We start from the raw sequence: 144,179 nt of genomic DNA, 5'->3' as shown, positions 1-144,179 counted from the left end.
TATGGGTGATTCCAGTAAATGTCAAAACAGATTATTTCAGGGCGCCTGGGTGGCTCAGTTGGTTAAGCGACTGCCTTCGGCTCAGGTCATGATCCTGGAGTCCCAGGATCGAGTCCCACATCGGGCTCCCTGCTCAGCGGGGAGTCTGCTTCTCCCTCTGGCCCTCCCCCTCTCATGTGCTCGCTCTCTCTCTCTCAAATAAATAAAATCTTAAAAAAAAAAAAAAACAGATTATTTCAAATAATTAATACCCTTGGTACTGGGAGGCCAAAATACCTTACTACAAGCCCATTAACTTCCTGTTTTAAAAAACAAAATATTATCCTTTATAGAAACTTCAAAAATATTTTCAAAAAAAAACAACAAAAAGAAAATACCCAAATTCCATAGGTTCCTTTCAGAGTATATCCTTCCAATCTTCAAAATATGTCTTTGACAAGCCCATCAGAATTTTCAATCGGGATGTCAAAAAAGTCATCTCACCATTCTACACAGTGTCAAACCACCAACTCACTTCTCACCCAGTGGACAGAATTAACTTTTTAAATGTAAACATTAAAAATCACTCCCCTGCTCAAAACCCTTCGGCGGTTTTCCAACACTCTTGGAGTAAAATCCAAACTCCTTCACTTGACTTTCCAGGCCCTCCATGATCTGATCCCTGCCTACCTCTCTGATGTCACATCCTATGGGTCTCTGCTCCAGCTACACCAGCATTCCTGCGATGCCTTAAACCTCACAATCTAATTCTTACCTCAGACTGTTCTCACTGCTGTTTCCCTCTGCCTGAAATAACCACACTCCCTCTCTTCACTCAGACGTCATCTCCTTAGAAAAGCCCTGACACCCTAACTAAAATAGGCTTTTTTACTCCCAATTACCTTTAATTTTCAATCACTAGCCAAAATATTTACCTGTTACTTGAGTATTGTTTGTTTTTTACCAGCAGACCATCAGTTTCAAAAGAGCAGGGCTTTGCCTAGTTCACCACCTAGACACACTAGGTGCTCAATAAACACTTAAGTGAATAAATACATGAACAAATGAATTCTATGATAGATTAGTTTATAATGAGTCTAACATTCACTTGCTTTTGCATTTATTTTTTTTTTAAGATTTTATTTATTTATTTGAGAGAAAATGAGATAGAGAGTGAGCATGAGAGGGGGGAGGGTCAGAGGGAGAAGCAGACTCCCCGCTGAGCAGGGAGCCCCATGCGGGACCGATCCCGGGACTCCAGGATCATGACCTGAGCCGAAGGCAGTCGCTTAACCAACTGAGCCACCCAGGCGCCCCTGCTTTTGCATTTAAACACAAAGGAACTATGAGCTAATCTGAGGAAAAACTGTTTTACTAAGTACTTACTTGGTTGATCTGCGTAAGTTCTCAGAGGCACTGCAGAAACTCCCTGTAAGCCATGAGATATTCGACTGAAATGGCCTCTCTGGAAAAAAGAAAGAAAATGTTGTTTTATGTAAAATATGAATTCAAAATAGAACTACTGAAGGTCAATGAAAACGTAATGACTTGGAGCAAATGTGTCAAGCACTTATTATTTATATATCTTCCATTGCCAAACAGAGGTTACGTATCAATTTCTCCTCTTTCGTAACAAGAATTACTTAAACTTTACAACCTCAGCTCACCATACTATCTTTTCATTATGAATCGTCAATAAACCATTTCATATAAATATGGGCTAAAGTCCAATTAAAAAAAAAGTGTTATTCAGTGGTTTTACGTGTTACTAAATTTTCAGAAAGCATGGCTAATTTCTGGTGCCAGTGATCAATTTAATGTCACAATTAAGGCTCTTAAAGTTCTAGGGGCACCTGGGTGGCTCAATCGGTTAAGTGTCTGCCTTCAGCTCAGATCTCGATCCCAGGGTCCTTGGATCAGGTCCCATGTCAGGCTCCCTGCTTAGCGGCAAGTCTGCCTCTCCCTCTCCCCCCGGCTCATGCTCTCTCTCTGGCTCATGCTCTCTCTCTCTCTCTCTCACTCTGTCTCTCAAATAAATAAATATCTTTTTTTAAAGGGCTCTTAAAGTTCTAACTTAAGTAGTCCATAATCTTTATTATTACAATCCTCTACTTGTAATTATTGTTTCCTAACTCTAACTACCATATACAATCTGTGAAGATCCTCCTGAACGGTTAATTAGAAACAGAAAATTAGACAAGATAACGTAGGAAAATGCGTTATTACTGACACTCAAGAGCTACTACAATTTCACAAAGTGCACCATAATCCCCACAACAATCTCTATGAATGTCTACTCTTTCCTAAAAACAATGAAGCACAAAGAAACAATGCAAATAGCTCTTCTCATAGCAGGCAAATGGGAGGCAGTGATGAAACCCACATTCATGTAGCAATGTTCTCTACTCCACGGCAATTCAAGACACCTGAGATCAGCACAGCAGACCAGAAGAGCGGACCAAACATCAGTCCTAACTTCTAGTCCCAGTTCTGCCTGGGACTAATATGACTCCTAGCATATTACATTAACTCTCAGGAGCATAGAAACTCGTCTTAGAAACAAAGGAGTCTGATTACTATACTATTTTTAAGGTATCCGTCAACCTAGTACCCAGCCACGATCCCACATATATACAATCTGGCTGTATTCGGCACGTGGATGAAAAGGGAAAGCTAGCTGTCCTAACGATAAGCAGCTGCAATTAAAAATACAAGCCTCAGGGCGCCTGGGTGGCTCAGTTGGTTAAGCGACTGCCTTCGGCTCAGGTCATGATCCTGGAGTCCCGGGATCGAGTCCCGCATCGGGCTCCCTGCTCCGCGGGGGGTCTGCTTCTCCCTCTCTCTTCCCTCTCGTGCTGTCTCTCATTCTCTCTCTCAAACAAATAAATACAATCTTAAAAAAAAAAAAAATACAAGCCTCTAGGAGAAGGCAGTGAACACTAGCTTAAAGCGGCAAACAATGAAGAGGCCTTTGAGGAATTCCTAGGGCTACCACCTGTCGGGGCTGACTGCGGCTGGGTGTTTCAAGGAGTGGCCCCAAGGTTACCTGCCCACTGCCACTCAGGGGCTGGGATTAGGATTAGTAAAAGGTAGAGGATATGAAAAGACCAGATGGGTAGAGTGCGATTTGTACTTTCTCTGCCAAGGTGGAGAGACCTGTGTGTCGTGACCCGCATGCCCCAGAGCCCAGACTTGCGAGCGGACTGCTGGCCGTCGCACAACAGGCGGGGGCCTCTCCACCGCCCCGGTCCCGGCTCCGACCGCGACCCGGCCAGAGCCGCTCAGGGGCGGGGCCCGGGTGGTCCCCGCCAGAGTGCCGGCCTCTCTCGCCCCGACCAGTTAGGCCGCCGCGTCCCGGACCCCATCAATGGGCCCTTCTGCGCCTCTGGCTCGGCACGACCCCACCCCGTCGGCCCTCACCTTGGCCAAAGAGCAGTACACACGACTCCAGCTCTGCATCTTGCCGCTCAACTTTCGTTCGGCCAATGCTTTCCCGTCCGCTAAGCTCCTCCGCCGCCTCGCCAAGGTCTCCCCGCCCTGCGCATGCACAGGCACAGCTTACGTCATGAGTCGGGAGCAGCGCGATTGGCCCGCAAGGTCAGGGCCCACGGGACTAGGCGTGTCTGTCAGGCGCGGAGTCGTGCGCTGTCGTAAGAAGCGTAGTGCTTTCTGGCAGCGAGGGATTGCGGTACCATTTTACTGGTGGTATGAGAACGTGCGGAGTTGTAGTGACATCTTATACTTGGGGGACGGAATAAATACACAAGACTATCGTTTGCTTCGTGCACGCAGCAGAAAGTCAGGCTTGACAGGTTCTTGATTGTACTAAGCTGAGGAATCTCAGCACTTTCCAGGCATCGTCTCCACAGCAACCACATGAAGGATTACGAGCATTACCAGTTAATTGGATGAGGCCCTGAGAGGTTAATACCCCCGAGGTCGCGCAGAGGAAAGATGACTGCTTTATAATCTCTCCTCTCAAAGCAAATACTATATAAGGGATGGGGCTACAGACTTTGCATCACCAACATCCTACTCTAAGTAAGCTAAATGGCAAAACATAGAAAACACTATCTTCCCCTATCTTCTCTCCGAGCAAATTAGAATCGGTGGGGTAATGGATGAGATTTTAGGTTTTCATGAGGGACCAAGAAAAACATTGTCTTCAAGATTGAGCATAGAGGTTTAAGGTCTGATTCTTGTTTTGTGATAACTGTATAGTGTGAATAAAACTTAATTGTGCATTTCTTGACGTTTACTGCCCAGGCACCGTGCTGGGCTCTGTGGATTTAGACACTAGTTAGAAATGACTCCTTACCTAGCTATGCTCAGTCTTAGGGGAGAAGGTAGGAATGATGTTTAGTGTTTGTTATAGATTCTCCCTGTCCATCCTTCTATACATAGCATTTTGGCCATCTTAATCATTTTCATGGCTTTAGCACCTGCCTACATACACTGATAACTCCTAGATCCTTGTCTCCAGTCTGTATTTTTCTCCCAATCTCTAATTTCATATTTCCAGTTGTCTACTGAACACGTCCAACCGGGTGATCCTGCCAGCACCTCAGTTACTATATCTTATTTAAAGATACATATTTTCTCCCTTATATCTATGATTAATGATACCTCCAAACAGCCAATCATCCCTAGTAAAAATTGTGTAGCCATTCTCCTGACTTTAGTCCATTATCTAATGGATCACTGTTTTAGTTGACTACCCCTATAAGGAGGCCCAGAGATAAGCATTTGAGTGCAGCGAGTTTGTTTGAGAGATGATCCAAGCAAACATCGATAGGGGATGAAAAAGGGGCGGTAACTATTTCAGATATGTTAATGACTAGATTACCACTGTGCACAACTGGTGCTCAGACTCGAGACCTCTGGGAGATAGCATAAAACATGCTTCAGAGTTGTCCTACTCAAAATACATCCATCAACTTCCATCAGTCATTAACTGAGGACTCCTCCCAGGGACTTTAACTCCCTGGCACTCTGGCTTGCCCCATAATGTGGTCTGAGTGAGCACCAGCAGCCAGAGAAGTCTCTCAGGCAGAATCTCTGGTGCTTGCAATAAGGAGGCTTGTGGGAGAGCATGTAGAGGAAAAGTGAGTGCTAAAAAGGTACAGGTGAGTCACCAATGAGGTTGGCTATAATCACCAAGTTCTATCAACTCTGAACATAAGGAGAGTGAGAGAAACTTCGAGGATGGCTCCAAAATTTCTAGCTTCGATGCCTGGGTGGGTAGTGAAACCGATACAGAAATAGGCAACACGGAAAAAAGAATGGCTTTGGGGAGAAGATAATGAGTCAAGTTCTTTGAATTTGAGATGCCAGGTAGACAACCCACTTGAGGTCTTCAATAGTTACTGAAAACACAAGTCTAGAACTTAGAAACTCTAGGCATGGTTTTGAAAGTTTGCTGGCATATGGATAGTGATTGACACTTTTAGGAATAGATGCATTCTCAAAGGACAACACTTTAAAGGGAGCTTCTGACGGATAGTGAGAAGGAGCTGTCATAGAGACTGTACACTTAACGCAGCGCCCAGCATGAAGCAAGTCCCAATTACTATTGCCCCACATACTGCCACTCTCCTCCAAATTGCCTCAGACAAAGGCAGAACTGGTGATGAATTCACAGCGGGATTTAAGGGATCCTTAGCTGGCCCTTCCCTTAAAATATTTCTACACCACCCAACCACTACCCTAATTCCTGGCCTGAAAGCTTCCCATTAAGGGATGCACTCTTCTTGTTCCTTTTCCAAACATTCTCTATTAGAGTAAGCTATCAGTTGCTGGCTACAGTTCTCCCCTTAGGAAAAAGAGAGTAAGGGAATCAATATCTGTTGAGCAGATGTTCTAAGACCCTGTGCTGGAGGCTTTCCATCATTTCTCCACTTAATTCTCACCCCAGCCCTGTGAAGTGGCTTATCAGTGGATCTTCTGAATGGTTGGCAAAAGAAATGAGATCCTCAAGTGGGTGGAGGCATTATTCTGGAACCTTCCACTACTGGGCAGACCTGGGATGGGGGGGTTGGGGAGGGATAGAGCAGAGTGGATGACAAGTGAATATGAGGTGAAGGGCATAGGCAGAAAGAGAAGAGGAGCCCAAATGGATGAGAAGTCAAAGACTTCCACCTGACATTCGTAGTATGAGCAGTAACCCCTGCAATATGAAGTAACAACTCTAATAATAATCTGAATTGTCCTTATGGTCCACAGCTCTTTATCCATTCACTTCTTCACTGATCCAATAATCACTGAGGGTCCGCTGCATGCTGGGTGCTGTGCTAAAAGCTGGGGAAGCAGCCCGGAACAAAACCCAGAACCAGTCCTTGCCCTCCTGTAGTTTACATCCTAGTGGGGATAGTTTACATCCTAATGGGGATATAGCAGCCACTAGACACCTTCATTATAAAACAGAGAAGTGCTATGGTGATCTCAGGGGATTTGAACTAGTTGGACAAGTTGGAGACAGAAGTCTCCCCTAATAAACTGATTGATGCTTGAGCTAAGATCCAAACAATGAGAAGTGTTCCCGGAAGTAAGCCTTACCACCATGCTCATTTGACAGATGGGAAAGAATGTTGTGAGGGGAACTGGACTGACAATTAGGGGACCTAAGTTCTAGATGTAACTGCATAATTACTCTTCACTTTCTGCATAATTCAGCATAGGTCATCTCTTGGGACCTTGGTTTCCCAAACTTTAAAATGGGGGCTACAAGATCCCTTCCAGCTGTAAAGCTGTTCCACGGAGTTGCTAAGGGTTGGCTTGTAGAGAACCGCGTAAAAGTCACAGTGGCTCTCGGTAGTAGAGGTTTCTTACTTCGGGGCTGTTGTTTATTGGAATCCCCTTTTTATGTTTGAGGGATCGCTGCCGTGTGAGACCAGACTCCACTAGGAAGCCCAAGTGGCCGCCCCTGGCTCTCCCGGGCCCGCCGGGCAGGTAGAACAGGCAGAGAACCTAAACCAGTCCGACGCTCCCACCAGGACTTGAATCAAAAGGCGTGGCTCAAAGACACTGACAATCTGGGATTCACTCTGCTGGGGGCGGCAGCAACTTCCGGGTGGGTGGAGCCGGCGGCAATGACAGGCTCCTATTCAGACCCTTCCTGTGGCAAATCTCATCTGGAGCTGTCTAGCTCCCTGCTTCCTTCTCAAAACTCTACATTGGTTCTGGGGCTCTCAGCCTGCCAATAAATTCCTTTTTGCAAAAATGAACCCGAGGTTATTTCTGAGAGTACTTGGAACCCAGAATCATGACTGGGACACTACCCTGTATTGAAAAACTACTGTGTGCCAGACACTTTAAATGAACTATTTTTTTAAAAAATCTCATAACACTGCAAGACTGGTATTATTAACCTTAGTTTTTAGGGAAGGTAACAGAAGCTCAGAGCGTTTATATAATGAAGCTAAGGTCCTGCAGTCACTAAGTGACAAACCCCAGTATGCCCTTGCTCACCCCACATTTACACTACATCCATTCATTCCGGAGACCGTACTAATTGGTAGGGAACAGAGTTCCTTGGCGCTTTCTTTTTTCTTTCCCCATCTATTGTGAAACTAACCAGCTCAAGTGGTCTCAGAGTTACTGCCATACAGCCCTCTCTTTTGGAGATTTTGTGGTTTTATTGAGGAAATAACTGTCCCGTATTTCTTAATCATCTCCTTTTTTTCCTGGGTAATTTTATTTATTTAGATGATGCTTAAACAGCAACAACAAAATTGTATCAAACTGCTAACCTAAGCACTCCTGGGTGATTGAGTAGGAAATAGTTAAACAGTGTAGTTAACAGTGGGTAGGTAAAGGGAAAATCATTTAAGAGTCAAAAGCTGCTAGTACCACTTGCCCAGAAGGGGGCAGTGTTCTCCCATTATGTCCTTAACTCCCGCCTCACTTCTGACAAAGCAGGAAACTCCACAAAGGAAATGTATATGGCGGGGTAGAAAGGGAGGGATTGACCGTTAATGCTTCAGAATGATCCTACATACGAAGATATTAGGCCACTGGTGTGCGGAATCAATAAATCAACGAGCGCCACGCGTTGTTTATTGTGCACCTAAGAAGGTACAGAATTTTGTGCAGGACACTGAAAGAAAGGCAGACACGTTATCACAAATCTCCCTGATCTCAGAAAGCTCACAATCTAGTTGAGGAGATCAGGCAATGTCTTTACTCAAAACTTACACTTTCTTGGCAAAGTCTGTCCTGACACCCTAATAAACACCAGCTCTGCCTTTCACCCTCCTTCTCCTCCTCCCAACTTCATTTTGTTCCATGGCACTGACCATCTTCTAGCCCACTCTTAGAGATTATTTTGTTTATTTTGTTTTGCTCCCTGAGGGCTAAGATTCCTGTCTGTTTTGTTTGCTGATAGGTCCCAAAGCCTAGTACATTGACTTGCACATAACACAGGCACTCCAAAAGCATTACTGAATGCATGAAAGTAAGCAGAAAAGATAAGAGCTACAGGAATTTGGAGGTGGAATGATCACAACGGGTTAGGCCCCTAGGGAAGTCTTCATGCAAGATCTAATTGCTTCAACTGGTCTTTGAAGGTAGGTAGGATTTTGACTGAGAGGAGAGGAAAACCAAGTAGAATATGATTTCTTTTTTTTTTTTTTTTTAGGATTTTATTTATTTATTTGAGACAGAGAGAATGAGAGAGACAGCACATGAGAGGGGGGAGGGTCAGAGGGAGAAGCAGGCTCCCTGCCAAGCAGGGAGCCCGATGTGGGACTCGATCCCGGGACTCCAGGATCATGACCTGAGCCGAAGGCAGTCGCTTAACCAACTGAGCCACCCAGGCGCCCTAGAATATGATTTCTTAGGCATGGAGGAATAAGGAGCAAAAAAGCATAGTAATCTACGGTGTGGTGGAGGGAAAGGGCATAAGCTTTCAGGTCATGAATCCTTCTATAATTCATTTTGCTCGTGCCCTCGGACAAATTTGCTAATCTCTCTAAATTGTTTCCTCATCTGTAAATAGAATAATGTTTACATTGAAGATGGTTAAAGGGATTTTTTAAAACTTTAATAATGCACCTGGCACATAGTAGGTCCTTAGAATGGGAAATTATCAAACTACAATCACATGCTGGGATACGTATCAAGCAGGTTCATTGAATTCATGTTCAAAACTTGACTTGAGTTTCTGCAGGTCCATTTTCCACGAGAGGGATTAAGGTGTTCACGAAGCGTGAATCTTTAAGGATCTCTAAGAGTGGCTACGTGACTGGCATTTTATGGTTTATGAGATTCTGTCACACACACTCTGGCTCTGGTCCACATAGCAACCCTGACATTGGTAACATTAGCGTCATCATTTCAGAATAGAAGGAGGAGAAGGAGGGGGAGGAGAAGGAGAAGGAGGAAGAAGAAGAAGAAGGAGGAGGAGGAGGAGGAGAAGAAGAAGAAGGAGGAGGAGGAGGAGAAGGAGAAGGAGAAGGAGGAAGAAGAAGAAGAAGAAGAAATCCCTGCTTCAGAGTGATGAAATTACTCGTCTAAGCCCAGAGATCTACAAAGTGATTAAAGCAGGACTCATATCCAGCATTCCTGATTCCAAGCCCATTACTCTTTTCATTAAGTGATTCTCTACTTCTAACCCTTGCTATGGATTTGAGCCACACAATTATAGTTGATCTGTTCAACCAATTGAAAATTCCTGATGTTGCTCCACTCTGTAGCTGCCTAGACGTCATCCTCTCTCCCTCTCCCGCTCTCCCTCTCTCTGTGGCTCTCTCTGTCTCTTTCCCTGTTTCTCTCTCACTGAGACTAATATAAGAGCAATTGAGGACCTGGAGTGTGTCTCTCAAGGCCACTTTCTGCCAGCTTATGGAGGATTTCCTCTTCACAGACTTCGTTCTCACGGAATTTAAACCCCTTCAAGTGGAAATGGTACTTGAAGGGAGATGAGTTGGAAATACCCTTTGCTTTATCTCATTCAACATATTTCATTGTATGTTTCCAGTTAAGGAGTTCATCCTAGCCATTAAGAAATTGAAAGAAAAATAATCCAAATGACCAAACACTTAGGATACAGGAATAAATACATGTTGAGGTGAGGTTTTGCTATATCCAAGGATTAACAGAGCTAAAAATAATGTAGGAGAAAATTGTGGTGGCGTGATAGAAAATGTATTAAGCAGGGAGGAACTGGACCTTGTTCTTGACATGACGGGGTGTGAGGAGGGACAGAGGGGCGGGTCACTGAATGAACTTGATGTAATGGGATTAGATGAACAGTGCCCGTGGGAGATGTAACTACTGTGGAAATATAGCTATCCCTGTGATTAAGCAGGTTTTCTGATAAACTGTACTAAAGAACATAATCATCATCTGCACAAATTAGGCATTTTTTTGATTACTGTCCACAGGCCAAATAGATATTTTCTTCATTTATATACTAGACCCAAGAAGATGCTCAGTCATCTCTGCCATTCATTATTTCTTCCTCTCTTAAAGAATTGCAAAATTTCCCTGTGCTGATGGTGTTATACTTTATCATTATTTTTCTGATAAAATGAGTCTTACTTGGTAAGCCAAAACATACTCCCCTCTAACATTTTTCTGGAAACATGTACAGCCAATTCTTTTAAGTTCATCTTTTAAAAAGACAGTAAATTTCTCCTAAAAACGCCAAAATTCTATCCCATGGTAGCAATTAATCGACAAATCAGGGGGTAGCCACAGGATGTCTGACTCTGTATACAATGCTGTGAGAAACAGAAAATCTTGTTATTCTTTTTTATTTAATTTCCATGAACAATTTCAAACACACACAAGTAGACAGAATTCTATAATGAATTCTATATATCCATCACCAGCTTCAACAATTATCAGCTCATCATCAATATTTTTTCACATATATCACCACCCACTTCCCTTCTGTTTCATTTTATTTATTTATTTGAGAGAGAGAATGTGTGTGTGCACGATCAGGAGGAGAGACAGAAGGGGAGGGAGAGAGAGAATCTCAGGTAGACTCCATGCTCAGCACGGAGCCGGACACGGGGCTCAATCTCATGACACCAAGAGCATGACCTGAGCCAAAATCAAGAGTCCGGCACTTAACCAACTGAGCCAACCCAGGCGTCCCTCGCCTGTTTCATTTTAAAGCAAAACCCAGTAGTCACGTCATTTCATTCTGTAACTATTTCAATATGTGTCTCCAAAAAATAAGGACTTTTTATATGGATAACAAGGGCTTTAATAAGGGAGAAATCTGTGTGCCACAGTAGACAGAAAAAAAAATCAACCTGGTAAATGTAAGTCTGAGAATCCATAATACAAACTATTAAGACTTTCCATGCTCTGGCATGAATGGGAATTCTAAAGGAAAGTCATCTCAAGATACAGCTGAGGAGGTGTGTTGCCTAAAATGTCAAGGGCTCACAAACCACCAAAATCTGTCCTGTTGTTTATGTGGCTGCAATATGTGTTATGACCAACAGGTGGCAGCAACACACACTAGTGTTAAAGCATCAAGTCTAACCTTGATCTAACAAGTAACATTGCCTTCAATTTTCAATTGCTAAAATATATTTCAGGACATCACCCAGTACTCCCACCACTATAAATGTGATTTGGAGGACATAGAAGAAAGAAAAGAGCCTATAGGACAGTGTTTCTCAAAATTCGTTTCAGAGCTATCCCCCCCCACACACACAATCATCACTTGGAAGTCTTGCTAAAATGCTAATTTTAAAGACACAGTGTAAGAAAAGTATGTAAAACATTTCGTTAGTAATATTTTATATTGATTAAATGATAATAGTTTGGATATACTAGGTTAAATAAAATAAATTAAGTTTCATTTCTTCTGTTTCTTTTGACTTTTAAAAGTGTAGCTACTGGGGCGCCTGGGTGGCTCAGTTGTTAAGCTTCGGCTCAGGTCATGATCCCCGGGTCCTGGGATCAAGCCCCGTGCTGGGCTCCCTGCTCAGTGGGGAGTCTGCTTCTCCCTCTCCCACTCCCCCGTTCCCTCTCTCACTGTGTCTCTCTCTGTCAAATAAATAAATAAAATCTTAAAAAAAAAAAAGTGTAGCTACTAACATTTAAGATTACATATGTGGCTTACATCTGTGTTTTACATCTGTGACTCCTATTATATATTTTTTGGACATCTCTGCCCCAAAGGCTAGAAATGCAGTGTGTGACGCAAACCTGGCCAATTCCATGGGAATATGTCCCACTGTTTGGAACCACACACACACAGTGATTGGTTCAGAGACCTAGGGCACAATTAGAAAGTGAAACACACTCTTGTCCCATCTAAATGTCCAATCAGGTAGATACAAGAACTGGAGACATTGCAACTGTTTTGCTCCCATGCATGGCCCTAAGATGAAGCCAACACCAGGGACTTATAGCCAATAAAAGGAGAAAAATGACATCTTGCTGGGGTTGTTTGGTTTTTTTTGAGTCTTGGATGAAGCTTATAACTTCTCAGTTATAAGAGTTAATACATTCCCTTTTTTGCTTATGCCAGTTTAGGTTGGAAGTTCTATCACTTGCAACAGAAAAGATTCCTAATTGTTACACCTTTGTATTTGACATTGATAATCTTTAACAGCAAATTTCAGCCAAAGAGAGGTGGAAATGATAATTCAAAAATTGAAAACTGAGTGGTAAGGAAATGTAGGCAAAAAATGTAAACATGATGTTTTGTGGTAAAAAGAAAGAAAGGTCAGGGTCTACTCAAAAGAGCAATGGGTGAAGGAGAGTAAATTTTCTGTTTGCTTGGGGTCTATTTTATTTGTTTTGGTTTGAGAACTGGAATATGCTCACTTTTCTTTGTTTCCCTGGCTTTGGGGTCAACAAGAACAAGGAGATTTCTCCCATCCCTCTCTCGCCTTAAAAATCTTGGCTTTCCTCACCCTAGAAGACTTCTTAAAGTAACCCAAGCAACAACTGGTGCATGCCTGAGGTGGAGAGGAAAAAAAGAGATTGAGGAAATTGTAAGAATACACAACCTAAGGGCTAGTGGTTGACTAGAGGTAAGGGGTAAAAAAGAGAGGAAGATAACAATGACCTTCAGTTTCCTGACGTGGAACAGTTGGTGGTTTGTGGTGACGGCTAGACCTGCTCATTGGTCTGAGTGCTCTCCAAGAACCACAGAAAATGGGGATGAGACTGGCACCCAACCTTTTTTTCCCCAGTCATACTATACCACAGTCCCTTCTGGTCCTGCCCAAAGGACTACTCCAAAGAGTCCTCTGCCTTTGGAGATCTGCAGACAAGAATTAGACACCAGTCTCCGTGACACAGAAAATCCCTTGCCCTCAGGGGACACTCATCAAGCTCTCCGTAGAATGCTCAGCTGACTGTCCACCCATAGCAGCACCAGAGTGGACTGCATGTGTGACTGGCTGCCCAGCTAGTATCCAGCCAGGGATCAAGAGGTGGGTCTCTCCTTCTCGTGGGACCTCCAGTCTCTGTGAGTGATTCTCTAAGAGACCCACAACACATTGCTTAGGGTGAGGTGGGGAAGAATCTTCCCAATAGATAGAAGGATAAACTCACCACCAAAAGGCTAAGACCTCTTGACTCCTACTCCTCCATGAATTCGCTTCTCCAGCCCTTTCCTTATTTAGAGGGCGGCTAGTAAAGGGGTGGTAGTCGATGCCAAGAGGTGCTGTTTAGTTTGTCTCTGATCACACTTATATAAAATCATATGCATATATCTATAAATATGTATTTATGTATTAAAAGATATTTACCAAAATGCTAACAGTGATAATACCCCTATATCACTCTTTTTTTTTTTTTTTTTTTGAGAGACAGAGAGAGAGACAGTGCAAGCGGGGAGGGCAAAGGGAGAGAGAGAATCTTAAGCAGTCTCCATGCCCAGTGCATGGAGCCGGATCCCTGGAGTCCATCTCAGGGCTTGATCTCTTAACCCTGAGATCATGACCTGAGGCAAAATCAAGAGTCAGGCACTTAACCAACTGAGCCACCCAGGCGCCCCCTTATATCACCCTTTTAAAAAAAAAATCCCTTAGAACAAAGATTTAGATATAAAGATGTAAAAAATATTAGAAGAAATATAGTGTAATATGTGAAAGTATTCTTATGCTTTGTATGATTAAGAAACTAAAATAGTACAAGAATAGATTGAATACGTGAACCTTTGAAATTTCTAAACAGGATAAGTGCCATAAACACCATTGAAAGGCAAATTAAAAGCTAGGAAAAATATTTGCAATGCCCATGACAAAGTTTTAATATTTATAACATTCAAAGGGAAGTCAGAAAACAATTAAAAAACAGAACATTCCAGTGGAAAAATTGGTGAACAACAGTAACAAAAAAGGTAATTCACAAAGGACAGAACAAGCTGATTATTTTGTGTTATTATTTATTGTTATTTATATTCATTATCATTATCTCTATTGTTATTTTCCCATTTTATACACCAGAGACTGAGGCTCAGAGAGGTGGACTCACTTACCTGAGGTCCCATGGGTAGTGAGTGATGGATCAGGGATTTGAATCCAGATAGTCTTGTTCTAGATTTCATCCCTTAATGGCACAATATATTTAAGTACAGATCACCAAGCAACATCTAATAATACTGCTTACCTCTCCATGCTCATCTCGTTCCACTATTCCCCAGTTCCATTTTTTCCAGACACAATGGCTTTCTTTCTGATTCACAGCATGCTAAGATCTTTTTCACTGTGGGATCTTTGCATTGTTTTTCCTTCTGTCTTGAAGACTCTTTTCCCAGGTCTACTTAGGTTGCTTGCTTCAGTCATTGATTCATTCTTACATTCATTCATAATAACATTTAAACCTTCTGCCAGGCACTGTTCTGGGGAGTGGGGCTACAACAGCAAACAAATCAGAAGAAAATCCTGGTTTCTTCTCATCCTTTAGGTCTCAGTCCAAACGCTATCTTTTAGAGAAGCCTTCCTTGATCACCACTCTAGAGAGGCACTATGGATGAGGTCATGAGGACAGAACCTTCCTGATGGGATTAGTGCCCGTATAAGAAGAAACACCAGAGAGCTCACTCTAGAGAGAAACTGGCCATCTACAAGTCAGGCAGAGAGTTCTCAGCAGGACCCAATTACACTGGAAACTTGATCTTGGACTTCTAGCCATTAGAATTATGAGAAAATAAATTTCCGTTGTTTAAGCCACCCAGTCTATGGTATTCTGTTATGGCAGCCCAAGCTAATACAGATTTTGGTACCAAGAGTAGGGTGCTATTGTAACAAATATGGAAGCAGTTTTGTAATTGGGCAATGGGTAGAGGCTGGAAGAGTTTTAAGGCACGTGCTAGAACATGTGGGCATTAAGAACATTTCTGGAGAGGTCTCAGACAGAAACGAAGAACATGTTATTGGAACCTGGAGCAAAGGCAGTCCTCGTGCCTTTGCAAAGCACTTGGCTGATATGTGCTCTAGTGTTTTGTGGAGGCTGATATTTGTGAGTGATGAAATTGGATAGTTAGCTGAGGAGATTTCTAAGCAAAGTGTTGAAGGCGCAGCTTGGTTCCTCCTGACTGCTCATAGTAAGATGAAGGAGAAAGATGAATTGAAGAAGGATGTTGTGACTTCGTTTAATTAACATTTGCTAAGTAGAGTCCTTGGCTGCCAGAAGGTGAGCTACAATTCAACTAAACACTGCAAGGGAAAGCAAATTAGGGAAGTTTATTGCTCACAGGTCCTGGAGGAGGTAGACAGAACCCCTTGAGGGGCCACATGGAGAGGTTAAGGCAGCATACAGGTAGAACACAGCAGGACTTGAGACACATGCCTTTATTAGGGTCCTCTGGTGGAGTGCTTTGAAGTTCCTGGGCTAAGACCAGATTGATCAATTCATACCAAAAATAGCTAGGTCTTGGTAAGCTTGGGGGGGTGGGCAGGATCTTATCTAAGGTGTGCATGAGGGTAAGGCCAGAGAGGGCTTACTACAAGGTCATTGGGGAAGTCCTATCAGGAACCTCCATTTACTTGTGACTCTGCAGGCTGTTATCTAGGACATGTGCTCAAGGGAGGGGCTCCGTGTTAGTAAAAGCCCCTGCAGTTGGCTTGGACACACAGAATGGATGTCAAAGAGCAATATTACAGAGTGGTTTAGCTAAATTCTTGTTAAGCGAAAAGGAACCTGAACTTGAAGATTTGGAAGATTCTCAGCCTATCCATGTTGCAGAGAAATGACAAAGCTTGTTCTTTAAAAAAAAAAAAATGCTAGGGATATGGCTGAAGAACCATTTGATAAGAAGATTAGCATGAACATTAACCATGAATCTAATTATCCATTTCAGCAGAAGCTAGGAATAGAGATGGAATCGTTCCAGCGGAAACTCTGCCAGGTGAGACTAAAGGACACTGAGAAAACCAGATGGAGCAAAGGAGGGCTGCAAACTTGTATCATTCTTCAAGAAAAGAGAGGAATAAAACCAAAGGTGATTCAGAGATCATCTGAGCTGCCACTCCCACCATGGGCCCAGGGATGAGGCTGCTTCCTCCTTTCAGAGGGTGAGGCTCTGGCAGAGAGCCCAGCAGAGATCCCTGCTGGGCTGAAGGGATAGGGCAGGGCTACAGAGCCATGGGGATGATGAGAGGACAGAACAGTGAACCAAAGAGGATTGTTCTTGAGCCTTAAGATCTAAGGAATTTGCTTTAAGTTTCAGACTTGCTTGAGATCCATCACCCCTTCCTTCTTTCCTGTTTCTCCCTTTGGAAATGGGAATGTCTATCCTATGCCTGTCCCACCATTGTATTTTGGAAGCACATAACTTGTCAGTTTCACAGATTCACAGCCGGAGAGGAATTTTACCTCAGGATGAATTGTACCTAGAATCTCACCCATATTTGATCTAGATGCTATTAAGATGAGACTTTGAACTTCAGACTTTAGAGTTAATGCTGGAACAAGTTAAGACTCTAGGGGCTGTTTGGATGAAATGAATGTATTTTGCATGTGAGATGGACATGAATTTTGGGAAGCCAAGCGTGGAATACTATATATTGAATTGTGTCCCATCCCCCACCCCATAATCACATGTTGAAACTTAAATCCCAATGTGATGGTGTTTGGAGATGGCGCTTTAGGGAGATAATTAGGTTTAGGTGAGGTCATGAGGGTGAGACCCTCATGATGGGATTGGTGCTTTTATAAGAAGAGACACTAAAGCCTACTCTCTCATTCTCTTTCCACACATGTGGACACTGTGAGAAGGTGGCTACCTTCAAGTCAGAAAGAAAGCACTCACCAGAACTCAACCATGCTGGCCCCCTGATCTTGGACCTCCAGCCTCCAGGACTGCGAGGAAATAAACATTTCTGTTGTTTAAGCAACCTAGTCTATGGTATTTTGCTGATGGTAGCCTGAGATGGCAAAGACAAGGGGCCTCCTCACTTTCTCCTTGACACACCCTTGTTTCTCAAGTCACTAATCACTCTGCAATTTTGTCACTTATTTCTTTTTACTTTGTCATCATCAACTCCACTAGGATGGAAGCTGTATGAGAGCAGGGACCTTGTCTGCTCTATTGCCAGAGCCTAGAACTGTGCCTGATACAGAACAGATAATCAATAGATATTTATTAAATAAGTAAGCAATGAGATATAAGACCTAAATCTCTTGCATCTTTAGTTTTTCAGAAATAGCTTTCTCGATTTCATTAAGTTGTAGACCCCACCCCCATCCTTACTGTTTCCACTTATTCTCCTTCTTTCTCCCATTCCTTCCTCTTCTGCTTTCAAGAAAAGAATTGATATCGTACTAATTTGGAGTGGTTGCAACTGGGAGACAAGAGTAAACAGAAGTGACATCCAGAATCACTTCTACCCCTTTATGTTTATGCTTGATTTTATTTAATTAGGGGAAAAAAAATCCAGTTCTGCAAGAAGAGTACAAAAGCCAAGAGTCAGGAAAAGGCCAAAGATTATAAGTTACGTAAGATATAACACCATGCAGTTTTATGTTTACTATAAAGTTCGTGTTTCCTTAAAACAGGACCAATAAACATTCACCCAACAGTGTAATTCTCCCGTTATTCTCCTCATATACACCTAAATAAACAAAGGCTTATTATAGAAAATACAATGATGCTTTTCAAAGAAGCAAGAGTCCTAAACTTTTCTTTCTTCTGAGTCAATCTTGGCCAAAGGGTATCTAAAACAAATGAGAAACTTCTGTACTTTTTCCAGCGAAAGCTCAAGAATGGGCTTAGAACACAGATGAGCCAACTGGAAGCCCTTGGTCCACACCCAGCCCATAATCCCCAAATCCAAATTTTGAGATTCCTTTCCATCTGCGTTTCTAATGACAACAATTGGCTGGAGCTATGTAGTTACTGTCCTTTGTGGGTGACTTTTGAGCTGACCAGATCTCACCAGTTTGTATTTGCCTTACACTCAGCCCCCTTCCCTTATATCTATCATTTGCGTGGTTTTTAGAAGTTTTCAAGTTTGAAGTCCAGGCCTTAAAATAGAAATCAACAGGTTCTTGTTTAACACCATGCTAAAGTCAGGCCAGTATCCAGCCAGGACACAATGGCAAGGTTCTATTCATTGTGTTTGCCCAGCAATCTTCCCGATTGGTTAGGACCCACATAGTACTGATTAAGTATTTTGAAGATAAATATTTGGCCTAAAATTCTTCTGGAGAAAACACTTTTAAGTTGGAAATGCATATTTTTTTATGTTTACAGTTGTTTGAGTTGGTATTATGAATTTTCAAGTCAATGAAATATTTTATTATGTATTGGAAGCAAAGAAATTAGATGTACAGGAAAGAGTTTAAACCTTGTTAGATTTGGCCTAAAGAAAAAAAATCAAACTGTGGATGAGTAGAAAAATATTAAGTGGAAGGAAATCCGGTAACATGCTAAAGTAATCTTTTAGGTTTAACCTGTTCATGCTTATCAAGGTAATAAAAACATTACCGTTTAAGTGCAACTGATAACTCAATATTGAAATTAAATCTCATAATCACAAAATATTTGCAGTGCTACCCAGGAGTTACACCTGCTTGGCTGGGTTTCATTATTGTGATAAATCCCTTAATAATCAATAAACTTGTACATAAGGAAATTTTACCATGGTAAATAGACTCTTTCAGAAAAGGTCTGTATTTCACTCAAAGATTTCATGTCACTTCCCTGCCAACTCACTTGAAGGCATTTCTTTCATTATAGGATCCTCTGCTTCAACGTTGAGACTGAAGACTTTTGGGGAGATTTAGGAGGACTCTCCACATATGTACGCTGTGGTATGCGTAGTATAGTAGGAGGAGAAAAAGGGCTGGTTGGCTGTGGTCGGCATGAACTATGCAGAGGTGTAGCTGACAAATCACTTGTTCCCTTTTCTTGAATTCTTCACGTCTCTGACCTCACCTGTTATCTAGAATTCTTGCCCTGGCCTCTCTCCCAAGCCCTAGATTCAGGTCATTTATCATCAGCTAGACATTTCTACTTGCACAAGCATATTAAGAAACCAAAGTGCCCAGCAGTCCTTAAACCATGACCTACCGTTGTCCCCATCAAAGTATATCCTACCTATTTAACCCTTCCAGTGGGATGGCCCCAAAACACCTCATAAGGAACTTCCACTTTTACTCCCTATCTGACCTCACCTCCACCTCAGCTCTGCTGTTCCTCCTGTAAATCTCGGCTGTCTCAGTGAATGGCCATATGAGCCCTCCGATTTCTTGAGCCCCACACCAGAGATTGTCTTGATCCCTTATTTCCCCTCCTACCTTCATTCCTTTAGAAAGCCTTGATGAATGTGTCTTCAACTCTAATTCCAATTCACCCACCAACCAGCCCCATAGTAAGCCATGCCACCTCACCTCTCACCTGGAATACTGGAAAACCTTTCTAAATGTTTTCTCTGCTCCCATTCTTCTGACTTTTCTCAAACACAAATTAGATCGGGATATTCCTTGGCATAAAAATCCTGCCCTGGCTTCCCATTATGCTTAGAATAAAATTAGGGTCAAGCCGTCTACCATGGCCCTGAATGACGTCACCACAAACTCCCCAAACTGCATTCAAGCCTCTCTTCCATTCACTCACAACTCCCTGACTCTGGCTTCCTCTCATTTCTTCGACACGCCAGGCTCATGCCTGCCCAGTGCCTTTGCATCGGCTGTGGCCTCTGCCTGGAACTCTCTTTCCCTCCACTATTACCAGGGCTGCCTCCTTCTCTATGAGTCTTGGCTTAAATGACACTTTCTCAAAGGAACTTTCTCTGACTCACCCTTTTTAAACTATGATCCTCTATTGCCCTCTATCTCAATACCAGTTTTCTTGATAGAATTTGTGACGATTTATAATTATCTTATTTGTGGGGTTTGTTTTCTCTCTATCTTACTAAAGTGTAAGTTCCAGGAAGTCTGAAACCTTGACCATCTTATTCATCTTTTTATCTCTACCTCCTTGGTACCTGGCCCATAGGAATCACTTATTACGTATGTTTTAAATGGTGAATGAATGAAAGCCTATTTAATTCTTTTGAATCCCCTCCCTTCCCAGGAGATTATAAACTCTGTGAGGGTGGCAACTCTATCTGGTTATCAACACTTCTTTCCCAGAGCCTAGGACTGTGTCTGGCACACAGTGAATAGCCAGTAGATATTTGCTGAATTAAAATGAAATGTGGCAGACTTTGGAAGGCGTATGCACTGGAGGTCCTGGAGAATGAATTAGGAAGGCGGAAGGGGATGAAGGTCATCACTTGTTACTAGGAAGACAGTTCTATTGGCTTTGTCTTTCCTAGGCGCTATTATGTACTACCTTACAAGTATTCCCAGACCCACACAAAACAGCAGAAAAACAGAACTCAGGGGAGGCTCCATGGACATTTATTGCAGGTAACCTATTCTTTTTTTTTTTTTTCGTGGGGGTGGGAAAGGGTAGAAGGAGAGGGAGAGAGAGCATCTTAAGCAGGCTCCACACCCAGCACGGAGCCTGATGTGGGGCTCAATTGGCTCGATCTCACGACCCTGAGGTCATGACCTGTGCCAAAATCAAGAGTCAGACATCTAACCAACTAAGCCACCTAGGCACCCCTGCAGGTAACCTATTCTAGAATTTTCTTTTTTTTACAAAGATCTCAGTAAAAGGATTATCCTGCAGAGCTAAAACTGGTGCCGATTCCAGAACCCAGATGCCTACAGCACCATATTGAATGGAATAGGGGAAGCACAAATTTTTCTTGGTAACTGTGACAATTATTTCTTTAACTTTATGGCCCTGTGATGTTTGCCTTCATTTTATAGACCTGGGAACTCCGCCTAGGCAGGAACAAGTTACAACGTCCCACTCCTCCCACCCCCATACAGTTCATCTCTTTAGGCTGGGACAGGTCCCTGAATATCTTTACCTGTTTTCCACAAGTGCACAAAGATGAACATTCAAGGCTATTCTCTGTAGTGTTGCGTATAATAGTAACCCTCCAAATGTCCGCAGCGGGGCTGGTGCGTCCATAGCATGCAATGTTAAGCCGATGTGGTAAATCTCTGTTGAAGATGCATGCTGATTTGAAGGCTGCCAGGACATGCTAGTAAGTAAAAACAGCAAGATGAAGAACAACGTTCTTATTTCTATAGAAACAGAATTTGTTCCTAGTTCCACAATTTAAAGTATATGTCTATCTACACATACATATAGAAAATTTCAAGATACTCAAGACACTATTAATTTCCTCTAGGGAAGAAGACAGGGGTTGGAAGATGTAAGGAAGATATATCTACATTTTAATAGATACTCTCATATTATTCAAAGTGTTTTTTTTACCATCTGTCATGTATTACTGTTTTTTCAACAAAAACCAGTAGTTATTTTTTTAACTGATAAATATTGTCTTATGAATTGTAGAAGGCAATTCTTGGTGAAGCTAGAGTAATCAACTCATCAAATATTATTCCCTCATGATTAATTATAATAATAATAATAATGTAGTACTTTTCAATTTCCAGAGCACCTTCACATACATATCTCATAACAACTTACTGAAGAATACATTAGCAGTAGTGGTATTAACCACATTTTATAAATGAAAAAACACATTCAAAGTAAGCAGTAAGTTGTGGATTCAGGGAGGCCTTTGAACATCAAATGCTGTGATCTTTCCTCTCAACCACTTCTCCTCTGTTCACCAAATCATTTCCCAAAGGACAACTTTAACCTCAACTTCAAATTATAACAAATTATAACTTAATTATGGGGGGTTTTGGCTATCTCTTTAAAATGCTATTAGTAGTTTCGGGTTTCTTGTTATCCATCGAACAGCCCGAGTATGAATTATCCTATTGCTGATTGATGCTGTTCTTTTTTTATGTAAGAAAAATATATGAGGAAGTTCAGATTTTTTTGCCCTCTAATATGTATCGATCTCTTACCAACATTTTATTTCATAGGCAGGAATTAAGTGCTATGGTGCACGATCCTGACATTGATCCCAGAAAATTGCTACTTCTTATGAGCCTTTGTCACAGCCCCACCAGGACCACAGTAGCAAGAATGGACATTCAATAGCATTCCGATCCTAATGAGAAATTTTGGGAAGATAATCCTGGAAGCAGCAAGGTGGTAGATTTATTTAAGAAGCACATATGGTAGGAGCGCTTGGGTGGCTCAGTCGGTTAAGTGGCTAACTCTTGGTTTCAGCTCTGGTCATGATCTCAGGGTCCTGGGATCGAGCCCTGCATGGGGCTCTGCACTCAGGGTGGAGTCTGCTTCAGGATTCTCTCTCCCCTCTGCCCCTCCCCCCACTCACTCATGTCCTTTCTCTCTCTTTAAAATAAATAAATCTTGAAGAAGAAGAAGAAGCATGTATTGTAAAGCACCCCCCACAACCCGAGCACTTCCTAAGTGCTCACATAGAGTAATTTAATCCCTATGACAACTTTTTGAGGTAGGAACTATTACCATCCCCAGTTTACACATGAGGAAACAGGCACACAGAGATTATGCAACTCAACTGAGGCTGTATGACTACTAAGGAACAACACCAAGATTTAGACCCAGACAGTTTGGCCCCAGAGTCCATGCACGGTACCATCATGCTAGACTGCCTTGGGAAGAGTGGGGAGGGAGGCAGGTGGACCAGTAGAAGGCTGACGTAATAGTCCAGAAGAAATGGATGGCCTATATTTAGGAGGTGAAACCAATAGAACAGACTGAAGCTCACTCCCTGATTTTGAGCTTGGGGACCTAGGTAAATTATTAAGCTTTCTGAGTTTAGGAATACTAGAGTTACAAGTTGCAGATATATAGGTCAAAGGAAAAGGGAAAGAGAAAATTTATAAAACAACATTTATGTTCTAAGCACTCTAAATTTTCATTAGATGAGCTATTTTGTTTATTCTTATAACTCTGAGAGGTAGGTAGGAATTAAATATGAGGGAACGGAGGTTCAGAGGGGTTTAGTAAGGTGACACAAGATACTGGATATTTCTCAGTGCTGCCTGGACTCGTAAGAACACCCTGGTTCTCTTTGGGGTGGATCGCATTTCTCCCACTGCATGGAGTCTTGGTGGGAGCCTAATTCCAGGTACCTGCCTCCCAACAATAGCTGAGAAGCTATGTCATTTCTCTTTCTGGCAGTTGGTGTAGTCAGGGGTGGACAGTTTTGGTTACTTGCAACTAAGAAGTCCTAACCGAAACACACAGTAATTATTGTGTTGTTTTGGCAAAGCCAAAACTCAAACTGAAATCCATCTAATGCATAGCTCATGTCCATCTAATGTTTTCCATCACACCCTGCTGCTCCCAAGGGTTTCGTAGGCAGGATGTATGTACATGGTGATTTTTCACCACACGTTCAATACGAGAGCCTTTCTACAAACCATTAAATGCTTATTCCATGCAAACTGGAGCAGCCACTATGGAAAACAGTATGGGGGTGCCTCAAAAAATTAAAAACAGGGGCATTGGGGTGGCTCAGTCGGTTAAGCGTCTGACTCTTGGTTTCGGCTCAGGTCATGATCTCAGGGTCTTGAGATCGAGCCCCATGTGGGGCTCTGTGCTCAGCGTGGAGTCTACTTGTCCCTATCCCTCTGCTACTCTCCCCTAGCATGCTCTCTCTCATAAATAAATAAATAAAATCTTTAAAAAAAAACTAAAAATAGAACTCTCATAGGATCCAGCAATTCCCCTTTTGGAATTGAAGAACATGAAAACGCTAATTGGAAGAGATATCTGCACCTCCATGTTCATCATGGCATTATTTACAGTAGCCAAGATATGGAAACAACTTGTGTCCATCAGTGGATGAGTGGATCAAGTAGATGTGGCATGTACACACACACACACAAACACACACACAGGAATATTACTGAGCCATAAAAGAATGAAATCTTTCCATTTGCAACAACATGGAGGGACCTCAAAGGCATTACGTTAAATGAAATAAGTCAAACAGAGAAAGACAAATACCATATGATCTCATTTATATATGAAATCCAAAAGCAAAAAACAAAGCTCATAGATAAAGAGCATGACTGGTGTTTGCCAGAGCGTGGAGGTGGGCAAAATGGGTGAGGGAAGGGAAAGGGTACAAACCTCCAGTTATAAGATGAATAAGTCATGTACATGTAATGTACCTGTATGTAATGCATAGCATGGTGACTATAATTCATACTGTACTGCATATTTGAAAGCTGCTAAGAGAGTAAATCTTAAAACTTCTCATCACAAGAAAAAGAATTTTTGTACCTATGTGTGGTGACGGATGTTAACTACTCTTACTGTGCTGATCCTTTTGCAATATATATAAATATGGAATAATTATGCAGTATACCTGAAACTAATATAATGTGGTATGTCAATTTTAGCTCAATAAAAATTAATAAAAAACTAAAAATCAAGGATGTTTATTTAAGGTGACCGAAGAATTTTGCCAGACAATTAAATAAGATGAAATTTACTGAGGTATAATTTACATATAAAAATTAATCCTGTTTAGTGATTTTAATATGGCTTTAACAACATGCAGCTGTGTAACCGCCATCAGCATCAAGATACAGAGCTCCCGGGCGCCTGGGTGGCTCAGTTGGTTGAGCGACTGCCTTCGGCTCAGGTCATGATCCTGGAGTCCCGGGACTGAGTCCCCGCATCGGGCTCCCTGCTCAGCGGGGAGTCTGCTTCTCCCTTTGACCCTCCCCCTGTCTCGTGCTCTCTCTTTCTCATTCTCTCTCTCAAATAAATAAAAAAAATCTTTAAAGAAAAAAAAAAGTCACAGAGCTTCCTTGTTCCCTTTGTAGTCAACCCCTGCCATCCCGACCCCAACCCCTGGTAAGCACTGATCTTTTTTTTTTAATCCCTATCACCTCCCCTGTTCCAGAATGCCATGTAAGTGGAATTTTACAGTATGTAGACTTTTGAGTCTGGCTCCTTTCACTCAGCGTGACGCATTTGAGAGTCATCTATGTGCTGTTCCGTCCCACAGCGCTCTACTTTGTTTGTGTTTTGAGAATGACAAGCAGTGAGCTCACAAGCACAATAGTCTGTGTGTCACACTATGACCCCAGCTTCAAAGGGCTCTCTATGTGGATTGGATTCCAAAGTAAAGAGCAGGTCTAAGAGACTCATGGCTGAGGCTGTACCCAGTCGGGTCTCACCACAGCCACACTTGTGAAGCTTTTGGCTCAGAGACAGGAAACATAAAGTGGAATCAGAAACATGGTGAGCCACTCACCACAGTAAACTATTTCAAAAATTCATGCTTTCAAAGGCCTCGGGACATGAAGGCCCACACAAAAGACATTGGGTGCAGTGATCAATATCTGACCGCCATTTTGCCAGCCTCCCTTGTAAATAAGGATCTCAGTTCAGAGGAGAGAAGAGAATACATCTTCATGGAGTGTTCTGTTCCTTTAGCTGTTCAAAGGATTTGAGGACCTTGTTTGTTTTGGAACAAGGAACCAGCCTCTTCCAGCCACATCTTCCTTACCTCACAGGACAGCCTGGCAGGCAGTCAGACCTGGAGGCAGACCCGGTGACTCCCTGTCGCTGTCCTGCGCCACCCGTGTCCTACTCTCTGTGTGCTTGTTTGCTTTTGTTTTTAGGGTGGGTTTACATCTCACCTGAAGGCCCTCTGCTCACCTGACTTTGCGTTAAGGTACAATAGACTGCGTGTGTTGGACAGAGAGCTGTCCAGCACAGGCCAGCAGCCTTTCAGAGATGGCGTGACCATCCTACGTTCTCAGCCAGGAGGCGGGAAAGTGGGGGATGGGAACAGAAGAGTCAACAGGCCTGTCTACAGTCCCTCTCCTCCTCCTCACCCTGAGCCTACCTCAGGGGAGAGGGGGTGGCCAAGGCGCTGGCAGAATCTCTGTGGGGCTTAGGAAGATCCCAGAAGAGGACTTCCTGAGAAGAGAAAAAATGGAGGGCAGTGTCAATCTACTTAAAGAGGTAAACGGAGGCAAGCTCAAAGAGATGAGTTTATTCAAGAATAGCAGAAGAACTGCAGTTCGGGACACACAAACTGCAGGCGGGTCCACTGACGGTTCGGGGTGGGCTCTATTTACAGGCAGAAAATGTAAAGAGGCAGGAATTCAGTCAGAGTCTGTTAAAGTCAAAACACGTGGACACCAGCTTTGAAATCCCCCGAGCAGACAGAACCAGTCCAGTCATACAAACAAAACTCAATTTAGCTCCTTTCTGTGAGACCAGCCTGACCTGGGTCATTTCTTGTTCGTGTCTCTGGAAAACCATAAGGAAAATCTTTGCAAGGCCAATATGAGGCAATCCCTACCATTTACGAAAACTCCAATATTTTCAATTTCCTATAAACCAGGCATTGACAGGAAATCAATCTCTCAGTCCTTAAGTTTTGTTTTTCTGAGGGCACAGGCGTGAGCCTTTCCATTTTATATCCTCTGGTTCCATTTCAGATTGAAATTCTCCGCCAGGATGGGAGCCGATCCCCCGGGTCCTTCACACAGGTACGCAGGCCTTCTCTCTCCTCTCCATCCCCAGCTCCTGTGCCCCCGCCGAGAAAACAAGTATGGTCTACTATAAGGCATTGCAAATAAGGACTTTCTTTCTCCTGAAACCTTTTCACAACATAAGAAGCTTCTCTAAAGGACAAAGGCACTTTCAACTAACACCATAACCACGGCTAACTACCTTTCTAGAAATTAGATAACACCTCGCTGAGGACGAGAGTGGAACACAGGAGGAGGAGAGAAGAGAGCGAAGAGGGGGTCCTCACTGATGCGATAGCACCAGGGTTTCCTTGGGGTCGCCTGAGCCACACTATTCAGATGTATCTTGTGAGCATCTCTTGGTATTGGTTCATTCATTAAAATCTTTGTCTCGTACCTGACAGGATAGTGCATCTCTTGGCACAGAGCAGAGACGCTCAATAAATGTTAGTATGAGTGTTACGATTGCTATTACTTCCAGCCATAGCACAGCTGTACTACTTCGTGTCAGATTAGACCCTGTGCTGCATTCTGGGGGACCGAGGGGAGCAAAACCTCTTCTAAATGAGAGGGTATGTGGGTGAGCGGCAGGTCGTTACAGTGTCACCAGAGCTGAGCCCCCGTAGACCAGACTTCTATGGGACCCCGGGGAGGAGAAGCCTGGCTAGGGGTGGGAAGGGATGGGTGCTGCTTCTAGACAAAGTTGTATCCGAGAGGGGTCTCGAAGGACACATAGCAGCTGGTCAGGTGGAACAGTCAGGGTCTCGATTGCCAGGAACAGAAACAGACTCAAGCGGGAAGCTATGGAGACACGGGCTGGCCACACAGTTTCTGGGAAGGCTACGGAAGCATTTGGAAAGCAGCGCCGGTGTGAGAGGCTGCTGAGGGTGGGGTGGCTTCGCAGGCAGCCCCGGGAAGGTGCACGCTGCTGCCCCCGCGCCCAGCTTGCCTCTTGGTGGCGTTCCTTCCGGATGCCACATTCCAAATAGCTGCAGCTGAGGAGCCAAGGCCCGGCTCTCTGCCCACAGCATAGGAGTCAGGGTAGTTGGCAGATTGAGTAATAGAAAAGAAGACGGGTGCTATTTCCCAACAGGATTTATGAGGTGAGGGATATCCTCACACATGGGAAGAAGGTTCAGAGGCTGTGAGTCAAACGTGCCGAATGTTTTCTATACCAGGTGAAGCAGGGAGGAAAGGGCACTGGGGCGGAGGAGCCAACATACGCAGAAGCCTGACCTGGGGTGAGGGACAGCATGGTGCTCGCGGAGGACTAAGAACTTCAGTGTGCCCTGGAGCATGGGGTGGGGGGTGGGGAAGATAGCTAACGCTGGAGTCGGGAAGGTAGACAGAGTCTTGATCAAGGGAAAGCCTGTTACATTTCATGCCTGCTAGGGAGTTGGGTCTTTACTTTGTGAAGGAGGGCATGATAGGTTTTAAGTTTGGGGGTGGAGGTGGGAAAGGGACTGGCAGAGAAGATCAGATTCTTGAAGTCTGAGCTGTGTACTCAAGCGTCTTGCCAGAACATATCCTCTTCATGGAGTTAGATGCTTCCTTAGCTTCTGTGGTCATCGTGCCAACCACAGCCTTCCATTCTGCCTTTCTGTGTCGTAGGGTGAGATCCACCTTTCCCAGATCGCAACTATCACAGAGGTTGTTCGTGGGCTGTAAATCCCTCTTACATTTGAAGGAAATGTAGACACAGGCAGGCGGAAACTGGGCAGGGTTGCAAGGAATTAATTTGTTTAGGTGCCGCCCAGGTAAACTTGGTTGCAGCTCATTTTCCCACTGGTATAAACACCACGGAGGCAAATCCCTAAAAACAGACATCCTTCAGATCTCCTCGTACCTACGTGTCTGCAGATTTCATGGCTTAAACCCAAGCTGTGCTGACAGTCTGGTTAATTTGGGGCTGGTGTGCTGCTAGCATTTTAGAAAGCCTGAGAAGGACGACCATCCGGGGGAGGGAATGTTCTGGGTGAGGCGCCAGGAGTTGCTGCTGCCCCGGATCTTGTTATCTGCGGCACTAGTGGGAAAAGGCAAAGGGAAAAACCCATTTCCATCCTTATGGGGGGGGGAAAAGAAAGAAACTATAATTCAAACTTCGTGCAACTTGCCATTCCATTTCACCTTCCGTTCCCTACATTCTCCATCATACCTGCCCATAGAACCAATGGCAGCAATCTTTGCAAGACGATACCTTTTTAGCGAGGGCCCTCCAGCTCCCCACCCCTCTGGCAGGTCCTTCACCACTGAGGACGGTCCCACTTGTTAATGTCTGGAAAGCCTTGGGAGTGAGGATAATAGGATCACAGTAGCTGAGGGGGATTCTTACACAGTCCTTGACAGCAAAGGATGCCAGGAGTACAGTGATTTTGGATCTAGAAAATCCTGTCATCCATTTGTGGGGTCTCACAAAACCTTACAGTGAAAATACTTTGGGTAGCTACATGGCTACATCTTTCTGTGTGACAGAGAGTGTATAATTTTTTTAAAAACTAAATCAGGATTTTAAGATAGTGAGGAGACTTTTCCCTGGATGATTGTCTTCAGCTCTAACGCATTATCTGACTAATGAATCCAGCTAAGATTTCAAAATGTATTTTGGGGAGGTAGGCAGTGAATCACTTGGTTCCTTCTTAAACCACATAGACTAAATAAATGTCAGATGTGTGCTTACATTTATTTGTTGAGTAGCGCCTCAGAAAACCACCATCAGCGTGGAAAAGGGCATGATCATCACTGCTCCCCAACGTTGTGGGTAGAGTGGGGCTGATGGGAATTTCAGTGCCACTATCCGGAGACCTTACAGTGACCTTGAGGGAGACATATCTGATGGCATATTTACTCACTCACGGTCTTGTAGATGCAGACAGAGACAGGCATGGAGCTGTTCTTTCTGTTGTTGCTCCATCAGAGTAAGAGGCATCCTTTCCTCTGGAACATTCTGGCTGAGTTTTGGGGCAATTCAGAGACCAGGTCATCTCTGTGTGCTTTTTCGCATTACGCAATTAAAAAAAAAATGTGTCTTATTATATACTTTACACTGAACACTTTCGAAAAGAAAATAAATACAGTGATTTCAAAATGCAGTCCCCAGACTCAATAGATAACCATCCATAATTACTTCCAATTGATATCTAGAAATGTATAACGCTAAGGCAATTAATAAATAAAAATAAGTAAAATAACTATGTAAATATAAATCTTAGGGATGGGGAACATATACTATCAGTTAACTCACTTTGCCACTTCGGTTTCGTTTCTGTTTTTTTAACATGATTCAAATGTGTTTCAATCACATATCCAGCCATCACAAGAGCTAAATTAGGCCATTGATGCTTCACCTTAAAGTTGAGTCTTGGGACGCCTGGGTGGCTCAGTCGGTTAAGCATCTGTCTTCGGCTCAGTCATGATCTCGGGATCCTGGGATGAAGCCCCGTGCCAGGCTCCCTGCTCAGCCGGAAGTCCGCTTCTCCCTCTCCCTCTGCCACCCACCCCCTACCCTCCACTGCTTGGTGTCTCTCTCTCAAATAAATAAATAAAATCCTAAAAAAAAAACGCTGAGTCTCAATACCAGTGTCCACACCATTATTCACCACAGCCAGAAGGTGGAAGCAACCCACATGTCCACCAACAGATGAGTGGACAGACGAAATGCGGAATGTCTATGCAATGGAATATTTTGCAGCCTTAGAAAGGAAACTCAAACAAGCTACAACATGGATGGACCCTGAAAACATTATGCCGACTGAAAGAGGCCTGACACAAAAGGAAAAATGTATATAATTCCACTTAAGTGCGGTGCCTAGAGAAGTCAAATCCATAGGGACGGAAACTAGAGCAATGGTTGCGGGGTGCTGGGGGACGGGGGGACGGGAGTTAGTGTAATGGGTAGTTTCCATTTGGAGCGATGAGAGAGTGATGGAGATGGATGGTGAGGATGGCCGCACAATGATGGGAACATACTCGATGCCATTGAATTGTACACTTAAAAAGGGGGGGGCACCTAGCTGGCTCCGTCAGTAGAGTGTGTGACTCTTGATCTCAGGATTGTGAGTTTGAGCCCCATGTTGGGTGCAGAGATTACTTAAAAACTAAATAAACTCTTTTTAAAACTGGTTAAAGTGCTAAATCTTGTTACGTATATTTTACCACAATTTAAAAAATGAAACAAAACAAAACCAAGTCTCAGGAGAAAAGATTCCCAGCACATGGCCCTTTTTCTGTTGCTTAAGACCACCTGGATTTTTCTTTTCTTTTAAAGACTTTATTTATTTATTTATTTGAGTGGGGGAGGGCAGAGGGAGAGAATTTCAAGCAGACTCTGTGCTGAGCACAGAGCCTGACTCGGGCTCTATCTCACGATCCTGAGATCATGACCTGAGCCAAAATCAAGAGCTGGATGCTTAACCGACTGAGCCACCCAGGTGCCCCAAGATCACCTAGAATTTTTCTTAATCCAGGGTCTTTGTATTCACTCTTCTCTCTTCCTGGAGTGTTCTTTACCAACATTTTGCATAATTGGTTCCTTCCTGATGTTCAGATGTCAGCTCAAGTTTCTCCTTCTCCAGTGTATCACTTGACCCTGTTACTTGTTTACTTCTTTGTGATCTGTCTCCCTTCACTAGAATATAAGCTTCCCCCCAAATTCCATCTGTTTTGTTCTCTGGTACTTAGAACAGAGTCCATCCCTAAGTTGGTGCTCAATAAATATTTGTTGAATGACCTAATGGGTGACTCTGGCATTTAAAGCATCAGTGTATGTTCTTTATAAACAGAACCTATTGGAAGTTAAGTGCAGACTCAGGGCTGTGCCTCTGTTGTCTGGAGTCTGCATTCGTCTCCTCTCACTCCCTTCCCATCCTCCCCTCTCCATTTTCCAAACGCTAATTCCAGTTTAATATCATTTAAGTGAGTAATACCGAACCTCTGCACATGGACCTCACCCATGTGAAAGTCCATCTGATTCACACCCGCCAAGCTGTCCTGCCCACACTGGGGGCTGGAGCTTTGGAGCAGGGAAGTGGTTTGAAAGTTGGCAAAATCAAACATCCTGGTACTTGGGGCCTTAAGGCATGATTCTGGAGTGCAGTGAAGGAACAGCAAGCCTTGCTCCCATGGTCACATTTGATTACTGTCATCCTCTGGTGCAAGGCTCACTGCTAGCTGTGACAGGCCCAGGAAGCCATTAGGTAAGAAAACCCAGGAGCCCCCTGAACTGGTCTCCATTCCAGCTTCTGTTTTCACATGAGGATGCCTTTGACACTGCCATTCTCAAATCTCTGGAGCAGTGTATTACCAAGCGTGGCCTGAGAGATGGGGGCTGGCTACGACTTCCAAGAAAGAGCTCTGTGTTATTGGGAAATATTTTTGTCTAGTGAGCTTATTTCAACCCTTCAGAAAGTTGCATTTTTCTACAACAGCTATTAATCCACGTGATCACTGTTCCCAGCGACCCTATGCAAGATCAAATACAGAAATCTGATCTGCCATCAGTGATCAGTGGTGGGCAATGTGAGTGGAAAATAACCTTTATTTCTTATAGTAAACCTTTTTCTAACATAGGGGTTTTACTTACCTTCATTTAATGTACCTACAATCTTTACTTAGTGCTTTAACCACAGACTGCAAGTCGCCTCTAGCAAGCCATGCTGGAAATACAAGTTCTATGTCCCAGGGAGTATTGGGGAAAATATGAATTCAAACATCACTCTTGGAAAAACGATTCAAGGTATAGATTGGTGGAAGGAATGGACAGTAACATCCATATATTTTTCTTACAGTAGTAAAGAATGCTACGTGGGGAAAATAATATGTGTTTCCGGATGATTTTGCCCTTAAATATGGGATTATTAATGAGTATACTCACATCGGCCTTTTCCCATAACTGCCACCCCACCTCCCTGCCTCTTCTTTGTTTTTTCAATGATTTGGGTTGCTGTCAAAAGAAGTAGGAACTTCTCCAAAGTTTTGCTAATGCAGTTGAGAAAAGAAAAACAATCTAATCTGCTGGAAAGAAAAGCAAGTGTTACTCATACCTCATCAACTATGCCAGCTGAGTCTTCTCTGTGTCTGTCGGCTGGGGGATCACGTTCTCCAACTGTGGTCCAGTGCATTGCACTCAGGCACCATGCCCATGGGAACAGCTCACTGCCCCTTTTTTGGTTTTAAAAAATAGCACAAGCATGTATGGAGGGGATGTCTGTGTGCAGAAATTATACAAGTGAGTAGTTATGTCTACACGTATGTGATGATGGGATATTGTATGACATCTTCCTCTGCAGAGACATATTGAAAACAAGACAACACATCTTCGAGTTTGGTATAGTTTGACTTGAGTGGCCAATGAGTTTGTCTTTGAAGCGTTGTTTCAAGTGGATATATTTTAAGTATTTCAGTGACTGGATTATTGGAATAGGAAATATAACAAAATGACTCTTGTTGGAAATTTCTCTAGGAAGTGCTATTGAGTTAAAAATAATTAATTGTGGGTCCTTGGGTATTATTCTGATTTGGGGGTTAATATATAGACTATAAATATATCCTACAGATATCCCCTCTCTCTTCATATTTAGTTTTCCATCTGAATGTATTTTGAATTTGCTGGTATGATAGGCAGAATAATGCTCCTCTCCAAAGATATTTACATCTTACTCCCTAGAACCTGTAAATGTGTGACCTTACATGGCAGAGGGACTTTGCCAATGTGATTAAGGTCAAGGAGATTGACAGGAGATGATCCTAGATCGCCCAATTTAATTGCATGAGTCCTTAAAAGTGGATGAAGAAAGCAGAAAAGTGGGTCAGAGAGATGTGACATGAGAAGGACTCAACCCACCATGGCTGGCTTTCAAGATGGAGAAGGGAGCCATGAGTCAAGGAATGTGGGTGCCCTCGAGAAGCTGGAAAAGGCAAGAAAACAGTTTCTCATTTAGAACCTCCATAAAAAAGGGGCACCTGGTGGCTCAGTCGGTTAAGCATCTGACTCCATCTCAGCTCAGGTCTTGATCTCAGGATCATGAGTTCAAGCTCCGCACTGGGCTCCACGTGGCAATTAAGAAAAAATAAGACCTCCAGAAAAAAACAGAGCCCACCAACACCTTGATTTTTGCCCAGTGAGACCTAAATAGGACTTTTGACCTACAGAACTGCAAGATAATAAATTTATGTTCTTTTAAGCCACTAAGTTTGTGGTCATTTGCACAGCAAAAATAGAAAGGTAATATAGCTGGCAATTTCCAGACATCTTTAGCTGTTGAATTAGGGAAACAAGTAGAAAATATGGAAGCTGCCATAGTATTAAAGAATTCCTCTTGCACTGCAATGTCCACAATAGCCAAACTATGGAAGGAGTCCAAATGTCCATCAACAGATGAATGGATAAAGAATATGTGGTATATATATACAATGGAGTATTACTCAGCCATCATAAAAATGAAATCTTGCCATTTGCAATGATGTGGATGGAACTAGAGTATTATGCTAAGCGAAATAAGTCAATCAGAGAAAGACAATTATATGATTTCACTAGTACGTGGAATTTAAGAAACAAAACAGAGGAGCATAGGGGAAGGGAGGGAAAAATAAAACAAGATGGAGTCAGAGAGGGAGACAAACCATAAGAGACTCTTAATCATAGGAAACAAACTGAGGGTTGCTGGAGGGGAAGGGGTGGGGTGATGGGGTAACTGGGTGATCGGCATTAAGGAGAGTACGTGATGTAATGAGCACTTGGTGTTATATAAGACTGATGACTCACTGAACTCTACCTCTGAAACTAATAATACTCTATATGTTAATTAATTGAATTTAAATAAAATTAAATCAAATTTAAAAAAAAGAATTCCTCTTCACCTTTGGTTTCAAAATGAGTCACTCTTAAATTTCACATTCCTTTCTCCCTATAGCTACAAAAGGAAGAAAATAATCATAATAATTACTACCATTAACTGAGGTCTTGCTTGTATCATACAGTGCACTAAGCACTACAAACATGATCTCACTCAATGACCACATTAACCCCCAGGAAGAAACGGACACTTTAAAAGGTGGAAAAATGTACTCAATGTCACACCATTAGAGGATGCGAAACCAGATTGGGACCCAAGCTCCTTTGATTCCAAACCTGTAAGCACACGACGGACCGTAACTCTGAAGCTCTGTCCGTCTCCTCTAGCCCCGTCTTTGTTACGAAGGTAGCAGGACAAGCGGCTCTAACCCTGGTCAGCAGGGCAAGCTTACATCTTGGATTTTCCAGGACCATCCTGCTCATTTTAAATATTCTGTCTCATTGTCCACAAAAGTTACCAAAATGTCCCCAAAATTCCAATTTTTCTTCGAATAGTGAGCAAATATTATAAGAAAATACACAGGAGTCCCCCCAAACCATTGGTCGAATCATCTTTCCTTATTTGTTATGCAGAAAGCATGGCCCAGATACCACTGTCACTTAGTCCCTTAATGATGGTGATTTGGTATCTCTACTGCATCCATTAAATTCCACTCTGCCCAGTTAAGCTGGTTTATGCGGCACTAAGGGAAAGGTAAGTTGGGCTATAATCTCGGCCATTTGATATGTAGGGCACCTCAAATGGGATGGCAACCCCAGATATATAATTTAGGACCTGGGGAAGGACATTCCAATGCACAGCATCCCAGATGTGTGTCTAGAGCCATGTGATTGTCATTGTAGACTTCACAACAGCACAGCTGAGCTCTGAAGCAGCCAGGATCTACTCGCCAATTTCAGGTACCTATCAGGGTCCGTGCTGTCATTTCCAGTCTCCTGGGGCTGTGCGGCGAGTCTGAGTTGGTCTGACCCCGAGCCCTGTGGCTGGAGCGGCCGAGGGTGTCACCTGCCAGGCTGGCGCCCACACCAGCTTGCGCACAGGCCGGGACTTGAGGATGACCCAAGGCAGGAGCAGGAGACCATCGGCTCCTATCATTTACTCTCGGTCTGTGATCCAGTTACAATTTTCAATTTTTTCTACTGTTATTCACAAAACATGTGACATTCTCTATCCATATCCCAACAACATAGAATCCAATCCTAGAAGTGAACACTAGAAATTCAGTTAAGAAAGAGAGTCTTAATTATCTTTAAAACAAAACAAACGAGAAAAGATTTGTGCTAACTGGATTAGTTCCAGTGCTAACTGGAACTTTCGTATGCTGGTCTTGAGAATGGAAATGATACAGGCACTTTGGAAAACAGTTTTACACTTTCTTATAAAGCTAACCAAATACTGTCATAGGACCCAGCGATCCCACTCCTAAGTGTTGAGCCTAAAGAAGTAAAAACGTATGTTCGCACGCATAAACAAAAGACTGGATGTAAATATTGATCCTGGATGTATTTATCATTGCCAAAACACAGAAACAGCCCAACGACCTTCAGTTAGGGAATGGTATAAACTGCCGTACATCCACACTAAGGAATACTAGTCAACAAGGAAAAGGAACCATCTACTCATACACAAAACGACCTAGATGAATCTCAAATGCACTCTGTTAAGTAAAGAAGCCAGACTCAGAAAGCATGATCTGATGTATGATTTCATTCAGACAAAAACTATAGGGACAGAAAACAGATCAGTGGTTGCCAGGAGCCGGCAGGTGGAAGAGGCAGTGACCACAAAGGGAATTTTTCTGGATGATGGAACCATTCCATATTGTGAGTGCGGTGGTAGCTACACAACTGTATGTGCTTGTCAAAACTCATAAAAATGTATATTAAAACACATGCATTTTATTGTATGTAAATTACATCCCAATTAACCTGACTTTAAAAATAAACGATATCTCTTCTTCATAAGATAAAGGCAAACCCCATTCTTGGCTCTGCCAGATCAGTTTGCATCTACGCGATCGCTATCCCAAAGGAGCACTACGGGTCTGGGTGTCTCATGAAAGAGCTGATGTTGTTCCTCGCAGACTCGCCATGCCCCGTACACGCTGGCCCCGTGTGGACACAGCCGCCCTCCCACCCCCGCCCGTCTGTGCGCACTGTTCCCTCAGCTGGGGATGTTCTCTCCCAGCTGCTTCCGGAGTGGCACCTGCCGATGCTACGGATCTCTGATTCAACGCCACCTCCTCTGAGAGGCTCTCCTTGATTCTCTGGAGCTAGACTGAGTGCCTGCTGTTACACCACCACCGTGCCCTGTTAGTTTGCTTCACTAATCTTTTACTTTTTATTCTAAACGTTTATTGATTGAGTTGTTGATCACCTGTATTTTCCTGGAGGTGGAAGCCTCTTGAAAGCAGGCATCATTTTTGCTTTGTTTCTTGTCGTATCCCCAACACCTCATGCAGTTCCCAGCGCAAAGTGAGCGCCCCTAAAATTCATATGTTGAAATCGAATCCCTAATGTGATGGTAATTGGAGGAGGGGCCTTTGGGAGGTGATTAGGTCACAAGAGTGGAAAGTCTCTTGTAAAGGAGACCTCAGGAAACTCCCTCGCCCCTCAGCCATGCGAGGACATGTGTTGAACTACACTGAAACCCAAGCTGTACCCCAATACCTTTGCCCTGTGCAATCCCGAAGCATGAACTCAGACACCTCTAAAATACGAAAGAATCAGGCTTGATCAAGACATTATGCAAGAGCTTCTCACAGGTGGTAAATTATTAATTAATAAGTTAAAGCTTTTCCTAATGAAGAGGTCATTTTAAGAGGTAGTTTCCTACTCAAACCATAGTCCAAGATTCAAATATCGATTTCTTCTCTGGTAATTATAGGCCAAATGTTTAAATTGTAAGCTTATATACTAATTAACTAAATATTTATCCCCATTAATCAAACACTATGTCCGCAGGAATCACCAAACAACATTTCTCACTCAGGGTTTTTGTAACACATGATTCAGTATCTGTCATGGACTCTTTGTCCCCACTCTTCTCTCTGCCTGGGACACTCCTCGCCAGTGGCCTCATGGCTCACTCTTGCACCGCCCTGGACACAGGGCTCAAAGTTCACCATATCAGTAGGTTCATCCCTGACCATCCAATTTAGCCACACACTCATCATCCTCCCCACCTTGGCCCCCGAGTTCCCCTTCCCTGGTATTCATCTGCCACTCTGAATACGTGCTTTATTTGTGTCATCCACGGCATGTCCCTCCTCACTAGGATAGAAGCTCAAGGGGAGCCGAGATTTTTGCCCTCTTTTACTTACTGTTATTCCCCAGGGCCTAGAACAGTGCCTGGAACATAATAGATAATCGATAAATATGTGTCAGTTGAACATTGGATAGTTTGATGTCATTTACAGTTTCAACCCCCTCCCGCTTCCCCTCTAGACTGAACGTGTTTGCCTTCTCAGCAGGTGTCTCTAGCATGTGAGAGGTCAGAACTCAGAGCCCTCCCCTCCCCCACCCCCACCCTGTCCCTCCTGCCCCCCGCCCCCTGACCACCACCCCGCTCCCATCTCTCCCTGACTCCATGCTTACTTTACCCTCTGGGTCCTACTCAAGTGCAGAAAAATAACAAACTAACCTGATCTAATGGGTATTAAATGGGGTAAAAAAAAATTTTTTTTTTTAATGGAGACTTTAGAAAGACCTTTGCCTTCATCAGGAAGAACAATTTCAGATTAAACCAAGAAGGGAAGCATGTCAGCAAGAAAATAGGCATGGTGGTTAATGGTTTCAGGACCCACGTTCCCTTTGGCACGCCCTAAATCAGACTTCAAAATGATCCCGGGACCAATAGCTGCAGGCTGTGGAGAATTATTTATTGGATTCTATGATTTGGTGAAATGTCCTGAGCATGTGAGCAACATGTGTACCTGGCACTCCATGAACAGCAGGCTTCGCCCACATAAGGTACACGCGCTTGCTAATGGGTCACGCCCTCGGGTTGGCAATCCAGTATTTTCCTGCAAACAAAGCAAATCGTGGCACATCTAGTGAGAGGAACCTTTCCCTGCCTTCAATAAACTCCGTGTCACCGTGTCATTGCTAGATTAACGGGTGTTCTGTCTCCAACCCTACTGTCCTCATACATTGGAAGCGACAGTGGTTAAAATTTATTTACTAGCTTCTCCATTCCTGCCCTTTGTATCATGTCAACATTCCCGTTTCCTTCTGGGTGTTTTCCTCCTGCTCCTAAGTTTGAGTCTAGGTTGGTGGTTGATTTATGCTGGAAGGAATCTGGTGGGGACGGCATTTGGTGGTGGAGGGGGCACTTAAAATTGCGTACTTCCTCGCCGTGTACCTGTTACAATCTTACAGTCTCCAGGGTGTTGGTTCAGGGTTGGGCTTACTGCATTCTTGGCCAGCTCGATCTGTGCTTCACAAGGAATGTACCTGATGTGAGTCTGTGATATGTATCTTTGCCCTTTATTAATCCTCTACAGACGAGTTAGAGCCAAATCTTCCAAGACCTCCCTGAAAGAAATGTTTAGGAAAAATAAAAATGCAGGAGCTCCTGGGTGGCTCAGTTGTTTAAGAGTCCGACTCTCGATTTCGGCTCAGGGCATGATCTCAGGGTTGTGAGATCGAGCCCCATTTCGGGGTCTGAGCTCAGCACAGAGTCTGCTTGAGATTCTCTCTCCCTCTCCCTCTGCCCCTTCCTCCACTGCTCCTGCTCATGCGCTCTCTCTCTCTCTAAGAAAGAAAGAAAAAGAAAAAAATGCATTACCTCTTCTCTGATCTTCTAAGACTTTGCTTAGGAGGACAGGGCGAATATATTTTTAGCAATAAGCCTCACTCTTTCCAGGCTTTCTGGCTAGCACACACACACAAAATGTAATTTTAATATACAGAGTCTCAAAACCCAAGTTCTTTCATTCATTCAACAAAAATTAATTGAGGTCTTTCTATGCACCTGCAAGTGAGAGTGACTAAGACAGACTGAAGGCCAGGGAGTTGGGCAGAGTAGGCAGATTGTCCCTGCAGAAGCCAGAGCAGGAGCAGGGGAGGCTCTCCAAAGTACCCTCTCCCCAAGCCACCATCACAGCCAGCTTCCTCCCGGGACCCTTAGGAGAGTGTGCTGGGACACAGAGGTGTCCCCCACCTTCATTTTTTAGGGCAACATCGATCCCTTCCCTGCAAATGAACTTCCTATGCTGACTCATTAATTTGATGAGAACAAAGGAAGAATACAGTGTACAGACAAACGGGAGATGTGCAAATGTTCAATGTTGAATCATTAGTTCAATTCCAGTTTAACCCGGTTCGAACCAAGAATACACTAATGGTTCCAGGTAAGCAGCCATCTATACCTGGTGCCACCACACATCACCTGAATTTCCCCTCTCTGCTTCCCCCACACCTCCAACAAATAGCTTTTTCTTTTATTTACCCTATGATCATATCTTATCTCTCAATGTGGTGTTAGGAGTATGGACACAGAGAAGCCAGTGTGCCCTGCTGAGGTCAAACGCTAAAGACAAGACAATCCTTGCCCCTCTCCCCCGACCCACCTTCCCCAGGTGACCTTGGGATATGACCAGGAGAGAAGCAGAAGCCAACTTTAAGAGAGAGGAGAGATGTTCCCCTGGCTAAAGTCTTCACAAGACCAGCTGGGTGGTAAAAATACAGAAGTGAATGCATAACACCCCACCATCTCCCATACCTGAGTTTGGACTTGGCGAGTATTAGCAGTCCTCCTCTCTAGATTATCTGCGGAAAATGTTCGTCAGGAGTCTTCACACCCCTTTGGGCAGCTCTGGCTTCCACATACAAGGTAGATTTTTAGTAATAATGTTTAATCAATAATTCCAAGCCAATTGACATGCGATCTTGACAGCAGTGCATGAAGGATAACCTAGCACAATAAACACTTAAAAAGGATAGCCATATTCTGATAAAGGCAGTGTGATTAACACGTTGCTGCATTTATGACAAATGGGATTTCTCCTGCACATTGGAAAAAGTGTTCATCCACTCCAGGTTGGACAAAAACTCTTCTCCACCATGGGCCTGGTATTTGGCCTTAACCTTGAGCTATTGAAAACAATAGCAACTGGGTGGCTCAGTTGGTTAAGCGTCTGCCTTCAGCTCAGGTCATGATCCGAGGGTGCTGGGATCGAGTCCCACATTGGGCTCCCAGGGAGCCTGCTTCTCCCTCTGTCTCTGCCCCTCTCTCTGTCTCTCCTGAATAAATAAATAAAATCTTAAAAAAAAAAAAGAAAAGAAAACAATAACAACTATAGGTATTGACTGCTAAGCTTGAGTCAGAGCCTGGGCTAACCGCTTGAGCTCATTTAATCATCTCGTTCCATCCCCACAGCAAGCCTGTGCAGCGGGTTCTATCACCATCATTGTTTTGGAGATAAGAAAAACGAGGCAAGGAGAAGGTACAGCAATTGTGCAGCTTAGACCCCTCCTAAGTGTGAACGTGGCCAGCTCCTCGTGCTCATCCCCCCACCTAACGGTCTGCATGGTGTCAGCTGCACTGGCTGCCACCCGAGGGGATCTGTCTTGGTTTCTCGCAATCCCCTGAGCAGGGAGGAGAGGCGAGTGGGAAAGCACAGGAGATAGAGGTGATGCGGGGGCTGCGGGAAGTGAAAGGGAGCATCTCTTGTGCTGCCCTCGTTGCAGGAGTGAAGTCACCAGGCAGAGCGCTCCGCATTCATTCGCAGATTCCTCTCCACCCAGGATTTATGCCCGCCTGATGTTTGACTTTGGGGTTGCAAGAGTCGTGCTAAATAGGGAAAGGATGGCTTTTTTGTTTTTTTAACCATGAAGTTTGGTTTCATGCAAGCTAATGAAATGCGTGAAATGGAAGAGGGCGTGTGTGTGATATATGACCCCCATTCACTAGGAGGAAAGGGGCAAAAATACTTGCTTTGATCTTGCACGCCATGTTCTGCACTCAAATCACACTCAAAAGTGTGAACACTGCAGGGACCTTCCAGTTCTTGGGCTTTCCCAGTACTACTTTGGTTTCTGTCCTCTTAGATCTCTCTTCTGGGTTATTGTTTTCATCAGCATACTATGCATAAGCCACCTCTAAATTCCCAAAGTCTTGAGGTTTAGAAGCCGTTGCAGTTAACTGTGAAGATATTAGACACTTGTAACTACTCTTCAGATGGCTTTGGGAAAAAACATCCCATTAAAGGCCTCTTTCCACCAGTGCTCCATCTGTTTGGCCCAGGGCCAAGGGAGAACAGGCTATGGATGGGGGATCCGAAGAGCCTGGTCCAAGTGGGTTTGGATGCGCCCTGATGGAGAAAGAGAAGTTAAGAGGCCACCATTCTTCCCCCATCTGGGACATCAGAGGAATTGAAACAGGGGAAGCTGATTCACAGTGTCTGATCACCTCCATAAGCCAAGCACTGGCCTAGGAGCTTTTACAAATATGTTTCAATCTGATACAACTTTATAGCTAATGGCTAACATTATCAAACACACTCTTCTGCGTGCTTTCCAAGTATTAACTCATTTAAGAGTCACAACAACTAGAGAAAGCAGATTCTGTTATTATCCCCACTTTAGAACGTGAGGACACTGAGTCATTAAGAGGTTAGGTAACTTGCCCGAGGTCGTGCAACTGGTACAGGGCAGAATCAGGATTTAAACCCGGCTCGAGAAACGTGGCTCTTCACTCTGTGCCACGCCACCTCTCAGGATGAGGGAAACAAAGCTCAGAGAGGTTACCTGGCTCAAGGTCACACAACGAGAATGGTAGAGCCAGGGCTCAGAGCCCAGGTTTGTCTGGCATCAAACTGCATGCTTCCTGCTACACCTCACAGCTGCCTCGATCCTGTAATCACTAGAAATAGTTCTTCCTGGGGGTGCCTGGCTGGCTCCGTTGGTTAAGCCTCTGACTCTTGGTTTCAGCTCCTGTCATGATCTCAGGGTCATGGGGTCGAGCCTCGCATCGGGCTCTGCGCTCAGTGGGGAGTCTGCTTGAGCTTGTCTCTCTCCCTCTCTCTCTGCCCCTTCCCCTGCATCTCTCTCTAATAAATAAATAAATCTTTTTTTAAAAAAAGAAATATTTCGGGGCGCCTGGGTGGCTCAGTTGGTTAAACGGCTGCCTTCGGCTCAGGTCATGATCCCAGGTCCTGGGATCGAGACCCATGTCGGGCTCCTTCCTCAGCGGGAATCCTGCTTCTCCCTCTCCCTCTGCTTGGCACTCTACCTGCTTGTGCTCTCCCTCTCTCTATCTCTATCAAATAAATAAATAAAATCTTAAAAAAAAAAAATATTTCATCCTAACCTTAAGGAGTGAATTCAGATAAACATCTTCCTTTACAGTTTCTCTGTTCTTTTCCTCTCTTTGCTTTCCTCTCTGCTTTTCTCTTCCTCCCCTCCTCTTTCCTCGTCTCATTTTCCCTCCTTCTTCGTCCCTCCATTGCTCATGCCTCAGGTCTGCCAGTAACACGCAGAAAAGTCAATGAAGGTGCAAGAGGTTACTGAGCCCTGACCTCATTAATTTAAACATGACTTATATAGCTTAAGAGCAATTGCCAATATGACCAGAAGGTTGTTAATAACTGAAAAATTAAATGCTTATCTCAAGAAATGTCTACATGATGGATTGGTCCAACTGTGACAGAAGAAGATTTTGATTTTCATTATGGTCAGCCTATTGGCCAATTAGGATCAGATCGTTAAGTGCTCACCAGATGAATTGCTTAATGATATGGTCAAAAGTTTGGTTATTGTTGTCGGTGTTCAGGTTAACCAAATGACACAGCCTGATCCCTAGGCCAGGTCCTCGGAAGCCAGCAGGCATAGACATAAGGGCTACCAACCAAGTCGAGTTTCTTTCTTTTTTTTTTAGATTTTATTTATTTATTCATGAGAGACAGAGAGAGAGAGAGGCAGAGGGAGAAGCAGGCTCCCCGCGGAGCAGGGAGCCCGATGCGGGGCTCGATCCCAGGACCCTGGGATCATGACCTGAGCCGAAGGCAGACGCTCAACCAACTGAGCCACCCAGGCGTCCCCCAAGTCGAGTTTCTAAGACACCCAAAAGTCTTTCAAAAAAAGGCATTTACAGAAGTCATCAACGCCTTCAAGGCTCCAGAATATTCATTCATGTCTACAACCCTTTTCGTGCATCACACAATTCGTATTTGTTCTCCCATTCAAGTACTAGGGCTGTACAGGCTCTGACCGTGATCCTATCCTCTTGTCTCTGCCTGTTCATTCCCTTTCATGCCTTCAAGTCCCACCCCTTGTTGATGACCTCAAGATCTGTGTCTCTAGACTGAACCAGTGTTTCTAACCATCCCCCTGAAGTCTCTACTTGGCTGTCCCTCAGGCATCTTAAACTCAACCATACCGAAATTCCTAGACCTTTCCCCATACAATTATATATATGATATTTCTCTGCTGCACAAGCTAAAATCCTCAGTGCACCCCTGAGTCCTCCCCCTCCTTCACTCCATGGTCTGTAGTATCTCCAGGGTCTGTGAGCTTACAAACCAAGGAGCTATCTCCCAAATATTCCCATTTCTCTACCCCTATTGTTACTGCCTTAATGTCTCATCTCTCACAGGATATTGTCACAGCCTTACAACGAGTATCTGGGATAGAGGACATATTTGCTCCCCTGTTTGGTTTCCCTTGTAGATTCTGAGCTATTGAAGGGCAAGAACTGTGTCTTATTCATCTTTAGACACAGTTGCCAGCAGGACTGAGCTAGTCTCACCTCACTTTAGTCCACTGTTCATATTGTCATGGAATCTCATTTGCCACAAATCAATCATCCCCATATTTGCCTTAGTTTTCTGTCAATTGCAGAATAAAGGTTAAGCATATTAACATGACATGCAAGGCAGTTCAAAGTCTGGTCACAATTTGGTTCTCCATCTTCCCAATTACAACCATTCCTCTCCATCTACCAGACATTCCAGCTCAACCCAGATGCTCTGGTTCCTTGAACATGCCATGCTCCGTGTAGCCTCATGCCTTTATAAACACCGCTGCTCCCACCAATATGACCTCCCCATGCACCAGCCCTAGCACTGCCTGGAAAATGGTTGCTTATCTTTTCAATCCTAGCTCAGCGTCTCTGTTTCTGCGACATGTTCCCAGACATGTCCCAGACACCTCCATGTGTGATGCTGTTTCCCAAGGATTTGTTTACTTGTATCATCGTCTGTATTAATGTCCTGTGGCCGCTGTAACAAATTACCGTAGCCTGGGCAAAACAACAGAAACGTGTGGTCTCACGGTTCTGGGGGTTCGACGTCCAAAGTCAGTACCACTGGGTAAAATCAAGGTGTCGGCAGGGCCACATTCCTGCCAGATGTTCTAGGGGAGAATGTGCTCCTTGCCTCTTCCAGCTTCTGGTGGTTGCTGGCATTCCCTGCTCTGTCCACATCACTCCCATCTCTGCCCCCACCTCCACATCACCTTTCCCTCCCTGTGTATTTACCATCTCCCTCTGCCTCCCTCTTATAAGGATACGTGTAATGGCAGTTAGGGCCCTCCCAGATCATCCATGATAGTCTGCCCATCTCAAGATCCTAAATCATACCTCTAAAGACCCTTTCTCCAAATAAGGTAATGTTTACAGGTTCCAGGGATTTGGATCTGATACACTGGTGGGGGGTGGGGGCGGGCAACATTCAGCCTACTACACTGTCCCCATAGACTGGGACCTCCAAAAGGGCACGGGATGTGGTTTAGTCATGTTTTATTCCCAGCACTTAGTACTAATAGGCGTCCAACGAATGTTTAATGAAAGGTTGGGGAATAAACTGAACACATTCATTTGCAGATGTTGGCTGTTTATTTATTCAACAAAGCATTTATTGAGCATTATGCACCATGTGCTGCACTAGGGACAAGAAGTACAATAACAACACAAAACAAATGTGGCTCCGCCCTCATGGAGCATACATTCTGGGAGGGTGTCAAGCCTCAAAAAAGGGCCCATATAAATAAATAGATAATGACAGTGTTACAAGGGTTAGGAAAGACAAGAGCAAGGATTGATGAGAAAGAATAAGGGTGTAGAGATCAGCAAAAGCCTCTCATGACAGCAACTTTGTAAGCTGAGATCTGAAGGATGAATAATGGTTAAGTGATGAGTTGGGGGGACAATTATTCCAGGCAGAGGGACAATAGACACATAGGCCGTAAGGCAGCAAACAGGTTGGTGAGCTCAAGGAACAGAAAGAAGTCCAAGAGGTTGGAGTGTAGGATGGGCCTGGGGTACAAGGAAGAGCTGGGTTTAACAGTTAGCAGAAGGACCTTCCTCAAACATTTTGTGTTGTGGACCCCAAATTTCTAGTTATGCTGAGAACCAAATCATCAATGTGATCATCAAATGACATGTGAGTGATCCTAGAAGAGAATTAAAGGACTGAATATAGGGCGCCTGGGTGGCTCAGTTGGTTAAGCGACTGCTTTCGGCTCAGGTCATGATCCTGGAGTCCCTGGATCGAGTCCCGCATCGGGCTCCCTGCTCGGCAGGGAGCCTTCTTCTCCCTCTGACCCTCCCCCCTCTCATGTGCTCTCTCTCTCTCATTCTCTCTGTCTCAAATAAATAAATAAAATCTTTAAAAAAAAAAAAAAAGGACTGAATATAAAAGGCTGGTGCATATAAATACTTGTTGACTGGCCAGAGGCATGAGAGCATGATATTCCAGACTGGCAGGAAATGGGTGACAGGAGAGGGTAGTATGGCTGACTCTGTTAACAAGTACACCCAAGTTTTATTGCTTATAGGGTTGAGGGAGCCACAGGGACGGGGGATTTCTACAGAGGAGGGTTAGACATTAAAGGTAACGCTTGCTTGTTTCTAATTCCATAATCTTACCAACTGCTCGAAGTCGGATCTATTTCAGAAAATTTAAAGAATAATTATTTTTTTGGTAAAGATTTAATTAATTAATTAATTTAGAGAGCTAATGGGGAAGGGGCAGAAGGAGAGGGAAAAAGAATCTGAAGCAGACTCCATGCTGAGTGCAGAGCCCAATGCAGGGCTCGATAAGAGTCAGATGCTGAGCCACTCAGGCACCCCTAAAGAATAATTCTTAGGGCAAATTCTGAGTTTGGTGTTTACTGAGTATGTAAAGGTAGGAAGCAAAACATAAGCAAGATGTGGGACCAAAGTAAGGTATGATTTCCAGTAATCCCTTAGTTCACTCTTTCTGGTTCAGTCATGACAAACAGGGTTAACCATGCCTTCAATTATTTATTCTTAGTCATGCAAACTAACATTTATTGCGCATTCACTACATACTCAGGTACTACACTAAACATTCTACATACATTACCTTGTTTTACCTCCTTTTAGGTAGATATTGCTTACATCCTTATTTTATAGGTGAGGAAGGTAAAGCAGAGAGGGTAAGTACCTGGGCAGTGTGATTCCAGAAGCTTTGCTCTTAAGATCTACTCCTTACTTACATTTCTGAGATTTAGATTTTACCTTGGCTCCTTTCAAGAAAATAAAGGTATGTAATAACACATGAGGAAATCAAAGTGTTTTCTCACTCAAAGATTCGTTAAAATCCTCCATCCAAATTGTAATAGAATTTAAAAAAATAATCAGTATATAACCCAAAGAATAAAATAAAAGCATGTGAGTCTATACTGATAGAAACAAACAACTGGATAAATAAATAAGTGGAGGAGAAAGACCAACCCTTCCTTATAGAATATTCCAATTAGCAGTATAGAAGGAATGAGGGAAAAAGAAAATCACCCTTTGAACACCAGAGTAATAACTGCTGTAGGCAAGATCCACCAGTGGATGCTAAAATTAGTAAGTGGAAGTTTTAAAAAATCAAGATGTTTGCAAAGTCTCAAATGATCTCCTCCCCAGCAAAAGAAATTATTAACTAAAAAAGGCAAAAATAGTAACTGTACAGTGGAGAAACCTGGTAGACACCATCTTAACCAAGAGATCAAGGTTCACATCACCGCTAATAAGACATAGCTGTATCATGTAGCTTGATATGATACCCTAAGAAGGAACAGCACTTCTGTTGTATTGTTTCCAATAAGACATGATCTCAATCTAGCATAATATCCCAGAACCATCAGAAAATATCAGACAAGCCAAACAAAGGGGCATTCTACAAAATCATCAACCAGAACTCTTCAGAAGTCTCAAGGTCATGAAAGACTCAAGGTCAAGGAAAGACTAAGAAACTGTCACAGATCGAATAAAACTGAGAAGACATGACAACAAATTGTGTGTCATCCTGACTGCATCCTGGAGCAGTAAAAGGACAATAGTAGAAAAACTGGTAAAATCTGAATCAAGTTTATGGTTTAGTGAATAGTATTGTACTAATGTCAATTTCTTCATTGGGGTGATTGTACTATGGCCATATGCAATGTTAAGTTTAGAGGAAGCTGGGTAAAGTGCCTACAGGAATTCCTATACTGTTTTTGCAACTCTTTATAATGCTAATAATAGTGTACTTTTTAAAGTTTAAATAATAATAATAGTCAGAAGGTCAAATTGAATATTCCAGCAGAATACAAACGGTAGGCCATGGCAGGATTACACTGTATATTCCAGAGTCCGGGCCAAGATTATATTTCTGAGAAACCTATTTCCAAACATACCAGCCACAGTCACCCCTTAGTCCATTGGCCCATAAAATCTAGTTCACCCAAAAATATACAACCCCACTCTAATCATGAGAAAACATCTATCAAATCCCAATCAAGGAACATTGTACAAAATCTCTGATGAGTACACCCCAAAACTGTTAAGGTCAAGGTGATGCTTAGTTTTCTGTGTCAGTTTGGCTAGACTATAGTATCCAGTTATTTAATCAAACACTAATATGGGTGTTGCTGTATCTACTTGTGGTCAACATCTATAATCAGTTGACCCTTCTTAAATAAAGGAGATTATAATGTGAGCAGGCCTCATCTAATCAGTTGAAGGCCTTAAGAGGTTTCCCAGGGGGACACCTCGGTGGCTCAGTTGATTAAGCGTCTGCCTTGGGCTCAGGTCATGATCTTGGAGTTCCAGGGTCAAGCCCCGAATCAGGCTCCCTGCTCAGCAGGGAGTTTGCTTCTCCCTCTGCCCCTCACCCCACTCGTGTTCTCTCCCAAATAAATAAATAAAATCTTTTTTTTTTAAAGAGAGATTTCCCAGAAAAGAAGAAATTCTGCCTCAAGACTGCACCACCAATTCCTGCCTGAGTATTTAGCTTGCCAGCCTGCTGTACAGATTTTGGACTTTGGACTTGCCATCCTCCACGATCACATCAGCCAACTCCTTAAAATAAATCTCTTTGGGGTGCCTGGGTGGCTCAGTTGGTTAAGCGACTGCCTTCGGCTCAGGTCATGATCCTGGAGTCCCTGGATCGAGTCCCGCATCAGGCTCCCTGCTCGGCAGGGAGTCTGCTTTGTCCTCTGACCCTATCCCCTCTCATGTGTTCTCTCTCTCTCAAATAAATAAATTAAAAAAATCTTTAAAAAAATAAAAAAAATAAATAAATCTCTTTGTGTGTGTGTGTGTTTGCGTGTGTGTGTGGGGGGGTACATATGTTCCATTGGTCCGTTTGTCTAGAGTACCCTAACTCATACAGTCATCATTATAACATTGTATTTTAATTATAGTTCAATTTAAAAAGACAGAGAGAGGGGTGCCAGGCTGGCTCAGCTGGTGGAGCGTGTGACTCTTGATCTCAGGGTTGTGGGTTCAAGATCCCCGTTGGGTGTAGAGATTAGTTAAAAATAAAATCTTTAGGGGCACCTGGGTAACTCAGTTGGTTAAGCGTCTGCTTTCAGCTCAGGTCATGATCCCAGGGTCCTGGGATGGAGCCCCACATGGGGTTCCCTGCTCAGCGGGGAGCCTGCTTCTCCCTCTCCCTCTGCTGTTCCCCCTGCTGTGCTCTCTGTGTGTCAAATGAATAAATAAAATCTTTTAAAAAAATAAAATCTTGGGCGCCTGGGTGGCTCAGTCAGTTAAGCGACTGCCTTCGGCTCAGGTCATGATCCTGGAGTCCCGGGATCGAGTCCCGCATCGGGCTCCCTGCTCGGCGGGGGATCTGCTTCTCCCTCTGCCCCTCCCCCCTCTCATGTGCTCTCTCTCTCATTCTCTCTGTCAAATAAATAAATAAAATCTTTAAAAATAAATAAATAAATAAATAAATAAATAAATAAATAAAATAAAATCTTTAAAAATAATAATAAAAATAAAATAAAAAGAGGGAGAGAAAACCCCAAAGATTCAATAAACAAACAAACAAATAAATAAATGGAAAGTCTGAGAAACCACCACATCCAAGAGAAGAACCTAAGGAAACCTGACAACCAAATGCAATGTGGCATGCTGGGTGGGATGTTGGAACAGAAGAAAGACATTAGGTAAAACTAAAGAAATCTGAAGAGAGTGTGGACTCTAACTAATAATGTACTAATATTATTTATTAATTGAAACAAATATACCATACTAATTTAAGATGTTAATCCTAGGGGAAACTGGCTGTCAGTTATATGGGAACTCTCTGTACTATCTTTGCAATTCTTCTGTAAATCTGAAACTATTTGAAAATAAAAAACTTATTTTGAAAAATATATATGAAGTCCACCCTTTCCAAGGAAACAAAGTTTGAATTCAGACACACCTTCCATAGGGCTGTAGCTACCATGTATCCAACAAAAATGAATAAATAGAAAAATATGTAATATATGGATAAATATGAATATTAACATAATAAACAAAAATCATGGGTTAGAGTAATATTTAGACCTATTTACAAGACCACTGAATCAAAATAACAAGAAAAATTGTTTTGAGGTTTCGGATCCAAAGAATCCCTTCATTAACTGTTTCTGAGTTCTGTCCCTAGAGAAGGATCTGTCTCCTCTTTATCTCTATTTCTTCAAAGACTCATAATTCTGACACAGGGTGTGTGATCAAATGCATCCAAAGAATGTTGTAATTTCTGCCCAGGTGAAAGAGAAGCAGAGATGATTTCAAGCCAGTGGTAGGAGGGAGATCTGAAACTCGGTAGAAGCTATCACTGAATAAAGGTCTGGCAATGAATCTGATACCAACCTCTCAGCCAAGTCTCCGCCCATTTGAGGAGCCAGAAGATTGGAGAGGAGACAGGATATGGCAGAGCAAGGTCCAGAGAATCTCAGGAGAATTTATTATAGTTACACCAACACTTTAATTATCAAACAGCATCTTCTTACCTTTTCTCTGGAATGATAAATGATGCATTTTATAACTGGCTTATAGTTTTATTTTCAAAGCCCTTGGAGATAAGTATAAGAAGAATGTTAGCTTCCCATGATCTGAAATAATAAAAATAATATACATAATAGAGAAATGATAAGAATATTCATAGCCTGGAGGCATCTGGGTGGCTCAGTAGGTTGAGCATCTGACTCGTGATCTCAGGGTCGTGAGTTCAAGCCTCGGGCTGGGCTCCATGCTGGGCCTTGGAGCCTATTTAAAAAAAAAAAGAATACTCTTAGCCTGAATAATTTTTCTTTTCCATCTGGATGAGGCCTTAGAGATCATCTAGTTCCATGCTCAGATTTTGAAGATTAAAATAAGTGACTTACCCAAGGTCCTAAAACGAGTAAGAAACAGAGGTAAGAGTAAGACCCAGGCATCTGACTTCCTGGTCAGTGCTTTTTCATGGCCCTCTGCTACCTATCAGCTCAAAGTCTGGTTCAGCACGGTCCAACAGAAACACAATGCAAGCCACAGGTGAAATTTTCGATTTTCTAATGCCATATTTTAGAAAAGTAAAAAGAAACAGGTGAAATTAATTTGCATATATCTTATTTAACCCAATGTATCTAGAGTCATTTCAACATAAAATCTGTATTTTACAATTATTGGTGAGGTATTTCACGTGTTTTATATTCAGTCTTTAAAATCCAGTGTGTCTTTTATACCAGACAGCACTTATCAATTTAGACAAGCTACATTTTAAATGCGCACTAGCCTCACGTGGGTAGTCGGTCCCGTGCTGGACAGAAGTTTAGGGAAAGAGCGTGTGGGTGAGTGCATTTGAGACTGACTCTTGAGTGCAAGCCCTTCATCTGACCAGCTGAAGAAGAGAATGCTATTCTGTTTTATACCCGTGGCTTCTTAAACAGTTTTCTTATAGCAAAATAAAACATCCACATAGTGAAAGTCAACGGGGAAGTCAGCTTTGGCAGGTGTTTACAACGTGTCTTTAGACTGCCTTCCTCAAAGCCCTGGTGGAAATTGATGCTTACAGCCTAGATTTTCTCTTCGAACCATTATTATTGACATCACCTTCAGGGCGTCCATACTAGATCAACTCCTTTTCTAAAGTCTGTTCAAGCCTCCATGATGCTAGGCCACATTTTGAAAAAGAGAAGTTTTCACATCATCGGAAGTGTCCCATTAATCCAGCTTTTCCTCTTATCCACACACCTAGAGCTTCTCTTTCCTCCCGAGGATATTTACTGTCTTCCCAGTTTCTGCCTGTCAAAATCCACTGAAAATCAGAACTTTATAAAATGCAACGTAAAGGCTGATAAGTGGAAAAGTTGCCTCCCCAAAGGGAATTTGTATCTACCTAAAACAAAAACAAAACCCAAAAACCCTAAGCTAAAGGACTCAAGTATCCACTGTGGGATCCTAGGTGTTCGGCAGAAGCAAGCAGAAAGATCCCTCAGTGTTTCTGAAATGACATTGTATAGATCAGGGGTCAGCAAATGACAGCCCCAGGGGCTAATTTCTGGCCCACTGCCTTTTCGTTTAGCCCGTGTTTTTAAATGGTTGAGAGAAAAATCAGAGAAGAATCGTATCTCATGACCAGTGAAAATTATATGAAATTCAAATGTTAGGATTCATAAATAGTTTTTTGGGGACACAGCCATGCTCGTTCGTTTGCATATGATCTATGGTTGTTTTTTTTTTTTTTTAAAGATTTTATTTATTTATTTGAGAGAGAGAGAATGAGAGAGAGAGAGCGCATGAGGGGGGGAGGGTCAGAGGGAGAAGCAGACTCCTCACTGAGCAGGGAGCCCGATGCGGGACTCGATCCCGGGAGCCCAGGATCATGACCTGAGCCGAAGGCAGTCGCTTAACCAACTGAGCCACCCAGGCGCCCAATCTATGGTTGTTTTCAGCTGCAACAGCAGGACTGAGCATTTGCAGTAAAGACGGTACCGCCCACAAAGCCTAAAATATTTACCATCTATCTTTTTACAGAAAAAGTGTGCCAAACCCTGATACAGGTGATCACATATATCGCCTCCTTATAGCTATACTTTGTGCATCTAAAACCCTTTTAGAGCTACAAAACAGCTCTGTATTATTCACAGAATCAGAATTCCATGCCTGTTTTACCGAAGCTTGGGAAATATTAATTGAATAAATTATGTAAAAATCTGAATTGTCCATCAAAGACTCCCACAATAACCAGACTGCCTTCACAATATGTGGAGAAGGATGTTTCCACCTAAGGAAGACAGCAGCCTTTATCCTGGGCAGCCAAACCATCAAAGATTATAATAGAGGGCACACTGCTTGGGACTCCCTCCTTTGCTTCCTCCTTCCCACGCCACTTCTCTCCCTCCCTCTCTACTTTCCTTCCTTCCTCTCTTTCCAATCTAGCTCCTCCACAGCTCAAAAAGGGGAGCGACCCCTTCCTCCTGGTAACAATGTCCCTATAGATTCAGAGATCTTACTTTGCACAGTCTAAGAATTGGGAGGAACTGACCGAGCAGCGAAGTGCTGATAAAGTGGTTCTGACAGGTCACTGAGTAGTACTCTCTCACAGTATCAACTTCATTTAACCTAATCCTGAGCCCAGCTGATGGCTAATTCAAGAACAGTATGTGGAGAACCACGAATACGCATGTTCACAGGGCTGGTGCCATGCCAGGTGAGTATGTAAATGGGATTGGCGGGCGTAAAGCAGATATTATTGTTTTCTCTGCATGGCCTGAAAAAGCCCCAACTTAGAGATAGTAACTTGCCCAGGGTAACAACTTCTAGGTAGCAGAGCCAGGATCCCCGTCCTGGGGTAATCTTATTAAGTGTATGGTTGTGCCTTCCCCCCGCCCCCCGCATACATATTTTCATACTGTATACTTTTCTCTCAGATGTATGCAACCTTCCATCAGAGCACCTAAGGCATATCAGGGAGTGGTGAGAGTAGGAGTTTTGGATTATATAACAGGAATGCAGACAGAGAGGGAGAATATTCAGCTTTGAACATCCAAAATCAGATTTTCAATTCCTTGGCAAGACAACAGGCTTGAAAGTCAGGCTTTGTCAATAGAGAAAAGGGTTTTTCTAAATTCTCTTATGTCTTCCTTTACCACATCAAGGAACGTGTCTGGAAGACTTGATCACAGACTTTCATGGAGGAGAGGTCTATGTAGTCGAGAAGAGCCTGCTCTTTTTCCTCTCAGTGGCCTATTGGGGCGGGGGGAGGGTGGAAGGGCAGAGTTAGAGAGGCAGAGAGAGACATGTATCCCAATCTTCCTTCTCTGTGCCAAGGTCTATGAGAGAAGAGTAGCAGTAGATAAGGTGAAGGGAAAGCCTAACTGGAGGGGTTTCTGCTCTACTTTCTGCTGAGGACGCTGGGAGGAACCACCTCACCAACTGCAGACAGCCAGTTGCACCAACATGGAGACAGCCATGTTGAAGTAAACTCAGAACGCAACATGATTAGGCAGGAGGAGGGCCTCACTTCAGTTCCCCTAAGGACATCTGCTCCCACATGGGATATTTGGGGTGGGAGGACTGGGGCTGTGTGATATGGACCTGAGTTTAGAGTTTGGTTGAGGAATTTGCCAACAGCGTTCATGTCCATAGTGAAGACCCAGCGAAGACCAAGGCAGGGTTGAGGTGTTAGTGAAGAGAAGTGTGACTTAGCCGAGCCACAAGAGAAGGCCACTCCCACTTCAGCCGCAGACACCCACAGAACATGTGGGGGCTGGTCCAGTCACCCTCAGGTGTGGCCAGTCCAGGATGTGGCTCCGAGGATCTCACAGTCCTCCACCACAGAGGCTCACATCACACTCCTCCCAGCCATTCCCCAAAACACTTAGTACCTTCTGGAAAAGGGGGCCAGAAATCTGACAAACTTGAGCACTGTCCTGAAAGAAACAGAATATTTAAGTCTAAAGAAACTATTTAAATTGTTGATTTGAATTACACTATTTAATTCGACTAAAATATAACTTTCCTCACTAATGAATACCACGGTGGGGGAGGGGGTTATAAGGAATATTATATAGGTTATAGAAAAACAAAACCACTTTGTTTTCTGAGTCAAAATAGTGATTGGTACAAGAGTGGGCGGAGCTCCTAAATGGGTTCAACCAGAGTGAAAGCTGGCATTTCTATTTGTCCTTTGGGGAAGAAAGCTCTCTCTTTCCTTTGTCTAGTACAGCGAGTGAATTTGTGATCTAAAATTGCAGCAGCCAATTTTGGTACCACAGTATTTAGGATGTATTAGTGGTTCTCAGATTTTCTGACCTGAGGATCATTTTACATCTTCAAAAATTACCAAGACCCGCAAAGAGCTTTCATTTATGTGGGTTGCATTTATCAATATCTACTGTATTAGAAATTAAAACTGAGAATTTAAAAACTATTAACTCATTTAAAATAACAATATACCTCTTATAGGTTAATATGAATAACATAGTTTTCAATGAAAAAAATAAATTTTCCAAAACAAAACAAAAATTCGTGAGAGACGTGGCATTGATTTTCATATTTTTGCAAACCTTTTAAATATCTAGGTTAAGAGAAGACAACAGGATTCTCTTACCTGATGTGTCCCATCTGTTGTGATAACACAACATCTAACCTCTGGAAAACTCCACTGTATGCTCAGGACAGAATGAGAGTGAAAAAGGCAAATAAGGTCTGGGTGTTTTGTATCAGCTTTCATTGCGGCTGTAACAAATTAACTCGAATTTAGTGGCTTAAAACAACACAAATTTTATCTTACACTTCTCAGATCAGAAGTCCAAAATCGGTCTCACTGGGCTAAAATCAAGGGGTCAGCAGGGATGGTTCCTTCTTGAGGCTCTAGCGGATTCCATTTCCTTGGCCTTGCCGGCCTCCTCACATTCCTTGGTTCGAAGCTGTTCCTTCATCATCAAAACCAGCAATGCAGCATGACCAGAGCTGCTTCTCTGTCTCTCTCCTGTCTCCTTCTTGTAAGGCCCCTGTGATGACACTGGGCCACCCAGATAATCCAAAGTAAACACCCATCTCAAGATCCTTAATCACATTTGCAAAGTCCCTTTTGCATTTAAAGTAACATATTCACTGGTTCCAAGAATTAGAATGGGGACATCTTTGGGTATTATTATAAAAATAGACTTGGCTTCAGGGATCCACTCAAAGGGTCTTGGGACCCCAGGGGTCCTTCTTGGCTGCTCTACAGAGATCCAAAGTAATACTGGTTTAAACAAAATAGGAGTATTTTCTCCCCATTTTACATTTGAGGCATAAGTAGTTCAAGGCTGGCATGGTGGTTCCAAGGGTCAGGGATTCAGAATCCTTTCCTCTTATTCCACCTTAATCTGTAAGGATTCAGGATGGTTTGTCTTCAAAAGTGTTGCCTTAAAAAATAAAAATAAAAGTGTTGCCTTCGTCTCTACGATTCAAGATGACTCACTGCCACATCCAAAATCTATCCAATGGGAAGGAGAAAAGGGTGGAAGCAGGGCACCCTTCCCTTCTAAGAATAAGGCTCAAAAACTGTTTCCATCCCTCCTGCTCTTCCCTGGTCAGCCAGATCTGGTCATGTGGTCATACCAGTTGGAAAGGTAGCTGGCTATCATGGATCCAGGTAAAAACTCTACCAGAATGGAGTATTCTCTACATCCATTCTCACGAAGAAAATCCAACCTGATGATGGAAATTACCAAGGACAGCGGAGCCAAAAAATTCTCAAAGAAATGAAACCAGACCAAACTTACCTACAGCCTACCTCTGAGCTTTTCAGTAGCATGAGGTATTACTTTTTCTTTATGTTAAAATCTGTTTGATTTGGGGTTTCAGTTATTTGCAGCCAAAAACTATCTGCTTCAGTAACTATATGGTATTTTCCCAACCAAAAAGTGAGAATACAGGGTTTTACAAGTTCATGTGCACTAAAAGACAGTGAGACAGATGATTTAAAATTGGAACCATTGTGAAAAAAGATGGGGATGGGGGTGGGGGTGGGGAATAGTCACTAGTTTTAACACTAATTCTAGTTGTGACGTAGTCTCCTTATTAGTTGAAAATCCAACAATAAAAAGCTTATTTTGAGAAGCCTTGAAGAACTATGGATTCACGAGTCTAACTTCTTTACCTAGACAAGCTATAAGACTGTAATAGAAGATGGTATCATTCAACACAAAACTAAGGCTCTCTTATGGAGGGCTGGTACAGAGTCTTTATGGTATCAGAACCCTTGGCTCCTTCCACCTTGTTCTACTTTCCTAGAGTGAATGCCTGTACCCACTTGGTCTAAAATAACTCACCACCACATCTGAAGTATCCTCAGCAAGAAAAATAAAAACAAGATCATTCCCTGGCCCTGTAAGGGCCATGAATTTTCATCGAGGAAATTCATCTATCACTAACCCTTTAGATTTTCCCAGAGGAAAGAAGGAGAACAAGGAGAAGAAGGAGAAGGAAGAGAAGGAGAAGAAGAAGAGGAGGAGGAAGAAGAAGAAAGATGAGGGTAATCATTTATATAATTTTTTAAAGATTTTATTCATTTGACAGAGAGATCGAGAGAGCACAAGCAGGGGGCACGGCAGAGGGAAAGAGAAGCAGGCTTCCCGCTGAGCAGGGAGCTCGATGAGGGGCTCGATCCCAGGACCCTGGGATCATGACCTGAGCTGAAGGCTGACGCTTAACTGACTGAGCCACCCAGGTGCCCCAAACATTTATATAATTGAATTTGAATTTTAAAACAATATTTTTTTTCCAAAGCTGTAAAATAAAACAAAACGCTGAATTATAGGATTTGGGAATGTTAAGGTAAAGGCACATTTTAAGCCATCAATCAATTGGATGGATGGATGATGAAAGACAAATCACAGCAAACTTTTTAGAAAATTACATCAAAAGAGTGAGATGCTGATTTCTGTTATTACGAAGCAGGGATTTCACAGTTCATATCCCCTGAAACTCACAATAGACACGGGAACGTCCAATTCACACTCTTGGATGTCAACTCTTCCCTTTATAGACATGGGGGGAAGATGTCTAAGAACTTGAATATAAGGAAATGAGTTATCTCAAATTAACAGGAGAGAACAAAATATCTGCAGACAGGAAAGGGTTAACCAAGGGGTCTTAGCCTTAACTGCTGAGTCTGGTCTCGCTTAATATCTTAATATTAAGAAGAGAAACTATATAGTCAAAACTTTATTTATGACAACATTGTTTTGGAGAGTGAAAAGACAAGCCAATGGGACCAGACACAATTTGAAGATTTTTCAAGGGTCTCTAAATCTTTAAAGTAGAAGATAACATTTGGGGGTTGATAACTCGTTTAAATCAAATGCAAGGTAATGAATATTTGAGCCAATGATTATGTTGCTAGAGTATGTAGAATTCACAATAGCCTGTCCTCTGATCTTGGCTGCCTTTCCTTACTGGGTTAGTTTCGATCACAAAGTGTTGCAGTAAAATATTTTTTAATGCTTACTGGAACAAAAGAGAAAAGCCAATGGGAATCCTCTTTTTAATTTTTTTTTGAGATAGAACGAAGCAGCACTCACTGTAAAAGTCAATTATTAATTAACATTAATGAATTTGGTCATGAAAACTCCTCCCTTTTCAATAAAGGGAGTCAATTTTTCTTTCCTTTCATACCCAAGTGCCCATGATTAATATGTTCTTTCCCTCTCTCTTGCTACAATTTGGATTACATGGTAAAGAATACATTAAAACTGGCAGTACTGGCCTATTCAATCTCTTCATAATGAATTCAACAAATATCCAATGACTATAATAGTAATAATACCAGGACATGCAGTCCTTAAAATTACAATGGGTTGCATTCCTTTAAAAGGTATAATAAATCAAAAAATTGTGAATCAAATCTGATTTTCTCATAGGAATAATGTTGTAATAGCAGGGTTATGTTTGCAACCAAATGCCTGATGCTATCTATCTGTACATATATTTTTAGAAATGACCACCGCATTCACATCTAATCCATTCTAAATTATATACCCATGTACTATACAATAATACACTTTTTAATATGTACCTAAATTTCTGGCCAATGCAGTCCAAAAAGCAAAGTATAAGGATTATATTGATTTGAGAGTGCCTATGGATGGCAAGTGAAGCTCTGCGGGCATTGCTGAGTATTTCTAGACATGAGTGTGCCCGGGGCTCAGGAGACAGAGTGGTTCCTGGGAAATGATCTACGCCAAGTGAGGGGAGGTAAGCCCACTGCTTCGACCTCACACGTGAAAATGGGGGGTGGGGGGGGGGAAGAGGAAAGAAGAGAACCTGAGGGCAGAAGAACCTGGTTATACCAGATGGTATCTCCTTCTACCCAAGCTTTGGTTGGTTCTGGGAGCCTCCTTTACAAGGCTTATATGCTTTGTTTATTTTAGTTACTACTTGCTTTTAGTTCCTCTGTTCAGTAGTAGAAGTAGCAATATCTGCCTGTCCTATGAGCACATCCAGAGGAAAATAGAATTTTTGCCTTGTGCCTACCAAACACTTTAAAAAGCTTCAAAGGTCAGGGCTATTTAAACAGATACAAAAGGTAAAAGATGGGGGCACCTGGGTGGCTCAGTTGGTTAAGCAGCTGCCTTAGGCTCAGGTCATGATCTCAGGGTAAAATCTTAAGATTTTATTTGTTTATTTGACAGAGAGAGACACAGTAAGAGAGGGAACACAAGCAGGGGGAGGGGCAGAGGGAGAAGCCGGCTTCCCACAGAGCAGGGAGCCCAACGCAGGTTTCAAACCCAGGATCCTGGGATCATGACCTGAGCCAAAGGCAGACGCTTAACGACTGAGCCACCCAGGCTCAGCCCCTCCCTCTCTCTTTTTTACAACAAGCATGTGTAACTTATAAAAAGTAGAAAACAAACATGGGAAGGACAGTATAGAAATGGATTGATTTGAGTCAAATCAAGGGAAAGTAGAAAAGAAAATGAAATAGTTATGAGAGAGCGAGATCCTGATGCGAGATCTTGATGCAAGATCTTGAGTATTGAGTAGCGGATTTGGGGTTTCATCTACATCCGCGCTGCTTTTTACTCAAATTAGATCAATGAGAATTTACAGAAAGGTCTCAGGGGTGGCAGGAAAGGGGATTGACTTGTGGGAAAACTTCGCTTCAGAAGTACCCCCAACCCTGCTAATATGGACCCATGGTGACAGTAATAACAATCCCTCTTCCTTCCGGAAGAAATTCTCCAAGAGCCGTGATGGTCACTAGCTGTAATGATGCTGACTACTTGCCCATCTGTGATTCCAGGGTAAGGTCAGAGCACAAAAGGAAGTTAACATAGGGATTCAGTGATGAAAATACTATTTTCAGGAAATTAACTTGGTAGCTGTATATAATATGACTCAGAAGATACAATAGTACGAGGCAAAATCTCTAGCGAGAACATGGAAAATAGCATTTATTGAGCACATACTATGTGCCAGGGACTTAAATTTCTTACCTAATTTAATTGTGAAATATCCCCTTCCTTCCAAGATAGGAATTATTATTCCCATTCTACATGTGAGGAAAGTAAAGAGTGATTAAGTGGCTTGCCCGGATTCTCAAGGAAAGAGGTGTCAAAGAATCAGGACCAGGACAGAGTTAGCCTTCTGGAGAGGGAAGAATGGGGCTGAGAGACACTGAAGAGAGGAAGGGGATTTGGTGACTCTATGAGAAATTTAAAAACGAAGGGGGAGGGCTACCTGGCTGGCTCAGTCAGTAGAACATGCAACTCTTGATCTCAAGGTCATGAGTCTAAACCCCACATTGAGCTTGAACTTTAAGTTTACTTAATAAAGAAAAAATGAAAGAGGAATCAAGGCTGATTTCAAACTCTCAAGCCAGGTGGCTAAGTGACTGATGTGGACAAAGTTAGGGAAACCAGAAGATGAATTTGTAAGAAAGAAATAGCATTTTTCAACATTATCAATAAAATTGTATTTTCAAAAATCAAGCAACACAATATGGTATATACTGAAAAGCAATCCTCTTCCTTCTCTTTCCAATCCTACTCACAAAACACAGTGACTATTAACTGCTTCTTGTGATTCATCCTTGAAATTTTATTGTATACAAATATGATCATATGCTACCAGCTCTGATTTACATTGCCTTTAATAGCATATTTTTAAGGTAGAGCTTTCCAGACATGCCTTATTCTTCTTAAAAGCTATATATTTTTCAGCGTATGAATGCTGCTTTATATTTAACCAGTCTGCCCCAATTAGTACTTTGGCTGTATTTAACAAAATTCTTTTCAGAGGGTATTGTTGCTGCTGTTATTGTTTGCAACTTACGAAGCATTGCCACAGCGCAAATTCTTGTATGTGAATTTTTTTACATATCCATGACCACGTATCTCTAAGACAAATTCTTAGAAGTGGAAGAATTAGGTCAAATAATATGTGTTTTTAAATCCTAATAAATGTCTTTTAACTGTTGATAAATATTGCCCCCCAAAATAGTATGTACTAATAAACACCTATACTCACAGAACACAAAGGGCTCCAATTCTCCACATTCTCATTAGAATGAATATTTTCAAACTTTTTTGTCTTGCCAGCCTGACCCATGAATAATGTGACTGTGTTTTGGTTTGAAGTTGCTGCCTGATTCTAGACGTTCTTAGTTTGAGAAGCTGCAGGGTAGCTTAAATGGAGCATTCTTGTAGGCAACTAGGAGTATAGGATCTGCACTTGAATGAGTGGCAAGGGAGATAGATTCTGATTTTGGAATAATGATTGTAGAGAGAATAAAGTTCTCTAGAAGAGTGGATGTAGAGTTAAGAAAGCAGAGGAATGATATGAAGCCCTGGGGACCAGAGGTGAGGGCAGAAAGAAGAGCAAGCTATAAGGAGACTGATACAAGGGACGGAAGAATCAGGAGAATTCAAGATTATAGACAGCAAAGGACGAGACTTCCAGAAAAGAAATAAGAAGTGTACCGTGTGGCAGCAGGAACTAAGAAAATGGTCGAAAAGGAGCCCTTTGTTTTGGCAGAGAAATAAAAATGGATTCATCCAGTCTTATTAGTATCCAGATGTTGAGACTCTTGTGGACTCTTATGGTGTCTTGTTAGAAAGCATGACTACTTACTAGAAAATTCTACCATGATGAAGCTGGTAGCCAGCCAGCTCTTTAAAATCCTCCAAAGATGAAGTTGGCTTCCTTCCAAAATGTTAAATAATGTTGGCAATGAAGTGGAAGGGAGTTTCACCATGACCAGTCTGACATTTTCATCCCAGTGGACTCGGCACACTCATTATTTTACTGGGAGCCCCACCTCCAAAATGAAGATGGGGCTAGGAGGGAGGCCTGGAATGGCGAGGGCAAAAGGTTATAATGTTATCTTCAAACACATAAAATGTAATCCTTCATTGCAATATTGCTATAAGAAGTCTTATCATACTACACACCTAATAAAGCAAATTGAAATAACAATAAACAATAAAGGAAATGTGACTTACACTTGCAATGAGAGTCGTGAACCCCAGGTGACTGCCCTCAAGTTTGTACAAAGTGTACTTCCTGCAAATGCCTACAAATGTCTGGGCACTCCCCGCTCCGGCCAGCCACCATGCCCCCCCCCCCATATTCAGCTGGGGACGGCTTTGCCCCCAGGAGGTCTCTCTAATCCAAATTCATCCAAAGGAAGAGTTTCCACTGGATTGTGTTCTATAGGATGGTTTCTTCTTTTCCCTCTGTGCTCTTTACTAAATCAAGTCTCAAGTTGGACCAAAATAAGTCACCAGAAGGTTTAATTTGCTTCTGATTGGTGATTACCACTTTGTTCGAATCTTTTTTCTCCATTCGGAAATGTGAGTTTCCATCTAGTGTCCAGTCTCAACACTAAGAGGGATTAATAGAGATTCATACTAAACTGGGAATTGTTTTCTTTGATGGATTGGAATCCTTTGCCGGGGTGGGGGGCGGGTGGTCAGTCTTTATGAACACACAAGAGAATGACGGTCTTATTTCCTAAATCCTGAAGGAAACAGAGAAAGATTCTCTGTTTGGGCAAATTGCACCTGTGAAAAGACCACCTGGGGTCTACTAGAAAAATCAATGTGGGGGCGCATGGGGGGCTTAGTCGGTGAAGCGTCTGCCTCCGGCTCAGGTCATGATCCCAGGGTCCTGGGATCGAGCTTCTCCCTCTCCCTCTGCCCCTCACCCCCCACCCTGCTCATGCCCTCTATTGCTATCTCTCTCTCAAATAAATAAAATCTTGAAAAAAGAAAAAAAAAAAGAAAAATCAGTGTAATTTGAAGTCAAATTAGGGGAGGTGACGTTTTCTTGTTCTCTTCCTGACCAAGAGATTTGCCTCCTGGTGTAATTTCTGCCCATTTTGTCAATGATGTCTGGGGATGCACCTGCATTTTGCCAGGAAATTTGTTTTCATCTACCTAGCCACACACTTGAATGGTCAACTCAGAAGAAGACGAATCAGGTGGGTTATTTAAATGAGCCCACTAGTTGCTCTACACAAACTGACATAACTGACGAGTCAACATAGCCACGATATTAAATCTGTTGGCTCTGTGCTCTATAACTTTTCACATTTCTTGGCTTTTGAGAATTTGATGAAAAGTAGGGACACTGAGGGCACCTGGGTGGCTCAGTTGGTTAAGCGTCTGCCTTCGGCTCAGGTCATGATCCCAGGGTCCTGGGATCGAGCCCCGCATTGGGCTCCCTGCTCCGCGGGGAGTTTGCTTCTCACTCTGCCTTTCCCCTCCGCTCGTGCTCTCTCTCTCAAATAAATAAATACAAATCTTTAAAAAAAATAAAAGAAAACTAGGGACACTGAAAAAATTCACCCTTGCACACTCACACACACACATTTTTACAGAGCTTTCACAGTGTTTCTGAATTCTAACCCCAGATGCCTGCGAGTACCCAGATAGGCCCTTCTGTTACATTCAAATTGGGTTTGATTCATGGACATTTAATCCAGAGGCTCTTCTAATAGAACTCAGTCCAGTTGGTGAGCCATGCCATGTTGTGGAATAAGGTGACACCAGAATACTAACCTAAAACCCCCCATCTCAAAAGTGTTGTGAGTCATGTGATACCACATCTGAAACAACCTTGTGGATGGAAACTTCGTGGTTTAGAACATGAGCGTCCAGAGTCTTTGATTTTCCTTTTTTATAAGTGCTTGTTTTCTTCGTCAATTAAGATTTCTTCCACCATCAAAGAAGAATGGAATAAAAAGGGATTTATCTCAGCCCCAATTTGTGGCTGGTGTCAAATTATGATTTTAGTGCAAATTTGAAACTGCTTTCTATTAAAAGAGAGATGGTAGCTCTAGTCTTCATATTCATGTTTTAAATCAATATGCTTATTTATTTGTATTATTCACTCAACAGCCTTTTTAAGCACTGGTGATATTTCCAGCATCATGCCAGGGATAGAAAGATAAATAAATAAAACACAGCCCACGTTCAGGAAGTGGGAGAACGTTGGAAACCTAAGAGAAGTATTTAATTCAAGGTGTCATCAATTAAGAGGATAAAATTTGACAGGAGAGGAAAAGATTTGTTACCCAGGATATATGTGTAAATCGATACATTTGTTATATTAAATTTCAAGAGCTGTTAATTTTTTTAAGAGTGCTTCTAAGTTATTATCATACAATGGCATTAAAAATAGTTAGCTAATGTATTCCACCAAAGCTTTACCCCCGTCATGAAACAGGCTAACCTTTTGGGGAAGATTCCTTATTTTGTTGTTTGAGGAAAAACATTTTGCTTCTTTTTTTTTTTAAGATTTTATTTATTTATTTGTCAGAGAGGGAGAGCACAAGCAGGGGAAGCAGCTGACAGAGGGAGAAGCAGGCCTCCTGCCGAGCAGGGAGCCCGATGTGGGGCTCGATCCCAGGATTCTGGGATCATGACCTGAGCCAAAGGCAGACGCTTAACCGACTGAGCCACCCAGGTGTCCCCCGCCCCTTTTCTTTAAAGGAATAAAACAAACACACATCTAATGGCTAAAACTGCAAAGATCAACAATACTAAATGTTGGCAGAGATGAGGGGTAACTAGAATTCTCATACATTGATGGTGGGAAGCTAGACTGGTAAAACCACTCTTGGAAAACAATTTGGCAGTTCCATATAAAGTTAATATATTTCTATCCCATGACCCAGTGATGCTTCTAAGTTTTTATCCTATAGAAAATAAAACATGTATCCAAAAAAGACTTGTACAAGAAAGCTTATAATCACCCCAGACTGGAAACATGTTCATCAACAAAAGAATGTACAAATTTTGGTGTATTCATACAATGGAATAGTATTCAACAATAAAAAAAAAAAATTGGCAACTGATACATGTAACAACATAGGTGAACCTCAAAAATATTACACAGTGAAGGCACCTGGGTAGCTCAGTCAGTTAAGTATCTGCCTTTGGCTCAGGTCATGATCTCAGGGTCCTGGGATCAAGCCCTGCACCGGGCTCCCTGCTCAGCAGGGAGTCTGCTTCTCCCACTCTCTTGTACTCTCTCGCTCTCTCTCAAATAATAAAATTTTAAAAAAATATATATCACACAGTGAGACAGAAGCCACATGCAAGAGAGAACATACTGTATGCCCCCTTTGTATGAAGTTCTAGAACAGACCAAACTAATTGAAGGCAACAGAAATCAGAACAGAGGTTACCTCTGGGGGTGGCGGAGGCTGAGATTGATTGAGAAGAGGCAAGAGGAAATTTGGTGGGGAGCTGAGAATGTTCTACACTTTGATGGGGTGGGCGTTACATGGGCGGCAGGCAGAATAATGGCCCCCAAAGACATCCATGCCCTAATGCTCCAAGCCTGTGAATACGTTATCCTAAATGGCAAAAAGGACTTTGGGAATGTGATTGACGTTAAGGGCCTTGGGATGGCGAGACTATCTGGGAGGGCCTAATCTAATCATACAAGCAGAGAACCTTTCCTGGCTGTGGTCAGAAAGACAGAATGGCAAACAGAAGAAAAGGCAGAGAAATGTAACATTGCCGGCTTTGAAGATGGAGGAAGGGGTTAAGATCCAAGGAATGTGGGTGGTCTCTAGAGCCTAGAAAAAGCAAGTTAACAGATTCTCCTCTAGAGCCTCCAGAAAAGAACACACCCCAATCAACACCTTGATTTTAGTCCAGTGAGACCCATGTCAGACTTCCGACCTACAGAACTGTAAAATGATAAATTTGTGTTGTTTTAAGCTACTAAGTTTGTGGTAATTTGGTACAGGATCAATAGAAAATACAAATATGCATGTGTCAAAACTCATGAAATAGACATTTAAGATTTGTATATTTCACTGCAGGTAAATGACACCTTGCTGTGGGTTGAATTGTGCCTCCCCATGTTAAAGTCCTAACTCAGCACTTCAGAATGACCTTATTTGGAAATTGGGTCATTGTCATTAGTGAAGATGAGTTCATACTGAAGGAGGATGGGTCCTTAAGCCAAAATGCGTAGTCTCTTTATAGAAAGAGGGGACGACAGAGACACAGAGGGAAAGTGCCAAGTGCGGCCAGAGGCAGAGACGGCAGGGATGCAGCTGCAAGCCAAGGAACCCGGGGATGTGGCCACTACCAGAATCGGGGAAGAGGCAAGGAAGGATTCCACCTGGTGTCTCCCAGGGGACAGAGACCTGGGACATCTTGCTTTTGGATTTCTGGCCTCCAAAACTGTGAGAGAATACATTTCTGTGGTTTTAAGCCCTTAGTTGATGGTACTTTGTTGTGACAGCCCTAGGAAACTAACACATACCTCAGATTTTCAAAACAAAAGAAATCTGCAGTAGCAAAAAGAAATACAATGTTCCAAATGGAACATTCATAGTCTTCCCCAGTAAGTTTCCTCCCTCTTTCCACAAAAGGAACCACTATCTTTAATTGCTTATCATTCCATTGCTTGTTTTTGTTTTGTCTGTAAAGATTTTATTTATTTATTTATTTATTTATTTATTTATTTATTTATTTATTTATTTATTTGAGAGAGAGATTGAGCACAAGCATGGGAAGCAGCAGAGGGAGAAGCAGGCTCCCCGCTGAGCAGGGAGCCTGATGGGGGGCTCAATCCCAGGACCCTGGGATCATGACCAGAGCCGAAGGCAGATGCTTAACCAGCTGAACCACCCAGGTGCCCCTCCATTGCTTGTTTTTATACATTTGCTATTTGTCTATAAATCATACGTATTTTGGTGTTTTTAAACTTTATATAAACAGAATTGTAATGTACTTATTTCATAATTTTTTCACTCAATCTTTTGCTTGTCAGATGAGTTTATGTTATGCACAGCTCTAATAAATTAATTTTCTTCATTGTATGGAATTCTATTTTATGAACAAAGAGTCATTTCTTTATCCATGGTCTTGTAAATGGACATTTAGGATATCCCCCACACCATTATTATAAACATCGTTGCTATGGACATTTGTGAACACATGTCAACGTTTCTTTCTTTCTTTTTTTTTTTTTAGATTTTTATTTATTTATTTGACAGAGAGACAGCGAGAGAGGGAACAGAAGCGGAGGGAGTGGGAGAGGGAGAAGCAGGCTTCCTGCTGAGCAGGGAGCCCGATGTAGGGCTCAATCCCAGGACCCTGGGATCATGACCTGAGCCCAAGGCAGACGCTTAACGACTGAGCCACACAGGCACCTCTCAACGTTTCTTTTTTTAAATCTTTTTTTTTTTTTAAGATTTTATTTATTTGACAGAGAGAGACACAGCGAGAGAGGGAACACAAGCATGGGGAGTGGAAGAGGGAGAAGCAGGCTTCCCGCTGGGCAGGGAGCCCGAAGCGGGGCTCGATCCCAGGACCCTGGGATCATGACCTGAGCCGAAGGCAGACACTTAACAACTGAGCCACTCAGGCGCCCCTCTCTCAACGTTTCTTAAGGATACATACTTAAGAGAATTTCCAAGTCTTAGAAGATGTGTGTCCTCAACTTGACAAGATAGTGCTTAGCTGCTCTCTGAAGTGATTGCCCCAATTTACACTCACAACAGTAGCGTAAGAGTTCCTATTGCTCACATCCTTGTACCCTTGGCATTTCCAAGCATTTCGGGCAAAAGAGATTTGCCACAGAACAAATAAAGCTTGAATTTCAGAACCCTTCATTTGTTTGGGACTCTTCAAATCCCCATAGTAATTTCATATTCCTTTTCTTTTTTTCTTTTTTAAGTTTTTTTATTGGGGGGAGGCAGAGGGAGAGAGAGACAGAGAATCTTAAGCAGCCTCCATGCCCAGCACGGAGCCCAACAAGGGCTCAATCCCATGACCCTGAGATCACGACCTGAGCCAAAATCAAGAGTTGGACGCTTACCTGACTAAACCACTCAGGCACCACCCCCCCCCAATATTCTTTGTCTTAAAATGAACTCCACAAATTACATAAGCTTCGGGCTCCACCAAATCTAGCTCCGCCCCTCCTAATGAAAGGTGTGAAATGTATTTCATTGTGGTTTTATTTTTCCCTGATCACTGGTGAAATTGAACATCTCTCATATATTAATTGACACTTCAAGTTCCCTGGAAATTGACAGTTCATATTGAGTTTTTGCCTTTTGTCTTATTGACTTGTAGGAGTTCTTTATATATTCTGGACATTAATCCTTCTTAAGACTTAATTTGGGCTAATATCTTGTTCAGGCTGGAGCCTGTCTTCACTTTTGTTAGAGTGACTTTCGTATTTGAATTTGAACAAAGTAGGATTTATGGGTACCAAATTCCACTGTGATGTGCCCAGTTCTGTGACTTGTTTAATAAAACATGCTATCCCAAGGTTTGACGGTATTCTTTTTTCTGAAAGTTGAAAAATTTTGCTTTTTACATTTAGGTCTTTAGTCAACTTAAAACATTTTGTGTGTGTATGGTGTGAAATTGGTGTTTAAATTGTATGTGTTCCATTTGGATAGCCAGTTGTCCAACCTTGAATAGCTCATCCTCTCTCTATTGTAATGCGACCTCAATCGTATATTAAGTTTCACTATATGCTTCTGGCCCTCTGTTCCATTCCATTGGTATATTTGTCTCCTGTAGCACAGATAGAACACTAATTACTAAAACTTTGTAATAATAATAATAATATAATATCTGGCAGAGGGAGTCTCCCCACATATTTTTCATCAGAATTGTTTTGACTTTCTTGGTCCTTTGGTCCTTGGTGCTTCCATACAAGTTTTTCTAGTTCTATGCTGGGGGGAGGAACCGTTTAGATTTTTATTGCAATGGCACTTAATGGTATAGATTAATTTATCTTTATGATATTGAGCCCTCATATCCATGAAAATGTGCGGCTGTAAATTTTTCTCAGGTTTTCCTTTGATCCCTAGTGATGTCTTGCAAGTTTCTCCATAAAGTTCTTACATGTCTTTAGACAAAACTTATTCCTACTTCCTAATAGCTTTTGTTGCTATTACCAATGATCCCTTTCTTTACATTTTCTATTTGGTTGTTGTTAGTATGTAGGAATGCTTCTGATTCATCTTTGTTCAGCTTGTATCCTGTCACACTTGCAAAAACTCCTATTTGGTCTAAAAAAAATCATTTTTAATCTGATCACTGGTTCTGAGGGTCTATCTTTCTATATGCACTGTTTTCCAATTCTTTCGGCAACCAAACCTAAGAACACAATTTGATCAATGCACAATAGTTCTGAATAAATGTTGCACATTTGTTAAAACAGTCAAAAGCAGTATTATATGCTCTAAAGGGATGCCACTTCTAATTCGATTATACACTTAGTATCTGTTTGAGCCAAGTTAAAAAATGCAAGTTAGATTAATTCAGAACGAACTCTAGTGACTTGCCAGATTCTTTCGGAATTGTGTTGTGTCAAATACAATTCATCCACTTCCGTCTCGCTCAACCAGTTCTTTGACAGATTCATCCTAGCTACTGGGGCTACCCTAGTCATTAAGACAGCCCAAGGTCCCTGTTTGTATGGAGCTTTCATTCTAATGAGGGAGGCAACCATTACAAGTAGTGGCAAAAATATTTATCTTAAAATTAGGATGCTATGTTAGAAAATTACAGGAAGCTAGGAGAGAATATCATAAAAGGAGCTAATTTAGATCAGGGAATCAAATGTGTTCTCTCCAAGAAAGTGACACTGAAGCTAAGTAACAGCCAGAGAGAGCGGGAAGAAGAGCTTTTAAGCAGAGGAAACAATGTCTAGAAGGAGCTGGAAAATTCTAGGGACTAAAGGATACCACTGTGACTGGAGTGGAGAAAACAATGGGGAGAGCAGGACCAGCTGACGTTGGGGAGGTGGGCAGGGGGGTATCATGCAAGACTTTGGAGACCTTTTATCTTAAGGATAATTATAGCTCCACGAAGAGTCTAGCAGGAAAAGATCATGAATGTGGGTGGCAAAGAGACCGAGAGGCCTGAGAGCAAGCAAGGAGTGCAGCAGGAGGCTCTGGCAAGAGGGGGCAGTGGTTAAAGCTAGGGAGGCACATAGAGGTGGAAAACAATGGCTTTGTGATATATTTTGGAGGCTGATTCAACAAACCTTGATGCTGATAGATTGGCTGCAGGTGAGGAGAGTGTTTGCAACAGGTTTCTGACATGAGTAGAGGGAGTGCTCTTTAATGGAATGGGGAAGAGTAGAGATGAAGCCGATGGGGGAGGAAAGATCAAGAGTTCAGATTTGGATGTGTCAGGTTTGAAATGCCCATGGGGCATCCAAGCAGAGAAGATAGATAGGCATTAAATATGCGGGTCTAGAGGGCTGGGGTTAGAAATCTGAAAGTCACTGGGAGCTCCCTTCTAAATTGGCAGGTAGAACATCAGGGAGGTAACACTTGCAGAGATTTTTTTTTTAACTTCCATGTACACCTCTCTGTGTAAATCTCTGCAACCTATAAAACACACACACACACAAGTGCAATGAGTGGTATAATCTCACAAGGAACCTGAGGAAGCTGTGTCACCATCTAGTCTACTGCTCAGAGTCTCAAAGGTCAAGACCACATTGGAGTCTTTCCTTTGTTGTAAAAGTTAATGAAAGTTAATTATTAAAGCTGACAGATAATTTCCCCACTGCCTTACATAACCTACATATAGACATCCCCATACATGTGGATGCAGTCAGAACCTATAGAACTAAGTGGATGGACACTTCTGACAACAGGACCACTTGATCTCAGAAATTTGCTACTGGTGCTGAAGTGCCCACTGAGTGCACACCAGGTAGGAACCAAATTTATGATCATTTTACTCAAACTGGTCTTCCAGTTCTTGCAAATGGTATATTTTCTGGTCAAAACCCACTTAGAAGTTAGGGTTGCAGGAGCAGGAATGAATGAGTCCACTAACAATAGGTTTAAAATGTATGCCCAGAGCCCTAGCGATGGGAAGCAAATATTTGAGTAGACTTTGATTTTACCAAATAAATTGTTGTATGCATTGCTAAGCTGTAAATAGCCTCTTCAACAATAGAAGAGATTTTTTTTTTAAAGATTTTTTTTTATTTTTTTTTATTTATTTGACAGAGATAGAGAGGGAGAGCACAAGCAGGTGGAGTGGCAGGCAGAGGGAGAGGGAGAAGCAGGCTCCCGGCTGAGGAAGGAGCCCGATGCGGGGCTCGATCCCAGGATCCTGGGATCATGACCTGAGCCGAAGGCAGCCGCTTAACCGACTGAGCCACCCAGGCGCCCCAATAGAAGAGATTTTTGCCTTAATTATTGATGTAATTCCTTTAATTCCAGACCCAGATCTGACTTTATAGGTAGACCATCTGTTCTGAAGGTTGGCAAATAAAGCAAGCTTTTAGGAAAGATTTTTCTAGGAGGTAGAGTCATCTGTTAGAAGGTGTTGAGAAAGGCCTTTCAGTCCAGAGGCGAGGGATTTATCTGCCAGACATCCCAGAAAGTCCAAGAAGGGAAGGGGTGGGGGAGGAGAAGAGGGAATAGAAGCAAGTAGGACAGAGAGTGAAAAAGGAAGAGAGAGGGAAGAAAATTGTTGTTGGAAAGTAGCAGAGTGCCACATGCCACGAGTAATGTATCGTGCAGGGGATTACCAGTCCTGAAGAGATAAAATTTATTTCATTCTATAAAATGTCAGGAAAAGGTCACACAGCAGTCTTTAAATACGCAAGTGAGAAACACTGTATTAACTCATTTGACTAAATAATTCTCTTTTCCCAAGTAAAATTGCCATTCAGAGAAACAGTATAATGAAAATCCACATAAAGATCATTCCTGTTGAGAAATTTTAGGAGGCAACTATTTGATTTCAGAAATAAGTCGTTTACAGTGGGTTAATACACACCCTGCCTCCTCACAGTCTGGGTAAATGAATGAGTATATAATAAATTAGCCAGTGTATCAGTATCTACTAAATAACTCATATTCAACCAAGAAATGAAACAGTTCACAAAATGAGAATGGATATTTTTTTTACTAGACTAAATAAGCAAGAACTTAGTCCCACTTCTCTCCATAAGGAGGATCTTTGGTTCTCCAAACAGAGAAAGAAGAGCCTCCTCTAGCCTCTGTTTCACTTTCTTGGGGAACAAAGTGGAGAATAAACCAGTTCATTTCAAGGAGATTGAACCCCAGCTACCCAGACTCTGGATTTTGTGTCTCTGATGCTGAAAGTAGGGACAGAGGGGGAGGGGCTCCATGCTCAAGTACCTCAGCTGGAGCTCTGTTCCATGGCTTTGACTCTCTTGGGGGCTCAGGCTACTGGGCCCCCCACATCAACATGGCAGAAATGAGTGTGTTTCAGAGACAATCACTCATAAGACCTGGCTTCTTGTCCTGTCTCTGTCACTTGGAAAAGTCATGTATCTTCCCAGATCTCAATTTCTCCATCTATACACTGGTGATAATAAAGTCTACCTTCTCTGCCTACTTCATAGGACAAAGAAGCAAAAGTACTTAGAAACCTACAAAGCCTTTATAGAAATTCCAGGGATCCTCTCTGTTCTTCTGTAGCCTACTGGGTCCAAAACTCCTTGCTGTGGCATATTTTCACATTTCTCTAACAGTATAGTTGTTTGGCCAACAAAGTCTTCTCTTCCAGTTTGTGGATCACTATCCTTTGAACATGATTTGCTCGTTCCCTGCAGCTTTCCCATCATCTCTCCTGATCTGTGCTTTCAGGTCTAACTTAAGACCCACAGTTCCTTCATGAAACCTTCCTCGACTCCAGCCCACATTCATGGCCCTTCTTCTTCCAATTTGTTATCTGTACCAATCACTTTGAACATCCCCCCTGCATATATATATAAACTTTGGAGTTTGGAGTGTGAAGTACATCATTTACCATTTATATCTTTTGTTTACAGTCCAGTTTATTTACTTATTTTTTTTAAAGATTTTATTTATTTGACAGAGAGAGACACAGCGAGAGAGGGAACACAAGCAGGGGGAGTGGGAGAGGGAGAAGCAGGCTTCCTGCCGAGCAGGGAGCCCGATGCGGGGCTCGATCCCAGGACCCTGGGATCATGACCTGAGCCGAAGGCAGCCGCTTAACGACTGAGCCACCCAGGCGCCCCCACAGTCCAGTTTATTTAAACAAACCTCTGGGGGCAACAACTATATGTTGTATCCTATGCAAAGGGAAAAAGGATTAAGCTTTGGGCCTTGCCCTTGGAAAACTGAGTCTTACTGGGGAAAGAAATTTGTAAACAAATAATGACAGCGCAGTACACTATGGTATAGAAAAACGTACAAAGTACGTACAAGAAGGGAATGATTAACTCTTTCTCGGGGATTCCATAAAGGCTTTACCCACATTTTCCTATCTTATACAACTATGTTAGAGACAGAGTTCCTGAAAAACAATAGGCTGATAAATGGTAGCTGAAGGAAAGAAGGAACGAATCAATGATCAGGGACAGCTGAGTATTTTTAAGGATGAATTGGAATTCGCCAGGCATCGGAAGAGAAGAACACGGATAAAAGAAACAATATTCTTGAAGACATGGAGATGGGAAAACATGGAAAGAGGAGAAGTTGAGAAGCTTGTGAGATGAGCCAGAGCCAATCCGTGAAGGGCCTCGCACGCCATGCTATGAAGCTTAGGTGTATGCTTTCAAATTATGTCAAAATAAACCAGTGAGAGTGGAAACCTGGTCATTCTGGGCAAATGCAGAGTAGACATGAAATCATAGAAAAGTTGGTAGCACTAATGTTTTCAGATAGGTCACAGCAGACTTTTGTCAAACACAGTAGTAAATGGTCAATATACACAGTCAATATAAACTCAGACCTGAGGCTATTACCTCTGCAATTAAGGCGAAGAAGTCTCTTGACAACAGCCCTACAGGGAAGGTAATGGCGTCCCCTTCTCCCACTAGGTAAACAAAAGCTTGGAGGGCTTGCCCATAGCAACACAGTTAAGCAGTGACGAAGCCGGGTCGGCTTAGTTGCCAGATCTCACTCTTTCCCGCTGCACCTCCTAATTACATTAGGTTTGACTTAGTTTTTCAACAGTATGACCAATAATAATAATTGTGAATAAAAAGAATTGACAGTAACAACACAAAAACAGTAATCATAATGTTTAGTGCCTGAACTAAGATTAAGCTAAAGTTAAGTTCCTAGAAGATGTTCAAAGACATAACTATAGGGGCGCCTGGCTGGCTTAGTCAGGGAAACATGCCACTCTTGATCTCAGGATCATGAGTTTGAGCCCCACATTGGGTGTAGAGATCACTTAAATAAACTTAATTTTTTGGAAAGATTTTATTTATTTGAGAAAGAGAGAGAGTGAGCATGGGGGAGCAGAGGCAGAGGGAGAGGGAGAAGCAAACTCCCTGCTGAGCAGGGAGCCCGATGTGGGGCTCAATCCCAGGACCCCGAGATCATGACCTAAGCCGAAGGCAGACACCCGACCGACTGAGCCACCTGGGCGCCCCAATAAATAAACTTAAAAAAAAATAAAAAAATAAAAGTCCACTATAAATTAAATAAGTCACATAAACAAACTTCTTGAGTAAGCATTGCAAGACACATGTTATGTTCTTGCTCACTACGGACACTGAACTAGAGTTGTATGAATTATCCATATTATTTTGGCAAAAAAAAATTCCAAACCTTTTCCTTTGGGCACCCACCTTGCCTTGAGACTCTCTAGGGGAACTGCTCCACGCCCTTGGGGTCCCCACCCTGGTCCCATCACCTTTCATTGCTTTCAATGTCACTTTATCTCCTCTCTCCAGGGAAAGACTCTGGCTTCGCAAACAATCTGGAAGGGTTTGTGAGTTGCCGACAGCTTTCAAAATCAGGCAATTTCTTAGGAAACAATTAAAGGTGAAGAAATTAAAAGGCCAAGTCTGTGGGGAAAAAAAATCATCACTAAAAAATAGGGGAAAACAGGGCCGTTTTCCATGTTCTAAATGTTAAGGGACCCATTGATTTCTCCCAAAGAAATAGCTCTAGGATCAGATGTATAAGGCAGCTTCATTAATTACCCTGCTGTGTTTCAAAAATGGCTGAAGCACACAGAAATCACAGCTTTTTTTTTTTTAAAGATTTTATTTATTTATTTGAGAGAGAGAATGAGATAAAGAGCATGAGAGGGGGGAGGGTCAGAGAGAGAAGCAGACTCCCCGCTGAGCAGGGAGCCCGATGCGGGACTCGATCCCGGGACTCCAGGACCATGACCTGAGCCGAAGGCAGTCGCTTAACCAACTGAGCCACCCAGGCGCCCCAGAAATCACAGCTTTAACTAGAAATCATTGGCTGTCCCAGCCTCTGACCCCCCTGCCCTCTCTTTATCAGCATCAGCCTGGATCCTCACGTCGAGCCCAGTTACTCCTAATCGCCATTGTGGCCTTCTCTAGTTCTGGTGCTGCCATCTCCCCGCTTTTCTCCAGTTTGACACCAGCCAGAACGTGGGGCTTTACATGCCCTCACTTTCGGGCTCATCTTTGGCTCTCGATTATTCTGCTTATTTCGCCCGTCCCCCATAAGTATAGCTATCAAGACACAGCTGTGGGGCGCCTGGGTGGCTCAGTTGGTTAAGCGACTGCCTTCGGCTCAGGTCATGATCCTGGAGTTCCGGGATCGAGTCCCGCATCGGGCTCCCTGCTCAGCAGGAAGTCTGCTTTTCCCTCTGACCCTCTTCCCTCTTGTGCTATCTCTCATTCTCTCTCAAAAAAATAAATAAAATCTTTAAAAATAAAAAAGATTGTATCTATTTATTTGACAGAGACAGAAAGAAAGCACACAAGCGGGCACCTGGGTGGCTCAGTTGGTTAAGCGACTGCCTTTGGCTCAGGTCACGATCCTGGAGTCCCTGGATCGAGTCCCGCATCGGGCTCCCTGCTCAGCAGGGAGTCTGCTTCTCCCTCTGACCCTCCTCCCTCTCATGCTCTCTGTCTCTCATTCTCTCTCTCTCAAATAAATAAATAAAATCTTAAAAAAAAAAAAAGACACAGCTGTATTCCCCGTTGTCCAAGAAGCAATGCATGAAATGGGGCTGGCTTCCTCTGGTTTTCCACGGACTGCCACAGGGGTATTTGGAGATCCTACTGAAGGGTGGGGTCGTTGGGCACCCACCTTGTGCCACAATGGTGGAGGTAGCAACTGTGAACTGGGGAGGGGCTGGGAAACGCTCCGCAGTTTCAAATTAACACTAATTAACGAAAAATGCTAGCATTGCTTAGGAGCACCTGGGTTCAAATTAGCTGTTCCACAGCAGAAAGGGCGGCCCTCTGAGAGACGAGGACACTGAATGGATAAATGCCGAGGAGTGGAAAAGTCAAGGCCGTTAGACACTTCTCCGTGGAGGGGGCAGGCGAGTGGGGGTGCTCGGGTCACTGGAAGGCAGGGAGTGACACTTGGTGCTTGGCAGCAGGTTGGAGATGGGCGGAACTGGGCGGGGGCTGGGGCTGGGGGCTTATGCATACGACCATCCCTAATCACTAGAAATATCAAAAAGTTATTCATAAACCAGAAGAGTTAAATTGAAAAAAAAAACAAAAACCCGAACTTCAGAAATCAATCCTGGAATTAAATTTCTGCTCAGAAAAAAAAAAAAAAAAAGGCAGAGAAAGACAAGCGTATATGACTAAGCCCCAGGACCAAAGTATGCAGATGTATGTGTGCATATGTGAGTGTGTCTATGTATATAATACATATATTACAAAGGCCAAAATAATTTTTTTTTTAAGATTTTATTTATTTGAGAGAGAGAGAGAATGAGAGACAGAGAGCATGAGAGGGAGGAGGGTCAGAGGGAGAAGCAGACTCCCTGCCGAGCAGGGAGCCCGGTGCGGGACTCGATCCTGGGACTCCAGGATCATGACCTGAGCCGAAGGCAGTCGCCCAACCAACTGAGCCACCCAGGCGCCCGAGGCCAAAATAATTTAAAAGAACACATCATTGAAAAGGAAATATACATTGGAAATGTATACCAATGAGAGTTTGAGTTCTAAAATTATTAAGAGGAAAGATGCCTGTGAATAAATTTCAATCCCCGAAGAACCACTGACACCCTAAGAAACCCAGAGAGAAATCTGAGGCATGAAGATAAATCAGAACATGATAAGGCATATGTGAATATGGGTGTCATACTTGAGCCTGGAATTGTACTTCTAGGGACCAAGAAAAGTTTTTTCAAGAATTTCTGGGGTAAGGGGAGCCTGGGTGGCTCAGTCATTAAGCGTCTGTCTTTGGCTCGGGTCATGATCCCAGAGCCCTGGGATCGAGCCCTGCATCAGGCTCCGTGCTCAGCAGGAAGACGGCTTCTCCCTCTCCCACCCACCCTGCTTGTGTTCCCTCTCTCGCTGTCTCTCTCTGTGTGTCAAATAAATAAATAAAATCTTAAAAAAAAAAGGGGGGGGCACCTGGGTGGCTCAGTCATTAAGCATCTGCCTTCGGCTCAGGTCATGATTCTGGGATCCTGGGATCGAGCCCCGCATCAGGCTCCCTGCTCGGCGGGAAGCCTGCTTCTCCCTCTCCCACTCCCCCTGCTTGTGTTCCCTCTCCCTGTGTCTCTGTCAAAGAAATAAAATCTTCAAAAAAAAAAAGTTCTGGGGGAAGGTAATTTGTTTAGGTAAAAAAAAAAAGATTGAGCCAATTGCTTTTGCATTCCTAACTAACATAGATCATACTAAAGCATCCCAGAGATGATGACATGGAGAACGACATGAATTTATGACTGTCTGGAGCTTCTCCTACCAGAAGCACCACGGCGGTGGTTGATTCAGTGGCTCACATCGGGTGCTGAGTGGGGAACGGGAGGCAGCCGCTTCGGGAGCAAGGGTGGCAGTAGAGAATGAACCACAGGACTGGAATGTGGCCCTCAAGGTCTCTTTCTTTAAATTCTGGAAGTTTTGTGTGTGTGTGTGTTTTGTTTTGTTTTTTAGAGACAGTGTGCACGTGAGCCAGGGCCGGGCGGGGGTGCAGGGAGGCGCAGAGGGAGAGAGAGAGAGAGAGAATCTTAAGCAGGCTCCACGCCCAGCAAGGAGCCCAACACAGGGCTCGATCCCATGACCCTGAGATCATGACCTGACCCTAAATCAAGAGTCAGATGCTTACCCAACTGCGTCACCCAGGCGCCCCCTTAAAGGATTTCTTAAGCTGCCCTGATTCCTGACCTTGAGCACTCCCCTTGTAGTCAGTGCTTGGGTGTGAGGAGGAGGCATTTTCCAATCTGGGGCCGGATGGCAGGGCCCAGGCCCTTGATGCAGCTGGAGGTATGATGGAACCCACTAAAAGCCAGCCAAGGTCATCCTCAGGGAAGGAAGCAAAGCAAAACAGAGTGATTTCTACCATCACTGTCACTGGCAAAAAAAAAAAAAAAAATCAACCCATGCCTTAGCAGAGAAAAAACACACAACAGCAAAAGGAAGAAAAGAAGTACTTTCTTAAGAAAGAGCTGATGAGTTTTTCTGAGCAACTTGGTGAAAATATGAGTAAAGCAACAAAATAGTGGAATCTCTTTTTTCTGCCCATGGCAGCATCTGACAGAAATAAATCCACAGTGCTTGAGTATTCTTCATCCTAAGGTGGGCTAGGTTGGATACCTCACAGGATGAAAGCTGTTCTTGAAAGGCACTCTGGACAGCCTTTGCAAGAGATCTAAGGTGTCAAGAGTCATTGACAGGGATTAGCTCTGAAGTGTTTTGTTGGTAATTGGCAAATAAGGACAAAAATCTGTGCTATGCATAGCAATGAGTAAGCCAAGCTGATTCTACTTCACGAACATTCTTCTGACAATGAGAAGTACTGTATAGTTGGTGGGATTTGACACTGGAACTTGGGGTGGAGGGATAAGCGAGGGGATAGAGAAGAAGCAGGGAAAAAAAGCAGCTCATTGGGGTGGGAGAAGACTCAGAAAGAACCGAAGGGGTCTAACAGTCATAACAAAGCTCAAGACCACCCCAAATTCTGGAGGTCAAGCCAGAGTGTGCGGCAGAGGCACTCCACGGTGGTCAGAGAAGATCAGTAGAGAGGACTTTAGAGGGGAGGGCATTGGTTGGGGGAGAGAAATGGGTGGTCAAAGACAGGACAGGTGGGAGAAATTTAGGCCAGCATCTGATTTCTGGTTATAACTTGAGCTCTGCAAACAGGCTGGAAATCCCTTGAGCTGCGAGAGAGCGCCATGTAACAAGGTACAATCTAGTTTGAGATCATTCAATTAATAACTGTGACTGAGGTCAGGGAATAAAACTCTGGGTATTGTGAGTAGTAGTACAGAAACAAGGTTAGAGGGGAAAATGCTGACAGCTGGAATGGTCTTCACTTAACGTTCCCATTGGACAACACAGAAGCTGTGTGTCATAGAAGAAACAGCAAAGAAATGTGTTTGACACTCTACTAGCTCTATGTCCTGAGGAAAAGAACTGAGGAAAAGGACTCAGATTTTTGGGGGGAGGTGTGTGCTATTATTTTGTCATTTTGTAAGAAGAGGACAGTAATAAGAATTGTTAAGTGCCTTTAAGAGCTGGGAGGGCTAAATAGGTAATGTGCATTAAAAGATTTTGCAAAATTGATCTCTTAAGCATAACAGACACAGGACTGAGGTAAGAACAAAAAAATGTAAACATCTGACACAGGAAATGCAAATAGTTAGGATATGAACTATCACTTAGCGGAAGTCTACAGTGCGCAGGTGAAACGCTAGATGCTTTGAAAACGTTCTCATTTACTCTTCGTTAATACCTTGAAACTTGAGTCTTATTAGCTCAATTGTATAGACGAGGCTCAGAGAGGTTAAGCAAATTGCCCGAGATCTTCTCTTAAAAAGATCTCCCCACTAGTGAGCTAAGTAACCAAGTAATAAAACTCTCCTAGAAACAATAGAAAAATAAATGGACAAGATCCTTGAATTTCACACATTTCAAGCATTTCATGGGTCTTACAAAAATTCAGCTGGGGAAACAGAACGGTCTTGACTGCAGCAAAAGGGCAATGAGTAGATTTTAAATCTAATCTGTCCCGGGACTCCAATGCCATAACCTTGGAAACGTTTCTAAGAAAAAAAAATTAAAGTGAATTCTTTTCTTGATGAGATATCACTTTACAAGTAAAAAAAAAAAGTACTCATTGATGAGTAAACTGAGTCAATTTCTATTGCTTTTTGGTGATCTGTTAAGAATAAATAATAAAAGCCCTTGTTTACTTACCCAAAGGAGCCGTGTCCAGCTCCTTGGAGTAAAAAGTAGTATCACTGTCTCAAAACACAATCTAGGTCCCTTAATCCTGCCTCTTTTGATCTCAAAAGGTGGTAACATTCAGTTCGGAGATCACTCATCTGTAAATTGCATCACATTATCTCCGAGTTATTTAAGAAGCAAGCTCTGTTTGGTTTCAGGCATTTGAAGCTGCTAAAGGCAAGAAGAAGGGTTTGCCACATAGTTCCAAAGGTCTTCCTCTTAACGCAGCCGTCAGAGAAAGCAAAATGATCGAACCCATTGGGAATCAGTACATTGTATCCAGGCCAGTGTATTCTGCAAATGCTTTTGGGGAGGAACATGGGAAGAAACAGAGACATCATAAGACCTTCCTGGATCACCTCAAAGTGTGTTGTAGGTAAGATATTTTTTAAGGTATTGGTGTGAGGAATAAGTGAAGCACTTTCTTCTAACTTTCCAAGCTCTCCTTTCTGGCTTTAGCCCATCACCTTCAGGGTCTTCTTATCTTTGGTTTCCAAACCTCCTACTCCCTGCCAGAGCTGGAAAGGGAATCTCTAAAATGAACAGCATCTCAGCTCTCGACACAATCTTTCCATATCTGAGCATCAGAAATGAGGGTAGAGGAAAGTTCTCAACTGAAATGTTGTAAAATCCAAGCTGAGGATGACAGGTAAGCTCTACTATGGCTAAAGAAAATCAGCATTTTCCTTAAGAAAAGAAAATCCTTTGGTAGTGACCGGGGGGAGGGGGGGCAGTCAATCTGGGTAAGGAGGCGAGTGTTAGTGCGAAAGGTGGTGGTTCATTCTTGAATATAGTATCATCTTTACCAATTTTCCACTGCAATTAGGTGCCAAAGTTACAATTGGATATGACTTAACTGAATGTGGCTTTCAATGTTTTCAGCTGTTCCACACAGAAGGCCAAGAAGATTGCCCTGTCTTTGTTCCCCATAGCATCTTGGTTACCAGCCTACCGGATAAAGGAATGGCTACTCAGTGACATTGTTTCTGGAATCAGCACGGGGCTCGTAGCTGTACTACAAGGTAACTTTTTTTAATTGAGAGGGAATTGATATGTCATAGAATTCATCCTTTCATGTATAAAATTCAGTGTTCTTTGCTATATTCCCAAGGTTGTGCAACCATCACCATGATCTAATTCCAGAACATTTTTACCACCAGCACCATTCCCAAACCCTCCTGTCTGTTAAGAGTCACTTTCCATTACATCCATCCATCTCCTTCGCAATGACTTTCTGTCTCTATTGATTTGCCAATTCTGGGCATTTTATTTATTTATTTATTTATTTATTTATTTATTTATTTATTTATTTATTTATTTGACAGAGAGATAGACAGAAGAGCACAAGCAGAGGGAGTGGCAGAGGGAGAGGGAGAAGCAGGCTCTGCACTGAGCAGGGAACCCGATGCGGGACTCGATCCCAGGACCCTGAGATCATGACCTGAGCCGAAGGCAGACGCTTAACCATCTGAGCCACCCAGGCGCCCGGCATTTTTTTTTTAAGATTTTATTTATTCATTTGAGACACAGAGACACACAGAGAGAGAGAGCACGAGCAGTGGGAGAGGCAGAGGGAGAGGAAGAAGCAGACTCCCCGCTGAGCCAGGAGCCCGACGTGGGGCTCGATCCCAGGACCCTGGGATCATGACCTGAGCCGAAGGCAGACACCTAACCATCTGAGCCACCCAGGCGCCTCCAATTCTGGGCATTTCATATAAAACAGAATCACAGAATATGTGGTGCTTTATGTCTGGTTTCTTCCACTTGGCATCATGTTTTCAAGGTTCATCCATGTTGTAGCATGGGAGGGTAATTCACCTCTTTGCATGATGGCTAATATTCTATGGATGGATAGACCACTTTGTTGATCCGTTCATCCGTTGATGGCATTTGGGTTGTTTTCACTTTGTGGCTATTAGGAGTAATGTTGTTATAAACACTTGTGTATAAGTTCTCGTGTGAACCTATGTTTCAGGTCTCTTGGGTATATACCTAGAGTGTGATTGCTGTCACATGGTAACCCACTAGCAACATATAAGGGTTCAAATTTCTCCATATCCTTGTGAACATTTGTTATTATCTGCCTTCCTTATTTTAGCCATCCTCGTGAGTCTGAAATTATACCTCATTGTGGTTTTGACTTTGATTTCCCTGATGACTAATGATGTTGAACATCTTTTCATGTGCTCACTGGCAATTTGTATATCCGTGGAGAAATGAATCTTTTGCACGTTTTAAAATTAGGTTCTTTTTCTTGTTGAGTTGTAAGGGTTCTTTATATATTCTGGATACTAGACCCTTATCCAAGATACTATTTGCAAATCATTTCTCCCATTCTGTGGGTTGTCATTTCACTTTCTTGACAGTAACTTTTGAAGCACACATTTTTAAATTTTGATGGAGCTCAATTTATCTGCGTTTAATTTGGTTGCTTAGGCTGTAGGTGTCAGTTCTAAGAAACCATTGCCTAATCCAAACTCATGAAAACTTATACCTATGTTTTCTTCTAAGAGTTTTGTAGTTTTAGCTCCTGCATTTACATCTTCAATCTATTTGAGTTAATAAAGTAACTGATTTTTAAGGTACAAATCTGAAACACTTGAAGAACTTAAGGAGGACTTTTATGATTCCCCTTGCCTGAAATAAGGACCCTGATGCTTCCATATTTACAGGTTTAGCATTTGCTCTGCTGGTCACTGTCCCCCCAAGCTATGGATTATATGCGGCCTTTTTCCCAATTCTGGTCTACTTTTTCTTGGGCACTTCTAAACACATATCTGTGGGTAAGTGAGTTTGTGGGCTAATTAATGCTCGCATGGCTTTTTCTTTATTAACTCCATTAGCCACACACTGTATCAATTCTAAATTGTGCATGATCCTAGACAGCAGTCATAGTTCCTTGTAAGAACTGGGACTGGGGGGTGGGGAAGGAGGGCAGAACAGCTGGTAGTCTTCTTATCCGCTACATTGTGGTTGAAAGACAGCTGTGCTTTAGGGAGCCCATATTGACTACAGTGCATCCTCTGTTAATTAGGTCCATTTCCGGTTCTGAGCATGATGGTGGGAGCAGTCGTTGTGAAAGTAACCCCATCGGACAGTACAGCTGCTCTGGAAATCTCTAATAGCTCAATGAGTAACAATTCCTCAACAGACGAGTATAAGTTGATGGTGGCTGCCACGGTCACCGTCCTTTCTGGAATCATTCAGGTGAGCGCTTTCTCATGTAATCGGCCCTCCCCGTGCTGCTTGTCCTCACTGATACACATCTTTCTGTTCTGTCTCCTTCCCGCCACCCCTTCCTCACTCTTCCCCTGGCTTCCATTCCTCTCTCAGTGGCCCACAGGAAAGGAGAAGGGCTACTCCCTCCAACCGGAAGTGGAGGAGCAGATCCACATTGCAAAGATGAGTGAACGCGGGTGTAGAGAGAAGGGAAAATAGGAAGAGGGAGGCACCAGTGGTGAGGAGTGAAATGCCTAATTCAAGTAATAGTGACCCTGGCAGCTTTGGAACTTTTTTCTTTCCAATTCCTCAGGGACTGTAATCTAGCTGGAAGGATTTGGGGTTGAGCACTTTGAACTGTCTGTATCAAAGATTTCAGGAAAGCTGAAGAGGATTATGGAGGGGCTAAAGCCTCCCGCCCAAGCCACACCCCTGACTCTATTGCTGGTGAATAGTGAATAGTGAAAATGGTGTGGATTCCTCAAGATGTTGGCTGAGTTTCTGATTAGTGAAATTATTGGCTAAGACCATTCCTTAAAGAAAGAGAAAGTGAGTGTAAACAAGGACATTAGTGGTGTGCCCAAATGACAGACAAACGGCCGATTCTTTTCTGAATCTAGCACCTTTGCATGTCTGCAGCTCCGGCTGCATTCTGGAGACACGAATGGAAAGGCAACCCAGGGATCCAACGAAGGAGAATCTGTCCGTGCACATAACTGCAAAATACTGAGGCTTGGGGGGAATGAACAACTTTGGCCCCCAGTTAAAACTGAGCACTTCTGAGGTTCCGTACACAGTCGTGTACTTCTTACAAAAGTCAAGCAACTTGTTTGAGGGCATATGAATGGATGCTCACCATGAACGCTGTAGCAGCCAGCAAGCCACTTAAAATTACATGGAAAATTTATGAGGGCGGATGCTAGATAGGATTTTGCTATGAAAGATATATGGATGAGTCTTCTGAAGATATGGCAACTTAAAAGGGTGGGGGGGAGGAAAAAGCCTGGTACTTATTAGGGTATCCTAGACTTACATGCTCCACCTTGGGAGTAGGATGGGGTAAGGAGGGAGAGGGAGGAACCCTGAACCCGAGGTGTTCCGGGAGGCAAGGACACCTGCTTCTTCATTTACATACAGGCGGAACCTTTACATTTTGAATTCTTTCCACTGCTGGTTCTCTAGTTGCTGAAGTGCACCTGTAACCTACACTACCAAAGGCCTTTGCCCTTCTCTTTCCAGTTGCTCATGGGGGTCCTGCGTTTCGGATTCGTGGTGATCTATCTATCGGAGTCCCTCATCAGTGGCTTCACCACAGCTGCTGCAGTGCATGTCCTGGTTTCTCAGCTCAAATTCATGCTTCAGCTGAAGGTCCCAGCACACACTGATCCATTTTCAATTTTCAAAGTAAGTGGTCCTTTTGCCTCGAAATTATCAAAATACATGAAATTTACTATCCTGTTTCTAGGAGAGCTTTCTTTCCATGCCTTTGACACGGGGCTTCCCGACAACACCCAAGAAACCAACAGGTTGTGAAATTTAGTCACATTAAGAAAAAAATTAGTGGCCAAGGGAAGAACGCTAAATATCAAACCACATCTACCATCCAGCTAACGTGAACAACACAAATTAACTACCATGTCTCTGAGATTTGACTCTTAAGTGTTATTTAAAAGAAAAAGAAATCTAAGTTCATTATTAAAGGTTTTAATATTTTGTCCCATGATTTAAAAATTTCCTCAAAATCTTCTTTTGAAAGAAATGTGCTGAGTGATAATGTTTCCCTAAGTTTAAAAAGCAGGTCTTGTTCTTTTTAAATGGAGGTTCTTCCGACTCTTTTACGCATCCCTGTTTATAAAGCAAAAGGAAATTAGCCAAGATGTAAATAGGACAGTGTGCATGGCGCTTCTAATTTGGAGTTCTCTCTTTTTGTCTTGCTGAGTCTAGCCAAAGGTTTGCCTGTTTTATTTATCTTTTCCCTAAACCAGCTCTTAGTTCTGCTGATCTTTTTTATTGTCCTTTTAGTCTCAATTTCATGTATTTCCACTCTGATCTTTGTTGTCTCCTTTCTTTTATGAATTTCGGGCTTATTGGTGCTTCTATCAAGACGGTATTTGGGAGCTGAGACAGAGTTTGCTCCATATCGGAACCATCTCACTCCCATCCAGGGCTAGTCTAGAAGTGGAGTGTTCGAGGAGCAATTTGGGATCTAGTTTGGACCTGCTTGAGCTCTGCAGATCCCATGGAAAGGGAATCCAGCTGGTTTTAAAAATTAAGATCATGTACAATGCACCATTAGCCAAGAAACGAGTTTCCAAAAGTGACACAGTTAACTAAGAAATGTGAAGGGCCTTAACCTTAAAAAAAAAAAAAAAAGCCAGGAATTAAGGGGATACATGCTAAGAAAACTATTGGGAAGGAGAGGTTATTCCCTGGATAGAAAATGATGCTGATTATAAAGTAATAACCCATAAGACCTAAGAGCAGAAGAGACCAGTTGTAAAAATGTGAAAAGTATCCAGGGAATTTTGACACCAGCCAAAGAGATTCCCAGCAAAAATGCCCCAAGCATCCCTCTATCAGTATGGTGCTGATACTGGGCTGACTTACCCTCCTCATATCCCCCACGCTAGTGTCTACAATTACTCATTCATGGTTAACATGAGCAGAACAGAGAATCACTCTTCCACCCACGTCAGTCCTTCTTGCCTCAATGTTTTTTTAAGCTGTTTGGAAATAATCGAAGATTGCATCCAAATTATATATTGATATAGCACTTGGGAAAGAAACTAAACAAATGGATAAACAAACAAAAAAGCAGAGTCGGACCTATAAATACAGAGAAGAAGCTGATGGTTGCCCGAGGGGTGGGGGGTGGGGGTTTGGGCCAAGTGGGTGCAGGGAGATAGAGTCCAGTTATAGGATGAATATGTCACGGGGATAAAGGCATAGCATAGGGATATAGTCAATGACATTGTAATAGAGATGCTGAATCACTCTGCTGTACACCGGAAACTAACATTGTGTTGTCAACCATACTCAAATTTTAAAAAAAAAAAAGGTCATAAAAAAATAAAAAAGATTCTTAAAAAGGAAGAAAAAATATAGCACTTGGCTGTTTTTCGCTTTTATAATTTTAGGTGCTGAATTCCGTATTCACACAAATAGAGGACACTAATATTGCAGACCTTGTGACCTCCTTGATTATCCTACTGATTGTATTTGTGGTTAAAGAAATAAATCAGCGCTACAAAGCCAAACTTCCAGTGCCCATCCCAATTGAACTCATCATGGTAACTGATCGTCTTACGACTTTCTTTCATAATTCATTAGTCTCCTGTTTTTATGTCAAAAAGCTTCAGGAGGTTTTAGTGAGGCAGATGCCATCTCTGCAGTTTCTGGGTGTCAAATTTCGTATGGTTTTCTCTTCATTCCAAATTAATGACTTCCTTTTGTGATTTGGGGTTCATTCTCTCCGTGTGAGACAGGACTGCACAGAGAGCAAGGCCTCAGAGAGGTTGGCAGACCCATCAGAGCTGCGGTTCTTCCCTCTGGTGGCTCAGGAGAATTGCCTCAGGACTTTGTTTTAAAAAGTAGCAAAGCCTGGGCTAGAGATTCTGATCTAAGAAGACTGTGAGTGATATCTCATATTTCTAACTTGGGCAATTTGCAACTTTGCAGACTGTGATCGCAACAGGTGTATCCTATGGCTTTGACTTCGAAAACAGGTTTAAGGTGGCTGTGGTTGGGGAGATGAACAGAGGGTAAGTGTGTCTTTTATGCTGGCCTCTCCACGCACTGACTAGAGAGGGAGCAGTGACTGCAAGCAGTCATCCAGCGCAGAACCCTCCCTCCCTCATGGGAGGATGAGGAAAGCGCGCTACTCTCCTTCTAGGAAGGAGCCACAAAGACTCTGCAGTTCTTAATTATCAGAAAGTCTGTCCTCGTGGAAGAACTCACAAACCAGATGAGCAGGGATTCACACGCAGGGAAAAGTGAAGCAGTCAAAGTAAAAAAAAAAAGGCAAATCAAACCTGCTTCTCCTCATAAAAAGGAACCAAATGAAACCAGATTTCCTTGTTCAGAAATTACTATAAACAAAATGCAGTGTTTTGTTGGAGGTGACTAGAGCCAGGTTCTGACAGTTCAAAAGAGACCCAGAAGGAATACCTGAGCCCACTGCTTGAGCAATCCAGATAGGCACACTCTGTCCTTTCTCGTGATCAAATTCAAAACAAGGCCAGAACAACACTGAACGCTGCGGAAGGTTGGGCGGTCCAGTTCATACAAGGACTTGGAAAATGCACTGATTGCATTGCCTTTATTGGATTGAGAAGAGAGATCCAGTTTTGTGCTTTCTTCTCTCTGCCTTCTGACCAGAGCATCAACTTCCTCCAATTTGCTTACCAAGGACAGGTTGTGTTCCTGTTTAAAACAAACAAACAAACAAAAGACCTCCCTCCCTCCCCATGCTTAAGAGATATTTGAGAATTCCAGGAATCAGCATTTATATGCATTGTTGACTTTAAAATAACCAAATTTTTGAAAAAGCAAATACATGCAAAAATATTTTTATCACCAGATATTCATTTGTTACACTTAATGAATCTCAAGCACCATTTTTCATTTAAAAGATCTTTAAGTAGGAATTAGTCTGAAACTGAAAGGCTATTTCTGGGATTTCTCTCCACCCTGCAGCTTGCAAGTGATTACACTTTATTGAAAAGTCTTGGGAGACATAAACTACCTAGTGAAACATAAACTTGAGATCACTGAGTTACAATCTTCGAGATTTTCTTTTTTTTTTTTAATTTTTTTTTTAAGATTTTATTTATTTGCAAGAGAGAGAATGAGAGACAGAGAGCATGAGAGGGAGGAGGGTCAGAGGGACAAGCACACTCCCTGCTGAGCAGGGAACCTGATGTGGGACTCGATCCCGGGACTCCAGGATCATGACCTGAGCCAAAGGCAGTTGCTTAACCAACTGAGTCACCCAGGCGCCCCTTTTTGAGACTTTTCTTAGTAAAGAAATCTTGAATGTCAACGGATCTCTCTCCACAGTGTCTGCAGGGCGGGGGAAGGAGTAACTCACATTTATTAATCATTACACTCCACAGAGAGGCAGTGTAGCCTGGTAGACAAGCTCGCCTGTTCTAGAGGCAGAGTGCCTAGGATTTACTTCTGAGTTACTTCCTGATTTGGGGCAAATAACTAAACTCCATGCCTCTGTGTCCTTGGCTCTAAAAATGGGGCTGAAAAAAGTAGCTATCACATTGGATTCTTGTAAGGATTAAGCGTGTCCATATGTGTGACATGCATGCTTAAGTGCCTGTCCTACAATGAGTGTTCCCACTGCTTTATTACTAATTTAGCACCTAAATTAGGTACTAGGCTCTTTACATGCTTTTTCCACTCCATTTTTTTCTGGGTGATGATTGAGTGGGCATTTTATTTTTTTTTAAGACTTTATTTATTTATTTGAGAGACACAGCGTGCACTCGCATGCAAGAGAGCATGAGCAGGGGAGAAGGGTAGAGGGAGAGGGAGAAGCAGGCTTCCCGCTGAGCAAGAAGCACGATATGGGGCTCGATCCCAGGACCCTGGGATCATGACCTGAGCCGAAGGCAGACGCTTAACCGACTGAGCTACCCAGGCACCCTCAGTGGGTATTTTAAATTTCTGATGATCACCAATAGAATATAACAGGAAAATAATGATTATTAATTATCATCAATCTGCTGTGAAGAAGTATGACACCTTGGAAGTGATTTTAAGAAGTCACACACACGGGCTGAAGGAAAGTGCTCATTGAAACAGTCAAGGAGACATGGAGGAAATATTCAGATTCCAGAGGGATCGTATGATAATACTTAATAGGCACTTCATACTTTACAGTGTGTAAATAGTATTCATGTTCATTATTTTATGTGACACTCCCCCCTCACAAAAATTATGAAGAAAAAAAAACATGTGTGATTATTCTCCCTTTACAAAGGAGGAAACTGGCTCGGGGCAGGGAAGCAGAGCCAGGAAATGAATCCGTTTTCAGACTGTAAATCTCCATCACACCACTCTGTCTCTGGTATTTAGAGGCTAGGACAAAAGAATACTAGCAGACTTCTGGTTACTGTGGTATAAAAAGCAAATTTCAATTGTATAGTCAATTTGGGATTTATTTTTGGAAAAACAACATTCCAGGCTAACATTCTGATTCATGGTAGCTGCAGAATACCTCGTATACCTCACAGTACTTCTTCAAAACTAAGGCTGTAAATGTATGAACACAGATATTCATCAAACATGAACAGCAATTAAGAAAGAGTTGAATGAATCCAATAAACTCACTTCCAATAAGATTTAGGTCAGAAACACATGTTGGCAGGAAGGAAGTGAGCCTTTCAGTCAGTGGATGTGGACTCGGAGATACTTGGACCTTTTATAACACAGTTAGCAAATACCATTTGACTGTTCTGAAGTCGTGAGGTACAAACACTGAAGGGTCTTCTCTGAGTTGAATATTTCCCTGACACCGCGTGACTATGAATGCCCTTCCCCGTCAGGGCCACGCTTGTCTCCAGTGTGGAACCCAGGGCAGAGTCCAAGGCCCATCTGTTTGCTAAGGGTTTTTCATGGAAGGTATTGTTATCGATGGAGGGAAGACTTTCTCGCTTCTCTTGTCTTTAATTGTGTTTGCTTAAAGACCTTCATCCATGGTAACTATTGGAGGGATTGTGGGTGATGCTTTTCAATCCAGTGTAACAATACAGGTGGGATCTAAGACATTTTGCAGGAAGCTTACAGGGACAGAAGTGTATGTTATAATGTGCTATACTATCAAAATATCAGATGTGCCACTATCATGGGACTGGATTTACATTCTGGTATCAAATTCAGGCAACATTGCTTTTCAACAATAAGATAACAGATTCCAAAGTTTGCAGCGGTGCTAAATTCTTGCTGGTCACACTTCAAAGTGAGACCAAACTCAGCCTAGATTGCATTCACTCGTTGGATTTGCCCAACAATTATTGACCACCTGATGTTCACCATGAAGAATGCTCGGTCTTGGTCATAGAACAATGAAGTAGTCACAGTCCCTGCTCTGTGCCTGGGGAGAGAGTTGGGGGGAGGGGGCGGGAGGGGTAAGGAAGGGAGGCATCCAGGGCTGGAGAAGCTCAGAGAATCTCACCTAACCCTGACCTTGGTGGTGAGAGAAGACTTTCTGGAAGGAGGGATGGGGATGAGGGGAATAGTTCAGGCAGAAGGAACAGCAAATTAGAAGCTTCCAAGGTGAAAGTACAGATGATGCCTTTGAGAAACAAACAAACAAAAGCTTGGTATGGCTGGAGCATAAATTCTGGGAAATGATAGTGATTGAGCAGGAGTGGGGGTGGGGAAGGGCCTTGCCAGGGAATGTGGCTTTTCCTGAGGGCAAGTGAATGCCATTGAAGGTTTATTAGCAGGTTGGTGACATTCAAACTCGCTCCATTTCCTTTTCAGATTTCAGCCCCCCATCGCACCCGACATGCAGATTTTCCAAGAGACCCTCGGGGATAGCTTCGGCATTGCGATCGTTGGCTTTATGGTGGCCTTCTCCGTGGCCAGCGTCTATTCCCTCAAATATGATTATCCGATCGATGGCAATCAGGTAAGTTTACGACCTGTGTTGGGTCTCTTTAGGCAACTTTAAGTAATATTGTGTGGACATCGTACGACCAGTGCCATTTCTGAAAAGGATTCCTCTTTGTTCTCCTGCCAGGAGTTAATAGCCTTGGGATTGAGTAACATATTCACTGGATCATTCAAAGGCTTTGCTGCGAGTACCGCCCTCTCCAGATCCGGGGTTCAGGAGAGCACTGGGGGCAAGACACAGGTAGTTGGGGGTCTTTACTGTGAGGGCCATCCTGGCGTTGGGGCCAGCGACTCCGAGCTGGGGGGGGGGGCGGGTGTGTCGATTTTGCGATGAGTATCTTTTGGTCTTTACAGATCGCTGGGATTCTCTCTGCTATCATCGTGCTGATTGTCATTTTAGCCCTTGGATTTCTTCTGGAGCCACTACAAAAGGTATCGTTAGTCTCTCTTTGGGTTCTCTCTCTCTCTCTCTCTGCTTTGGGCGATGATGAATCAACGACCCTGGTTCTTCCACTCTGGAAGTGCAAACTAGACAGGAAAATGAGGGAACTGAAAATTCTCGAGTACCCTTCCTAGCCCATAGTCTGGGGCCAAAAATCTGTATTTTTCCCCCCGGCAGCATTTTATGAATGCTAGGAATGCAAATGCCCCAACTCCCTTATCTGCTCCACTCTCCACATGCTTGTGAGCCCCCAAAATAATTAATGTTTAGACGGAACGATGCCCAGGCGCTTCAGCCTTGACGTAGCTTGACAGAAGTGAAGATTTCCTTAAGGGTTGAGGTCATCAGGGCCTCTATCAAGTTCAGAGAGTGGTGCTACCGTTCTTACAGATCCACCCTGCAGCTCCCAGGGTTTGGGCCGACTCCAAGACCAACACTATCAGATTGCAGCCACACACAGACCTCACCCTGTCACCGTCTTGCTCCTTGGTCCATCTCTCCTGAACTGTGATTTTTGAGGGTTTGGGTTCATGCTTTGTTAAACGGCTGCAGCCCCCAGATTAAAGAAATAACAGCAGACCCTGGAAAAGCAAGGATCTCTAGGAAACCAGACAATGGTAAATACCTTGTTCTTTGTGGAGGTGATGTAATTTTGAGATACCCCACGGAGCACCGGCTCTCAAGTTCTGGAGACCTACTTCTAATCCGGGCTCTGCCTCTTTTTCTCTGTGTGCTTTTAAGCAAATTACTTAACCTCTCTGAAACTTACATTTTCCATTTGTAAAAATAGGGAGGGAAACAGTACCCGCCTCACAGAGTCGTTGCGAAAACTAAATGAAATATTGCACATTAAGGACTTAGCCCAGGGCCCGGCATGGAACAAGCACTAAATATATGTAGCCATTAATATTAAGATTATTATTGTATTGTTATTATTCTACGAACATGATACTACACTTCTCATTACAAAGGACATAGAGATAGGACACAAGCCCACAGTATTTTTTAGTTGATATCTAGGCCTTTTTCCTTGTTGGTTGGTAGCTGGAAAGTGAATCTGGTCCCAGGTTTCTAGACTAACAGTGTGGTCATCCCAAAGAGCCTCACTGACCAAATCTGTCATCAAGCAATGCAGAGTACTCTCTGCCAAGAATATGCATTCTCCATAAGCTAACCTACTGATTTCCAAAGGAATGGCATCGAAGGAATCATGAAGTCACCACCAAAGAAATAGAAGAACGTCTATCTCAATAAAAATAAGTGCACATGCAACCCCCCTATTAGAGAATTCTGCCCTATCGTTCCTCTTCCCAAGGGTACACTTGGGCTCTACATCGCCCATGCTGAGTTGGAGAGCCTTGGGAAGTAATTGCCAGTTAAATCCTATCTCTCTCACGAATAAAGCACACCCGGGGACATTGTCTGTGATCTGAGTCAAAGCCCCTTCGACAAAGGATCCATGTGATGAGTTCTGCTTAGACCATTGTATCTGCAATATCTGTTTGACCGGGATAGCTGGTTTGTTTCTTTTTATCATGTGAACTATGCAAAATAACCCACAATAATAGCTAATGATAAATGTCTCCTGGGTGCTGATTAAGCATTAGCAGTTCTCAGCATTTTTTAAAAGATTTTATTTATTTGAGAAAGAGAGAGAGCAAGAGTGGGAGGCACAGAGGGAGAGGGAGAGAGAGAATCTCAAGCCACTCCCTGTTGAGCATGGAGTCCGACGCCTGGCTTGATCCGAGGACCCTGAGATCGTGCCCTGAGCTGAAACCAAGAGTCGGACGCTTAACCCTACTGCGCCACCCAGGTGCCCCAGTTCTTAGCATTTTATATTTATTTAATCCTTTACATCAACTGCAGTATGGAGATCTGGTTCCTGATAAAATTATCCCCCTTTTCCTTTCTATGGCTTCTCAGTGCTCTGTAATCTTTACTTTTTAAAGGGCTGTCTTGTGTCTATACTGCAATGAAAAATTTTAAAAAATTGTTGCTCCGTGGAATACTGACCAGGTGAGAAAACAATGCCTAATGAAAAGAGAAGGGGTTTGCCTCTTCTGCAAGCAGCACCTGACCTGCTTTACACTCAGGTCCCCCAACAGAGGAGGCGCCGTGTGCAGTCCTGTGCACGCCTCACCCAGCCACCACGGCGGGGACATCTTACGTTAGCTATAGTATGTGATCAAAACCAGGATAGGGACACTGGAACCGTACTGTCAACTAGATTACAGACTCTACTCAGTTTTCAGCATTTTGTAACTGATGTTCATTTGTGAACCATTGTTTAACCAGCTAACCATTGCTGAATTGGCAATTTCCTTTTCAATGTCACACTCAGCCTGGAGTCTGCTTGAGATTCTCTCCCTCTGCCCCACCCCCACTCACGTGCATGCACTCTCTCTCAAATAAATAAATAAAACCTTTTTAAAAAAATGGTTGAATGCTGATCATCCTCAAAGGTTTGAATTACGCTTCTGGGAACCCCAAGTTCCCCAAGATTTTTTTTTTTTTTAACAAAGAGCAACCCCTTCTCCGCAGCTCCAATAAATAAACACACATTAGACTGTCTCTGATTGGGAAAAATTTATTTCAGGCATCAGTCTTAAGATCTGCCTGTCTCTGTCCCAAGGTACAGGCCAGTAAGTGCTTTCCTCTACCCATAGCCTGGCACTGTCACTGCGGTGGGGAAAAAGTCATGCCTGGGAACAGGTCAGAGTCCCAGGTCTGGTGTGTCTTGCACAGCACTATACACTGGGAAAAGGTGTGTTCTGGGCTAGGCTTTGAGGCCCTTTAAAGGACACATTTATCTACAACCTTCACCTTTGATTCTGTGTGACTTATTTGATTATCTTTAAGTACATCTGCTGTTTATCTTTTTTGCAGTCTGTCCTGGCGGCTTTAGCACTTGGGAACTTGAAGGGAATGCTGATGCAGTTCACAGAGATACGAAGACTCTGGCGAAAGGATAAGTATGATTGTGTGAGTAGAGGGAGCGATATTTGAGAGACAGAGAAATCAGGACAACATGCTAATGCTGATGTGAAATGCACATTCATATTATAAACCAAGTGAAATTTGGTTTCTATATTATCTATTCAAATAATCTGAGTTTATTTCATTTGCTATTTTTTTAAAAGATTTATTTATTTGTTTGAGAGAGAGCGCATGTGCTCATGTGCACGTCGGGGGAGGGGCAAAGGGAGAGGGAGAGAATCTCGGTGGACTCGCGCTGAGCGGGGATCCCGACTGGGGGCACCATCTCATGACCATGATGTCCCGTTTGGAGTGGGGACCAAGAGTCTGAGGCTTAACCAATGGTGCTACCCAGGTGCCCCTTTATTTGCTATTTTTAAACTGCATACTCTAATGATCCTGCTCTGGGATTTGAATTTAAAAAAAGGAGCCACTTGCAAGTAGGCGATGCTCCATGAAACACTAGTAGGATATGGTTGCTTCTGTTCTTCATTACATCAGATGTTTGTTTCCAGAGGATCTGTGAAGAGTTTAAATTCTGAACATTCCTTTTGGAAATAGTCTATAAAGGAGCCCCTTGCTCTTGACATGCCCTGCTTGAGACGCAGAGTCCATAATTTTACCAGGATCAAAGTCTGGGGCATAAAAACATTGTTAACATATCCTATGGTACTTAACAAGCATAAAGCAATCAGCTATACTTGGTTTACTTTTGTTCCTGGTAGATAATTGTTGGGGATTTTAACACCCTTTTGACATGCTAAAATTCTTGTACAGATAGTAGCCATTTATTAAATCAGCAGACCACCAGAAAACAAAAATCAGTAGAAGCCCTGCTGATTAATTTGCTGATTTTAACCAACAACTGCTGGCTCTGCGGTTTTAACTGTGCCAGATAGACTCAATTATTTCCTTAACTGGGTCAGGGATGGGATTAGAAATGAACACACTCTCGGGGAGCCTGGGTGGCTCAGTTGGTTAAGCATCTGCCTTCGTCTCGGGTCATGATCCCAGGGTCCTAGGAGCCAGCCCTGCGTCGGACTCTGCTCAGTGGGGAGTCTGCTTCTCCCTCTGCCTGCCGTTCCCTGCTTGTTCTCACTCTCTCTCTCAAATAAATAAATAAAAATCTTTAATTAAAAAAAAAAAAGAAATGACCTCTCGAGGCAGGTCCCTTGTCCTGTACACTTCCAACCTCTGCTTTGGCTCTAGAAGTTCATGCTTTCTCAAAGCTCTGGACCTAAGACACTGCAGTTGAGTCAGAGTAAATTGTTGTGCATGTGTCACCCTCTTTTTACAGCTAATTTGGATCATGACCTTCATCTTTGCCATTGTCCTGGGACTCGGTTTAGGCCTTGCTGCTAGCGTGGCGTTTCAGCTCCTGACCATTGTATTCAGGACCCAGTTGTGAGTGTGCATCATGCTCTGCATCCTTGCAGACTTGGACATGCCTGTGGGAGGGCGTAAAACTTGTCACTGATTAAGGGGAAAGTAGTTTAGTTGACAGGCATGCATATCTATCGAGACTGGCTGGTCTGTTCTTCTCACGTTGCTCCCCTCAAGGCCTGAAGGGCCATAGACATGCCCTGACCTCAGAGCATCCCCAGCCCAGGTCTCACCAGCTACTGGTCTGTTCCCTGCTTTGCCACCAATTCAGAGAAATCATATAAACTGCAGAGTCTGTTTGCCCAGCCGGAAACTGGGAGCATTAGCCTCTGAGCAGGTGTCATGTCTTTGCCATAGACTTGCCAGACACGGAAATGGGTTCCAAAGAAGATTGTGGGATTCTCCACGTCTAGTGGAGGGCTGTTCCTTTTCACGGGTTGCTAGATTGTACTCCCATCTAAAAACAGGGGGCTGGACTAGAGAACTTCTCAAAGGGCCCTGTTATCTGAAAAGTCCACAAAAACTAGTTAGCATTCCTGATTCTTAACATCCAGTCCAAATATCTTCCTGATTCTTAAATCTCTGCCATATAATGTCACCACCATGTGGTCACTCAGCCTATGTTGGATGACATGGTGTGATGGAGAAATAGGCTTCTTGGTTGCTCAGGAGTTCTAGAACAGAAGGTGGGGTGGTTAAAGTTAATCCCTGGCTGATGGAATACATTTATGTTGAAATGTTCCTGCCCTCTCTGATTCCGTTAAGTTTTCATTCACTTATCAGGGACCCATCAATCATAGAGACAGACTGAGTGGTTGTAGGCAACACATTGTGCTTCTCCATGCCCTCATCTGTACAACTGGGTAACTGGATCGATTTCATTGAATAACTGTGATATTTGGAACCCAAACAGCAAAAGCATATGGGAGCACTTTGTAAGATGGAAGGTGGTAAATGGGAGGCGCTGTTCTAGGCTGTTCTAGGAGGGGTGGAAGTATAGGTAAAACGAGGTGTTTGCCCTCCAGGGTGTCTAATGGCATGATGATTCCCCAGCCCTTTATATTTTGAAAGTGAGCCTGCTCATAGTCCTGATATGCTAGGGGAAATCAGCGTTAGCCTTAAGGACCTAACAAACACGCACGAGTGATTCACTTGGTGTCGATTTTTCCCTACAGTCCAAAATGCAGCACTCTGGCTAACGTCGGAAGGAGCAACATCTACAAGAATAAGAAAGATTACTCGGACGTAAGGAAGATCCGTTTTTTTACTTTGACTTGCTGAAAGATATTAATATGAGTCCAGTGGGCTCGTCTCATACTACTTCTCTGCCCTACAGATGCACGAGCCAGAAGGGGTGAAGATCTTCAGGTGTCCAGCCCCCATCTACTTTGCAAACATTCAGTTCTTTAAACAGAAACTTATCGATGCTGTAAGGTTTGAAGTTGTTATTTTTTGGGGGGGGGGTAATTCCACTGAATATCTAGGAATGAAATGTTTGCTCTGTAACCAGAGGGTGATTGATTTCACATATGTTGAAGCTGGATTGTGTTCGTGTTTTTCTGTCCCGTGTTCTAGAGCAGGCGAAACTACCTGGTAAGGGGTCTATTAATATGTTGGGAAATAAGGCCCTTTGGATGAGGTTCAATACAGACTAATTTTTTTTTAAAGATTTTATTTATTTATTTGACGGAGAGAGCGAGAGATCACAAGCAGGGGGAGCAGCAGAGGGAGAGGGAGGAGCAGACTCTCCGCTGAACAGGGAGCCTGGTGTGGGGCTCGATCCTAGGACCCTGGGATCATGACCTGAGCCAAAGGCAGACGCTTAACCAACTGAGTCACCCAGGAGCCCCCAGAGTCACCTTTTATCAAATTCTGCTGTGGAGTGAAAGGACTTACCACAAGATTTGGGGCTGCTGGGTTTTTAGCAGAGGGTATCCTACAGATTTGCTTTGGGCGTCAACTTCAGAAACAACAAGAGAGTACTTACTATTTGACTCTCATTGAATATATTCAGGATAGCAAGTGAATATTTGGAATATGACTGACAATGAATAAATATAACATTAATGAATATTTAACACCAAATGACAGCTGAGTGTCCCTGATGGACTGAAGAGAAGATGACGAAGAAGCAGTTTTAAGGTCAAGAAAACAAAAGCTCAGCACTTATTCTCGAATTTGCCTTTTGGTCTGCCCTGTCCTTTGCATACAGATCCTGCCTTCAACCCTATTATTCTTAGTTTGGCATGCATCAGATATTTTTCTACCCAGCTATTTTTTTTCAAAAATGGTATTATATTGCTTATATGGCTTTACATACTGTGCTTTTCACTTAATCTAGTATTTTCCATCTAACTACATTTTTTTTTGTCAAGGATTTTTTTTCATTATTACATAATGTGATTCTCCTTACTTATGACTCTGGAACAAAATATTTTGCCACAGCAAGACCACATTTGTTTTGAAAAGGAGAAAATGAAGGTTGCCATCTGATCTAATACTAAAGTTATAAACCAAAATCATGCAATAATAGATACTATAAAATACAATCATATAAAGTTTAGTAGAATGAAAATGATATAGAAGCAGAGTACTAATTAAATGGCACCATATCCAACAAGTAGAAAGTAAATAAAGTCCCCTCAGAGTTGCACAGGCCAAAAACACACACTGATTTAAGGAGAGTTTAGGCCCATTGATGGGTAATTTACAGACGAACCCTGGGTGGCACAGAGGTTTTTGGATGTTGATAAGGGCACACAGGCTGAGCAGACCAAAGCTGTTGACACAAAGCCATCGCTGTCGTTGTTTGAACCACTTCTACATTTTATTACACATACCTTTATCATGTGCCCCGAGCCCGGCCCATCCCACTTAAAGTTATTAGAATTCTGCTGTAGAATATTCAGCAGCATCATATTCCGCACTCTTGTAAGATAGCAATGGATTTTTCAGGTTGGCTTCAATCCACTACAAATTCTACACAAGCGCAACAGAGCTTTGAAAAAAATCCGGAAGCTGCAGAAGAAAGGCCTTTTGCAAGTGACACCTGTAAGTTCCTTTCTTTCTTTCTTTTTTTAATGGGAAAAATTATGTTTTTATTTTTAACCACAAGTGAGTTATTTCAATATGCACTAATTCCTGGAACCAACAAAACCTTTTTTTTTTTTAAGATTTATTTATTTATTTATTTGAGAGAGCGAGAATGAGAGAGAGAGAGAGTACATGAGAGGGGGGAGGGTCAGAGGGAGAAGCAGGCTCCCCGCTGAGCAGGGAGCCCGATGCGGGACTCGATCCCGGGACTCCAGGATTATGACCTGAGCTGAAGGCAGTCGCTTAACCGACTGAGCCACCCAGGTGCCCCTGGAACCAACAAAACCTTAGCCCGGCGTGGACTGTGTATACGTCTGACAATTTGTATGACCAAATTATAGCATTTTTGGCAAAAACCTCTAGGCCTCCTTAGTTTTTCCTAAGGGCCTCTTTAGTCCTGTGAGACTGATTATTTCCTGGGCATGAAACCAGTAAATTTCTTGACCACATTTCTGGGTATTATAGCTAAAAGCATATAAAATGTAGTTCCAGGTGTTGGTTCCATTCTTTTAAGTGAAATGCCAGATAAACAAGGTACGTCATATGTCAGTTAATGTTGTTTTTTTAAATGGCATCTTTAAAATTTTTGTTTTCCTGGGAAAATGTGATTCTCCAAAGAAAAGGCCTTGACCTAACTTTGAATCTGTGCTTCAGACACTCACTGGTTATTTTTGACATATGCAGTATTTCTCTTGGTCAGAGTTATCATGCATATTTATTGTCTTCTCTTGCAGAAAGGATTTATATATACCAGTGATGGCTTTAAAGATTCCAACGACGAGATGGACAACAACGAGATAGAAGAACTGGATCAGCCGATCAACACCACCGACCTGCCCTTCCAGATAGACTGGAACACCGATTTTCCTCTCAACATTAGTGTCCCCAAAATCAGCCTGCATAGCCTTATTCTTGACTTTTCAGCAGTGTCGTTTCTTGACATTTCTTCAATGAGGGGGCTCAAAACAGTAATTACTTTCTTTCTTAATGAACACAACCAATCAGTGGCCAAAGGAAAAAAGTTACATTTGTGGAAAGATGCTCCTTTAGATCATACACACTTAAGTAGAAGTAAATCGTAATTTTAGGATATTCCATGCAGAGAGTGGGAATGGGGGGGATGTGTTCAGTGAGCTCTTTAAAAGAGCATTTCCCAGGAGGCTGGCTTCTAATTTTGAAGACAACCACACCCATATTTCTAATGTATGCTGAACTTGCCACTACACAACTATGCCCACACTCCTACCAAATTCCAGTCCTGCAGGACCTTCAGATCCTTGTGCACTGTATCTAAATTGTCCTGGAAATACTGAATATTTGGGAAGGTCTTGGACAAAAGTGGAATAGTGGATCCTTTTGTTTTGTCTTTATCTATTATAAGCTGATGAAATTTCAGTTGGCTGTATAAAATCTGTTCTCCAGCACCCATCACCGCCCCCTGCCAAAAAAGTAGCTATGTGAAAGAATCAATATCACGTGTGATTTAAAAATAGGACTAAAACCTTCAGGTTGTACTCTCTTTTCTTTCCATGGTTCTGTCAGCATTTCTAAAATAAATTGGTTTCCAACAGAGATGCAGAAAGAGACATAAAGAAAATTTAAGAAATTCCACATTTACCCCTCTTTTTCTTGGGTTTTCACAGGTATCTTCCTACATAAGAACTGAGCTAAGATAAGATCTATTAAATATGGGTGAACTGGATACAAAATTAGAAAATTGAATCAATTTCATTTCCTTCAGACTTTTTAAAAAATCTTAACATCACAGAACTCTCAAAACTGCTTGCTTTTTCTTTTCTTTCTCTGTTTTTGCATTTGTTTTAGCTTTGGAGAAAAAGCTACACACACACACACACACACACAATTTGGTTTTGGTCCCAGCAGTATAGCACAAAGGACAGGGACTCTACCTTATGTTTCTTTAAAGCCCTTATTCTTAGTTCAGTGCCTATTAGAGGTTCGGTGTTTATTGAAGATAACAATGGTTTTAATGATCATCTAAAATAATCCATAGTATAAGCTGCTCTTCTTACCTTATATGACCTCACTCACATCACTACTGGTATTTATTCTTAGCCTAGGACCTGGAAAACAAATCAAGATTCAGTAGTGTTAATACATCCAGTCACTGTGGACAGGAATAATGAACAAATTTACAAGCCACAGGGTTTTGGTTTTTTCTACTTCTATGTGGCTAGAAAGCTCAGGTCAAGGTCATCCCATGAAGGAAATGGTTTTCAAATTAAATCAGAACCCATCTTGTGAGTGGAAACAGATTTCCCATCATACTTCCCACAAGAATGATCATTTTTAACTTTTCTCTGAAGAGGAGCATTCTTTCCTTTGGATTTATTTCCTATTGTCACAGAGCCTCTTGTTAGCTTTCGTGTCTCTTTACACTGTTATCTCTTTTCAAAATGTAAAAGGTTCTCTAAGCAACACAACACCCATAAGGCATAATTATGATCATTTTCTTTATGTTTCTGACAAGTAAAACTGTTCCCTAAGGAAGATCTACTTTCTTTTTAACAGATTCTGCAAGAATTTATCAGGATCAACATAGATGTGTATATTGTTGGAAGTGATGGTAAGTTGTTTTTATGTTCTGACAATCACTTCAGACTCACGGCCAACTCTCAATATAGATGGCCTCTCCAAAGTCTAGGTCTTGTTTATGATCACCAAGAAGGTGCCAAACCAATAGTAATCCCTAAGGAAATAGCATCTTTATGTTTTAGTTGTATTGATGTGTAATTAAATTAACTTTACAATTTGAAACCTAATTTTCATAAGCAGCAAAAGAGTGAATATGCAACCATTTTTACCTCTGATCTTCTTGAAAAGGTTTTCTCTCTTCCTCACCTCCCTAGATTCCTCAGCCCATAATACAGTATCTTAGGGGAAAGCATTTTAGGGAGAGGGGACAGGCGCACATTTCCTGAGGGAGGCATGAAATTGGCATCTTTGGTTTTTCCTCTCCACTGGCTCCTCCCCGTAAAATCTACAGACATATTCTAGTTTGGAGGCTTCCTTATCATTAAAACTATTCTGTTGATCTCAGTAACCCTTTAATCTGCTAAACAATTGTAATCCTTCCCCATCATCTCAGATCTTTTTGAAAGTGTCCCATCCTGCTGCCTCTGCTGCCCGGCATCCCTCTCTTAGTCTTTAAGATCATCACCTTCCTTCCCATCGCGCGCCACCCACCTCCATCCTGGGTTCTGGTGACCACCGGGCGCTCCTCTCTCCTCCTCCATCCCTCACGACTAAGTCTGGCCAGTATTGAAAGCTTGCCTGTGACCAGGGGGTGTGTCTCCATATCCATGTTTTTGTACCTTCTCTTCTTCCATCTTTCTCCAAACCCTCCTCAGGAGGTTTTCCCAGACACCCATCAAGAGGAAGCCATCTTTCCTTTCTCTGAATTTCCATAGCACATGGTCTGTATCTCTCTTACTCATTCAGCAAAAACGAGGACCTACTATGTGCTGGCCATTATTTTAAGAGCTAAGAAAACATTAAAGAAAAAAAAATTGGATTGCTTCTTGCCTTTATTCTTCTACGGCACTTTTCCTTTCATCACTGTAGGTATATAGACATGTTCTATTTTCCTTGAGGGTGAGTTTCATACGCCTAATTTATCTCTTGATCCTTCATATTACTCAGCCAGGCTCTGCACACGGTACCCATGAGATCTGTACAAGCAAGTGTGGTTAGTGCCTACAAGAAGGGGGTCCGCAAAGATAACTGGCGGGGTCATGTGGGGTGCCGAGGAAGGTGTTTTCTGAAAGCACATGGCAGCTTTAGGAAAATGTACTACAGTAAATAACTGGTAAATAATAGGTCCAGCAATCCAGAACCAGAGCATATCACTGGTCTATGAGCATATGTCCTATTTTGGCAGAATCCCAATTTTGTATAAGCCACATTTGCTGCTCTAATCATTAGCCAGGGAGATTAACTCACTAGGCTCTTGCCTAAAGGAAAATGGATCGGTTTTCTTCTGAGAAGTACTAAAAGTTCTCCTCATCTGAATCTTTTCCTTCTTTCTTTTTCCATTAGGGCAGGAAATGTGTTCTTTTATTAGAAAGATATCCTTTCGTTCCAGAAAACACCAAACTAACGGTACACTGGTATCGTACCATTGCGAGCCCCGAATACCGGACCAAACGTCAGTGAACTGCACGTTTGCAAATGGAAACGCAGATCTCCAGTCTCCAGAAGAAACCTTCAGCGAAACAATTAATTCTTCCTGTTATCCTTTCTTTGCCTCTCTTCAGATGATTTCATTGAGAAGCTTGCACAGTGTGAATTTTTTGATGATGAAGTCAAGGACTCAATCTTTTTCTTAACAATCCACGATGCTGTCTTGCACATTTGGATGAAGAAGGACTACAATGCTTCAAAGTTTACTCCTAGTCAGGTACCAGCTCTTTAGTGACTTTCACATTTATATAAAAACCATCTGTGCTTAAATTCTCCTTTCTTTTTCAACATTTAAAAAAAATATATTCCTAATCCATGGTTCCATTCTGGTTTTCTCAGGAAAAAGAAAGGAAATTTGATTTTACCATAAATACAAACGGAGGATTACGTAATCGGGAATGTCAGGTAAGATTCTTCAACAAGTTTAGGTTTATCTAGACATCACAACAAAAAACTGAAAAGCAGCGAGGCCTCTTCCAGCATGCTGCAGAAAGTCCAGCCCTTGTTTGAGCCTCTGGGCCTCTTCCCTAGAAAATGAAAGCAATGCCAGTTTTCATAGGGACTTTGAGGGAAAATAAACTCAGACCAGTACAAAAAAAGGATAGAAAATAGTGGTACTAGGTCTCTATTAATGCAATATTGAGCATATATGTAGAGAGATCTCTTTATGTTTTCAAAGTACTTACAACCAACATCTTATTCTACTCTTTTAGTAATCCATGAGGTGGAGAAGGTATGGCTATTTCCACTTACAGATGAATTAGTGATGGCAGTGAGAAGTTAATACACACTTCCTGCTTCCCAGGAGCCTGGGAAAGTCCCCAGCACAGAGCCTAGCCCAGCAATGAAAGTGAAGTTCCTCCCCTTCCTTACCAGAAAGATTTGCCAAGTTCATTTAACTGGATAGTTCTATTTCATTTTAGAACATTCATTTCTAGAATATTCAGTCCTTTAAGGGAATGCCTCCAGTTTGGGAAAAGCAGAATCACAAATCAAATTGGGTATCTGCTATAGGTCAGGTACATGGTAGGTGCATTACATTCATTATCTCATCCTTACAACAATATGCAAAGAAGATATCTTCTTTTCATAAATGAGGAAATTAGAAAGGGCTCAGAGAGCTTAACTAATTTACTTAAGGTCACACACCAAAGTGACAGCAACAGGATTTGAAGCAAGATCTGTCTGATGCCAAGCCCTGGGCTCTATCACTATGCTACAGTGGCTCTATCCTTTGGTGAAAGACTAATGGAATTAGGGATCCTGAGAAAGAATCTAATGATTGCCTTTAAGTATGGGAGGTGGCTAATGGTATTTCTCTTATTTGAAGAAAGGTTTAAGAAGACAAGAAAAAAGGGATTTAGATTAGAAATGAAGAAGTATATAGCATAAGATAACCCTAAACCCTTATTAAAAGTTATGCCAAATAGGAAAAGTTCAATGAAAAAGCCATTCCAGAAGTTAGCTAGGCCTGAGTGGGCACACATTCTCAAAAAACACCAGTCATGTTTCCAACCAGACATGTTTCCCACGGCTGGATTCTAGAGAAACCCACAGGGGGCACCTTGCCTGAGGCCCTATAAGGACAGCATTACTAGAAATCCTCTCCCCAGCCGTTGGTTTCAGAACTGTCACCAAGTTGGAAAGGATAAAGTGTAGAAACCGAACTTATACCTAATGTGTCAAATCAAAGCTTCAGAACCAACCATCTAACAGAATGTAGTCAGGACCATCCTGTACCTGTTTCCCCATATTAAGACAAAAAAAATGAACAACAACAAAAATGTGACGCCAACTCCTCACTACATTACTTAGAGGAAGATATATCAGGCCACCAGGGGTGATTCACATAAAGGCTGAAGGTGCCTGGCCAGCACACAGAGCCGCTTGGAGCTTGCGTGGCCTCTGACACAGTTGTGAAGGGGTGTATTGCTCCAACCACTGTAGTATCATTTTGATTAAGTTAAATTAGGCCTTTGAAAGATACACTTACATCACAACATGGTATCACATGGGCCTATGTTAACCAAGTAGCAATGGAAGGTATGTGATCATTAAAATTCAAGACGAAAAATTTGTGGATGACTCTGGTAAATTCTAGGTATAATTTTAACAAGATGGACCACATTTGCTCTTTTTAAGTACAAGATAGGATTATTGAAAGGGACAGTACTTAAGAAATCTTTTAAGACAAGAACTTTCTATCTTCTTCCAGGTACCAGTTGAAACAAAATTCTAATCAAAATATAATTCAGACGGATCCTCACCTGTCATATAAAGAACAACTTTATACCCAGGAAGTTATTGATAAGTTCATACATTGTATGAAGAATACTTTTACTTGACAGAATTACGTTTCAAATTTTGGAACAAGATTGTTCTAGCATGGTATATTTTTCACATGTCTAGTATAAAATTGTGTAAATACTCTTAATTTAATATCCTGTAGGTTTATCAGAGGAAGAAAATGTTTTGTTTATACGTGTTTTTATAGCACTGACAGATTCCCATCCAAGTCATGACCTTCATGCATAGGTTTTGTAGTGTATTTACACCACTGCTTTGAATCTTGTAATTTATACAGTTCATATGGATATATTTCCATTTTAAAAAATCCCATTGTACAGTGGACATGTCTTGTTGTGTTAAATTTGTTAGCTTTCTGAAATACGCCCGCTGTGGGTTCCCTCTGTAATGGTCTGGCTGGAAACCTGACACATGAGAATCATCTGAAAACCCTGCAATGACACTTAACTTTGCCCAGTTAAGTTGATGACTTATCACTACAGCTTTTTAACGCACCCAACGACCTCCTACCCAGATCTAGACACAATCCTTCCAATGCCGTATCTGTAACTATAGTTAGCTTTTGAGACAAGTCCTTTCCTTCCACCTCTTAGTATGGGAATTATATAAGCTAATGAAGATATAAAATGAAAAAGCAAGAAGGTGAAAAGCAAAGAGAAAACATGATGGGTAACCAGCTCTTCCTGGTCTTAGAGGAAAGAAAAGAAAGTCTGACTCTTTCTTCACTGCTGGTGATTATTTGCAACCCACAGGGCAGAACAACAACTCTAGCGCTCAGTTTAGCTGGAGAATGAGATTCAGCACACATGCTTCTCTTTTTTGCTGGCATTGTTCTTGGTGCAAAGTTGTATTTATTTTATGTAATAGATAATTTTGTAACTTTATCAAAAATAACTTCATCACTGGGAAAAGTCCCAGTTGTTTTAGATCTCACCTCTAAAAGTTTACTGTCAAAGTACCCTTCTATCCTTTATTAGTGTCTTTACTGAGTCTATTAGACTTAAAATCAATGACAGTAAGGTAAAACAAAGGTTTATTTACATAGCTGCTCTTAAAAACTAGAAAATAAGCACTCTTTGAAGCAACAGCTCTTAAATTTTTGAGTTATGGATCTCTTACAGAGCTTCATCCACCGTACAGACTTTAGGGAAAACACACACACACACACACACACTTTATATAGGATTTATACACCATGCATTTATGTAAGGCTACTCCATGAATGTCAGGTTAAGAGCTCTTTCTCTGTAGAGGTCAGGGAGTGGACATTGAAAACATAAGCTGGACATTGATAACATTTGGCTTGGGAGTGGAGCAAAAGCCTGATGTAGGATTATGGCTGATGTCTGCATCTTCCCAAATAAAGGTGCTCTTTACACCCTTCTTGCTAATCAAAGTAACATGGAACACTCCAAGCATTGTGCCATTTCAATCTAGTCAACCTTAACATCTTAGAGGTTCACTTATCCTCACCCTTAAACATTTTTTCTCCTAGGCCTCTAAGGTGGATATGCTTTGGGTAATGGGAACACATGGGGTTGGGCCTCTCCTTGCCTGACTCAGAGCAAATATTGGAAACTGGTACAAAAATCTGATCCCTGATTTAGGAAAAGGCCAAGAGATCATGTTGGAAGACAAAAAGAAAACTTACATAAGTCAGAGCAAGCACTGAAGGGGAGAGGATATCCAGTGATGCAACTGGAAGACAGAGTAACATGTGAAGAGACAGATACGTTACTGAAATTAAGAAAGGCTGAAGCTAATACATGCTGAGCAGTTTATCCTTAAATTTTTTCTAATGATTATTTAAGTATTTGATACACATTCTTGTCTAAACGCGGGAGCTTACCACTTGGAAATGTAAATGCAATGTTCTAAATGCAAGCTTGACCATACACTGCATAAACAAGAACAGACCATAGGAATCTTTAATTCATTTTTCTGCATTCTTCATCTGTACATCGATCCACTACCTTCTCCCCCAAGTCTGCTCTACCAGCATCTTCTACCACCCCAGCTAATGCCAACTCCATCCTTCCAGCGGCTCCGGTTGAAAAATCTGTCGGGAAATTCTATGGACTCTACCTTTAAGATATATCTAGAATCAATTCATTTAATTCTCAAAATAGAACCCATAAGGTAGGTACTACATTTGTCCCCATTTTTTAGAAAAGCAAAATAAAGCAAGGCTCCAGGAAGGTAAGTAATTAGTCTGTTATATAGTTGCAGGTAGTAGAGTCAGAATTCAGCCTAGACAGTCCAACTCCAGAGCCAGGCTCTTAATCATTAGGAAATATTACCTCACAAAAGAAATTAACACCTGTCTAAAAACTGATCTAGCACAAGACAGACTAAATTCAGGAACAATATAGGTGCATTCTACAGATTTGTTCCAAAGTTGCTAATTTAGCATTGTACAATGAAAATGTACCCAGAAAAGCTATTAGGAAACATAAATGCCCAGAATCTAATAAACTTAATACTTCTTTCTCATTATGGCTGTATTTGTATGTGTATTTTCGTGATATATTTTTTTAAGATAATTTTTTTTTTTGGCTATATCCTTTGAAAAAGAATATAAGAAATTTTTTGAGGAAAATTTAGGAACGACTACCAAGAAAAATTTCTAGGTAAGTTAGAATGTAAGCTCCTAAAGGGCAGTGACCATATCTACTTCGTTCACCATTATATACACATATCTCATATATAGTGCTTAATTTATGCACATAAATTTACATTTTTATACATCATGTGTATTTATTATAGTCATCCACAAGTACCACCATCATCTCTTCTGTAAATTATTAAAACCTTCTGACTAGTTTCTCTTTACCTTCCTCATCTTTTCCAAACACACAGCCAGAATAATGCTTCCAGAAAGAGCCAGATCATTCCATTCCTCAGAACCCCACGAAGGCTTCCCAGGTCAGAGAGAGGTCAAAGTGTATGATGGCCCAGAAAGCCTGTGATTTCCCCGTTCCCTCTGTTATTACCTCTCTGACCTCCTCTTCCTGCTCATCTCACTCATTTCAATCCAATCTCCTTGCTGCTCCCCAAATATGCCAGGTGCAGCGCCCACTTTGACCTTTACCGACTCTGCCTGCTTAGAAAGTTCTGCCCCATGGTATCTACATGACTCTCACCTACTTCAAAGATTTTTTTTTATTTTTTTAAGTAATCTCTACACCCATTGTGGGGCTCGAACTTACAACTCCAAGATCAAGAGTCGCATGCTCTACCGACTGAGGCAGCCAGACACCCCATTTTAAAGAATTTTTAAAAATTTTTAAGTAATCTCATCTACTTCAAATCGTTGCTCAAATGTCTTCTCTTCAGTGAATTCTACCCAGACCACACTCCTTAAAATTACAAACCTCCCACCGCCTGATTATCCTTCCTTTTCCTTTATCCCATAGAATTTTATCACAGTTCTAACATGTTTAATGAAATTTGTCGATCATCTATCTCTAAAGACTTGTGCACCCCAAGTGCTTAGAATACTGTCAAGCACATACCTGAATGAATGAATGAGTGGATGAATGGTTTAGATTCCACATGGTAGGAGCTCAGTCTAGGTTTATTATCGGTCATGAAATACTACATTTACCATGGATTAAGATGCTAAACCAGAGCATGGAGCCTATTTATAGTTGTCGGCTTTGCAACTATGATGATTATAGATAATATACACCAAGATTATAACAGTACTTATCTCTGGAAGGGCAATGTTCATTGCAAGGGCATCTATACCTTTATTTGTAGCATTAATGTGTTATATTTTTCCCAAAAGATTACTTATGTAATTGAAATACCAATTTTAAAACAAAAAATTAAAGGTTTGAAAGTAATACTTAGGAAGAAAAGTAAAAGGGAGCAGAATTTTTCAATCTGAAGGCAGGCAAAAGGAGAGCAATTTTAAAGGCAGATTAATAGAAAATGGGCTTAATGCAATATGAAAATTGGTGCCTACAACTACTCATAATAGAAATGGGATATTCTGAGTTATAGAATAACATTTCAAAATATTAGATTTTTAACAAGACATGGTCCTGCCCACATGTGAGAGCTAAACCCATGACCTATTCATATTCACTTCAATTCTGGGATACCGTAATGCCTAAAAATTCATAATTCTTAAAGATAGGGAGATGGAAAAATTAAACTTTAACACTAAGATATTGCTTTAAGAATTGTCTTTAAAAAAAAAAAAAGAATTGTCTTAACACTTTCCCCTCAACAACAGAATACTGAAGGGGCATGAATCAAAACGAAAACTGTTTGAAAATCCAAATGTTTTTATTAATATCAAGTATTTTCACTGGCTTACCTCTCTCTCCCCTTTAAGCGAAGTATATCCAATATTGCTTTATTAGATTGTACATATATCGTAATAAGTAAATTCTACTTAGTTTCTAGGCCAAAATTTAACAGATTACAGTTACAAACCAGTGAAGAAAAATAAATCCACTTTGGCCAAAATATAGTATGTTTGAGTATGATTACGTCAAACTTCCTCAATTAACATTAATATTTGATGGCTAATCTAATAATTAGAAAAGTGTATTTTTCTTCTAGGTACTTGTTATTTTTTTCATGTACAGCTGACCCTTCAACAACAGGGGTCTGAATTGCGCAAGTCCACTTACTTATACACAGATTTTTTTTCTATGCAGTACAGTACTGAATTCTCGTTTTGTTTTTTTTTTTTTAAAGATTTTATTTATTTATTTGAGACAGAGAGAATGAGAGAGACAGAGAGCACATGAGAGGGGGGAGGGTCAGAGGGAGAAGCAGGCTCCCCGCCGAGCAGGGAGCCCGATGCGGGACTTGATCCAGGGACTCCAGGATCATGACCTGAGCCGAAGGCAGTCACTTAACCAACTGAGCCACCCAGGCGCCCTGAATTTTCTCTTCTTTGTAACTTTCTTAGAGACATTTTTTTCCTAGCTACATTGTAAGAATACAGCATATAATACATATAATATGCTAAATATGTATTAATCAACTGTGTATATAATCAGGCTATTATTAAAATTTGGGGGGAGTCAAAAGTTATATGTGGATTTGACTGTGCGGGGGGGGGTCAGCACCCCTAATTCCCACATTGTTCAGAGTCAACTGTACTTATAATATAGGACTTTCTCAAAATTTTCATGAGATTGGACTATAAGGACTTTTCCAGAAAGAGGCAGGACACTCTTCCAGTATGTCAGAACAAAGTCTACGGCAGCTCTGTATACCTCATATAGTAAAGTTACTTAATGTGAGTTAAAAAATTACGTTCAGATTATCTTTTCCACTCATATTTCAGTGGTATCTAGTTAGTATTTACACAATAATTTTGAGCAAATGGTTTTTACAGGGCAAAATGGATATAGTTTCTCATGGTTTTTGCAACTGATAGTTCCCCAAATACTGTATTATACTGAGAACAAGCATGCCACTGAAGAAATATTAACATTCGACTTGCTGGTTTTCATCTCAAAATAAGTGCATCTAATTTTACTGTAGAAGTTGTACCAACACATAAACACAGAAAATTTTGCATTCTCCCAAATGTGTCATCATTAAGTAAAAATTCATCTAGGCAAAATAGTATTTATGCTTCCATTTTATTGTTTTTAAGAATTAAACTGCCACCTCAGTAGTCTTAAGAGCAATATAATGAAACATACATACATTTAATTTAGACTTATGTCCATCATAGCTTCAAAGGCTTCCCTGAAATAAGGCTGGGATTCACATCTTTTTCCTTAAGGAAAGAAAAACTAACAGTAATTTTGTTATCCTTCTACCCACCCACCCTCATTCAAACAATAACTGGATGAATTCAAGTCTAACACCATTTAAAAATTTTGTCTGCTATAACACATTCATCTGATCTGCCTCCCTGCATAACACATATTTTTTTAAACCTAACTGAAAAGAAATCATTTTCTTAAAAGTCTATGAGAATTCTCTTAAACATGTGGAAGTTTATCATGATACTAATTGTTTTGTCCAATACATAGGCTAAGTGGTTTCATACCACGTTCAACTCTAGCGAATTTCAATAAAAACAGGAGAGCTCCTCATAGATAGCTGAAAAGCTCTAAAGTGAATTTGGCTATTTCTTATTACGAGAAACAAAGAATGGTATTGGATTTTCAACAGTAATATTTTAACAGCTCCTAAACAGGGGCATGAAAAGGAATCAAGTTTGCACCAGTCCAAGTACCTACAGTAATGTGATAGAAGCACTCACCACCACCATTTCACACTAGTTCATACTTCACTCCCACGCTTCTAATAAGAATTTCTCACTAGATCTATTGCATTAACACTGGACTCTCAAATTGCTAGATGTGAAAAATCACTCAATTAACTTTAAAAAAAAAAGTATATTCGTTATTTTCAGCTGGTCGAGGTTGAAATGATCACTGATATCATCTCTAACTTCAGCTCTCAGTTCACAGATGCCTCTGCATCTGATGATCCAAGATGAGAAACTGGTCTCGGCCTGTATCTGACAGAATTAAATGGTCAATTAGCCATCAGTTCACCCTTTGTCAAAAAGAAATGTTCTAAATTTATACACTACAAACTAGTTAATAAATGATATCTGCATACTACACTTTTCATGTTTATATTATGCACCATTTTAGGGGGGAGGAAATACTTCACAGGGGTTTATTCAAAGGATATAAAATGATATCCTAAGAGTGTTGATTTATACATATGAGTTCTGTATAAAACGTAAGTGGTCATCTTAGCTGGACTGTAACAAGCCCCTATAATGCAAAAGCTGACTCTAAAGGCACCTTATAAAGCTCTGAAATTCACAATTTAGTCATTACTTTTCTCTTATACAAAATCATCTGGCAGTCTGCACTGTTGACTCCATTTTAAAACGTTCCAAACTTTATAGTGCTTAACCAATAAAAGGAATAGGAAATAATTAATAGTTTTAAAATTTCAAGTTAGAGAAAAAAACCTTATCACACAGTAATGAAACCTGAGCAACGCCAAGTTTGTGATTACAAGAACGTCCTTCATTAATACAGTACTCCTCGACGGCATTCCTACTGTACTTTAAAACCCAATAGACAAGAACCCACTCAAAGCACAGATCAAACTCTACCAGGAAACGAGGAATTATACAAAGCTTATTCAGCCCTAAATGTTTAGTTTAAGACAATGAGCAGAGTAGAACACACTTCATCTAAATAACACAATTTAAACAGTTCTATAAAAGAATGTTACTTTAGATTAGTAAATGTGGTGCATCATGTGATTCCAACCATTCGGTAGAAAGCACTAACGAGTAACAGTACCCCCAACAGCTTGGAGCCTGCAGAGTCCATTGCTTTGGCTGTATCTTTCCAAATAATTACTAATGCCTTTTAATATTATGAACATAAATATGGAATTCCAATGTATTTTGGTGCTCCTGAGGCTGCCTAAAAATGAAAAGGCATCCAAGTGAAGTGCATTATATACTTAATATACCTCAAAATTTCAGTGCCTAAAATGTGAAATAATTCTCTACCATTTAACAGTCTGCCTTACAGTAAATTCTAGTAGATTTTTACTTTTAGGATTTTATTGTAACTTTGGGAAATTAGTGGTAAAACATATGGTTTTAAAAAACAGTATGTGGCTGCACTTAAATTCACATAAAAATAGCATTTTTACAACCATTTTGAAATTTAATCCTTTTACACAGGTTAACAAAATGTATCACAAGAAAAACTAAACATTGGATTTAACAAAAGCCGTATTTTTGAAAGTGGAACAATGAAAAATTCTTCTCAAATTTTTTACAAATGGTCACCTCTGGGTCAATTTACCACACTAGGGGAACAAAGTTGTTAAAATATAGCTGTGCTCAACTGAGCGCCTTATCTGCACTACAGTATAGTACTTGAAGTCAATGCTAAGGTCAAAATTTAAAACCATTTTAAGAGACAAGACCCTAAGTGTTTTATGGTCACCTCAGGAAGAGGTACTTTTCCTTCCCCAAAACAGTCAAAGCTTAATTAAAAGATTGACTATACATAAGTTTTTTTTTTCCCTCATCAAATCTTCAGTTCAAAGTACTATTAATCATTGGTAATACGGTCTATATCTTGTCTGATCTGGATGATGTGGTCCAGGAAGTGGGGTTTGAGAAGGCGGGCCCTGCATTCGTGGAGGAGGAGGTGGCCCTCTTGGTGCAGGCCATATACCAGGACTCATTCCCCCTGGTTGTGTAAATGGAGGGCTCAGAGTTCCTTGATCTTCAGTGAACTGGGGTAAAGAGTTAGGATTGTAATGGTGAGGAGGGGGTGCAGTTACAGGTGGACCACCATGTTGAGGTGGGGGAGGTCCTGGAGGAGGATGATTCATATAAGGTGGCATCTGGGCAATAATATGTCCAGGGGGAGGGGTGATTGGTGGTGGAGCAGAGGTCATTGGTGGAGGTGGAGCTTGGCTATAAACCAAATGAGGAGTACCTGCGGCCTGGGGAGGATGTGGCATTGGATGGCTTATTGGTGGTGGAGGAGGTGGGGGTGGTGCATAATGTTGCTGTGGAGGCATAATATGATGAGGGTGCGAAACCACTGGTTGACCCTGATATTCAGGATGGTGGTGAGCAGGTGCTGGGGCAGGAGGTGGTGGTTCTCTAGCACCTGAATTTGAGTCATCCTGAATAGGGACGGTTATTAAATTGCTGTGTTTTCTTGTTGAAATACGAAAGGTTTCCTGACTGACCGAACGAGGTGGAGGTGGAGCCATGGACAACTCTGCAGGAGGCGCGCGGATGTCCTCGTGGGGCTGATTATAGTGCTCGTGTGGCACGTGTTGCAAAGGAGGTGGTGGCATCATGATGTGCTGCTTTGGTGGAATGTGGCTCATATGGTGCTTGTCCGGCGGCATTATAAAGCGATCGGGGATTTCGGCTGGTGGTGGGGCAATAGGCGGATGGACGTTTTCAAGTGAAGCGCGGGCAACAGGTTTTCCAGCTCTCATATGGCGGTGGTTGATATGAGCCTGTAAGTCTCTCTGAGACAAGTATGTTCTCTTGCACCCTTGAACAATGCTACACATGAAGAGAGAACCTCGTGTACACTGCTCGATTCGCTGCACAGGATCACTACAGCTAAATTAGAAGGGGAAAAAATTGATTTACTGAAAGCAGACTATAAAAATAATATATGCCTGTTTCTAAAATCGGTTGTGGAAAATATCGCAGGAGTTCACAATTAAAAGTTGTAGTTACAATAAGTGAACCTTTCATCTCTCCCACTCTGTGGTCTGTTCCCTATTAAGCATCAGCTTTCCACCAAATTCAGACCTCTTAATACAAAAAAACATTGTAAGTTACAAGTGCTCATCAAACAGAATATGTTTTAAGAAAAGACCTATTCTTCCTAAGACCTAGAATGATCTGGTTGTCTCAAACACCTCTACGCTTTCATCCATTTGCAAAAATATCCAGAAAGGATATGTGTCATAGTCATGGAATCCAAACTTGTTTGGTATTTACTGAGCAATAAGTATGTGCTGAGCAAACAATACGAAGTAAAAGGTGCTGCAAGGACTACAAAAATGAGTAAGATCATCCTAATCAGCAGGGTTCCTAAAATTCAACAACGTGAACAATTTAAATTCAAACCCTGACTATCCAGAGTCCCTTAAGGAAGAATTACCAGACAATTTTACTACGAAAAAGTATTACACACGCCCTTCTAAACTCTAAGCACTAAATTTAACTCAACATTTTCTTACTGACTCAGGGTCAAGTTGTAACTTTTCTTCATTCACTGTATTTAATCCACACTTGCCTTTGGTGTCTTTGAAGAAATAGTGGAAAGACGACTGAACCAGGTATCAGAAGAACTGGGGTTAAGCACTGGCTCTGTCAACTTGGAGAAGTCTTTTATCTTTTTATCTCTTCATCTGCCATATGGGGTTAAAACATGCCCTCTACCTAATCACAATGTTCTTTTTTTTTAATCTACTTTGCCTTACTTAAAAGAATATTCTAGGATAAATGAAACAATAAAAGTGACAGGATTGAATTACTAGTTAAGCACTACGTAGGCACAAATAGAAGCTCTGATCACCGAACATGTGTGTCAGGTCATCTGAGACTGTATTAAATGGCTCTCTATTCTTGATTTTGAGCTGTGTCCACACTTCCATCCTCGCTGTAAGGCTGGCACTCCTTGATCCTAGCAGGCTTCCCCTGAGTGGCCATTTGGCACAGTTCTCATTTTTTGCTTCTAATTTGCTGTAAACTCAGAAATATCTCTACAGTAACAGGATGTAAGGCACTTTGTTTTGGGTGATGCTTAAAAGCAACAGTAGATATTTATATTAACGTGCGCTGCCATTTCTTCTCTTCCTGATTTGAGTCTGTTAAACAGCCAGATAGGCTTATGTTCTCAAATAGCTAAGGGCCAACCAGTGAGGTGCTTACTTGGGAGTTACACCTAATATCTTGAAAACTAAATTCCCTTTTAAATATTAATATTAGAACACTTAGTGAATCATCCTTTCTCTCTCAGTGATGTCAATCTTCCTACACCACAAAAAGAAACCATCCCCTGCAACTGTCCATAATTCTGTTATCAACCAATACTACCAATCTTGAGATAGCTTCTGACACAGGTTATAAAATCTCATAAGCCTACAACTGCTCTAAGGAAGTTTGTCTCACAGCTTTCTCACGTCTTCTATCAGGGGTTCTAAATGGATATAAAAATCCCCAATTTACTCTGGATCTTTCAAGACCACCCCAAACTGGATCAATATCAACCAAAATACCTCTAGATCTTCTTCATAACTTGTCTGAGCTGACGCCATGATGGTGTCCTAAGATATACTCAAGATATAAATAATAAGACTTGAAGGTAATAAATAAGAGCTTATACTTAACATAGTACTTATTGTATGTTAGCTACTATATATATACATACTAGTTTAGTTCTAACAACAACACACAGAGGTAGATACTATTATCAGCTCCATTTTACTGATGAAGAAACAACCTGTCACATAACTAGTAAGTGGCGGAATAGATTTGAAGCCAGGAATTCTAATTCCAAAGTCTCTGTTCTCAATCACTGCTTGATACTATCTCTCTAGTGTCCCATCAGAAAAAAACAAAAAACAAAAATACAGAACAACTGTTTTGGTTTATAACACTAATTTTGTGATGACAAATATATTTGTTTTGGCCAATCTGAACTGACAGATAATAGCTACCTAGGCCTATCCTAAGGAGAAGGATATCCTAAGGAGAAGAAAGATTAGCTACGTCTGCATATTTGATATCCTGCTGCTGACTTACATCATACCCTGACCTTTAACCTGGATTACAATTCATCCCATCACAAACTTTTTTAAAAATGTAATGATAATCTTACCCTGGACACATCTTATCTCCTTTTTTTTCATGTAAAATAGCACAGTCATAGCAAAAAACATGCTTGCATGGAATCTGTGAACAGAGACGTAATAGTTAAGCACATGAGAATTTTAAATATTTCCATAAAAAGTAACTGTAAGCACAGTAACCTAGACACAGAAGGCACTTGAGAACGATTCATCAAAACAAACAAACAAACAAAAACATTAAGTACTAGTCACAGAAAAGCAACAGTTAACCTTTTTCAGTAACAAAGCCCTTTAAGAATATAAGGAAAACTTTGGCCCTTTCCCCAATAAACGAATACATGTGCATCTGCTTACACTTTCTGGGAGTATAAACGCTATGAGTTTCATCCTGTGGTTCCTAGCATGTAAAGCTCCTAAAGAAGCCCACACTATCCAAAGTAATCTACAGATTCAATGCAATTTTTCACAGAACTAGAACAAAAAGTCCTAAAGTTTGTATGGAACCACTAAAGACCCCGAACAGTCAAAGTAATCTTGAGAAAGAACAAATCTGGAGGTATCACAATCCCAGATTTCAAACTAAACTACAAAGCTGTAGTAATTAAAACAGGATGGTATTGGCACAAAACAGATACAAATGAATGAAACAGAGTTGAGCCCAGAAATAAACACATGTTCATATGGTCAATTAATCTACGACAGAGAAAACAAAAATACACAATGGGGAAAATGCAGTCTCTTCAATAAATGGTGTTGGGAAACTGGACAGCCAGGAAAAGAATGAAACTGGACCACTTTCTTATACCGTACACAAAAATAAACTCAAAATGGATTAAAGACCTACATGTATGACTGAAACCATAAAACTCCTAAAAGAAAACACAGGCAGCAATTTCTTGAACAGCAATCTTAGCAACATTTTTCTAGACATGTCTCCTCAAAGAAAACAAAAGCAAAAATAAATAACTAGGACTACAACAAACTAAAATGCTTTTGCACAGCAAAGGAAACCATCAACAAAACAAAAAGACAACCTACTGAATGGGAGAAGAAATTTGCAAATGATATATGCAATTAGGGGTTAATACCTAAAACACATAAAGAACTCATACAACTCAACACCAAAACAAACAAACAAAAAACCAAACACCAAATAACCTGATTAAAATGGGCTGAGGACCTGAATAAACATTTTTCCAAAGAAGACATACAGATGGCCCATAGGCAAGTGAAAAGATGCTCAACATCACTAATCATCAGAGAAATGCAAATCAAACCACAATAAGATATCACCTTCCATCTGTCTGAATGGCTAGTATCAAAAAGACAAGAAATAACGTGTTGGTGAGGATGTAGAGAAAAAAGAACCCTCACTGCACTGCTGGTAGAAATGTAAATTGGTTCAGCCACTGTGGAAAACTGTATGGAAGTTCCTCAAAAAACTAAAACTTAAAGTACCATACAATCCAGTAATTCCACTTCTGGGAATTTACCTGAGGAAAACAAAAAACACTAATTCGAAAAGGCATATGCACCCTTATGCTTACTGCAACATTATTTATAATAGCCAAGATATGGAAGCAACCCAAGTGTCTAATGATAGCTAAATGGATAAAGATGTGGTACATATACACAATGGAATATTTAAAAATTATAATAAAATAATAAATAATACAAAAATAATAATACAATAAAAGTAATAATAAATAATACACATACTAAAAATATTTATATTAGGGGGTGGGAGGGATGGGGTGGCTGGGTGACAGACACTGGGGAAGGTATGTGCTATGGTGAGCGCTGTGAATTGTATAGGACTGTTGAATCACAGACCTCTACCTCTGAAACAAATAATACATTATATGTTAAAAAAAAAAAAGAAGATAGGGATGCCTGGGTGGCTCAGTCGGTTAAGCGTCTGCCTTCGGCTCAGGTCATGATCCCAGCATCCTGGGATCGAGTCCCGCATCGGGCTCCCTGCTCCGCAGGAAGCCTGCTTCTCCCTCTGCCTCTGCCTCTCTCTCTCTATCTCTCATGAATAAATAAATAAAATCTTAAAAAAAAAAAAAAGAAGATAGTAGGAAGGGATAAATGAAGGGGGGGAAATCGGAAGGGGAGACGAACCATGAGAGACTATGGACTCTGAGAAACTGAGGGTTCTGGAGGGGAAGGGGGTGGGGGGATAGGTTAGCCTGGTGATGGGTATTAAAGAGGGCACATACTGAATGGAACACTGGGTGTTATATGCAAACAATGAATCATGGAACAGTACATCAAAAAACTAATGATGTAATGTATAATAATATAATAAAATTAAAAAATAATAAATAAAAATAAAAATACATATAATTAAAAAAATACACTTAAAAAGAATTAAATCTTGCCATTTGCAACAATGTGGATGCACCCAGAGGGTGTTGTGCTAAGTAAAGTCAGTCAGAGAAAGGGGCACCTGCGTGGCTCTGCCAGTTAAACAACCAACTCTTGATTTCAGCTCAGGTCAGATTTCGGGGTTATGAGATTGAGCCCCGCATCAACCTCCATGCCCAGCAGGAGTCTGCTTGAGATTCTCTCCCTCTGCCCTCCCCCTCCATGAGCACATGCACTCTCTCTCTCTCTAAAATAAATAAATCTTTTAAAAAAACATAACAGAGAAAGACAAATACCATATGATTTCACTCACATGTGGAATATAAAAAACAAAACAAACACAACAACAAAAAGAGAAACAGTCATAAATACAGAGTACACATTAGTGGTTGTGGCAAAATAGGTGAAGGTGATTAAGAGGTACAAACTTCCAGTTATAAAACAAGTCACAGGAATGAAAAGTACAGCATAATCAATATTGAAATATATTGAATTATATTATACAATAATCAATAATACTATAATAACTTTGTGTGGTGAAAGATGGTAACCACACTTATCATGGTGAGCACAGTGTAATGTATGTAATTGTCAAACCACTATGTTGTACACTTGAAACTAATTTAATGTCAACTATACAATTAAAAATAAAAAAATTTAAAATTTAAAAAAAAAAATCCCCAAAAATACCATAACCGTGTTTTATCTTATCCTTTTCCTCCTGAAACTATTCCAAAGCAATAAAATAAGAAATATTTCCTACATTTCATATAAGTAGCATTTTTCTCTGGCAGTTAATAAACTTATAAAAATCCAAAAATAAATCAGAAGGACAGGGTAAAACGATGTTAAACCATTTTAAAATTCACAATCCATCACTGTTATTTAGTTATGTTATACAGCAAAGCAAGAGTGTACAATTTATGCCCTCTAGCAGATATGTTACTGAGTTCAATTTTTTTTTTCAAACACAAATGTAAAACTATCTTTTTTTAAGGGAGGATGTGTCAAAATTACTATAAAATTACAGCGAGGGGGTTGTAATTGTTTTTAATGATTAGAATTCAATTCTCCAAAATTCTAAATATTATTAGTTTTACATTAAAAATTATAACCTTCAGAAATGAGTAACTGATTTTATTCTTTAAACAAGAAAACATTTTTCCTTAATAAACTATAATAAATGTATACTAACAACTATCAAACAGTCCAAAGAAGTTAAGTTTTCAGAAGTTAGTTTCCTTAGTATTTTTTAAGCAAGTCAAGAATTAAATACACGTTATCCCAAAATTTCCCTTAGCCATTTCATACTTATTTAAAAATGTCACAAATTCAGTATTAAACAGTGATAAACCTATCTACTTAAATTTCAGAATCCCATCTCTATGCAAATTTTACATTTACTAAAACATTTTAGTAATACTTACCATTCGCCCATAGATTTTAATAGGCAATCCACATTTGTCACAGAAATGTACTGGTGTATCATCCTTTTCACCTAAGATGTTTATCTGTTGAAATGATATAATTAAAATTTCCTTTTTAAGCATTTCTAAAAATTATATTTATAATTATGCAATGAATTGGTTAGTATTTATAAAAGTTCTTAGAACAATTAAGGGTTTCTTGGTATAGTTCCTATATATTCCACATCATTAGCTGTGCCACTGTTAGGTTTTTTTCTCTTAGTGTTTATGGTTATTGATTTTCCTTCACTTTACTGAAAATTACTTTCAAATTATTTTTGAAAATAGTGGAAACAGGGCATTAATAAACAAATCATTTGAGTGTTCTCTAAAAAGCTTAATAGCTGCAATAAAAGCTCAAACCATTCTTTATTCTGATTGTTCTAATAAAATACTTGGTATTTTATTGTTCTAATAATATTTTTTATTTTTAGTTATACCTGGAAGTCCCAAAAAAGGTGTCCAGGAAATCTTCGCTGATTTCCAAAAAGTTCGCCCCCTTTACAGTCATACCGTTCTTCTTCATTATAATCAAATCCTTCTGAGAAAAGAAAGTGTTAAAGATTAACTTTCAAAGCCTAAACTTCATTTTGGAAGTATGTGTATATGGTACCACAGACCTGTTCACTGAAAAGCCTATCTGAAGCCTTTCAAAGTTCTTCTAAGGACAAGATAATCAAGACTAGTTTGAGTTTAAAATATCAGCTAGAAATGATCTTGGCAACCATTTAGTCCAACACTCTTACTCCACAATTGAGAATATTGTAGCATTGAGATCCATAATAACTCAACACATAGATTAGTGGTAGAGCCAGAACAGACCTCAGAACTCTTCACTCCCATTCAAGTGCTCTTATTAACTCATCAGACTATCTCTAGTTTAAACTTCACTAATTACCACCACACTTGTTGCACAAACTTTTAAGATACTGATCACCACTTATTCTAATCTACCTACAAAAGTGGTATCATGCTGCAAGAGGCTGATTTTATTGCCATAAGTATATAATGGAAACAAAGAATTCTGCAGATTTTCTTCTTACGACTTAGTAAATTAGGTATCCTCTCCTTCAGTCTTAAAACTGAGCCTGATTTTAGAAACAACAACATATTCATACTTCAGCCTTTCAGTTAAAACCTCTCCCTGGTTTATCAACCAAACAGCAGAAGCCATATCATATCTATTTCCAAGTATCCTCTTCTACACTGCATGTACCAATAAAGTTATGAAGATCAAATGGGCTCAATTTCTCTGACCCTGATCATAATCTTCTCATCTCATACAAAAGAACAAACAACCAATGGATAGTCTGATGGTAATTCTAGGTAGAATCCAATCACCTAAAGTAAAGCTGAGAAGACACATCTATCCCTCCAAAATGCCAGGCTTCTCATGTCTCTTTTGGCCCTAGAACTGGTAAACAGAGTAGCCCAAGCACACAAGTTTTAACTTTACCCACATGGCTAAATTAAGCACCTGTGTATGGATAGGCACATGGACAGACACACAAGTACAATGATGCAAGAGTTTTTCAAAGCTGATATAGACAATTCAGTGCACTGCTAATTACCTCCAATACAAAGGAGATATAAAGATATAAAGTTCAAAGTTATAAAGTTACAAATGAGTGACCATAGACTCTTATATGACCCATTTATACCTTATAAAAGCTGCTGTCATCTAAAACTCAAAATAAGGAAAGTCAATTTCTCTTATTTATCTAAAATGCAGAAAGCAACAAACAAGGAAATAAGGAACCCATAATCATTTTTCAGAGTAGTTCAACCTGTACTCCCATCCTTAAACTACATACTATATATATTCACATAGATATATCAGCACCCAAAACTCCCTATTTTGATCAATGCCTAGGAAAAACACCAATCACTTATTATTTTTTTACCCCAAGTAAGTGAATCTAAAGTATTCAAAAATTATCTTCAGCCTCAGTTTGCTGTATTAAGAGAGAGAATGGTAACAGTAGTTCCCTCTAGAAAGGGGTGTGGGCTTGGGGAGTGAGAGGAGAGGGAATGAAGGGACATCTGAGAGGAAAAAGATAGAAAGGGGTTTTTAGCTTTTTTGCCTTGTTTGGATTATTACAACAAGAATTTATTTGCATATTAGTGGGTAGTTTTTAGAAATTATTAAAAGAAACCGAAAGACCAAAGAGAGGGCATCCTAGGTTATGGATAGTGCAGCAGCAGCCCTAAGTTGCTACCACTACGATTTAGAACATTTGACTTCAAATGTACTTGTTCAGATGGGGAGAGATACCCTGCAATACAAGGAAGCATAATATGAGGTATAATTAAAATATTTTGATTCCAAAAAGAAATACAGACAGATTGCTGGAAAAGAACAGAAAATCTAGAAACAGACATAAATAAACACGTTTAGACGTTTAATGTATGATAATGATGGGATACCATTTGGCACAGAAAAGATCACTCAATAGTTGGGACAAACAGCTAGCTGTTTTAGAGAAAAAATAAATAGAGCCAAACTCCATTTTATTTTTTTAATAACCAAAGATATGTCCATAAGTGTTCCAAAGCCAGCTAACTTTTTCTGTAAAAGGCTAGATAAGTGAGTATTTTAGGCTGTGTTGGTCTCTTGTAATTACTCAACTAAGCCATTATAGTGTGAAAGCAGCCATGAACAGTACTTAAATGAATGGGCATAGCTGTGATCCAGTAAGACTTTATAAAAACTGGGCTGGATTTGGTCCACAGGCCATAGTTTGCTGACCCTGTACTAAAGGGTAAGAGGGGAAAACTATTTTATGCTCATGAAATAGGGGAAAGGCCTTTCTATGAATTTTATAAAACCCAGAAGTCATAACAGAAAAGACTGGATTGGTATCTGACTACAAAGAATCTTCAAACTTCTATACAATAAAAACTGTACATATAAAATGCAAAAGACAAATGGTGAATATACACAATATATGACAAACAGCCAATTTGTACATTAATTTGTAAAGAACTCATAAAAGCCAATTTGTAAAATAATTTGTAAAGAACTCATAAAAATCAGGAGAAAGACAACAAAACAGAAAAAAAAAATGGTTAAAGGATATGAACAGGTAGATCCTAGGCAAAACACATATACCATGAAAAGATATATACATAACCCCACTCATAATTAAAGAAATGTATATCAAAACAAAAATTTTAAAAGGGTAATAGTCCCAGCATTGGTGTGTGGGAATATAAACTGATGTATTTTCTTGAAGAGCTATTTGACAATATCAGTTAAATTCTAAAATGCATAGTATCCATCAAGTTATAAAATACCCAAATCAGGCAGTATAAATTCTACACCAAGTATACATGCTAAGCTATATGTACAAGAATATTTACTACAACATTGTTTTTAACAGCAAAAAAGTTAGAAAAATTACTAAATTATGGCATATCCATAAAAAAATATCTAAACCTATTTTCTTAAATGAGTACATCTGTACATACTGATAAACGGCAAAATTTCAAATGCATCTTACATGCAAAAAGGGCAGTTATACATTAAAAGGTACTACAAAAAATTATTTTGGTGAAGTACTGTCAAGGTAGAGGAACAAATTTCACTTTTAATATTATGTTTTCTGCAATATTATTTAGGTTTTTTTTTTTTAACAACACGCAGTGTTACTTTCAATAACAAAAGAAAAAACCAAAAATATTATAAAGGAAGAGAAAAAGTACATGCCAAAATGAGAAGTCAAACAAACAGACTAAAAAATGAAGACAGTAAGATAAAAAAAGATCTTAAGTAAATAAATAAATAAGACCACATGGATTATTTGGTGGAATGAGATACAAAAGACAGACTTGTGGACTTGTCAGTTAAAACAAATTACCTTCATCACCAGGTGGAGCCTTTGCAGGCATCCTGTTTATAGTCCTTGGAGTTCGAGGTGCAGTTTTGGCTTTGTTCCCTTGTTTGGAGATGAGCTTTATAGGAATTCGTCTTCGAACATCAAGACCACCCAATGATCCAGAACTATTAGTGCCTTGTAACTCATTATCTATGTCAGAAGAAAAAAGTTGTAATTTCTTTTAGTTTTCCTTTTTTGAAGATTATTCTGCCACAGGTATTAAAGTTACATACCCAACATTATCAAGGGCTAGATATCTGGGCTCTGATTTTAAATATAATGTTATGTAAGTTTAAACACTAACTTTCTCTGTACTGGATAAAACCTTAATGCAATGCTTTTTGAGACACAGAACCCTTTAAAAAGTTCACAAAAGTTATAGAACCTCTCCCTAAAGTAGAAAATAAAAATTTTCATATGATTCCAGAAGAGTTTACAGAAAACATAAAAAATTCTTCATAAGCCCAAGATAAGAACTTCTGTTTTTAACTAGAAGAGATTTTTTTCAAAGAAAAAAAAAAAAAGAGTAAGAGGAGGAAGGAGGAAAAGAAAGAAAATCATCTCTATTCTCAATCAAGCACACAAAACACTTGTTAAGTCAGTGAAGTGAATCTACATTAGGACAATCAAAAAAAACAAAACACAAAACTAACACTGACAATGGCAAAATTAAAGAAATAATGCACTTGAAAACGAAGTTAGTTTTAAGGAAGGTGATTATTTCCTTAGGGGTGAAATAGTTTTTCTAAAAAGTATTCAAGAATAGCAAAAATTATTACACCATTTAATAGCAGAAACATGCAATAATGTATTTGTGCTATAACCTTTCTAGATATATGAGAGTGTGTTATTCTGAGTAGCATCATAATGGAAACTCTAAACATTAGAGTTTAGGTGGATGCAAGGGTTCTGTGATTAAATTAGATCTAAATAGGGACACTTTCTAAGTCCCTGCTTGTTATTAGTTATGAAATAAATTAACTCATTTCTCATGAGTAACAGGAGCATTATTTCATAGAACTGACTCCATCTGAAGGTTGTCTCCCTTTTTTTCAAGTCTATGACAAAATATTACAATACGGAAAATATTCACCTTTACCTACTAAAGACACAAAGGGAAATGCCCTAAAATAGGAAATGCAAATAAAATAATTTTTTTTAAAGATTTTATTTATTTATTTGACAGAGAGAGTGAATCAGCGAGAGCAGGAACACAAGCAGGGGGAGTGGGAGAGGGAAAAGCAGGCTTCCCGCTGAGCAGGGAGCAGATGCGGGGCTCGATCCAAGGACCCTGGGATCATGACCTGAGCCGAAGGCAGACGCTTAACGAATGAGCCACCCAGGTGCCACCCAAATAAAATAATTTTTAAAAAGTAATGTTTTAAATGTGACAAATTATTGAACTGGCCCTGCAGGAGACAGTACAATCAAGATTGATAGGCACACTGTTCACATTACATTCAGTAAAGCCAAATTTGGAAGTAGTAACCTGGTACTAATGACCTCCAAGGCTACTAGGATCATAGACACATGTTAGATTGACATCAATTTACACTCTTTCTGAACAATATTTAAGTTTTATTTATCTAAGTAATCTCTATACCCTACATGGGGCTCAAACTCACAACCTCGAGATGAAGAGTTACACACTCTTCTGACCGAGCCAGCCAGGTGCCCCTCTTTCTGAACAATATTTAGAACAAAATGCAAAATAGGTCCTTAATAATTAATTTAAATATCTTTCAGTCTACTTTCTACTATTACTTTTACAATAGCTAATCCTCAAAGAAAAAATTCATGGAAAGGAATTACATGGGCCTAACCCTAACCCTAACCCTAAACTCAACTTGGTCAACTTTCAACACTTCACAAAATGTATTAACAAGTTGAATAATGTATTTCATCTGCTTCCATTCTAGTTATTTATGTAAAAGTACCTACAAGCAATGTAACAGCCAAAGGACAGACATGAATCAATTTCTTTTTCTTGCTCAAAAGGTATTCCTGATTTTTCAATAAACTAAAAAAGCAAATTAATGTAGACAGATTTAACAGTTCAATGTTGTCCTTCATATATTAGAAGGACTCAACAGTTTTGCCTAGACGAATGACCAAAATACCAACACTTCATTACTGCAAATCCTTTTCCCACCACCCTGAACACTTGTCACAACAGTTGCTTGCTTAGCCTACCACAACTTTTAGGAAGTCCACTGCCCCTTAACACCTTGCCACCTACCTCACAGATTGTAAGCCCATAAACAGAGTACAGCATTTAAGAGTGACATCACTCTGCATTTGTCTTTTTTTTTTTTAATTAAAAATCAGAAAATAGAGCACAATTTCTTTTTGAATATGCCAACTAAAAATATAAAGCCTGTAAGCACAAAAGTCCTTGGATATTACACAGAAAATGAGAACTAACACTGTAAGTGGTCATTTATTTTTCTTTTTTCAAGATTTTCTTTTTAATCGAACTTACAACCCCAAGACTGAGTCACATGCTCTACTGGCTGAGCCAGCCAGGCACCTCTTTAACTTTGAGGCCATTTAACGTGAATCCGCTTTAAAAAGGAAAAACAATTTATATTATAGTTTTTAAAAAAAAATATTCATTTAGAATTTTATCCTGAATTAAAGGAACCAAGAAATATTTTACAAAATTTAGATTTCAGTTACAACTAAGTGCTGACTCTTAGAACGACCAAAGAATGAATCAAGTGTTAATCGGAGTTTCTTGGGAGTAGTTTTTCCTAGCAAAATTCTATTAGAACACTACAAGATAGCCTTCATTTTATGTTTGACTTTTCAGCATGACCATAAATTCAGTCACTTTTGCATATAATATTCAAGGATTTCAATTTCCCCAAGAGCCTCTCTTAATCCTTTGACATTAAAATCTTTCTTTTCAGATGCCTACCTAATCATGTCTTCAATCAACTGGCATTTCCTCACTTGCCAATGATTTTTATTTGTGCTTCAAATAGTTATCAAATTCATGTTTATGAATTCCATGAAAACCTGTATCTTTTGCAAGGTTTATAATCACAATCAATATATAGCATATGATACCATTTCCTGGTATGAAGCAAGGACAATGACTTATAACAAAATTAAAAGAACAGAAAAAAGAGGCACCTGGCTGGCTCAGTTGGTAGAACATGTGACTCTTGACCTAGGAGTTGTAAGTTCAAGCCCCACATTGGGTGTAGAGCTTACTTAAAAATAAAATCTTAAAAAAAAAAGAAAAAGAATAGAAAAGGAGCAGCAGTGATATCTATATCTGACTAGGAACTAATTTTTTAAGTGGTTGGCTCATTTGTGAATATTTTCATGTCAGGATGACTCTTTCCTTTCTTAGGCAACATTTTAACTTAGAGAACTAGGATAATAAATACTCAGAGACACACCCAGCAATACTACAACTTCTTAACATAACAGCCTCTAAACTGTGGAAGGGGCTTGACCCCAAATTCTAGCAAAAGGCTCTAATGAGAAATGTTTTGCTCAAGTTGCATGCTTGAGCAAAACTTGTTTCAATTCTACAAAATTTCCAAATACTAGAGTTCCCTACAGCCTAGTTCTCGGCCCTCTTCCCCTCTGTATTCTCATTCCTTGGAGTGATCTCATCCATCCTCATTCCTTAAAATATTAGCTATCTGGTCCTAAGTCTCAAATATGTATTTTTCAACCCAGATCTTTCCTCTGATCTCCACCTGACAGCACCCCTTGTATGTCCCAGTAAACAGCTCATACTTAGCAGTCCAAAATCTTGTTCCCAAGTTCCCAGGTCTCACCTTTACCACTTAAAAAAAAAAAAAAAAAAAGTCCATTTTCCTCCAAAGTTTTCCCCAACTTAATAATGGGCACCACCTAGCTGCTCAAACCAGAAACCGAGGCATCTCTCCTTTCTCTCACAAAGCTCCTATTTGAGTTCTACTACCAAATATTGAATCTGCACACTCCCCTTCTCCCTAAACCAAGCCAACTTCACTAAGCTGAGCCTCTCTTCTTGTCTACTGCAATCACCGTCTAAATTGTCATTCTCCATGAACAACTTACTGTTAGTTTTAAAAGAAATTATGTTCCTCATGTACCCCTGTTCCATGGCTTCACACTGCACTTACCATGGCTTTCAAAGTCTTGCACGATCTGACTCCTGCCTTCCTTTCCTGCCTTCCTTTCCAATCTCTTAGGGCTCTGCTCTTCTTGCTAAGCTGCAACTGACTGACCTCTAAAAGTTTTCCTTCCTCAGAGTCTTTGTATTTGCTAGAAATGCTTTCCTCCTGACTAATTCCATAGATGGATTCTCCTCATCCATCAGATCTCAGCTTATAAATACTACCTTTACAGAACGACCCTCCCTGACCACCCTCTCTGAAGCTCCCTCCTATTAGTCTTTACCACAGACACGGTTTCATTTTTTTCAAAGCACTCATCATGATCTGTAATGTTTAGGTTTTTAAAAAAAACTTGTCTATCGTGTCTTCCCCAACAGAATGTAATCTCCATGAGGACAGGGACTCAGTCCGTCTTGTTTACAATTCCATCATTCCATCTCCAGGCATACCATATATTATGCTGCCTAGCACTCACTACATTTTATAGAAAGATATAATTTTATATCACTATGTACAAAATTTTTTATTTTTTTTTAGAAAGAGAGCACAAGCAGGGGGAGCGGCAGGCAGAGGGAGAAGCAGGCTACCCACTGAGCAAGAAGCCCAATATGGGACTCGATCCGAGGACCCTGGGATCATGACCCAAGCCGAAGGCAGACGCTCAACTGACTGAGCCACCCAGGCATACCTATATGTACAAAATTAAGTAGGTATTTGATGACTGAGAACATCCTAACCAATACTTAATACAAAGAATATCCTTTTTTCCTACTTACGATATGGCTGATAAAACTGTACGGAACACTAACTCCCAAGTGCACCCATTCAATATCCAAAAACCGCAAAGAAGAAAAAGCCAAACAACACATAACGAAGAGCGGAGTCATTCTTACTTGAGGAAAGAGATGAGAATATCTTGAATTTAAACTCTCCTTTGTAAACGCCCCCAAATGATGAGTAAGGACCACAGCCGAAGCGCGGGGCACGCTTTGGGCTCAGGCAGAAAAGCCGCTCCAAGTATGATTCCGGAAACCATATCCGACTCCCTTCTCTCACCTCTAGTCCATGAAGGACCGGAGAGACAATAACGACCGGCAGTGACCACCGCAGCACCCGCCCAAGGCTGACTGAGACAGCAGGAAGTCTCCAACCCACTGCCGCGCATCGACTCCCAGCATAATGAGGCTTCCCCGACTCTGAGATTGGAATCTACCCGCCAGTCCCCAACACGCAAAGCAGAGCACCCGGGATGAGAAAAAAAAGAACCAGCGCTCTCTCGTCCCCACGAGGCCCGCGCCGCCCACCGTCTCGGCTGGGAGCTCAGCAGAACCAGGGAAGCGGCTGTTACCGGCACCGAGGCTGTAGGTACCACACCGGACGGTAGGCCGGGAAGCAGCAGGCCCTTACCGGGCACGGGGAGGGGTCCGTGAGATTTCTTTCCCACCGCCACACCCCAGTGCTGTAGGGCGAGCGTATCCCCTCTCTGCCCGCTGGGCAGCCAGTCCCAGGCCGGCCAAGGGGGCATGGAACCGGGACCCCCACTGCCTCCGCCTCCTTACCAGTGTGATCCATGATTCGGCTCGCAGGGCACAGTGGGAGCGGAAGTCAACCGCGCCGGAGTCGCAGGGAGCGCGTGCGCTCTACCTTCCGGAGCCCGGGAGGCGGAAGTGCGACCAAGTTGCCGCGGCTTCGGCCTCCCCAGGTTTCCTTCTCTCTTATCCACTACCCAACTCCGGTGAGGGAGTCAGGCATAGTTCGGGGAGAGGGTGACAAAGAGGGTACGCGAAGAGCTTCCAGGTCGAGGTTGCTAAGCCTTCTCCTCACGTGCTTCAAGAGAGAGTAGCCTTTAACTATGGAAAGGAGACCCACGGGAACGGGGGATGGGGAGAGCAGTAGCAGCCGGAGGCATAAGCTCGCGGCAGGTAAGGAAGCTCCCCGCCTCCGTGGAGCGTTGCCTTCTGGGACTTGTAGTGCGCTGAGGCCCCGGAGCCGGCCAGGTCTACTGCGCAGGCTCGGCCGTTGGGCTGGCCCCACCCCGGCGGGCGGAGTAACGGTTTGGAATCCCCCGGAGTGCGCGAGCGCCAGTCTCCTCAACCCGGTGCAGGGAAAGTGTAAACACGCGCGCTCCGGAAGGCGTCGTGCAGTGGGAGGTTTCCCAGGGGATGGCTGAGCTGGGAGAGAGAAGAGAAAGGCTCTCTGCTTATTGTCTAAATTTTGCTTTGTCCTGACGAGCTCCGCAGACCCTCGCAGGGCCGACTTGGTATACACCCCTGTTCCCACCGCTTGAGTTTCTAACAGTTGAAACACAGAACGCTTGACTAGCACTCGTTTTTTAGAGCTAGGAGCGCCCTGACCACCTAAGGGCGCAGGGGACCCGCAGCTGCCCCTCCGGCGGGGGACAGCGGCAGGAAAGTGCGGAGCGGAGCCCGAGCAGGGGATGCACGCGCAGGGAGGCGAAGAGAGCGGCGGGGCTGGCCGGAAGGGAGAGGGTGAAAAGGAAAGGCCTAAGATGAGGAAGAGAGAGTTAGCACAACAGGCAGTACCTAGTTCCAGTTCTTGGTCCCCGGGGGTTGTGGTTGCGGCTGCCTTCATCGTCCTCGGCCAAAACAAAGGAAAGTGCCACAGAGTGTTTCCTGGGGACCTTCACTGCGGTCTCCACCTCGCCGACTCGGCTCATTTGTGTCCACTCCCTTCTCCGACCCTTTACACTTGGTGCTCTCGGTTGAGTAGAAAGGAGCACAATTAGGAGAAAACACGAGCTTGGGAGCCGAGGGATTTGGGTTCTATTCCTGTCGTCCCTTGGTGACGACATCATTACCTTGGGTTGTTCACGCTTTCAGTGCCAGAGTTCCTGGATCAATAGGAGATTATTATTATATTGCCCTACTAATAGAAATGTTTCCGCGGTACTGAATTCTGGATAAAGGGTGTGCAGCGATGTGTTGTATCTATAGTTATGCAGTAACAGCTTTGAGTCATAAAGATCAAAACTGTAAGTGTTCTGTGTTATCTGGTGAATGTTTTATTGGGGTCTTCAAAAAGGCTTCCCCGTTATATCTGAAGCTTTATAAGCAAGTTTTTAGGTACAGTTACAACTAAGGATAATTGTGAATCAGAGTTACCCCTGCTTTTGTTGAAATGTACATTTCTGTATTACTAAGTGGTTTCCAAGATGCTTTCAATTGCTGAGCTTACTTTTTGTTTTGGAGGTTGGAGGAAGTTTAACCATACTTTCCCATTTCTCTGAATACAGTGCTGATACAATCGGGTATTTTTCACCCGTTCGAGGTACAGAAGAAGGTAGTTTTCACCTAGGAGGTGCTCTTTTTGTTTTTTTCTCTCTTCATATTTAGCCTGTCAGCCATACTTCAAATTAATGCAAATCCAGGCTCATAATGGTATTATTAACGTCTGCTGATGCTCATATTTAAAGAATTAGAATAAAAAAGAGCCTTCAAACTATATTTTACATCATTTAGTCTGTAAATCAGATCAGAAGTTGTGTCAGCATTTTATGGTGCATCAAGTTATGAAAATTTCCTGAGGGAACACTCACTTGTTTTAGATTTCCTGTTGATAAATGTTAGACAGACAGTTGTTGAATTATTTGACATCTGTTGCTTTCATGCGCTGCTTGTAGCATCTATGCTCTATATTCATTTCCCCCTTAGCTGTAGTTGTCTCACTTTATCAGGGCAGTAGCAGTGTGACAAATTAATCTCTTTACCTAAACTGATAACTGAAACTGTACATAGACTTTTATTTGATTACTGCTCTCTGATATCCATTGTTGGTGACCTCTGTGCTGTCATGACAGTTTATTAAAAGTCAACATTCTTAGTATGCCCTACATGCCTTCTATGTAATAATCTGTTATTATTGATTGTTACTATATTTAAACAACTTTTATAAAATGGAAAAAACTAGATAAAAATAAAATTAACAGCATGATTTAAAACAACAACAACAAAAAGTTGACATTCATATTTATTTTATAGCTTGGTGCTGTCCTGAGGTTTATAAAAATGAAACATGGTAGTAATGGGTGATCTGAAGCACTGAGGTGCATATTTTCATCTGACAGACATGTCTGCTGGCCCATGAATTATAATCTAATGTTCTTTAAGATGTTTTCATAACCTTCCACTTACATAGCACTGTTTACACTAAGAGAAGAATAGGGTGGGTATCAGAGAGCTTGTTTGACTTGTGCTGTTGGTCCATGTTTGGGAGTACTGAAAAATAAGCTATGATCGTACAGAATCTTGAAAAGTAGGATTCTAGAGTAACAGTTAAGAAAGAGCACATAGGGGTGCCTGGCTGGCTCAGTTGGTGGAGCATGTGACTCTTGTTCTCAGGTCATGAGTTCAAGTCCCAGGAGCTTGTTTGAGACTCCAGTACCAGGTCAGGACATCTCCTTAATGCTCTTTCAGTGGTATCACACTTTTGTGCCTAAGACTGCAGAAGGCAAGAACTGTATAAATAACGGTCCCTACAAGGATCAGACTGGCTAGCATTTATAGAAATAATTAAAAACACATATAATTAAATTCTAAGTGTTTTGAGGCCATGCAGTGCTACATACATTCCGAGAAAATAATGAGCAGTAGGACTGAGGGTAATTAGGTAGACTTTATGGAGGGATTTAAGCTGACCCTTGATGAACAAATAGGATTTGGAGAGTAGGAGAGCAATGAAAGAGGCATATCAAACAGGTAAGAGCAAGGGCGCAGAATGAGAATTGTTGTAACTTCTATAGAGGACAGCGATCAGCTTGACTTGTATTGTTGGTCCATGTCTGGGAGTACTGAAAAATAAAATTAAGGTATGATTGTACAGAACCTTGAAAAGTAAGATTCCAGAGTAACAGTTAAGAAAGAGCACATAGGGATTCCTGGCTGGCTCAGTTGGTGGAGCATGTGACTCGATCTCGGGGTCATGAGTTCAAGTCCCACATGTGGTGTGCAGTTTACTTAAAAAAAACTTCTAATTACAAAAAAAGTACATAAACAAAACCTAGCATGATATATTATTCATATAAACAGCATAGTTCAGCAAGGTATATTTTTAAAAAATGAGCAGAACTTCAATTTGCGGCGGAGGGGGCGGGGAATGAATCAATACTATTACCTATAAGAGAAGAATGGTTGACCGGGGCACCTGGCTGGCTCAGTTGGCAAAGTGCGCAATTCTTAATCTCGGGGTCATAATCTACACCATGTTGGGTGTAGAGATTACTTACAAATAAAATCTTTAAAGAGAGGAGAGAAAGAACAGTTGGCCAGGAAACCAGAGACCGCTGTGAGGTCCAAAATGCTTGTTAGTATGAATGAACTGTTAATAGGAGAAGAACTAATCAGAGTAGTGTCCACTATACATTAAAGAGTTTGATAAGTAGGGGCACCTGGGTGGCTCCATCGGTTAAGCGTCCAACTCTTGGTTTCAGCTCAGGTCGTGAGATCAAGCCCTGCATCTGGCTCTGTCCTTAGTGCGGAGTCTTCTTAAGATTCTCTCTCTCCTGGGCGCCTGGGTGGCTCAGTCGTTAAGCGTCTGCCTTCGGCTCAGGTCATGATCCCAGGGTCCTGGGATCGAGCCCCGCATCGGGCTTCCTGCTCCACGGGAAGCCTGCTTCTCCCTCTCACACTCCCCTTGCTTGTGTTCTCTCTCTCGCTGTGTCTCTCTCTGTCAAATAAATAAATAAAAAATCTTAAAAAAAAAATAAAAAAAAAAAGATTCTCTCTCTCCTTTTCCCTCTGCCCTTCCCCTGGTGTGCACATGCACACGCTCTCTCAAATAAATCTTAAAAAAAAAAAAAAAAGTTTGGTAAGTAGAAGTAGCTGGGAAGGGCAGTAGAATATAGCGATTAGGTAGATGAACTTCAGAGTTAAAGACTGGGGGTTCCAAGCCCCGTGATGTCATTTCCCAGCTGCAAGCCTTTAGGCAGAGGACCTAATCTTTGTGGCTGACTTCCTTCCTTTGTAGAATGGGGATAACAATAGTACCTGTCTTTGGGGTTGTGAGAATTAAATGTTTTTTGTTTTGTTTTGTTTTTTTTTAAAGATTTTATTTATTTATTTGACAGAGAGAGACACAGCGAGAGAGGGAACACAAGCAGGGGGAGTGGGAGAGGGAGAAACAGGCTTCCCACTGAGCAGGGAGCCCGATGCGGGGCTCGATCCCAGGACCCTGGGATTATGACCTGAGCCGAAGGCAGACGCTTAACGACTGAGCCACCCAGGCGCCCGAGAATTAAATGTTTTTATCAATCTGAAGCACCTAGTACTCTCTGGCATACAGTAAGCCCTCGTTAAATAGTAATTCATATTACTAGGGTAATTACTATAGTCATTGCTTCTTTTTTTTTATAATACTTTTTTTTATTATGTTATGTTAATCACCATACATCATTAGTTTTTGATGTAGTGTTCCATGATTCATTGTTTGCGTATAACACCCAGTGCTCCATGCAGAACGTGCCCTCTTTAATACCCATCACCAGGCTAACCCATCCTCCCACCCCCTCCCCTCTAGAACCCTCAGTTTGTTTTTTCAGAGTCCATCGTCTCTCATGGTTCGTCTCCCCCTCCGATTCCCCCCCTTCATTCTTCCCCTCCTGCTATCTTCTCCTCCTTCTTCTTTTTTTTTTTTTTAACATATATATAGTCATTGCTTCTTAAGGTGATGGTTAAGATTAAATGAGATAGTACTTAGTATAGCAGCTGGCACATCACTAAATGAATATTAGATGTTAGCTACAATTTTATTATTACCTATAAAATTGGATTGGAGATAGGTTTTGAGACAGGGTCAGTAGGGCTGATTTGAACCAATTAGCACACTGATACACAAAACAAAACTGATGTTTAGCTCAGATTCTGACTTCTCTGTATTGGAATCAGTTGAGTGATCTGCCCTCAAACTGGGTTAGTAGCCAGCCTTAACTCTAGCCCCACGCAGTCCCCAGCTTCCTCCTCTCCCTACCAGCTTTTGAACCTGAGCCCTAACACATTACCACAGCCAAGCCTTATCAAGTATGGCAGCCCGCTTTCCAAAGACCATCAAAAACTGGGCAAGAGACAAATTCAGGGAAAGAGAAGAAACTTAAAGACTCCAAGGACTGAATATTGCTGATTGAAGGCATTCCCCCACTGTCATCCTTTGAGTCCTGGAAATATACATAACCCAAGTGGATAGGAGGCGTTTAATCTAGAGCAGTCCTGCAGCCTCTCTCCTCTTCTGAGAAGGCAGATTTTGCACTGGGTAACCGTTGAGCTGGATAGGCTACTCCTCCCTCCAGAGCCTCTGCTAAGAGATAATTGCCTAGTTTTTTCTCTCAACATTTCTACTAAGCTTACTCTTGAAAGAATGCCTAGGATATTACACTGCTTGATAGCTATGCCATGTTTGTAAGCAAGCAGCCTGTGATATTGTTTCCTGGACCTGAGAAAGCTTTCACCCAAGGGCTCCCTGACCCTAAGCCCAGCTGCTACTCCATGCTGGTTAGAAAAGACTTTCAGGCTTTGCTGGTATACATGGCTTGTAAATAGGCCCTGTTACTGTTTAAATAAATGTCTATCACTATCAGAAATATATTTTACATCATAGCCCAGTACCTAAAAAAAAAACCCCACATACAGATCACACATGTGTCATAAAACCATGTTTACCCTTACTATATGCAATTCCCTCTGCTATTTCTATTCTCTCTGTCCCTGTAAAGCAAATTGCTGGTTATGACTCACTAAAAATGTCAAAGTGGACTAATGACTTGGAACTTAAGTTTGAAAACCACTGCTTTATATCTCCCGTGGTGTTTTGAAGAATTTATACTATTCTAGACATGTCCGAGAGGAAGGATAAATCTTACCACCAGGAGGACTTAATTCTTGTGTGGCTGTGCAAAGGGGTGATGAGGAAGAAGATAGATATCCAAGACCAAAGAATGCCAGGAAACTCAAGAGCAAGGCTACTTGGAGTTTCTTTCCTGTAATTGGTAATAGCCACCTCCTCAGAACTGGGTCTCCAAATGAACAAAAACAATTTCTTGGCAGTCGATTGAACACCCACCCATACCTCAATTGAGGAAAATGCTGGGTATAGATTTGGAATTCTCACTCCTACCTTAAAACCTCCCTACCCATCAAGGCACTTGCTCGTGTGCTACTTTCTCCATCAAGCCTCCTCTGATTCATTCTTGCAACAGGTAATGTATGTAGTAGAGAAAAGAGTATGAATCAGGCAGAATTGGGTTCCAATCTCAACTCTTCCTGCATTATTTTGGACAATTACTTAAGCTCAGTATCTGTTTCAGTGAAATGGGGATAATCATTTTTCTTGCAGAATTATTCTGAAGGTGAAAGGAGATGACATCTTTGAAGGCTCCTTATTACTTGCCAGGTAACAGGCCTTCTGTAAATGTTCATGTCCCTCATTCCTCTTGGTAATTACTGTCTCTTCCAAACATCCAGGCGCTGTTTCTCCTAAGACCTGACTCTACTTCATGCTGTATCAGCAGGTGTATTTTATCTGCCCCACAGGACTAGCTCCTTGAGTATAGAGTCCGTTGGCCATCCATATTTGTGTCATACACAGTATGTAGCAGAAGGTGCTCATAAAATATTTGTTTACTTATTGAAGAATGTCAACAAAAATAACATGGCCCTGTCAAAATAAAAAGACATTTAAAACTTCTGCCCACAAATGTGACAAACAACTGGACAAAAGCTTACAATATAAAATAATTATGATAGGAGGGCAAAGACCACTAGGACTGTAAAGAATTCGTGACAGTTTATCACACCAGTATTCCAAGTTCATTGGATTAAATGAGCAGAGAATGTATAATACCAGAAGACAGTGGCCCAGGTCTTCAAACACAAAGAAACTCAAACAGCACTACATGGCCGAGCTTCTCTTTGAGTGAGAAAAAAACTATGTATAAGAGTGTGTTTAGGGGCGCCTGGGTGGCTCAGTTGTTAAGCATCTGCCTTCGGCTCAGGTCATGATCCCAGGGTCCTGGAATCGAGCCCCGCATCGGGCTCCCTGCTCCGCGGGAAGCCTGCTCCTCCCTCTCCCACTCCCCCTGCTTGTGTTCCCTCTCGTGCTGTGTCTCTCTCTGTCAAATAAATAAATAAAATCTTTAAAAAAAAAAAAAAGTGTGTTTATACGTATCTACATACACAACAATGAAATCCAGCCAATTAGGAGGGAAATTCTAATTTAAAGCTTAAGAAAGTGAATAATTTGGTAAATGATTTATTCAACCAGTATTTGTTTGTGTCGGACACTCTTCTTGTTGCTTGAATAGCTCTGTGAACAAAGCAAGTAACCCACGTTGGCTGTGTGAGACTTACTTTTTAGTGAAATAGAGCTGGTTTAAATATGTAACTTTACTAAGCAACTGTGGAAATTATCTTTTCTAGAACGTGAATGTTATAAGCCTGAACAAAATAAATATAACTAAACAATTGTGAAGAGGTCCCAGAAAGCATGTGAGTACTAGTTTTTCATGAATTGTCTACTTTTACTGTCTAAAATTTAAAAACCATTAAAAATATTAAGCTTAACAACTCCCAACTTCTGAGAGGTTTTCATAATTCCTTTTCTTAACCTAGAAAGAGCTTTTAGAATGTAACACCCCTCACATTAAAGGAAAAAGTTTTCTAATTCATAGTCTTTTGTTGCATTAAATTCAAGTAAAAGTCATTAAAATTAGAATATTTTCATTAAGGGCCGCCTGGGTGGCTCAGATGGTTAAGCGTCTGCCTTCGGCTCAGGTCATGATCCCAGGGTCCTGGGATCGAGTCCCGCATCGGGCTCCCTGCTCAGCGGGGAGCCTGCTTCTCCCTCTGACCCTCTCCCCTCTCATGCTGTTTCTCTCTCGCTTGCTCTCTAAAAAATAAATAAAAAATCTTTAAAAAAAAAAAAAAAAGAATATTTTCATTAAAATTAGCATCTACCATAGAGCAGTCAGGGTCTAACCAGAAACTGCTTCAAGTATTTTCAGTGTGGGGAATTTAGTGCAAGGAATTGATTATACAGGTAATGGAAAAGCTGAGAAGCCAAATGTGACCAACAAGATAACCCAGTGATTAGTGTAAGGGCCAGAAGCCATTGAGCCCATAGGCTGAAGGGACTAAGGGAAAAAGCAGCATTAACCTGAATCACAGTTGGGGGGGCGGGGGCAGAAAAAAACACAACTGCTGTCAAGAACATATCCCTCGCCTCTCCCTTCCTTGTACCCTCTAGTGTCCCAACAGTCTTCCATTAATTGACCCCAGCCAGATGCCAGCCAACACAGGAGGCTGGGATATGCAGCCTGTTAGGATCAAAACTTGAGCAATATTGATGGAGCAGAGGTAGGGCAATGAGTGGGCACACAGGCCTTGCATCAAGTATAGAGTACCATATTATTATTTTTTAATATTTATTTATTTGATAGAGTGAAAAAGAGAGAGAGCACAAGTTGGGGGGAGCAGCAGAGGGAGAGGGAGAAGCAGGCTCCCACTGAGCAGGGAGCCCGATGCGGGGCTCGATCCCAGGACCCTGGGATCATGACCTGAGCTGAAGGCAGCCGCTCAACTGACTGAGCCACCCAGGCGCTCCAAGAGTACATGTTATTTTTATAAAAGTATTGCTACCTATCTCTCCAAATAGACGTATAGATAGCTGTATATGCTGTTTACCTAGTATTAATAATAGTTATTTATGGATAGACTGATTTTGAGTGATTCTTGCAACTTTATATTTTTCTGTACTGTTTGAGGATTTTTTTTAAGTTGGATTTTTAAAAAATTTTCATCCACATATTTTGATGAGCTGAACCATCAATGAACATCAGTTTAAAACTATGGTAAATTTAGGCAGAGTTCTTGAATCATGAACATAAAGTGTTTTCCAGTATTATTACCATGTAACAATATGTTAATTTCTGCAACTGATAAGCTTTCTGAATCCACTCAGGTAAGTTTAAATTAAATGTGAGGCCAGTTAATTATGCATTGTATTTTTATAAGAGCATTTCCCCCATTTCATTGGTAAATATTTTTGTGTATCTCAAAGAGTTAATATGGTCACAATATCATTATCACATTGTTTTTTCAAAAAGTCAGTGTCATGGGGGAAAAATGTGTAGGAGGACTTTTCTACATTAATAAGACTAAAGAGCTATACCAAATAAATGCAATGCTTAAAGCTTCATTTGATCCAAATTCAGAGGGAAACAGCTATGAAATATATTGGGGAAATTTCAATATGAATTGGCTAAAAGATAATATAAGGGAATTATTTTCTTAAGAGTAATAATGATATTTTGGGGTTCCTGAGTGGCTCAGTCAGTTAAGTGTCTGCCTTCGGCTCAGGTCATGATCCCAGGGTCCTGGGATCGAGCCCTGCATCGGGCTCCCTGCTCTACAGGGAGCCTGCTTCTCCCTCTGCCTCTCTCTTTCTCTCTATCATGAATAAATAAATAAAAATCTTCTAAAAAATAATGATATTTTGGTTAGGAAATGCATGCTGACAAAGACAGAGTATCATGATGTCCACAAGATACTTTGAACGACAAATGGATAGCTAGATAGGCATATAGACATATAGAGAAGGCAAATATGGCAATTAATGAATCTAGGCAGTGGTGTACTGTTGTTTTCTTCTTTCAACTTTTCAGGTGTTTAAAATAATAAAAAGTTGGAAAAAAACCTCTAGACAGACTCATTTGCAATAAAAATAAATGTAAGCCAAAGACATTAAAATAATATATGGTGTTATGGACTGAGTGTTTGTGTCCCCCTGCCCCCAAGTTCAAATGATGAAGCCCTGACACCCCAGGGTGGTGGTGTTTGGAGATAGAGCCTTTGGGAGGTAATTAAGATTAGATGAGGTCATGAGGGTGGGCCCCTCATGATGGGATTAGTATCCTTATAAGATGAGTCATCAGAGAACATGTTCCTTCTCTCTTCACCAAAGGCCATGTGAGCGCACAGTGAGAAGGAAGCCAGGAGAGAGCTCTGAGCGGAGCCTGACACCCTGTTCTCAGACTTCTGGCTTCCAGAACAGTGAGGAAATACAGTTCTGCTGTGTAAGCACCCAGTCTACAGTATTCTGTTATGGCAGCCCGAGCTGACTTCTAACAGATTTTGGTATCAGGAAGTGGGTGCTGCTATATCAAATACCTAAATATGTGGAAGTAGCTTTGGGAGATGCATGCTGACAGAGATAGAGTATCATGATGTCCACAAGATACTTTGAACAACAAATGGATAGCTAGATAGGCATATGGACATATAGAGAAGGCACATATGGCAATTAATGAATCTAGGCAGTGGTGTACTGTTGTTTTCTTGAGGTGCACACAAGGCATATGGACAGTAAGGGTGATTCTGGTGAGGTCACAGACACATGAACATGTTATCAGAGCAGTATGTGTACTGGAGGAAAGGCGGTCCTTATTGTAAAGTGACAATCTGGCTAGATTGTGTTTTAATGTTTTGTGGAAGGTAGAACTTGCAAGTGATGAAATTGGAATACTTAGGAGATTTCCAAGCAACTAAGAGAAGAGCAGCTTAGTTCTTCCTAACTGCTCACAGTGAAATGCAAAATGAGAGAGATGAAGGAGTAAAGATTTGGGAAATTCTCAGCCTATCCATATTGCATAAAATGACAAAGCTTGTTTTGAGGAGAACACCAAAGGTGGGGCTCAACAGTCATCTGGCAGAAATCATGGGTGCAGTAACTTGTGGACCTCATCAGCCATTCCAACAGAAGCCAGACATAGAGGTGGGATTAGTACCAGCAGAGACACGACCCGTGTGACTTGAAGGGGGTAGAGAAGATGGGATGGAATGAAGGATGGCTTTTGGAAGGCTTGGATTTTACAAGAGGAGACCATGGAGTTATTTGGCCGTGGGAGTGTATGCTATCCTCCAAGAAAAGGAAAAAAAGGACCCCACCGGTGATTTCAGAGATCAGTAAGGCTGCCACTCCTACCACAGGCCCTGAGGCCCTGAGGAGAAGGGGTGCAAGGGGCACAAGGCTGCCTCCACCTTGGGTTCAAAGAGCAGGACTGCTCAGCAGAGCTGCATGGACAGTGACCGCACAGAGAGCCACATGGGGAGGGCTGCTCGGCCACACTGAGGGCGTGACCCTGCCGCCTCAGCGGGCCTGGAGGGCAGAGCATCGAACCAAAGTGGTTTCTTCTCCAGCCATAAGAGCTAATGGAATTTGCCTTGCTAAGTTTTGGACTGGCTTGGAACCCGTCACCCCTTCCTTCTTTCCTGTTTCTCCCTTTGGAAATGGGCGTGTCTGCCCTATGCCTGTCCCACCACTGTATTTTGGAAGTGCATAACTTGTCTGGTTTCACAGGTTCACAGCCGGAGAGGAATTTTACCTCAGGATGGATCCTATCTAGAGCCTCACCCATACCTGATCTAGGTGATACTTAGATGAGACTTTGGGCTTTAGACTTTAGAGTTGATGAAATGAGGTAAGACTCAGAGTCGTTGGGATGGAATGAATGTGCTTTGCATGCGATAAGGAAGTGAATTTTGGTCGTCCAATGGCAGAATGTTATGGACTGAATATCTGTGCCCTCCCCAAATTCATATATTGAAAGTCCTATCCTCCAATGTGATGATGTTTGGAGGTGGGGGCCCCTAAAAGGCAATTAGGATTAGATTGACATCATGAGGGTAGGGCCCTTGTGATAGGATTAGTTCCCTTAGAAGAGATGGCAGAGAACTTGCTCTCCCTTCTTGTACACGTACCCAGGAAAGGCTCCATGAGCCGGAAAGAGAGCTCCCACCAGAACCTGACCACCCCGGCACCCAGACCTGGGACTTCTAGCTTCCGGAACTATGAGGAAATACATTTCTGCAGTATCCACCACTCGGTCTGTGGTATTTTGTAATGGCAGCTCCAGCTGACTAAGACATCTGGGAATGACTTAATTTTCCTGAGTTACATAGAAAAATCCTGACGGCACCTATGGTCTACTCCACAGAAAAAAAGACCCTCCTCTGCATTGAACTTCTCACTGAGATGCTGGAGAGTGATACACTCTCCCTTTGTCAGGAATAAAGACTCAGGATTGTCAGAATAGAGTCTGAGGCTTCTAATTTGATGTGTGGGGAGGGAGAGTATCAGCCTTCGGCTATCCCATTTACTGTGAATATTTGCTAATCTCTCGCAATGAAAGACAATAAAAAATGCAGGCCTGGCCCACCTGCATTGTGGACTCCAGACTTTAGGAGTTTAGGAATTTAGGACGCAGAGGAATGAATCTTGTCTGCCCAGTGTCCAGTGCAGGACATTTCTTTGGCCCCTTCTTAACGCCTCAGGGGACAACTGAGCTACTTCCTTGGAACCTGTTAGTACCTAAGTCGTCTAAGTCGCCCCCCGCCCCCCAACCAGGTGCTAAACCACACCAGCAACATCACCTTCCAATATATAAACACACACTATTGAATTCTTTCATTAATAGAATTTCCTCAGTGTTTCAGCTCAGTAGTTAAGGGCTTGGACTCTGGACTTGTCGCTCTGCCGTTTACTTCCTGAGAGGCAACTCTCTTAAGCTTTCCTTGTCTCAGTTTCCATATTTTACACAATGGGGATAGTGATTCCCACTGCTTAGTATTGTTTTGGAGATTAAATTCGCCAGTGAATTTAAATAGATTAGCATTACCTCTGACACAATGCCTAACAGTAACTTGCTGAGCGTTAGCCATCTTCATCTTCATCACTACCTTTGCCAGGTGGATAAAAATCCCGACTCCAAGCTGTTGAGGAGATGATGTCCACTAGGTGGCACCAGACATGGGTAAATAAAATCTCCCCCATAACACTATTTCTTCAGTTTGGAAGTTACATCAAGAGACAGCAATAATACTGCATTGGTAATGGTAATAAGGCAATGTGCATACATAGATATAAATACAGTTTGGCTCCCAAACTAAGCATTTGATTCATAATAATTTCCTAAAGCCATCATCTAAAACAGTTACAAGTCAAACATGTTCTGGTTTGATTCCCAGACCCTGGGAGATTCTGATGCTGGGGATTCACAGAGAAACTTTGGGAAAAACCTCCTATTCTGTTTCCAGGTGTGGTGGTGTGAGGCTCGGTCAGGTGTGAGTAACAACGGGGGCTTTTGTTTTGCAGACATCTGCTCCTCCAGCTTT

The 144,179-nt window shown here is 41.7% G+C and overlaps 3 protein-coding genes and 1 long non-coding RNA gene across 9 annotated transcripts in view; 2 read left to right on the top strand and 2 right to left on the bottom strand.

Annotated features, from left to right (window-relative positions):
• The window catches only part of DLD (dihydrolipoamide dehydrogenase), a 30,580-nt gene extending 27,025 nt beyond the window's left edge, over positions 1–3,555 (bottom strand). The window contains exons 1-2 of one of the 2 annotated variants that reach the window (XM_006745827.3): positions 3,400–3,555; positions 1,366–1,444 (exon numbers count right to left, since the gene is read on the bottom strand). In XM_006745827.3, coding sequence (XP_006745890.1) covers positions 1,366–1,444; positions 3,400–3,438 — 118 coding nt within the window. In that variant the 5' untranslated portion in view covers positions 3,439–3,555. The remainder of the gene's footprint in view (positions 1–1,365; positions 1,445–3,399) is intronic. The other variant, XM_081800748.1, reaches the window with a different exon arrangement.
• A 67,452-nt stretch (positions 3,556–71,007) lies between these two features.
• SLC26A3 (solute carrier family 26 member 3) lies at positions 71,008–107,190 on the top strand. The gene is made up of 21 exons (XM_081800696.1): positions 71,008–71,131; positions 80,714–80,931; positions 81,438–81,577; positions 83,228–83,338; positions 83,590–83,762; positions 85,014–85,178; positions 86,912–87,064; positions 87,453–87,535; positions 91,272–91,419; positions 91,531–91,644; positions 91,758–91,835; positions 94,732–94,827; positions 96,119–96,225; positions 97,380–97,449; positions 97,541–97,633; positions 99,160–99,255; positions 100,032–100,265; positions 101,830–101,884; positions 103,575–103,717; positions 103,840–103,905; positions 105,716–107,190. Exons 1-21 carry the CDS (start codon positions 71,018–71,020, stop codon positions 105,737–105,739), a joined length of 2,481 nt encoding a protein of 826 aa, XP_081656822.1. The 5' UTR covers positions 71,008–71,017; the 3' UTR covers positions 105,740–107,190.
• A 4,210-nt stretch (positions 107,191–111,400) lies between these two features.
• On the bottom strand, positions 111,401–131,694 carry CBLL1 (Cbl proto-oncogene like 1). 5 transcript variants are annotated; one of them, XM_081800709.1, is made up of 6 exons: positions 131,550–131,694; positions 124,868–125,035; positions 121,448–121,548; positions 120,969–121,052; positions 117,201–117,274; positions 111,401–114,928 (listed from the first exon to the last, which is right to left on the bottom strand). In XM_081800709.1, exons 1-6 carry the CDS (start codon positions 131,596–131,598, stop codon positions 113,893–113,895), a joined length of 1,512 nt encoding a protein of 503 aa, XP_081656835.1. In that variant the 5' UTR covers positions 131,599–131,694; the 3' UTR covers positions 111,401–113,892. The 5 variants fall into 5 exon arrangements, with proteins under 5 accessions (XP_081656835.1, XP_081656836.1, XP_006745894.1 ...); XM_081800710.1 differs by lacking the exon at positions 131,550–131,694 and adding an exon at positions 130,566–130,934 and having other exon boundaries at positions 121,448–121,545; XM_006745831.3 differs by lacking the exon at positions 131,550–131,694 and adding an exon at positions 130,566–130,926.
• Positions 131,695–135,395: 3,701 nt separating this feature from the next.
• On the top strand, positions 135,396–138,490 carry LOC145716600 (uncharacterized). Its single transcript, XR_014139411.1, has 3 exons — positions 135,396–137,209; positions 137,347–137,403; positions 138,429–138,490. It is a non-coding gene; the product is annotated as an uncharacterized LOC145716600 (long non-coding RNA).
• Positions 138,491–144,179: the final 5,689 nt, after the last annotated feature.

Source organism: Leptonychotes weddellii, chromosome 12 (assembly GCF_054177405.1).
Source record: "Leptonychotes weddellii isolate Sample4059 chromosome 12, ASM5417740v2, whole genome shotgun sequence".
Taxonomy (NCBI): domain Eukaryota; kingdom Metazoa; phylum Chordata; class Mammalia; order Carnivora; family Phocidae; genus Leptonychotes; species Leptonychotes weddellii.
Note: the sequence above shows the minus strand (reverse complement) of the source record. Positions and strands in the feature narration are given on the sequence as shown.

Excerpts from the sequence above, each read along its gene's own strand:
- SLC26A3 (XM_081800696.1), top strand. The coding sequence starts at position 71,018 with ATGTGGATGCAGTCAGAACCTATAGAACTAAGTGGATGGACACTTCTG. Across the intron at positions 83,339-83,589 it reads TTCTAAACACATATCTGTGG|GTCCATTTCCGGTTCTGAGC; the intron begins GTAAGTGAGTTT and ends TCTGTTAATTAG. Across the intron at positions 91,836-94,731 it reads TTCTGGAGCCACTACAAAAG|TCTGTCCTGGCGGCTTTAGC; the intron begins GTATCGTTAGTC and ends TCTTTTTTGCAG.
- CBLL1 (XM_031041951.2), bottom strand. The coding sequence starts at position 130,531 with ATGCCCCCTTGGCCGGCCTGGGACTGGCTGCCCAGCGGGCAGAGAGGG. Across the intron at positions 125,036-130,413 it reads CGGACCCCTCCCCGTGCCCG|ATAATGAGTTACAAGGCACT; the intron begins GTAAGGGCCTGC and ends CTTCTGACATAG. Across the intron at positions 121,053-121,447 it reads ACCTTTTTTGGGACTTCCAG|ATAAACATCTTAGGTGAAAA; the intron begins GTATAACTAAAA and ends TCATTTCAACAG.